Here is a 144179-nt window from a genome sequence, read left to right on the forward strand (position 1 = left end):
CTAGCATTTTTCCTTTTAAAGTTATGACCTAGCCTGTTGTTGAAGACGTTAAAATTGAATATGTTAGTATTTTCAGCAATTGGATCGAAAATGCATAGTGATAGTGTAACTATAATTAAGGAGAATTATTTTAGGGATAATTTGGAATACTTTTTAATAATAAAATTATTTTCTAGCATTTTTCCTTTTACAGTTATAACCTAGCTTGTTGAAGACGTTAAAACTCAATGTCAGTGGCTTTAGCAATTGGATCGAAAATACTTAGCGATAGTAGAAATGTGATTACACCAAATTATGTTGGGAATGATTTGGAATATTTTTTAACCACAAAATTATTTTCCAGCATTTTTCCCTTTTAAGTTATGACCTAGCTTGTTTTTGAAGACTTTAAAATGGAATATGTTAGTATTTTCAGCAATTGGATCGAAAATACATAGCGATACTATAAATGTGATTAAGGAAAACTATTTTGGAGTTAATTTGGAATGTTTTTTTAATAAGAAAATTATTTTCCAACACTTTTCCTTCTTAAGTTATAACTTGTAGCTTGTTAAAGACGTTAAAATTCCTATATATTACTCGTACAAGCTTTTATATCAAGATAGAAAAATTCTTTTACATCTAATTAAAGACGAAATCGTCGTTTTTAAAATGCTGTATAACAAGTAGTTTGAATTGTAACACATTAAACGTAAAAACATTATAAAGGAACTTACATTTTTTTTTATAAGAATTTCAATAAATCGTACAAACTATACTTTTGGTAATAATACATACATTTAGACACCAAATTAAAGAAGAAATTCTCTTCTTTAAAACTGTGCATAACAACCAATTTGAAATTCCAAAAATTATTCAAGCAAAAGAATATATAGAAGAGATTGCATTCCGTCTATAATTTGAGATAAAGTTAATAATGAGAGGTATTCAAAAACTCGTTAAGATAGAAGGATTTTTTTGACATCAAATTAAAGAAGAAATCGTCTTCTTTAAAACGATATACAACAAGTAATTTGAGTTTCAACGCATTTAACATAAAAACGTTATAAAGGAACTTACATTTTATTTAAAATTTGAGATTCGTTAATAAATACAGGATGTTCAAAAAATCGTGCCAGTTAACTGTGTTAAATGATTGCTACGTGCACAAAGTAACCATTTTGAAATTCGTTTCGTTATGAAGTAGAGTTTATAAAAAAATAACGACTTTTGAAATACAATTGAAAAACCATCGGAGCTGTTTTTGACGAGCTTTCTGCTGGAAACCGGATAGATTCGAATCTGGGAATCCGAACGGATTGGAACACCACTGCTAGTCCGCTTTAATATTTGCTCAAACCGACAATTCGGTCCGGTTCGGACGTGATGGAATTTCAATCCTCCACATCCCGAAGAGAGATCGCGACCACTGCCAGTGACTGCCATTTGATTGCGAATGGGTAATCCACATCGATACATCCATCTCGATAGATCCATCTCGATAAATTCATTTCGATTCGTGTTCCTGATTAATGGACAATCCATCTAAAGTGTTTGTGATGACTCTTATTTTCCCCATTCAAGTCTTAAGGACGGTTAATTTTACCTTTTAACGTTGAGTTTGAAAAGTGCATGTTCAGTACAAGTTCTAGACCATCTATTTCCCTTTTGCCTTGGTGTCTGGTGAAATATTAGAGGATTACGAGGCTAGCTGACGAATACCGTCATACATTTCAGGTGGATAAATGCGCCGTGGAGTAGGACCCTTATCTCTTCAGCTCTTTCTCCTCGTTGCTCTGCGGTTTTTGGCTTCAGTCCAGTGCTACATCAGCTTTTCTCGTCCCATTTTCGACCGGCTTTAAATTTATACACTTTTATTTTTACTTTAAAGCGAAATAATTATTAACAATATTTAATTTTCTGTTTTATTCAACTAACTACCGATATGAGTAACCCACCCTCCGTTAATTTAATTATACCCTATGCGGCGTAATGGAATTTTTAGCTTTAATCCGAAAGTTCGAATTAAAACCAGTAGGTTCGCAATTTTGAACCCTTTGGGATGCGCTGGGACGCAGCTAATGCGAGCTTTTGCGGTCGAAACGGGCTTTGAACGGAAAGTTATTGGGCCAAAGGGACTACACGAGGGAAAACGAGGACTTCACACGTGGTTCTATTTTCAAAACCGATTTAAAATTTATTTAAACGTTTGTTTATTTAACACTTTCTCTATTTTAAGTTATTTGTTTTTTTTATATTTCGTTCTTTGTTTCATTTTTTTCCCCTAGTCTCAATTTTTTTTAGTTTTATTCTCGCCTTACGGACTACTCGGTTGTCGGCAATCCGCTCAGTCATCCGAGACTCTCATAATTGCGGGCTCGAAATGATGAGAACCGGCTGAATTGAGTCATTATCTTGGTCCGTCACGCGCCTTCTCTCTGTAATTCCGCGTATAGTTGGAGGTAGATGGACGGGAACGACCCTCTTCTTTTCTACCTTCACGATTATACCAGACTTTTACCTTTAAGGTAAAAGCTAAGCGGTTTATTACTCTCACAGATGATTTCTAATAAACGATCAATATATTTTTAAAAACAAAAATGTTTGAAAGAAAATTGCATTTTGGCTGTTTTGATGGATTATTTGGTTAGTTGTTTTGTACAGTAAATTGTCGATTTGCATTTATATTTAAACGCATCGGGGCAATGAGTGGCACTCTTCAATTCACGTAGTTCGATTCATTGCGGCCCCAATCCAAAATCGGCGATGGAAAATCCATGTTCAGTTTAAATTATTTATTGTTATTTCCAATTGGAATTGGGTTGATGTTTAATATTTTACAAATACATACTTTTGAATCAAAAATGCCTACATAATTTATCTTTAAATATATACTTTAAAAAGAATTAATTTAAAAGTAAGTAAAAACTTGCTGACCATGTTATAAAATGACGATTCGTCATCAGAGATGATATAAAACAAACCAAGTGCAATATTGGACATGGTTACGAACGATTTTTTGAAAGTTCTGTATTTATTAATGAATCTCAAATTTTAAATAAAATACAACAGTTTCTTTACAAAGTTGTTACGTTTAATGCGTTGAAATTCAAACTACATTTTATACAACAACTTAAAGAAGACAATTTCATCTTTAATTTGATGTAAAAGTATTTCTTCTATCTTAAAAAATAAAACTTGTACGACTTTTTGAATATCTCGTATTTTTTACTGTTAATAACATTATAAAGGGAATGTACTCGTTCATAATTTTTTTTCTGAATAACTTTTGAGAATTCAAATTGGTTCTTATACACCGTTTTAAAGAAGAAGATTACATCTTTAATTTGATGTCAAAATATATCTTTTGTTATCAAAAGTATAGCTTGTACGATTTATTGAAAATACGGTATATGTATATTATCTACGGGATCTCAGAAACCATAAGAGATACAGAAATGATTAAATGGGGGCAAAGTTGCGTATCTTAGAGCTCATCATTTTTCAACTTAGTTTTTGGATTTATCCGTTTTAGGTTTTAAAATATGGCCGAAAAACAAGAAATGACTTTTTCTGAAAAAACATTCTTAAGGCAACTTTTTATGAAAAATGTCATGACACAACTAGAAATTTTCTCTGACGTTTCGTTTTTGTGAAACTATCATCAGGTTTATTCTTTCTTATGAACGCCATATTTAATTTTCACACCAAAAAATAGGATAATTGAATTCTGATTTCAATGATATTTCACACAATGTATTTCATTTAAAAAAACATTGAATTATTCAAAAAAAGAAAACGACTATCTTATTAGGAGGCTGTAACTTGTGCGCTAAGTGTTTCCATTTAATTTCTAGTTGTGTCATGACATATGTCATAAAAGGTTGCCTTAAGAATGTTTTTTCAGATTCTCGAAAAAACGAAAAATAAAGAACTTATAGGCAAAAAACGAGAAAGTCATTTTTTTGTTTTTCGGCCATATTTTAAAAACTAAAACGGCTAGATCCAAAAACTTAGTTCAAAAATGATGAGCTCTAGATACCACCTTTGTCCCCATTTAACCATTTCTGTATCTCTTATGGTTTCTGAGATCCCAATGGTGGGGGTCGAATTTGAATTACCCTGTATAATTATGATAATTTATGAATTTTCGCGTCGTATCCAGAAAATGGTCATAGCTACGTTTGAATAGGTTATGAGTTACGATTTTATGGTTCATTAGGAGAAGTAATTATGTATACAGTACTTCTCTACGTTTGTTGGTTTCTGATTTACGATCAATTTTGAGCGCAAAGATTGTTTACTTTCACATTTTATGGGATTTTGCTTCGTATTTAAAAATGGTCACACCTAGGTTTGAATAGGTTATGAATTATGATTTCATGGCTCACTGGGAGAAGTAATTATGTATACAGTACTTCTCTACCTTTCTTGGTTTCTGATTTACGATCAATTTTGAGCGCAAAGTATGTTAACATTAAGATTTTATGGATTTTCGCTTCATACGTAGAAAATGGTTATAGCTAGGTTTGAATAGGTTATGGAGTGCGCTTTCATAGCTCATTAGGAGGAGTATTTATGTATACAGGACTTCTCTATTCCTGTTGGTTTCCGATTTACGATAAATTTTGAACTCTACGATTGTTTACTTTGAGATTTTATGGATTATTGCTTTGTACCTAGAAAACAGTGATAGCTAATTTTCAATAGGTTATGGATTACAATTTCATGGCTCATTGGAAGAAATAATTATGTATAGAGTACTTCTCTACCTTTCTTGGTTTCTGATTTACGATCAAATTTGAGCGCAAACATTGTTTGTTCTGAGATTTTATGGGTTTTTGCTTCGTACTAAGAAAATGGTCATAGCTAGATTTGAATAAGTTATGGATTACGATTTCATGGCTCATTGGAAGAAATAATTATGTATAGTGTACTTCTCTACCTTTCTTGGTTTCTGATTTACGATCAATTTTGAGCGCAAACATTGTTTATTCTGAGATTTTATGGGTTTTTGCTTCGTGCCAAGAAAATCGTCATAGCTAGATTTAAATAGCTTATGGATTACGATTTCATAGCTCATTGGGAGAAGTATTTATGTAACCAGTACTTCTCTACTCTTCTTGGTTTCTGATTTACGATTAATTTTGAGCGCAAAGATTGTTGACATTAAGATTTTATGGATTTTTGCTTCATACGAAGAAAATGGTCATAGCTAGGTTTGAATAGGTTATGGATTACGCTTTCATAGCTCATCAGGAGGAGTATTTATGTATACAGGACTTCTCTATTCCTCTTGGTTTCCGATTTACGATAAATTTTGAACACTAAGATTATTTATTTTGAGATCTTATGGATTATGGATTTATACCTAGAAAATAGTAATACCTAGATTTGAAAAAGTTATGGATTACGATTTCATGGCTCATTGAAAGAAATAATTATGTATAGAGTACTTCTCTACCTTTCTTGGTTTCTGATTTACGATCAATTTTGAGCGCAAACATTGTTTATTCTGAGATTTTATGGGTTTTTGCTTCGTACTAAGAAAATAGTCATAGCTAGATTTGAATAAGCTATTCAAATCTAGCTATGACCATTTTCTTTCATAGCTCATCAGGAGGAGTATTTATGTATACAGGACTTCTCTATTCCTGTTGGTTTCCGATTTACGATAAATTTTGAACACTAAGATTGTTTATTTTGAGATTTTATGGATTATGGATTTATACCTAGAAAACAGTAATACCTAGTTTTGAATAGGTTATGGATTACGATTTCATGGCTCATTGGAAGAAGTAATTATGTATAGAGTACTTCTCTACCTTTCTTGGTTTCTGATTTACGATCAATTTTGAGCGCAAACATTGTTTATTCTGAGATTTTATGGGTTTTTGCTTCGTACCAAGAAAATCGTCATAGCTAGATTTAAATAGCTTATGGATTACGATTTCATAGCTCATTGAGAGAATATTTATGTATACAGTACTTCTCTACCTTTCTTGGTTTCTGATTTACGATCAATTTTGAGCGCAAAGATTGTTTACTTTCAGATTTTATGGATTTTTGCTTCATACCTAAAAAATGGTCACAGCGAGGTTTGAATAGGTTATGGATTACGATTTCATGCCTCATTGGGAGAAGTAATTATGCATACAGTACTTCTCTACCTTTGTTGGTTTGTGATTTACGATCAAATTTGACCGCAAAAGTTGTTTACTCTAAGATTTTATAAGTTTTTGCTTCGTATCTAAAAATGGGCATAGTTAGGTTTGAATAGGTTATGAATTATGATTTCATAGTTCATTGGGAGAAGTAATTAGGTATACAGTACTTTGTTGGTATCTGATTTATGATCAAATTAGAGCATAAAGATTGTTTACTTTGAGATTGTGTGAATTTTTGCTTCGTACCTAGCAAATTGTCATATCTAGGTTTGAATAGGTTATGGAGTACGATTTTATAGCTTATTAGGAGACGTATTTATGTATACAGTACTTTCCTACCATTGTTGGTTGCTGATTTACGATCAATTTTAAGCGCAAAGATTGTTTACTTTAAGATTTTATAGGTTTTTGCTCCGAATCTAAAATAGTCATAACTAGATTTGAATAAATTATGGATTACGATTTCACAGCATTTATGTATCTATTCAGTACACTTGTTGATTTCTAATTTATTATCAATTTCATGTGAAAAAATTGTTTACTTTAACATTTTATGGATTTTTGCATCGTATCTAAAAAATGGTCATTGCTACGATTGAGTGTAGATTATGGATTACGATTTTATGGCTCATTGGAAAAAACAATTATGCATATAGTACTTCTCTGCCCTTGTTGGTTTCTGATTTACAATCAATTTTGAACGCAAAGGTTGATAATTTTGATATTTTATGGATTTTTGCCTCGTACCTAGAAAATAATCATGGCTAGGTTTGAATAGATTATGGATTACAATTTTATAGCTCGTTGCGATAACTATTTAAGTACACCGTATTTCTCTACCTTTGTTGGTTTTTGATTTATAGTCAATTTTGAACGATAAGATTGTTTACTTTGAGAAATGCTAAAAATGGTCCATTTTGGGACTCCAGTGATTCTTGCTAGATAATGGTCACAGCTATGTTGAAAGTTATGGATTATGTTGTCTTGGTCCGTACTAAACAATTTTTATACATATATCGTTTGTCGGTCATAGTTTCTGAATTGTGATCTATTTTGAAGCAACACATATTCTACTTTTGCATTCAATTGATGTTTGTTTTATATCTAGCAAACAGTCACCAGCAGGTATGTATAAATTATGAATTATGTCTTCCTGATTCATTATAAACATATTTTACGTATATGGCATTTCTGCATCTTGGTTAGTTTTTGAATTATAATCAATTTTGTAAATAAAAATCGTTTATCTTGCGATTTTAGAAGAAGTTGTTTTTGATTTATATCCAGTTAATGGTCATACCTAGATTTGATTGGGTTATTGCTTATGTTTAGTTGGACAATTATAGATAATTTTTATGGACACAGTATTTCTTCAACAATTTTAGTTTCACAGTTATAATCGATTTGGAAAGTAACAAATTAGCCAATTTAAGAATTTTCACATTTGTGCTTAATTCTTGGAAAATATGCATAGCTAAGGTTCAATATGTTGTGGCTTATATTTCTTTTGTTCATTGTAAACACTTTTTATACAAAAAGTTTTCTTCCATCAGTTCTAGATTTTCAGTTACAATCGATTTTGTAAGCAACAATTGTCTATCTTGACATTTCTAGCACTTTTGACTTATACCAGTGAATGGTTACAGCTAGATTTGATTAGGTTATGGCTTATGTTTCTTTGATCAATTATAAATAATTTTTGTGCATACAGCATTTTTCCAACAATTTTAGTTTCTGAATTATTATATTCGATTTGGAAAGTAACAAATTACCCAATTCAAGAATTTTGACATTTGTGCTTAATTCCTGGAAAATATTCATAGCTAAGGTTCAAAATGTTATGGCTTATATTTATTTTGTTCATGATAAACGCTTTTTATACAAAACGTTTTCTTCCAGCAATTCTAGATTTTGAGTTACAATCGATTTTGTAAGCAACAATCGTCTATCTTGAGATTTCAGGTACTATTGATTTATATCTCATAAATAATCATAACTACATTTGATTAGGTTACGGCTTATATTTATTTGGTCAATTATAAATAATTTCTATGCATACAGCAATTCTCCAACAATTTTTGTTTCAGAGTTATAATCGATTTGGAAAGCAACAAATTAGCCAATTTAAGAATTTTGACATTTATACATAATTCTTGGAAATAGTCATAGCTAAAGTTAAGTATGCTATGGATTGTGTTTCCTTTGTTCATTATAAATACTTTTTATGCAAAAAGTTTTCCTCCATGATTTCCTGATGTTGAGCTATAATCAATTTTGTTAACAAAAATCGTCTATCTTGAGATTTCAAGTACTTTTGACTTATACTTAGTGAATGGTTACAGCTAGATTTGATTAGGTTGTGGCTTATGTTTCTTTGATCAATTATATATAATTTTTGTGCATACAGCATTTTTCCAACAATTTTAGTTTCTGAATTATTGTATTCGATTTGGAAAATAACAAATTACCCAATTCAAGAATTTTGACATTTGTGCTTAATTCCTGGAAAATATTCATAGCTAAGGTTCAAAATGTTATGGCTTATATTTATTTTGTTCATGATAAAAGCTTTTTATACAACACGTTTTCTTCCATCAATTCTGGATTTTGAGTTACAATCGATTTTGTAAACAAAAATCGTCTATCTTGAGATTTCAGGTACTTTTGATTTATATCTCATAAATGATCATAACTAGATTTGATTAGGTTATGGCTTATATTTATTTGGTCAATAATAAATGATTTTTATGCATACAGCATTTCTCCAACAATTTTAGTATCAGAGTTACAATCGATTTGGAAAGTAACAAATTAGTCAATTTAAGAGTTTTGACATTTATACATAATTCCTGGAAATAGTCATAGCTAAAGTTAAGTATGTTATGGATGGTGTTTTCTTTGTTCATTATAAATACTTTTTATGCGAAAAGTTTTCCTCTATCAATTCCTGATTTTGAGTTACAATGGATTTTGCAAACAAAAATCGTCTATCTTGAGATTTCAAGCACTTTTGACTTATCCCTAGTGAATGGTTACAGCTACAATTTGATTAGGTTATGGCTTATATTTATTTGATCAATTATCAATAATTTGTATGCATACAGCATTTTTCCAACAATTTTAATTTTTGAATTATTCGATTTGGAATGTAACAAATTACCCAATTCAAGAATTTTGACATTTGTGCTTAATTCCTAGAAAATATTCATAGCTAAGGTTCAAAATGTTATGGCTCATATTTCTCTTGTTCATTATAAACAATTTTCTACAAAAAGTTTCCCTCCATCAACTCCAGATGTTGAGTTAAAATCAATTTTGTAAACATAAATCGTCTATCTTGAGATTTCAGGTACTTTTGATTTATATCTCATAAATGATCATAAAGTTATGGCTTATATTTATTTGGTCAATTATAAATAATTTTTTATGCATGCAGCATTTCTCCAACAATTTCAGAGTTACAATCGATTTGGAAAGCAACAAATTAGTCAATTTAAGAGTTTTGGCATTTATACATAATTCCTGCAAATAGTCATAGCTAATGTTAAGTATGTTATGGATTGTGTTTTCTTTGTTCATTATAAATACTTTTTATGCAAAAAGTTTTACTCCATTAATTCTAGACTTTGAGTTACAATCAATTTTATAAACAAAATCGTCTGTCTTGAGATGTTAGGTACTTTTGATTCATGCCTAGTAAATGGTCATAGCTAGATTTGATTAGGCTATGGCTGATATTTATTTAATCAATTATAAATGATTTTTATGCATACAGCAATTGTCCAACAATTTTAATTTCTGAGTTATAACCGATTTGTTATTTTCCAAATTAAGCAACTTAAATGTTTGACATTTGTGCATAATTTCTGGAAAATATTCATAGCTAAGATGCAATATGTTATGGCTTGTATTTCCTTTGTTCATTATAAATAGCTTTTATGCAAATGATTTTCCTCCATCAATTCCAGATTTTGAGTTACAATCGATTTTGTCGTCTATCTTGAGAATATTAGAAATTAGCTTTCTGAAACGCGATAATCCAAAACTAATCTAACTCCAGTGTTTCTAAGATTAGCTAGATTTACAGTATACTCGATAAGATCATTTATATTCGTTTAGGAGCCGTATAAAGGGAGCCGGATTGTTTACTGTCCGTCAGACTTTCTCTCTTCCTGTGGGGTCTTGAGGTCACCCTCAGCTGCCACCACATGCAACCCCAATCCAAATCCTGATGGCTTATTTATGACCGTGAAAAATCGTGATGCGTCAGTAAATAATAGCCTGTCATTAGCGTCGTTTGTCAACGAAACTTATCGACAAATGGGCTGGGCTTTCGCTTTTTCGGAGTGACTAATTTTTTTAGGGATCATTTTTTCGGTGTCATCGTCCTCAAAAATTGTATTATTTATGAACGAAATTGCGATTACCTTCTTTAATATTCAATTTTTGTCGCTACATTAATCTCGTTGTGCTTCCCAACTGAATCACTTATTGTTAGATGAAAAATTTATTATCTAAAATTGGTAGTCAATTGTGAGTGATTTATTTATAAAAACTTTGTGAATCCCGTCAACTTTAACCTAGTTACGAAAAGTTTGCATTCTCAACACAGAATAACTTTCAATAATTTCATAGAATGTACTTTTGACATACCGTCATGGTATGGAACATTGCCAGTTTGAGAAGAGTCCCAAGTTGTTCGATATTAACGAAATTACATCTCTGCCGGGCCATATGACAGGCGTCCCGTCAAATTTCCTTCGAAAACACAAAAGGGGGTGCCAAGAAGAGCTAGGGTTTGGTGACACTGGGAAGCGTTGCCAGTCGGGAAAACGACGGTTCTTTCGAAATGTTCCGGGACGAGAACGAAGGCCCTTGTCGCAGTGACGTCCTGCTGCATTCGCCCCGCATTAATTCGATTCTAGTCCTGCATCCGAGGAAACTCTTTTCTGGAGTCCTGATTCCCCGGGAGGATACCTCCAAGTCCAATGTAACTTTGGTGATTTCCTGCTGTGCCGTCCTGTGTCGTAGATTTTCTTTCTCTTTGACTATTTTCTTTATTAGCGAGACGCTCGCGCCCTATATATTTTTGCTCCTCCTCAAAATGTAATTTATTCCGGGGAAAATCAAGTTTTCCACTATAGACTCTATGGGAAATTGCAAAAGTACCCAACGGTATTTTATTTTTCATTTCGGCGCCGCGGTGGGCGCGCCAGGAGGAAAATTGTAAAAACACAATAAGCAGCGGCGAGAACGCGAAAACGGCTAACGGAATTAGTCGGTTCGGTTCAGTTGCGTTCGTTCGGTCGTTGTAACTTTTGCGACTTCGACGTCGCCGACGAAGCTTAAAGCTCAAAGCTCGACTAAACTAAGGGGGCCGAAAATAAGCGACTGTTATAAATTGCGAGAAAGCAGTTTGCCCAAGTCAGGGCGGGCGTCGGCGTCGGGAGCTTCGTCTGTACGAGCTGATTACATTAGCCTATAAGGGAATAAGGGGTGGAGGCGACGGTAACTTTCTGAACCGTGTACCGACAAATTAAAAGCTTCGTACTTCGCATCTGATGCAGTTTTCCTTAATACCCAAGTTTTACTCTTATTCCACACCTAAATGCATCTTTATGCTATTAAATTAACCGTACCAACATTTGATTTAAAACTTATTCATTGTGTTACACAATTATTAATTTAATATTTCTGTCAGCGGAAAGCTTTCGTAAGCTTATTCAAAAATTTCTTATTATGATTAGTGATTACTACGGGTTTCCAGAAATTTCTAGAAGATTTCCAAAGAACTTCAGGAAGTATTTAAGTTTTGACAAGCCAGCTCAAGAATATTTAAAACTGACCAGAAAGTTGTAGGAGTTTCTAAGTATAATTGCTGAGGATTTGGAAAGGTGTGCAGATGATATTATTGTGATGTCTATAATGTTGGTGCTTCTACATTGGCGAAAAACTGGAAAAACAGATCCTGATGTCAAGAGGACTACTCTCTTACTGTTTGCAGAAAACTAAGTACTGCTGGTAGAAGACTAGATACTGCTTGTGGACGATTAGATAGCAGAAATCCAAATTCTTGTGATGGAAGACTTGACTGCTAGTTCGTTAGATACTGCTAAAGAATAAATACTGCAACCAGGACCTGGGCGACGGGGAATTTGACTGGGAAGGAACGAATGTTGGGATAGGAAATGCAGAGAGGCCAAGAGAGAAGCTAGAAGGAATCTGAGACAGTGGCGGAGAGGGGAGGTAGAGATAAATAGATATATAGAGGCCAGGAGAAAATACAAAGAAGAATACAAGAAAAAGAAGAGGGAGCTGAAGGAAACGGAGGCTGAGAAGATTAAGGAGTTTAAAAGAGGAAAATGAGGTATGGAGATACTTAAAGAGGATGATAAAGGGAAGAGAGGAAGTCAACAGAGATATACAAATGACTAAATGGAGAACCTACTTCATGGGATTGTTGGGAGGGGGAGAGCAAGGGGTGCGAGGAGGAGAAGAGATAACACTGGAAGAAATGGAGACAGTGTTGAGGAGACTGAAGAGGGACCCAACAGAGTAAGGTGGGCTATCTCGAATTTCAAGCCCCTAAAATCGCCTGGAGGAGACGGAATTCTGCCTATCTTTCTGCAAAAAGGCTTAGAAGACCTTCTCCGAATAATAGTATCCCTATATATAGCTAGCTACAGCTTTAGCTATATACCCACTCTATGGAGGAAAGTAAAGGTGGTCTTCATACCTAAAGGTGGTAGGCGTTCAAACGTGGACCCCAAGGCGTACAGACCAATTAGCCTAACTTGATTTCTCCTCAAAGGGATGGAAAAGGTAATCGATCAATACCTAAGGAATGGAGTGCTTGTCACAAATCCACTCCACCCGACTAGCCCCTTAGAGGAGGCAATTGCAACCAAAGAGATAGCCCTTTATGCTTTCATAGATATAGAGGGTGCGTTTGATAACACCTCATATGAATCCATAGAGAAGGCTCTAAACGTAAAAGACATACATCCGTCGACAATCAAGTGGTGTATAGCCATGTTGAAAAGTCGGCAGATCACAGCCAGTCTGGGAGGCGAGTCGCTGACTATAAAGGCGCTAAGAGGATGTCCCCAAGGGGGAGTGCTATCACCTCTATTATGGTGCCTGGTAGTTGATGACTTGATGAACACCCTAACTAAAAACGGATTTAAGATACAAGGGTATGCTGATGACCTGGTAATCACAATCCGAGGTAAATATGATTCAATCATAACTCAACTAATGCAGAAAGCCCTACTACTCACCAGTACTTGGTGCAGAAGCAATGGGCTCAGCATCAATCCCAATAAAATCGAAATAGTCCCTTTCACTCGGAGAAGGAAGCTACAAATAAAAGCACCCTCCATTGAAAGCAGAACTATTAACCTCAAAACAGAAACTAAATACCTAGGGGTAATACTTGACAGTAAACTAAACTGGAACTCACACTTCGATAAGGTGAGGAAAAAGGCCATCATGGCAAACCAGATCTGCCGCAGGCTCCTAGGAAGGAACTGGGGTCTCAAACCACGAATGGCTCATTGGGCCTACGTAGCAATAATCAGACCCATGGTCGCCTACGTCTCGTTGGTTTGGTGGCCAAAAACAAAACATAAGACAGCTCAACAACAGCTGGCACAAATCCAGCGGTTAGCATGTCTTAACATAACAGGTGCAATGAAATCCTGTCCGACAGCTGCTTTGGAAGCCCTACTCGGTCTCACACCGCTCCACATATATATACAAAAGGAGGCAGCCTTAAGTGCCTTATCACTGAAAACAGTTTCTTCACTCAAGTTGATGCAGGGTAACCTCAGAGGACACCTCGAGATAATCAAGAACCCATGTCTAAATCACCTGATTGAAATTAAAACGGACCTCATACCGACGGAATACAATTTCAACCAACCGTATAAGGTCAAATTTAGTAGCAGGGATGATTGGGCGAAGGGAGGGCCTCAACTAAAAAGAGGAGCCCTAGCCTGGTACACCGATGCTTCAAAGACAGTAAGATCTGGAGTAGGCATGGGCATCAGTGGACCAAATAGCCACATCAAATTGCCCCTCAGCTCGGAGTTAACAATTTTCCAAGCAGAAGTTCTTACTATAAACTTCTGCACCGCTTTGAACCTACAGAAAAGACAAAAAGGTGCATCCATAAACATTTTCACAGACAGTCGGCCCGCCTTAAAGGCAATTCAGGCCTACATGTGTGGCTCCGCAGTGATCAGAGAGTGTACCAACAACCTGAGAGAACTCGTTAGGGGCAATGATGTTACCCTATGGTGGGTTCCAGGTCACAGCAACATTGCGGGCAATGAGAAGGCCGACAAGCTGACCAAAGAGGCAGCAAACACGCCCTTCATTGGACCCCATCCTGGATGTGGACTACAAAAAAGCCACCTAAAACAAATAATCAACAACTGGGAGGCTTCAAAGATAGCCTTACGCTGGAAAGAACTTCCAGGTCACAGACAAGCGAAGAGTATGATAACTCCCTCGCAAAACAAAACCAAAGAGGTTTTATGCCTCAGCAAAGGGGATCTAAGAACGCTCTCAGGCTACCTGACCGGCCATGTGCCCCTAAAATACCACCTCTTCCACATTGGACAAGCTGAGGATCAAACTTGTCGACTATGCAACGACGAGTCAGAAACTGCTGAACATATACTGTGCAATTACGTCGCCAGAGGCCGTCTAAGGCACAACGTCTTCGGTAAAACTCCCCTGTTACCTACCGACATAAAGGTTCAAGACCTCAGGACAAAACTAAGGTTCATTAAGGACCTACATTTGCCCTAAACCTTTGGAGGGCTAAAGTTACAATAGATCTTATAGGTCGCGGTAACGAGAGGGGCCGCTCTCCTCAGCCCGGCAGCAATAATAATAATAATAATAGACTGAAGAGGGGAAGTTCGCCAGGAGAGGATGAGATCCAGAATAAGGCATGGTTGAAGGCGTCGGAGACAGTGAAGAAGAAGCTATGGAAGGTAATAAACGACGTATGGATGGGGGAGAGGTTTCCGGACAGGTGGAGGATGGGGATAATTTGATCACTGTATAAAAAGGGGAGTAAAAGGGTGGTGAGCAATTATAGAGGGATCACCCTGTTGGACACAACTTTTAAAATTTATGCAAATATACTGCTGGGGAGGTTGGAAGAGAAAATGGAGAGGGGGGAATTGTTGCTGGATGGGCAGGCGGGATTCAGGGAGGGAAGAGGGGCAATTGACAATATATACATTTTGAAACACCTGGTAGATAGGGAGTTGAACAAGAAAGGAGGAAAGCTGTATTGATTGTTTATTAACCTGAAGACTGCATTCGATAACGTGGATAGAGAGAAGTTGTGGGCGAACTTGGAAAAGAGACTTGTGAAGGTGCAAATGGGTGGGGTGGTGATAGGAGGAACAAAGGTGCACGCCTTGGTGTATGCGAACGATTTGGTGGTCGTGGCTGGAGAGGCGGTGGAGATGACGAGGTCCCTAAAAAGATATTTTAATGAGAAAAGGTTGGACATAAACGTCGAGAAAACAAAGATTATGAAGTTCTGCAAAGGGGAGAGAAGAAAGATGGAGGAATGGAGGTGGCAGAGAAGAGAGATAGAGTAAGTGAAAGAGTACACGTACCTGGGATATGGGTTCACGGAAAGTAATAAGGTCGGGGCGCACGTGAGGGCGATGGCAAAAACAGCGAACAGGGTGATGGGACAGGTTTGGGGATGGGGGGTGAAAGAACTTTTGGGAGGAACGTGGCAAAAAGAAAGGTTATGTTTGATGGTTTGGTAAGGAGCACAATGATGTACAGCGCAGAAGTATGGGGATGGAGAGAAAAAGGTTTGCTGGAGGATATACAAACACTGTATTGGAGATGGGTTCTAGGGTTGGCAAGGGGGAGGAGGTTAAGGTGAATGCAGTAAGGGTGGGAGGCTGGGAGAAGAGCAGTGAAGTATGAGGAAATGATAGAAGCAAGACCGCATTGCAGGATCCTGGGAGAGTGCTGGAGAGAAATTAAGGAGAGGGGGTTGATCTATGGGCAAAGAGACAGGGAAGAATATTATAGAAGAGTGGGATACTCACTAACTGGGATCGAAAACAGAAGAGCGGAAAGAGGTGAAATGTGGTGAGTACTGAGAGATAAGGACAGGGACATGCAGAGGCAGGAAAGAAGGTCACAGATACGAGAAGGGAGATACAATGAAAGGTATGGGGAGATAGTGACAGAGGAACTGCCAGAGTATTTGTTGATGGAGGGGGATGATGAATGGAAGAGATTGGTGGCCAGATTCCGCTGTGGCAATGAGGAGAGGGGGAATAGGTACTGGGCGGATGATGTGGAGAGGTGGTGTAGGCTGCGAGGAGAGGATTGGGAGACGCTGGAACACATACTGCATCACTACACCCTAGTGAGCTAAAGGAGGAGGCAATGAACAGGAATGTAAATTTTGGGAGAGGGGGGCAAGGGCAAAAGATGAATGAGAGAGATCATGGCGGTGAGGAGGAGGTGTGGAAAGGGGGGAGGAGGGTAGAGGATCTGGAGGTATATATATATAGATTGTGTTGTATTATATTAGGAAAGGGAAAATTGTAAAGATAAAAAAACAATAACACGCTTATTAATTACTGCTAAAAAAGATTAGATTATACCAAAGAACACTAAATACTGCTCGCAGAACACTACATACTGCAAGCAGAAACTAGATATTGCAAGCAGAAGTCTACATACCACCGAAAGAAGATTCGATGTTTGTTGGAAGAAGAATAGATACTGGTAAGAGAAGACTAGACACTGCTAAGTGAAGAGTAGATATTGCTAAAGAGGGCTAGATACTACTTACAGAATACCAGATACTACAAACAAAAGATTAAATGTTATTGACAGAATACAAGATACTTTTAAAATATGACTACATAATATGTGGCAAAATATATCATTTTTCAAATCTCATTCTGTATTTTGAAACAAAATGTGATAACTAAATTTTAACAAAGCTGTATCTACTTACGGTAAAGCAAGACATAACAGCCATCTTGAAAATATTTTAGAAAAAAAGATCAAGATGTGCAATTTGAATTACATAGAAAACTGAAACCACAAGAATCCAGAAAAATTCTTACAAACCACTCGCATCGAACAGTATTAATATGATATGACTTTCCATAAAAATTGTCTAAGTTGTTATCTGCTTGAAAGTTGGATTTGAAACATTGATCCTATCATTGGTGCAGTTTTCTACATCTGCAATTGACTATCTCGAGAAAGATCAATACGTTAGGAGCAAGGAGCGAGACCAGGGGAATTTTGATGCCATACACGAAATGGTATTCGGGAATATCAAGGACACTGTTACGTGATATCATTGGTAATGTTGAGAGATATCAGAAAGATACGGCATAGTGTCATAATGTTAGGCATATATACTACTTATAAAAGACTTAGTACTATTTGCAGATCACGAGACTGCTGGTAGAGGATTAAATGTTGCTAATATTATTACAGAAAGCTAGATTCTGCTTGCAGAAAGTATTTACTGCTTACAGAAGACTAAGTACTATTGGCAGAAGACTAGATGCTACTTGACTGGTAATGGAAGACTAGACATTGCTAATAGAAGACTAGATACTGCCGGAAAAGTATTAAATAAACTAGGGAAGACTTTACGAGGATGAAAGAATTAAAAAAAAAGACATTGACGTTTCATGAAAGTGTTTTAGCGATACTAGAAAGTAGAAAAAGCTGGTTGGTGCTAACTGATTCAAAATACATCCAGATTGCTTTATAAAGACAAAGAAATACTAAGACTTAGGAATATAGGAAAAGTTGATTGGTGTAAATCAAAATGAAAACATCTCTGGAATAATAAAATAAAATTCAAATAAAATTCTTTTATTTTATCAAAATGATAATCTCCGACCACACTCACGTGGATTCGATGAATCTTTTAATTTGTTGTTTGTTAATCAATTATAATTTGATCTACGTTGGTTTTATTTTGTTTGGAGCATCATATGACTCAAGTCCCTGTAACTTACAATTCGATTAACTTTTATTTTATCATTTTGATTATATGATACATACAGAAATTACATTTTCAAGATCCTATATCAACTCCTGTTTGTATGTACTTTTTATAAAAGAAACTTTTGACGTTGTGCCTGAAGACCAGATCCAATTCTCGAAACATATGTAGAACATACGTTTTCATTGAATTTTATTTTATACTTCACTCTACGATGAATCTGGATTTAATGTCAGCTTCATCTTTGGAAGACTTAATAAGGCTAAGAGAAACGAAAAAATTAATTTTGATATTTTGTGAAAGTGTTTCAACGATAGCTCCTTGGGTTGTGTCAAAATGGTACTAATCGATTGGAAACACCTCCATATTATTTTATAAAGGCAACATAAATTTATAACATTAAAAGGAATGTTTTCCATAAAACCAAGAGGCTTAGAAATATAGGGAAAGTTGATTTGTGTGAATCAAAATGACTTTAATCAATTATAATCATCTCTAGAAGACGTAATGTGTATGATAGATCAAAAAAAATGATTTTGTTATTTTTTGGAAGTGTTTCAACGATCACAGGAAATAGAAAAACCTCGTTGGTGTGTGTCAAAATGGTACTAATCGATTGGAAACACCTCCATATCATTTTATAAAGACAACATAAATTTATAACATTAAAAGGAATGTTTTCCATAAAATTTAGAAGACTTAGAAATATAGGGAAAGTTGATTTGTGTAAATCAAAATGACTTTAATCGATTAAACTCATCTCTAGAAGACGTAATGTGTATGATAGATTAAAAAAAATGATTTTGTTATTTTTTGTAAGTGTTTCAACGATGTCAGGAAATAGAAAAACCTCGTTGGTGTGTGTCAAAATGGTACTAATCGATTAGAAACACCTCCATATCATTTTATAAAGACAACATAAATGTATAACATTAAAAGGAATGTTTTGCATAAAATTAGAACACTTAGAAATATAGGGAAAGTTGATTTGTGTGAATCAAAACGACTTTAATCGATTAAACTCATTTCTAGAAGACGTAATGTGTATGATAGATTAAAAAAAATGATTTTGTTATTTTTTGGAAGTGTTTCAACGATCACAGGAAATAGAAAAACCTCGTTGGTGTGTGTCAGAATGGTACTACTCGATTGGAAACACTTCCATATTATTTGATAAAGGCAATATAAGTCTATAACATTAAAAGGAATGTTTTCCATTAAATTAAAAGACTTAGAAATACATGGAAAGTTGATTTGTGTGAATCAAAATGACTTTAATCGATTAAAATCATCTCTAGAAGACGTAATGTGTATGATAGATTAGAAAAAATGATTTTGTTATTTTTTGGAAGTGTTTCAACGATCACAGGAAATAGAAAAACCTCGTTGGTGTGTGTCAAAATGGTACTAATCGATTGGAAACACCTCCATATCATTTTATAAAGACAACATAAATTTATAACATTAAAAGGAATGTTTTTCATAAAATTAGAAGACTTAGAATTATAGGGAAAGTTGATTTGTGTGAATCAAAATGACTTTAATCAATTATAATCATCTCTAGAAGACGTAATGTGTATGTTAGATTAAAAAAAATGATTTTATTTTTTGGAAGTGTTTCAACGATGTCAGGAAATAGAAAAACCTCGTTGATGTGTGTCAAAATGGTACTAATCGATTGGAAACACCTCTATATTATTCAACATGGACAAAATAAGGTTATAATATAAAAGGCACACAATTGAAAAGATCTTTTTATGCTGTTAACTTACCGCACATTGTGTTTTTCGAATCACCACACCCCAACACCTGTTGGAACTTGAATCTTAACATCGCAAAGATGGCTTATTTATGCATTATCTTAAAAAAATCCCGTTAAGTTACAATTGATTAAATACATTTATTTTTAAAGTAGTAAGAAGAACAAAAACGAATACGATCAAAACCTTAGATATCGAAGTTAAGTTAAAAAGACAGAAAACAGGGGGAACGGTGATTGATAGAGTTTTCAAACGTCGTAAAAGCGAATCGGTCCAAGTAACTTCCTAACGTGACCCCTCCACGTAGTATTTTTTCTTTTCATACCATCTTATGGTATGTATATGTAGCGATAGCAAAAAGGACATGGTAGAGTAATTGAAAAATACCTCCTCCTGAGTTCTTTCTTTTCACCGTGCAGTGCAGTGCCGGAGAGTTGCCGGTTCCAGCTTTGTACAAAGTTCGGGGATAAGTTCGCCGACTGGAAAGTAATACAATGAGGGAACTTTTTGGGGGACAGTGAGCTGGAAAATAGTCGCCGGCATATTGAAACGGGTCGGCCGGTAGAACAAACTTTTAGCGTTTTAAAGTTACCCTTTTTGCAAATTTCAGAACGAACGATATGGTCTAATCAAACTTTTGAAATATGTGAAAATATTTTATTAATATGCTGATAATTTCGAAACGGCGAGTTAGTTATTTAATTAGCACGGTTAAAATGTGGGGTGGACTGGATTTCGCGGTGTAAGGATGAATTAATTAAAAAAGAGGAAAACCGAAACGTCAACCCAGAAAAGGATCCAAACCTTTCGTGCGTTAAAGTATGAATTATTCGGGACCGTGCCAGAGGGCGCAGAAAATATATGGTGTGTACGGGAAGTTCCCGTTATCTCTGGCAGGGTTTTTAATTAATTTTATCGTCTGTCGGACTCTCGGTTTGGAATTTTATCTGTTTGTGCGTTACGCTCTACACACTCTCTATAACACGATAACGTCCGGTTTTATAATGAACCGTTCCTGCTGAATCCAGATGGTGATTGCGTTGAAATTGCGTGTTAACTCAACGCTTACATTTCAATTTGTTCTACATTAATTAAATTTATTCTACGTCCATTTTGGTTTAACTAAATATTTTAAAGAAAAGATCTATTTTATTGCGATCGGAAATGCGGTACTGTTTCCTGAATTGTACGCGAAACGACTGCAGTATTTCATTGGTAAAAATCAACCGCCACCGCGGCCAATGATCGAGAAATATTTTATGACATCAATTCTTTATCCCTTTGTTCTGTCTCTTTGTCCTTTTACTTCGTCCCCCAAATGTCCCAATCTCGATTCCTCCTGTCCACCATTACTCTCCGTGCTCGTATATTTTTTGATTAATTTGATCGCGCACCTAACATCTACAGGATCTTCTTATATACAGTGTGTTAATTAATTATCGTACCCAACGTCATCATTGCAAGTATGCAACCAATATCACAATGCAATACGTATCATACGTAAATCGCGTATTGCAATAAAAATATTGTGATATTGGTTGCATACTTGCAATGATGACGTCGATTGCGATAATTAATTAATACAGTGTACACATTTATTATTTATTTCGAAATTTCATTTCTTTCATACTAAATCTTTACTTCTTGGTATCCCGCGGTTTCCTCTTCACATTTATCTGGGTGGCAGAGACATACCCGGAAATTGTCCCAAGTTATATATAGGGGAGAGTTGCAACAACTTTCCTTGCAGCGGAGAGAGGAAAGTTTTCCCGGTTTACCAACCGATTTTTTATCAACAGTAAGGAGTTGTAGCGCGTCGCTTAATATTGATGTTGCCCCATTTAACAGTCGACGTTCTCCGATTAGGGTTGTCACGCAGTTTGTTCCGGAAGGTTCGCATGAATTATTGGCCATTTTTTAAATGGAAAACGACGCGACGTCAAGATGAGTTTATTTATTAAAATTATTGCAACAATAACTTTTATACTCTTCCTTTCTATAGAAAGCCTCTCGCCTAGTAAATAAATTTCAGTGGACATAAAGCATTCACAACGCAAACGAAATACACGTATTTCCCATTATATCCGGGCGTAATAGAGAATTGTATTCCAATGTGAAATGAGAAATTATTGTGTCCACTTTAATATATTCCTATATGATAAACTAAAATCTGAATTGCATCTAGATATGAGTTAATCATAATGTATGTTTTTTTTATGACTTGCTTCTTCTATTGCCATCTACTGTAACACTAAAATTAGAGGCGATGGAAGGAAATTTTATTTAAATAAATTGTTTATATTGGAACAAGGAAAAAATAATCTATAAACAATTTTAATCTTGTCTTGGATTCGTTGTTTGGTTATAACGCCTAATAACATCTAGGTATCAAAAAGGATGTTTTTAATTATTAACATCTACTGTAACAACGAAATTACAAACGATAGAGGGAAATATTATTAAAATAAATTGTTTATAATGAAATAAAGAAAAAATAAACTATCAACAATTTCAATCCAAGTCAATTCGTTTTTTGGTTATAACGCCTAATATTATCTAGGTGTTAAAAAGGATGTTTTTAATTATTAACATCTACTGTAACAACGAAATTACAAACGATAGAAGGAAATATTATTAAAATAAATTGTTTATAATGGAATAATAAAAAAATAATCTATAAACAATTTCAATCCAAGTCAATTCGTTTTTTGGTTATAACGCCTAATAATATCTAGATATCAAAAAGGATGTTTTTAATTATTAATATCTACTGTAACAACGAAATTAGAAACGATGGAGGGAAATATTATTAAAATAAATTGTTTATAATGGAATAAGGAAAAAATAATCTATAAACAATTTCAATCCAAGTTAGTTCGTTTTATGGTTATAACGCCTAATAATATCTAGATATCAAAAAGGATGTTTTTAATTATTAACATCTACTGTAACAACCAAATTAGAAACGATGGAGGGAAATATTATTAAAATAAATTGTTTATAATGGAATAAGGAATAAATAATCTGTAAACAATTTCAATCCAAGTTAGTTCGTTTTTTGGTTATAACGCCTAATAATATTTAGATATCAAAATGGATGTTTTTAATTATTAACGTCTACTGTAACAAAAAAATTAGAAACGATGGAGGGAAATATTATTAAAATAAATTGTTTATAATGGAATACGCAACAAATAATCTATAAACAATTTCAATCCAAGTCAGTTCGTTTTTAGGAGTTTTATGACGAAAACATTCATTTTTTGTATTTTTGTTGATTTCCACCTTCTGACCAAAATATGATTATAGCTAAACTAAATATGGTTATGGATTATGATTTTTTGATTCATCATGAACAATTTACATCCAAAACATTTTTCTTCATCACCTTTGAATTTCATTTTATGAAGGAGTTTCCTGACGAAAACATTCAATTTTTGTATTTTTATTGATTTTCACCTTTTGGCTAGAATGTGGTTGCACCTAAACCAAATATATTTATGGATTATGTCTTTTTAGTACATCATAAACAACTTATATCCAAAACATGTTTCTCCATCACCTGTAGATTATAACTTACGAATGAGTTTTATGACGAACACATTCAGTTTTCGTATTTTTGTTGATTTCCACCTTCTGACTAAAATATGGTTACAGCTAAACTAAATATGGTTATGGATTATGATTTTTTGGTTCATCATGAACAATTTACATCCAAAACATTTTTCTCCATCACCTTTGAATTTCATTTTATAAAGGAGTTTCTTGACGAAAACATTCAATTTTTGTATTTTTATTGATTTTCACCTTCTGACTAGAATGTGGGTATACCTAAACCAAATATATTTAATGGATTATGTCCTTTCAGTACATCATAAACAACTTATATCCAAAACATTTTTCTCCATCACCTGTAAATTATAACTTACGAATGAGTTTTATGACGAAACCATTCAGTTTTTGTATTTTTGTTGATTTCCACCTTCTGACTAAAATATGGTTACTGCTAAACTGAATATGGTTAAGGATTATGATTTTTTGGTTCACCATGAACAATTTACATCCAAAACATATTTCTCCATCACAATTGAATTTAATTTTATGAAGGAGTTTCCTGACGAAAACATTCAATTTTTGTATTTTTATTGATTTTCACCTTCTGACTAGAATGTGGTTACACCTAAACCAAATATATTTATGGATTATGTCTTTTTAGTACATCATAAACAACTTATATCCAAAACATTTTTCTCCATCACCTGTAAATTATAACTTACGAATGAGTTTTATGACGAAAACATTCAGTTTTTGTATTTTTGTTGATTTCCACGTTCTGACTAAAATATGCTTATAGCTAAACTAAATATGGTTATGGATTATGATTTTTTGATTCATTATGAACAATTTACATCCAAAACATTTTTCTCCATCACCTCCGAATTTCATATTATGAAGGAGTTTCGTAACGAAAACATGCAATTTTAGCATTTTTGTTGGTTTTCACCTTCTGACTAGAATGTGGTTATATCTAAACGAAATATATTTATGGATTATGTCTTTTTAGTATATCATAAACAACTTATATCCAAAACATTTTTCTCCATCACCTGTAGATTATAACTTACGAATGAGTTCTATGACGAAAACATTCAGTTTTTGTAGTTTTGTTGATTTCCACCTTTTGACTAAAATATGGTTATAGCTAAACTAAATATGGTCATGGATTATGATTTTTTGGTTCATCATGAACAATTTACATCCAAAACATTTTTCTCCATCACCTTTGAATTTTATCTTATGAAGGAGTTTCCTGCAAAACATTCAAGTTTTGCATTTTTAGTAATTTTCACCTTCTGACTATAATGTGGTTATACCTAAATGAAATATATTTATGGATTATGTCTTTTTGGTTCATCATAAATAATTTATATCAAAAAAAAATTTTCTCTATCACCTTTGGATTTTAATTTATGAATGAGTTTTCTGCCAATAACCTTAATTTCTTGTACATTTGTTAATATCAATCTTTTGACTAAAATATGGTTATACTTAAACGAAATATGGTTATGAATTATGTCTTTTTGGTTAATAATAAACAATTTATATCCCAAACATTTTTCTCTATCATCTATGTATATAGATTTTGACATATGAATGAGTTTAGTGACGAAAACATTTATTTTTTGTATTTTTGGTGATTTTCACCTTCTTACAATTAGTAGAATATGATTATGTCTAGACGTAATATGATTATCAATTATGTCTTCTTGGTTCATCATAAACAATTTATATGTAAACATTTTTTTTTTCATCGCTTTTAGTTTTTAAACTATGAACGAATTTGCTAACGAAAACATTCAATATTTGTATTTTTAATGATTTCCACCGTCTGACTAAAATATACAGTGTGTTAATTAATAATCGTACCCGACGTCATCTTTGAAAGTATACAACCAATATCACATTATTGGTATTGCAATACCAATAATGTGATATTGGTTGCATATTGATATTGGTATTGCAATACCAATACTGTGATATTAGTTGTATACTTTCAATGATGACGTCGGGTACGATAATTAATTAACACACTGTAGTTAAAATATATCTTAGCTATATCTGGATATCAATTAAGTCTTTTGGTGCATTATAAGCTACTTATTTCTAAAACATTTTTCTCCATCGCCTTCACTTTCTAAGTTACCTCTAAGCTGAAATTAATCATAGATTATGTCTTTATGACTTTTTGATTTTAATAATCTAATAACGAATAGGATAAAATCGATTATTAAGGGTGTTGTAATGATTTTATCCCCTACATCCCATTAATTAACCTAACCGGAAAAATCCCTTAACTAACTTTCCCCAACATATGCAGAATATTCACCGTGCGAAGTGCATATTGGTGTTTCACCCCCGAAAAGACCACACCATCATCGGTCACCTAAAGTAATGGCCGTGTCGTGTTTCATCTCTCTACGTGCCTTGGGCGTTTCCAGGGAATACAGTAACTAAACTTTTTTTTCTGTTTACGATCGCATAGTACATTGTAATTAACTCCATTCGATCCTATCGGGAGATGGGATGAAACGAGGGGAGGATCCGCAGCTTGCATCTTCCATGGTATCCCAAAGAGTAATCGACGCTTGGAGGCAAACATCTGCTAGTGACGTTGACGTCATAACTAGTTCAAGAACGCCCTACGACAGACGTGTACAAGTTGGGGAGCTGATATTGAAGGGGTTTGTCTAATTTGCTCTTTCGATCTAAACTTTGAACTATACGCAAAGTTTAAAAAAAGTTTGAAATAATAAATTTATTGATTTAATCAGGTATGGATCTAGTTTTCCCCTAAATTATTCGCGCTGTTCGGTCCATTGCTCTTCTGGCAAGTAACCGGGGTGCAATTTCAAACCCATTCACCGACGTGGATGCAAATTTGTTGGTTCTTTGACCTCGAGTTCGGTCGGTAACCAGCACAATGCGCTTTTGGGAGCGTCCATGTGGAGACCCGGGTTTGGCATCCTGCAGCAACCCCTCGTCCTGGCACCACGGGCAAATTCGAAATTACCAAAGCACGCGGGATTAATCTCCTGTGCACGGAGATTTATACTCGGCCGGAGAATTGATTTGGAGACTCCACCAGTCCGCACTTCCAACCCCTAATTACGGTCACTCTCGTGCGGAATTTGCCCCCCTCGTAGGGGTGGCTGTTACTGATATTTACAAGATTAAAGGAAACGGAAGTAATCGGGTGAGGTTTTAACTGTAAGAGTCCGAAAATTGCAATTCACTTTGTTCTACATTGAATATTCAAGCGTGACGCATCAATATTCATGGAACACCGGTTCCGCAAGCTTTCCACCGAGCACTTAACGGCGTTCTTCGTAGGATCAGATTGGAAGGAAGATCTCGTAAGGGTGCACATGCCGTAGAAAAATCGGTAACTTTATTTCGGGGCCGCCGTCGTCGTCGCAAATCCGATTACTTCGTCGAGCTAAAATGTATTTTCACCATGGTACCATGACGAGCTTTCGACGAAAACCCGGAGGAAAACTAATACAGCACCACCTGGTTAAATCGTTGTAGAGCTAACCGCTTTCTACTACGACATTGTGTTGCCACACGAAATTAGGCCATCGTTAATACTTTACGCTAGACTTTGCTATTGTGAAGTATATAAAAAAAGAAAGACATCATCAAGGTGTGTTCAAGTTCAGCTTAAAAACACTTTGGGTCCTTTAGGGTGGTCAACACCGTTCCATATGGACATTTTCCCAAGACTCCTAGCTACAAAATGAATCGTTTGTATTGGGGAGCTCTTGTACACGTTCCATCTCCATTCAGGAGGAAGTTTTGTTGTCATCCTGCTCAACCTCCGGGAACATTAATCTGACGTGCTTTCCGTCGAATCATCGCTGTCACGGTGACACCTTCGCCTAACTGATGCGAAACCCGATGAATTTATTAACGTAGTACCTCCTCTTGCTCTTCCTGTTCCCGGAGGGTTATCGAGCCAAACTAATCACCTCATTGATAAAACGGGTAATGGGCGTGGAATGAGCTTTATTGATGGATTGGTTTCTGAAATAAATTTTTGATTGTAAAGGAACGTTTCAAAAATAATTGAAACGATTAACAAAGAGAATAAAGAGATAAAACGAAACGAGAGGTATGGGATGCAATAAAGCGCAATATTTATTACGTAGAGAGAGACTTGAAAACGCAGCACAAACGTAACGTTTTCGCCAATTCAGCGCGGGCCATCTAAAACGGGAGTAGTGGAGGGACGCGCCACAAAACATTCCTCAACCGAATCCAATATTACGCCCCCGAATCATCCCATTATAAAGCAATTTTTCTCGGACCAATAAATTTCTCTCGAACCGGGGGAAAATTTTACAAGAGATCGTTCAGAAACTCAACATTACAAAACGATCAACCCCCGTTCGTAGTGATACGTTTAATTTTGGGGGTACATTTTTTTATTGATTTTCAATATAGCTTCGAAAATCAATTTGATTTAGTATAATAATGATTTAGTAATAAAGAGAATTATGAATAAAAGTGTGAAGTACTCGCCAAATTAATGAATCAGGTGTTAAATCCAAATACATCTATTTTTAAACTACATTTAATTGGCCAAAAATTGTTTCTTCAAATTTTGTATCTATGAATGTTTGAATTCAACTCAACGACAGCTCCTATTATACAACAGAATCAAGCAGGTAAACCTTTTGTAATGTATACAGATGCCAGTGGATGGGCTGTTGGTGCTATTTTACTCTAAGGGGAATAAGAAGAAGAACATCCAGTTGAATACGCACATTGATTATTGAATAGTGCTGAACGAAACTATTCGACAACGAAACAAGCAGCGCTTGCTGTTGTTTGGGTATTGAATCGATTTCGAAATTACATAGACGGTGCTCGAATCACTGTGGTTAGTGGTCATCAACCGTTCAAATGGTTGCTAACGTTGAAGTCTCCTACAGGCCGACGAGCTTGGTGGGCTCTCGTGATACAGAGCTTTGACATAAAGATGGAATATGTTCCAAAAACTGAAAAATGCAATGTAGTTGCTGGTACGTTATCCAGACGTCCCTGTCAACATGAAGAAACAAAATCCTGTGATATATGTATGATTTCCACTGACTTGCCAACACGAACATCTGAAAGTATTTGTAACGAACAAAGAAAGGATCCAGACTTAAAGAAGATAATAGATAGTTTTTTGAAGATCCTAATAAAAGTGACGACTTCTCCCGATGGACCGATCGTGGTTATCTGATGACCGCAGGTGTTTTGTGTCGTTACTGTGTTAACTCTACGTCTTACTCAAACAACTTATACTTTGATACTGACTTTATTTGGAACATAAACTGGTTTATAAATACATTTATAAAACTAAAACTTGACACATTTTCATATTACATCTCCCCTAAAAATTAAAAATAAAATACATTCTCAAATTTTTATTTTAAACTTAAATGTAACTTAAACCTGTAAACGTTGAGGTGGGTTTACTATTCTACCATACCTTGTTCTATATTGATTTTCAACATTAATCTCTTTATCGTTTAATTCTAAATGTACCTGTTCTTTTTTAATTTCTATGTCATTGTCATGTGTTCTAAATGTTGGAATATTTTCCGAAGGACGTATATCTATCATGTTTCTTCTTTTTATTCTGTTTTCATCTTTTATAAATATTGATCTAGGAGTATTATTCGATTTGATAACCTTTGCTGGTTCCCACTTATTTTTATATCTGTATACTATATTATCTCCCTTTTTGAAGTTTGTTTTGTTAGGTTTAGCATTTCTGTCATAGTGGCTTTTGTTTATTTGTGCTTTCTCGTTTAAAGTTTTTGTAAAATTCATTATAATTTTTGGTCTTAATAGTTCATTTCTTATAGGTAATTTAGTTTTTATTCTTCTACTAAATAAAGTTCAGCAGGTGACAATTTTGTACCTAAAACGGGTGTGCTACGATATTCTAATAAAGCATTATATATGTCTAAATCTCCTTCCATTGTTTTTTTTAACATTTTTTTTACATATACCAACTGCCCTTTCTGTTAGTCGATTACTTTTAGGATAATATGGGCTGGAAGTTTTAATCATAAAATTCCATTTAATACTAAAATCTTTAAATGTTTTAGAATTGAAAGGCTATCATTATTTGTGGAACTCCGTGTATTGCAAATATAGTTTTCAATACAGTAATTAATTCTTCCGAATTCTTTTGCTTTAATTTAACTAACTCTATCCATTTCGAATAATAGTCAATCAATATCAAATGCGATTTATTGCTATATTCTAATACATCTATACCTATCTTTTCAAAAGGTAGTGTTGGTTGTTCACTTATAATCATAGGTTCTTTAGGTTTTTTGTTCTGAAACTTCTCACATAGTCTACATTTTGCTATGTATTCTTTTATATCTTTTATCATTCCTTCCCAATAAAATAATGTTTTAGCTTTTGCGATTGTTTTTGTCATTCCAAAATGTGTTTCATGTAATTTTTTTAAAATATGAGTTTTCATTTATTCTGGAACCATTACATTATTGTCATAAAATATTAAATCATCTTCAATAAAAATTAAATTCTTTACTTAATAAAATTTTTTATACCAATTCAATCACAATAATATTCTGTTTACAACAAGACGCAAAATGATTTAATCTTTTACATTTTAAACATGTTTTACCTTTAGCAGGACAATACTCAAATTTGTGCGAATTTCGACCACATCTCTAACATTTTTTTCTTTCCTCCGACTGGTTAGGCATTTCTTTTTGTTGACCTTGGAACCGTCTTGACTTTATTTATTTGTGTTTTATTTCGTGTTTAACATTATTTTTTAAATTATTAATTTTATCTATTCTTTCTTCTGAATACATTTGTTTAACTTGTCCTCTTGATATTTCCGCTATTCTGAATGCTTCTACCGCTTCTTGTAATGTTACATTTCCCATTTTCATTAATCGGTCCTTAGTGTCCCTATCATTTGATTGTAAAACTATTTTATCTCTTAATGCTTCTTCTTCGTTAGTATACTCGCAATTTTTAACTAATGTTTCTACTTCTGTTAAAAACTCTCTTGCTGAGTTCGAGATTGAAAAACATGTCTTGCGTATAAAATATTTTTCTTGGGATTACAATAATTCTCAAATTCTTTTAAAATTTTATTTAATGTTAACGGATCTTCTATTTGAAATGTATTATAGACTTCTACTGCTTCTTCACCCACGATGTTCATCAAAATGGCTATTTTTCTCTTTTCCGGTAACAATTCGAAACCAGATGCATCCATATAATAATCGAACTTTTGTTTAAATTTTTTTAAATTTTCTTGCATATTATCTTCTAATTTTAGCGGATTTGGCACTATAAAATTCGTTGCCATTGTATATTCTTTACTGTTCTCTTTTTCACCCATTTTACTTTTTCATTTTCTTTTTCATTCTTTCACTGTCTGCGCCATGTGTTAACTCTACGTCTTACTCAAACAACTTATACTTTGATACTGACTTGATTTGGAACATAAACTGGTTTATAAATACATTTATAAAACTAAAACTTGACACATTTTCATATTACAGTTACAATCCAGAAGATGAAAATTAAGACAAAGTACTAGTTGCCATGATGCTCCTATTGCTGCTCATTACGGTGTTGAGAGAGTATTAAGTAGATATTAACTAGAATAGCCTCTAGATATTACTGGATCATAATTCAGCGTTATGTAACGAATTATATAAGTAAATATATCGAGTGTCAAACATATAAAGCGACCAATCAGAAAACTGCTGGGTTGGTGCAGACACCTGTCTTCGCTCCTTTACCTATAACCTCTGATGGACTTAAATGAATCCTTATAGTTGATGATGTGTCATCTAAATGAGTACCACGAAGGATGATATCTGAGAATGAAGTCCAATTTGTAAGTAACATAATGCAATGTGTAACTCATTTTATGGGGGTACATCAAAGCCTTATTCCTCTATAACACCTCCAAGCCAACATAGTGGAAAGAAAAAAAAACAGTGATTTAAAACCACGGCTGACTATATTGGTGAATGGAAAACACAAGGCATGGAGTGAACATTTATTTGCGATTCGATTCGTCATGAACACTGCCAAAGGTGAAACTACAGGATACACACCAGCTTTCCTTTCCTTTGGTCGGGAACTACGAACTCCTGAGGATGTTCAACGCGATCTACGTACTATAACAAATTCAAAAAATTTGATCACAGAGATACTTCCGTATCTACTACGATTACTCAAAATTCTACAAGATGCCCGAAACAAGAATGAGAAGCAGCAAGATCGACAAAACTGACCATCAAAACTGAAAATGACAGGTCCTGAATTCAAGGTTGAAGACAGAGTTTTGGTTGACACGCATGTATTTAGTGGTATTGACAAAAAAGTTTCTGGAAAGTTTGTTCCAAAACGTGACGGACCCTATACCGTTACAATAATTATCAGCCCTAGTAGTTATCAGGCTACAGATCCATAACAGCCTGAGATTCCTTTAGGCAAATACCATTCTCAGCCTTGGAACCTTGCCAAGATAGTGAATCAACGCAACCTCGAGTCCCATTGCGTAGAAGAGGAAGAAAAATACTGCTGGTTCCTCGTCGGGACGCCGTCAGAACATGTTAAACTACATTTAATCCTTATTTAATGTCCAAAAAATCATTTCTTCAAATTTTGCATCTATGATTTTTTGAATTCAGAGTTGAATTTTTGAAATCATATCTCAAAAACTAATTGAGATATTATCAAGCAGTAAGAACCATTTTAAAACAAACTTCATTAACATTTAGTATGTTAAGGATCATTTCTTGAAATATTCAAATTTCGAAGTTACGATTTTTTTAATGTAACTCTACATCACATAGGTATAGGATCAAAACACATCAACTTTTTCATTTTAAACTATATTTAATCTTTATTTAATGTTACAAAAATCATGTCTTCAAATCTTCAAATTTTGTATCTATGATTTTTTGAATTCAACTCTGTCTCCATCACTCTACATTTATTCGCTTAAATTACATCGACTTTTAGAAATCATATCTCAAAAACTAATTGAGATATTATCAAGTGGTAAGAATCGTTTTAAAACAAACTTCATTAACATTTAACATGTTAAAGATCATTTCTTGAAATATTCAAATTTCCAAGTTACAATTTTTTTAATGTAACTGCATCGTTTAGGTATAGGATCAAAACACTTTAATTTTAAAAGATCGTATTTCTAAACCTAATTGAGATAAAATCATCTAGTAAAGAACATTTTAAATTACATTTAATCCTTATTTAACATGTCAAAAATCATGTCTTCAAATCTACAAATTTTGTATCTATGGTTTTTTGAATTCAACTCTGTCTCCCTCACTCTACATTTATTCGCTTAAATTACATCGATCTTTTAGAAATCATATCCCAAAAGCTAATTGAGATATTATCAAGTGGTAAGAATCGTTTTAACACAAACTTCATTAACATTTAGTATCTTAAAGATCACTTCTTGAAATATTTAAATTTCGAAGTTACGATTTTTTTAATGTGACTCTAAATCACATAGGTATAGGATCAAAACACATCAACTTTAAAAGATCGTATCTCAAAATCTAATTGAGATAAAATCATGTGACAAAAAGCATTTTAAACTACATTTAATCCTCATTTAACATGCCAAAAATGATTTCTTCAAATGTTGTATCTATGCTTTTTGAATTCAACTCTGCGGCTCTCACACTACAAGCACACTACAATTATTCGCTTAAATTAATTAATTAACATTTCTACAAACTTCTTGAAATATTTAAATGTAGAAGATACGATTTTTTCAATGTAACTCTGCATCATTAGGTGTTGGATCAAAACATATTATTTTAAAGAGATCATAAGCTCAAAATCAAATTGAGATAAAATCATGTAGTAAACAGCATTTTAACCCTCATACTACCGTGGGGTCACTGAAGAACCCATGCATGATTATGAGTAATAATATTAGATGATCAACAACAAAATCTTTACATGGAAGTTTCTACTTTCTAGATTGTAATATAATTTTTTTTTTAACTGCAGGTCAAAAAATAAGCTAGAAAGTTAGCACTTAGATCAACAAAGAGGTAGAAGGGAATGCTAACCACTACGAAATATATACATCGAGATGGGGGCCTACAAGATAAGCAAAGAGAAACGTGTATACAGTTTGCAATATTGTAAACAGGGAGTTCAGTGGACTAATGCCATTTTGAAGGTAAATTAACCGAGTTTTGGTATGCCATAAATAATTTCTTAGTTTTCATAAATATTCTTATAAAGATTTTTTTTTATACTGCCCTTCTCGTTTTGATAACAATTGTTGTTATATTAGCAAAGATAAAAAGCACCGTATCTCAAAAACTAATTCGGCTATCATAATGATTTAAGAATCATTGTAAAATACACACATTATAGTTTCAATGTTCTATAACTAACTTTTTAGGTCCCATTAACATGGTTGTTATAATGATTTGAATTTAACTCTGTTAATTGGGAAGTCATAAAAAATAAAGGAAGTTTAATAGATCGTACCTCAAGAACCATTTCAGATATTATAATGAAATATAATGCATTTTAAAGCTAAATTAACTTAGTTTTAGTGTGCTATAAATAATTTCTTAGTTTTCATAAATATCGTTGTAATGATTTTTTTATACTGCTCTTCTCGTTTTGATAAGAATTGTTGTTATATTAACAAAGATGAAAAGCACCGTATCTCAAAAACTAATTCGGCTATCATAATGATTTAAGAATCATTGTAAAATACACACATTATAGTTTGAATGTTCTATAAATAACTTTTTAGTTCCCATTAACTTGGTTGTTATACTGATTTGGATTTAACTCTGTTAATTGGGAAATCATAAAAAATAATGGGAGTTTAATAAATCATATCTCAAGAACTGCTTGAGATATTATAATGAAATATGTTGCATTTTAAAGCTAAATTAACCTAGTTTTAGTGTGCCATAAATAATTTCTTAGTTTTCATAAATATCGTTGTAATGATTTTTTTATACTGCTCTTCTCGTTTTGATAAGAATTGTTGTTATATTAACAAAGATGAAAAGCACCGTATCTCAAAAACTAATTCGGCTATCATAATGATTTAAGAATCATTGTAAAATACACACATTATAGTTTGAATGTTCTATAAATAACTTTTTAGTTCCCATTAATTTGGTTGTTATACTGATTTGGATTTAACTCTGTTAATTGGGAAATCATAAAAAATAATGGGAGTTTAATAAATCATATCTCAAGAACTGCTTGAGATATTATACTGAAATATATTGCATTTTAAAGCTAAATTAACCGAGTTGTAGTGTGCCATAAATAATTTGTTAGTTTTCATAAATATCGTTGTAATGATTTTTTTATACTGCTCTTCTCGTTTTGATAAGAATTGTTGTTATATTAACAAAGATGAAAAGCACCGTATCTCAAAAACTAATTCGGCTATCATAATGATTTAAGAATCATTGTAAAATACACACATTATAGTTTCAATGTTCTATAAATAACTTTTTAGTTCCCATTAACTTGGTTGTTATAATGATTTGAATTTAACTCTGTAATTGAAAAATCATATAAAATAATGGGAGTTTAATAAATCATATATCAAGAACTACTTGAGATATTATAATAAAATATATTGCATTTTAAAGCTAAATTAACCTAGTTTTAGTGATCCAAAAATAATTCCTTCATTTTCTTAAATACAGTTCCAGTGACTTTTTTAATGGTACTCTGCATGTAGTAATTTAACAACTTCTTCTGCTTAAAAACATTTCAATAGATAGAAGTTAAATAAATTGTGTTATACATCATTGCAAAGAACTATATTCGAGACTTAGGCCCACTTTTACCACCTCTAGTTAAAGTGGTTGTTAACTTTAACTAACGGTTAATCGGCTTTTACCACCATATTTACCTTGTTGATAGCGCTAACTAATAGTTATTTTCGGTCTATCCTTAACTATCGGTTTGGGGGTCGGGTTAAATATTTACCTCATTGATAAACTTGGTTCAAGGTATTTTTAACCAGATAGCGTAACATAAATCTAACCTAAAATCATAATAAACGCTTACGTTCGCTCAAAACTCTATAATAGTGATTAAAACAGTGTTATTGTCGTGTTATAACAGTGTTACACAGCGATAGAATAAAAAATCATGGATTTCGAAAGGTTTGAAATTGATGAGCAAGAAATCTTGGAGAAAATTAATTATCTTTCCCATTCGGGGTGGACGCGTAATAAAAGACAGAATAGACCACGTCCGCCATCAAACTGATCAATTTATTAAAAGATTTCGATTATCAAAGGAATGTGTGTTTTCACCACATTTTAGCACAAATTGATAATTACATCAAACCACGAACGAAGAGGTATTATATATGTATAATAGTACCTAGTTTTTATCAATAGAAGAATTAATAATTAATTTTTTTTAGAAATTCTGCAATCCCTGTTTCAAATAGATTGTTGCTTACTTTAAGATTTTTTTTTTTAGTCACCAACAGTCATTAATATTCCCCTAGATTTTTACGTTAACTACTAGATAGCCTCGCAGTTAACTAATAGATAAACGTTATCCGATAGTTAGACTAACGACCAGTTTAACTAGAGGTGGTAAAAGCGGGCCTTAATATATCACTGTTTTTAGAAACAAAGAATATCAAAAATAAAGTCCAGAAAAAAAGTTTATATTAAAACATTTCCTTGGTAGTTTTCATTTAAACCCAATTTTGTTAAACTCGCTTAATCGAATTCGACTGTGTAAAGTACCGATGCAGCAGAGAGTTGTTCTCCTCCTCCCTTCATTTGAAGGGATCTTTCCTGGTTGGTCGAACTTTTGTAGAGGCGTCGGAAAAGCTTTTAACGTGTAAAAGGTCCGCTCTCCCAAAACTTTTATTATATGCAGATACGATGAACTGCTCGGCGCGAAACGTCACGGAACGCTTAATGGATCTCTTGGAAGGATAATTATATAAGCGCGAACGCTATTAGACTGTCCGATAGTATTTCGTGGGGTTCCCCAACTTGAACTGAACCAGACAGAATTATTGCCATCGGATTTTCAGTTTTACGATGCAGTAAAACGAGAAACTTTGGATTTAATAATTGGTAGATTAATGACTTGTGATAAAGTATTCGAATTAATTTTTGATGGTAAAACGAGTTAATACTCTTTGGAAAAATTGTCAATCATTCGTTTTGGCGTAAAAACACGAGGGCTTGTTATCGCTAAGCGGCCATCCATTCTCATGTATCTGGGTCGATGGGCGCTTAGCGTCCATCTAGCGACAAAAAGCCCGTCAACGGCGATCGCCCGTCAAAGTACTGCGATAAATCGCGACACCCTATAGACAGCTTCGTTCACTTCAAAAGCTTTTTTTTTAAATTCACAATTTCAAATGAAGTTTCATCTCAATATTCAGTAGAGAAAATCTGACGAATGGCAAAACCAAGAAAGTTTTCCTTTAATTTTAGATAACCCATCGATATCGTGAAAACCAACGTTCCCAAATCCAGTCTTATATTTCTTAAATTGACTAAAACGTCTCTTTCCCGTCGTCTTCGTCGGCGACGTTCAAATATTGAATCGGGTTAAAATCGCGTCCCCGAGGTATCATCTCCATTAACTTTGTATTACTGCAATAGTCGTTGAAGCTCGTCGGGTATATAGAGTTCCACATCGTTTCGAACACTTGCTGCTTGGTGCACGATGGCGACGCAACGAGAGAGAGGAAGTTCTAGAATCGTCGTGGAGATTTTCGCGATCATCTCACCCTCTATAGATGGGAACTCGTAATTACGGAAACCTGATCAGGATCTCTCTCTTTCCGTCTATGCCACCCTCCACGTCGAAACGAAATTCCATATTACGTCGATATTGATGGAAGCTGGATAAGCAAGTAAACCAAGTTTGCGAAATGTCACCGAAATGACGATAAAATCGATACAGATTGAGACTGATTAGAAATGAGTAATATTGTGACTAATAGATAAGAGTATTTATTGTTCGATTCATATCGATTTTATATTTTTTTTTATGTTGTTTGACTTTGTGTCAGTACACGTCCTCTATTCAAATTGAAAACAGCAGGACCCCCAGAGAGGACACTGCCCATCACCGCGGGCAGTTACTGGAAACTAAACACAATAATGATGAGGGTTGGAACAATTGAAACACCCTCGTTTTAAACGTGAAGGGTGCATTTCGAAATATTAACGTTTTAGTGGGTTTTATTAAATTCTTTTGCTACAAGCTATTTTTTTAAATTGGAATCGAATCTCCTCTTTATAATGATATACAACACTTAATAATATTAAAACAATGATTATTCGTTAAAAAATTATAGCAAGAAAGTTATTGGAAACACAAGAATTATTTATGGCACACTACAACTACATTAAGTTAGCTTTAAAATGCTTTCTATTTCATAACCATATCTCTAGTAGTTCTAGAGATATGATTCATTAAAGATACACTATTTTTTATAATTTACCAAATAACAGGGTTACATTCAAATCATTGTAACAACTAAGTTACTGGAAATTAACAAACTATTTGTAGCACACTAAAGCTACATTAATTTAGCTTTAAAATGTTTTCTACTTGATAATAATATCTCAAGTATTTCTTGGGATATGATTAATTAAAGTTCCACTATTTTTTTATAATTTACCAAATAACAGGATTACATTCAAATCACTGTAACAACCAAGCTACTGGAAATTAAGAAATTGTTTATAGCACACCGAAACTACATTGATTTAGCTTTAAAATCCTTTCTATTTCATAATAATATCTCAAGTAGTTCTTGAGATATGATTCATTAAAGTTCCACTATTTTTTATAATTTACCACATAACAGAGTTACATTCAAATCATTGTAACAACCAAGTTATTGGAAATTAAGAAAGTATTTATGGCACACTAAAGCTACATTAATTTAGCTTTAAAATGCTTTCTATTTCATAATAATATCTCAAGTATTTTTTGAGATATCATTTAATAAACTTACCTTATTTGTTGTAACTTATCAAATAACAGGGTTACATTCAAATCAATGCAACAACCAAGATACTGGAAATTAAGAAACTATTTATAGTACACTAAAACTACATTAACTTAGCTTTAGAATGTTTTCTGTTTCATAATAATATCTTAAGCATTTCTTGAGATATGATTCATTAAAGGTACACTATTTTCTATAATTTACCAAATAACAAGGTTACATTCAAATCATTGTAACAACCAAGTTATTGGAAATTAAGAAACTATTTATGGCACACTAAAGCTACATTAATTTAGCTTTAAAATGCTTTCTATTTCAAAATAATATTTCAAATAGTTCTTCAGATGTGATTTATTGAGGTTCCACTATTTTTTACAATTTACGAAATAAAGGAGTTACATTCAAATCATTGTAACCACCAAGTTATTGGAAATTAAGAAACTATTTATGCTACACTAAAACTACATTAATTTAGCTTTAGAATGCTTTCTATTTCAGAATAATATCTCAAGTAGTTCTTGAGATATGATTTATTAAAGTTCCACTATTTTTTATGTTTTACCAAATAACAGAGTTAAATTTAAACCATTATAACAACCAAATTAACGGAAACTAAAAAATTATTTATGGCTCCCTAAAATTAGATTAATTTTGCTTTAAAATGAATGTTATTGCATACTAATATCCCAAGTAGTTCTTCGGATACGAGTTATTAAATTAAAATATATTTGATGATTTATTCAACCGAACAGAGCTATATTCAAAATATAATTCCTAGCAAGATAATGAGATAGATAGCATAACGATATTTGTATATCTTACATAGAGAAGAATTAAATCAAGTACAAATATACATCTCTTTAACGTTCCTATTCTGCCGAGGTGAAGAAATCTTATGAAATCGCACAACATCATCGGCATTGTGCGTCCTTAAAGTGAATCAATGCTACTTCTACGTATGATATGCATAATTGCAACGTTTTCGCCATTTCGTTGTTCAGTTTTCAAATGTCAAAGTCTACATAATAATAAATTTACGTGACATCATGCAAGGAAGATATCCCTTTACAAGACGAGTCAACTAAAGATCCAGCCACTTATGTTTAGGAACTTTTGACTGGAATCATAGCAGGCATGATGTAACGGTCATGAAGTCATCCAAAGCATGGAGTGTAAACTGTGAAATTTTTGTGGAATGGTCAATCCAACCCAACCCATTGAAATGTGGCACTAACATTTTGATGCAACAAAAACTACATCATAAAAACCAGGAAATGGTAAAAATAGAGAAAGAAAATCCGCCAATTGGTAGTCCAATACCTCTAAAACTATGAGATTCACAAATCCATTAAAATTATAAGCTACACCAAAACTTAGTTCTATAGATTAAGCACTTAAATTACAATTGTATGAGTATATTGAAAGTTTGTTCTTTTAGGACACAATGATTACGCATGTAATAATACGAGTAATATCTGAATATTTTAAAACTATAAATATTAATCGAAATTTGGTATTAACGTGTGTAACATATAAATGAAACAACCAGAAGGTGGGATATTACCATTATACGTTAAAGGACAGGAATGACAGAAAGGAAAAATTTTAAAACTAGTTTCTGAAAGTACTCTGCAAGCACATAAATCAGCACAGTTATAAAACTGGCACTTTTCTGAGGAATATAAATATTTGGTATTTAACCTAGTGCAGAAAAATCTAACTTTATAATGTTTGACCAAAAGTACAAGTCTACAAGTACAGTCTCGGTACTGGTCGTAGCTACATTTCATGATATTATCTAGACCACCTTTGAAATCCGTTGATAAGAACAACTGTTGTTCTGTAATTTGTTAGAAGTTCTTTAGCCAAAGGCACATAAGTAAAACAGTTATGTATAGTGATGTTTCAAGCCGGTCTAAACATGGGAGCGATATTTTTCTTTAGAATGTACTAGCTGCACTATTGTCCCATTTATATGGTTCATTTGGCTATTTTCCAGCGTATATTTCTAAATTCGAGATGTAGAAACTTCGGGCGTCAACCGAAGCATATATTTTGATGCCATACTCAGCTGGCTTCTAAGCTAGTGCCCTCATCTTATATAAGGAAGTATCCGGGCAATCTCTTTCGCGACCAAACGTTCCTGCAATCTCCCGAAATATACGTTGGTAAAGTTGAGATCATATCAACTGCATCATCTAGGAAAAATGCTTGCCATTGCAATGAAGTCTTCACATTTCTAGCAAAATATTTCATACATGTCTGAACCGCTGTATTACTCTGTATTTTCCACGAAACATAGGAACATTCAAGGTAACATCTTAGGGAAAGATATTTTCACTCTCACAATTAAAAGTGTTAAATTTTTCTGATTTTGCATTATGAGCACTATGTTCACCATGAGCGTCACTTTCTGCATCGTTCGGCTCAATTTCACCTTCGAGATGAGGAAATAACATATTTCAACAAGAGGGATTTGGATTGCAGCATTGTGGTGATATTTTTTAACACGTTTACGAGTAAAATATTGGTAGATTGGAGTGCTTCTATTTAAAAAATCATATCTCTTGTAAAACTAGTATTGAAGAATCGAAATTCACCACAAATATTATATAAGAATTCATCATTAATTTAAGCCTACATTGACCTCTTCATCGCAATTATGAACAAAGATATAATCTTTTTAAAGAATTGGTTGATTTTATCATATAAATCGACTTGGGCTGCTTATATGTTAAAAATCATATCCCTTGCGAGGTGAGTATTGAAAAACGAAACTCACCACAGATATTCTAAAAGGATTCATCTTTAATTTAAGTCTAAGTTGGCCTCTTCATCATAAATATAAACAAAGAAATCAATTGTTTGAGAATACGTTGATTTTACCTTATTTCAGCATATTTGACATGGATTGCTTTTATTTAAAAAAATCATATCTCTTGTAAAACGACTATTGAAGAAAGGAAATTCATCATAAATATTCTATGGGGATTCAGCTTTAATTTCAGCCTAAGTTAACCTCTTCATCGTAACTATGAACAAAGACATGAACTTTTAAAAAATTGGTTAATGTTATCATATTTTAGCAAAATCGACTTGGGTTGCTTTTACATTAAAAAATCATATATCTTGTGCAGTGCTTATTGAAGAAACGAAATTAGCCATAAATATTCTACAAGGATTCATCTTTAATTTAAACCTAGGTTGACCTCTTCATGGTAATAATGAACAAAGATATCAACGCTTAAAGAATTGGTTGATTTTACCATATTTCAGCAACAATTTTAGTTGCTTTTATAATAAAAAATCATATCTCTTGTAAAACGAGCATTGAAGAATAGAAATTCACCATAAATATTTTGTTAGGGTTCATCTTTAATTTAAGCCTAAGTTGACCTCTTCATCGTAATTATGAACAAAGATATGAATTTTTAAAGAAACGGTTGATTTTATCACATTTTAGCAAAATCGACTTGGATTGCTTTTATAATAAAAAATCATATCTCTTGTAAAACGAATATTGAAAAAGCGATATTCACCACAAATGTTTTATAAGGATTCATCTCAAATTTAAGCCTAAGTTGATCCCTTCATCCTAATTATGAACAAAGATATGAATTTTGAAAAAATTGGTTGATGTTATCATATTTTAGCAAAATCGGCTTGGGTTGCTTTTACATTAAAAAGTCATATCTCCTCTGTAGTGGGTATTGAAGAAACGAAATTAGCCATAAATATTCTATAAGGATTCATCTTTAATTTAAGCCTAGGTTGACCTCTTCATGGTAATAATGAACAAAGATATCAATACTTAGAGAATTGGTTGATTTTACCATATTTTAGCAAAATTGACTTGGATTGCTTTTATTTTAAAAAATCATATCTTTTGTAAAACGAGTATTGAAGAATCGAAATTCACCATAAATATTCTATAAGGATTCACCTTTAATTTAAGCCTAGGTTGGCCTCTTCATCCTAATTATGAACAAAGATATGATTTTTTAAAGAATTGGTTGATGTTATCGTATTTTAGCAGAATCGACTTGGGTTGCTTTTAGATTAATACATCATATCTCTTGTGTAATAAGTATTGAAGAAACGAAATTAGCCATAAACATTCTATAAGCATTCATCTTTAATTTAAGCCTGAGTTGATCTCTTCATGGTAATAATTAACAAAGATATAAATGCTTAAAGAATTGGTTGATTTTACCATATTTTAGTAAAATTGACTTGGATTGCTTTTATTTTAAAAAATCATATCTTTTGTAAAACGAGTATTGAAGAATCGAAATTCACCAGAAATATTCTATAAGGATTCACCTTTAATTTAAGCCTAGGTTGACCTCTTCATCCTAATTATGAACAAAGATATGATTTTTTAAAGAATTGGTTGATGTTATCGTATTTTAGCAGAATCGACTTGGGTTGCTTTTAGATTAATACATCATATCTCTTGTGTAATAAGTATTGAAGAAACGAAATTAGCCATAAACATTCTATAAGCATTCATCTTTAATTTAAGCCTGAGTTGATCTCTTCATGGTAATAATTAACAAAGATATAAATGCTTAAAGAATTGGTTGATTTTACCTTATTTTAGCAAAATTGACTTGTGTTGTTTTTATAACAAAAAATCATATCTCTTGTAAAACAAGTATTGAAGAATCGAAATGCACCATAAATATTCTGTTAGGATTCATCTTTAATTTAAGCCTAAGTTGACCTCTTCATCGTAATTTTGAACAAAGATATGAATTTTTAAAGAAACGGTTGATTTTAACATATTTTAGCAAAATCGACTTGGATTGCTTTTATAATAAAAAATCATATCTCTGGTAAAACAAGTATTGAAGAAACAAAATTTACCATAAATATTCTATAAGGATTCATCTCTAATTTAAGCCCAGGTTGACCTCTACATCCTAATTATGAATAAATATATGAATTTTAAAAAAATTGGTTGATGTTATCATATTTTAGCAAAATCGACTTGGGTTGCTTTTACATAAAAATCATATCTCTTGTAAAATGAGTACTGAAAAAACAAAATTTACCATAAATATTCTCTAAGGATTCATCTTTAATTTAAGCCTAGGTTGACCTCTTCATGGTAATAATGAACAAAGATATCAATGCTTAAAGAATTGGTTGATTTTATCATATTTTAGCAAAATTGACTTTTGTTGCTTTTATATTAAACAATCATATCTCCTGTAAAACGAGTATTGAAGAATCGAAATTCACTATAAATATTCTGTTAAGATTTATGTTTAATTTAAGCCTGAGTTGACTTCTTCATCGTAATTATGAACAAAGATATCAATGTTTAAAGAAACGGTTGATTTTATCTTATTTCAGCAAAATTGACTTGGGTTGGTTTTATATCAAAAAATTGTGACAATTGTGAAAAGAGTATTAAGAAACGAATTTCACCATAACTATTCATCTTTAATTTCAGCCTAAGATGACTTCGGAAAAGAAGTATCTGCGACCGATACAAGTGAGCAACAAGTAAATGCGACTATTCGGGGTGTACGGTCCAGGTTTTAATTAAAGAAACAACTTTTTAAAAAGCTAATATTTCGGTTATTTATTGTAACCTTCCTCAGAGCATTTTTTATTGCTACAAGAGATTAACAAAGTTAGAGTTATAAATTGTAAATTTGATAAACACTTACTTGTTTTTTGAAACTAACAATTGTAGAACAACCGAAAAACATCATCATAATTAACGGATCATAAAGGATCAAGCGAACTATTAACAGAACTGGATGAATCAACGTGCGTACAAGATGTCTGACAGGTAAAACCTCTTTTATATAAAAATAACAAGTGCGTTCTAAATTTGAAGAAAAAACTCTTGTAAGCATTGATACCAACCAAAATTATTTGGCGATCAGGAAGGTAATGCGCAAGCGTCAAAACTTTTGCGGTGAAGCCGCCCAAATTCAAAATTGAGAATATAACATTATCAAAAGATTATAAAATTGAATCAATCTAAAAAAATTTAAAAAATTTAAGACAAAGACAGACTGACAAACAGTTTAAAATCCTAAATCAGTGGTTAAAACATAAGTGGTCGGGTGACAATAGGATTACATTTAATTTATTATCTCTATTTTTTACGAACCTTGTCGTTAGCGAACAATAGAGCGTATATATTACTGAGGTTCTGAGTATCAGTTTTAAAGTTAATAGAATCCTCCAATTAATATGTACCATTTCCAAAAAGAGTCTATTGAAATAGTTAGGTTCAGTATCAAGTATTTTAACATTATCAAAATCAAACCGGTGACCCGTGTCTGTAGCATGTTGGGATAAAGCACAAGTAGACTTTCTAAGATTGCAATCACTTTTATGTTTGGAGACCCTACGTTTCAGCCACTGATCCGTTTGACCAACATATTTGCCATTACATGCACCACAAGGAATGCAGTAAATAACACCAGATTTTAATTGGTGTTCTGTCTTGTCCTTAACATTAGTGAAAAACCTTTGTAACTTGTTATCATAACAGTCAACAATCTGCATATCATCCAGGGAATTTAGTACCCGTTTTATTTTTTCACTTAAATTAGTGATAAAAGGAACTTTTTTATATTTGACTATGGTGTTTTGTTCATTCATCCTGCTGTTGTTAAGTTGATTATGTATATTAGATGAAAACAGAAGTTTGTTAAGCAGATTGGACGGATAACCATTGTTAATAAAAGTGTCTCTCAAAAAAGTTAGATTATCTTTAAGGAATATAGGATCACAAATCTGTGTCACTCTGTGCTTCATCGCTAAAACAGTTGATACTTTATGTCCAAAATTATGATCTGACTGAAAATGCAAATACCTCCCCGAAAAAGTTGGTTTGACATACCAATTAAAAAGAATAACATTATCTTCATTACGTATTAATCTCGTATCAAGAAAAGGAATACTATTATCTTTCTCAACCTCTATGGTAAATTGAATGCTCGGATGGAAGTTGTTAAATGATTCTAAAACTATGTCAATATCATCCCTGTGTACACCCAAAATTAAGTCGTCAACGTATTTCTTAATGAAATCAATTCTAAAGTTTGTATTGTTTAATTTTAAAACTTCATCAATTACAAAATCCATAACAAGTAAGGCTAAGACCGGAGAAATTTTTGAGCCCATCGGGGTACCTTCAACCTGGTGGTATACTACGTTATTATAAGTGAAAATGGAGGTATCAAAAATCAACTTCAAACCCGACAAAAAAGTGTTCTCATTCCAACTGCAATGTTGCGCAATCAACTCCCATTTATCCACGACAATCTTATTGACCAAATCCAACGGAATAACCGTAAAAAGGCTCACGACATCAAGTGAAATCAGAATGTGATCCTGCGGAAGCTTGTAACCTTTAAAGTCATTAACAAAATCGAAAGTATTACTAATATTGTAGTTAGTCCTCTTGCTGAAGGCTGAGCTTAGCAAATCCACCATGTATCCCGACAAACCACACGACGCCGTGCCGATAGACGAAATGATAGGTCTTAATGGTATTCCGTCCTTATGGATCTTAGGTAAGAAGTAAGCCTTAGCCAGAATAGAGTTATGTTTAGTTAACCTCTTAAGTTCACCATCATTGATGAATTTCTGTTCATACAGATGTTTAATAAAATTATTAATCTTGTTTTGTATGTTGTTAAGAGGGTTTTTGTTGAGGACCTTATAAACTTTTGTGTCACCCAACATTTCTGTGGCACCCCTTAGATAAGAATCCCTACCCATAAGAACTGTAGTAGCCCCCTTATCAGCCTTTGTTATAATAACTGAAGGGTTTTCTTTAATAAATTTTTTTGTGTTAATTAACATTTCATTTAGTCTACCGTGCAACCCATCACATGCTTCGCGGGAACATTGATAATTAGTGATAATATTCGTCAATTTAGCCCTCACTATATTCCGCTGTGACGGATTTACATTATAAATGATATTTTCCAAGAACATTAGGAAACGTTTTAAGTTAAAGTTAAAGCTATTTATTGGTAGATGAAATTTAGGACCTAAAGACAGTAAGGTCGACACATCCGCAGGAACACTAATATTAATTAAATTAACTAACCATTTTCCATTATTAATACAAAGCCTATTCTCTTCCCTAGATTTAGCCAACAAGAGGTCAAGTTTTTTGCGATTAATGTTTTTAGTTACTTTGAATACTTTGTTATATTTAAATTTTAATGAATCAATAAATCTAAGAAATACATTCTCCGGTAAAATTAGCCTGTCTGTCAGTCTGTCTTTGTCTTAAATTTTTTAAAATTTTTTAGATTGATTCAATTTTATAATCTTTTGATAATGTTATATTCTCAATTTTGAATTTGGGCGGCTTCACCGCAAAAGGTTTGACGCTTGCGCATTACCTTCCTGATCGCCAAATAATTTTGGTTGGTATCAATGCTTACAAGAGTTTTTTCTTCAAATTTAGAACGCACTTGTTATTTTTATATAAAAGAGGTTTTACCTGTCAGACATCTTGTACGCACGTTGATTCATCCAGTTCTGTTAATAGTTCGCTTGATCCTTTATGATCCGTTAATTATGATGATGTTTTTCGGTTGTTCTACAATTGTTAGTTTCAAAAAACAAGTAAGTGTTTATCAAATTTACAATTTATAACTCTAACTTTGTTAATCTCTTGTAGCAATAAAAAATGCTCTGAGGAAGGTTACAATAAATAACCGAAATATTAGCTTTTTAAAAAGTTGTTTCTTTAATTAAAACCTGGACCGTACACCCCGAATAGTCGCATTTACTTGTTGCTAAGATGACTTCTTCATCGATATTGTGAACAAAGTTATAATTTCTTTTAAGTTGGATAATTTTAGAAACATGTTTACATCCTTTATAAGCGTTATCATTTCAAGATAAAATATGAGTAAACTTTAAAGCTTTGGACTTTTAGATAATACGTAAAATGCATCCAGAATTGAAACAAAAGAGGGGTTTTCCGGAAACGAGGGCACAGATTGGTCCCCGCGGACTTTCCGGTTTCCAATTGTAATCGTTAGCATTCATTCCGTTGAGTGCCCTAATACCTTCTGACATACGGTTTTCCACCCAGGATGTAGGTCACGCACGTCGGATTTACCCTTTTATACGATATTACCGTCTATTATGCGCCAAAAGCCGAATTCGGATTCCAAATCCATTCTTTGAACGTTCGTACCGAAAATTACTTACCGTTGCGATTGAATCCCTCGAATCAATGATACGTTCATATCAGCAGATCACAATAATCCTTACGATCAAATTGGGAAATCTCTTTTAATGAGATGAATTATTTAATGGTAAGTTTTTCATCGAGTGTGTTGGGAATGATGCCAAGTTGGAATTTAAAAGGAAAAAAAAATCGTTTTGGACCTGAAGTTGGGCGAGTTTCAAGATGTTTAAAGATGTAGTTGGGGAAATAATGAGCGTTGCGGGACTGCATTTGGGATGGCATTAATGTGGCGTAACAATGACTTGAGAACTTTAATGGAGCAGATTACGATTCGCACTTTAACTACTCGGAAATTTTCGGTTTTTTTAATCCCAACGATTTTTATTAAGTTTTTTATTAAGCCGAACAAGAAAATGGTGTAATTCAAAAAATTCGTTTCGGCAAATAATTTAAAAAGCTGACAGAAGGATTTTACGGTATTTTATTTAATGGTTTCAATCGAAAAGGGGTTTTGTGGAAACCACAGATTCTTATCGATTTATTATTATTTTTCCAGGGGGAAGAAAGCGAAAAGAGGGTATTCTTGATTAATTCCTCCTCGTTTATAGCGCGTGAAAAATGAAAAAGTGGCTTTTTCGTTCGTTCGCTTTCAAACGAAATAAGCGATTGAGAAAGTCCAATTGATCGGAAACGACTCGGGAAATTTATTATTGTATTCTTTTCCCGTTGAATCGCCGATTAGTGAAATGAACCATCTTTTTCTCTTTTTAATCTTTAATCACTTATGCGAAGTTAGCCCACAATTTTTTTAAATCCCAATTAGATGGTATTTTGATTATAACAAGAGAAGCTTTCAACCAATTTTACTGAACAATATTTCATTCGAAAGCTTAATCATTTGCCAATATTGTTAAGAATAAAATCTGTAACAAATTTTATTCAAAAACTTTTTTTCTAAAACGATCCGAATCCCGTGCTCTAGCAACAATAAGATATAAAAACGCGATTTCATCTAATTCTCACCTATTCGATTTTTTCTCAATATTGATGCATCTGAGAGCAAAACTATAAAGGAGCAATATTGGTACGAATAAAGTTTGCTGCAACTTTTATACTAAAACTTTTTATCTAAAGCGATCCGAATCCCCTGTTCCAGCAATAATAAGGTATAAAAGCACGATTTCATCTAATTCTCACCTATTCGAATTTTTCTCAATATTGATGCATCTGTGAGCAAAAGTATAAAAGAGCAATATTGTTACGAATAAAGTTTGCTGCAACTTTTATACTAAAACTTTTTATCTAAAATGATCCAAATCCCCTGTTCCAGCAATAATAAGATGTAAAACCACGATTTTATCTAATTCTCACCTATTCGATTTTTTCTCAATATTGATGCATCTGAGAGCAAAAATGTAAAAGAGCAATATTGTTACGAATAAAGTTTGCTGCAACTTTTATACTAAAACTTTTTATCTAAAATGATCCAAATCCCCTGTTCCAGCAATAATAAGATGTAAAATCACGACTTCATCTAATTCTCACCTATTCGAATTTTTCTCAGTATTGATGCATCTGAGAGCAAAAGTATAAAACAGCAATATTGTTACGAATAAAGTTTGCAGCAACTTTTATACTAAAACTTTTTTTCTAAAACGATCCGAATCCCGTGCTCTAGCAATAATAAGATGTAAAACCACGATTTCATCTAATTCTCACTTATTCGATTTTTTCTCAATATTGATGCATCTGAGAGCAAAAGTATAAAAGAGCAATATTGTTACGAATAAAATTTACTGCAACTTTTATACTAAAACTTTTTATCTAAAACGATCCGAATCCCGTGCTCTAGTAATAATAAGATGTAAAACCACGATTTCATCTAATTCTCACCTATTCGATTTTTTCTCAATATTGATGCATCTGAGAGCAAAACTATAAAGGAGCAATATTGGTACGAATAAAATTTGCTGCAACTTTTATACTAAAACTTTTTTTCTAAAACGATCCGAATCCTGTGCTCTAGCAATAATAAGATGTAAAACCACGATTTCATCTAATTCTTACTTATTCGAATTTTTCTCAATATTGATACATCTGTGAGCAAAAGTGTAAAAGAGCAGTATTGTTACGAATAAAGTTTGCTGCAACTTTTATACTAAAACTTTTTATCGAAAGCGATCCGAATCCACTGTTCCAGCAACAATAAGGTGTAAAACCACGATTTCATCTAATTCTCACCTATTCGAATTTTTCTCAATATTGATGCATCTGAGAGCAAAAGTATAAAAGAGCAATATTGGTACGATTAAAATTTGGTGCAACTTTTATACTAAAACTTTTTTTCGAAAACGATCCGAATCCCGTGCTCTAGCAACAATAAGATGTAAAACCACGATTTCATCTAATTCTCACCTATTCGATTTTTTCTCAATGTTGATGAATCTGAGAGCAAAAGTATAAAAGAGCGATATTGTTACAAATAAAGTTTGCTGCAACTTTTATACTAAAACTTTTTTTCTAAAACGATCCGAATCCCGTGCTCTAGCAACAATAAGATGTAAAACCACGATTTCATCTAATTCTCACTTGTTCAATTTTTTCTCAATATTGATGCATCTGAGAGCAAAAATGTAAAAGAGCAATATTGTTACGAATAAAGTTTGCTGCAACTTTTATACTAAAACTTTTTATGTAAAACGATCCGAATCTCCTGTTCCAGCAAAAATAAGATGTAAAACCACGATTTCATCTAATTCTCACTTGTTCAATTTTTTTCAATTATTGATGCATCTGAGAGCAAAAATGTAAAAGAGCAATATTGTTACGAATAAAGTTTGCTGCAACTTTTATACTAAAACTTTTTATGTAAAACGATCCGAATCTCCTGTTCCAGCAAAAATAAGATGTAAAACCACGATTTCATCTAATTCTCACTTGTTCAATTTTTTCTCAATATTGATGCATCTGAGAGCAAAAATGTAAAAGAGCAATATTATTACGAATAAAGTTTGCTGCAACTTTTATACTAAAACTTTTTATGTAAAGCGATCCGAATCCCCTGCTCCAGCAACAATCAGATGTAAAACCACGATTTCATCTAATTCTCACCTATTCGAATTTTTCTCAATATTGATGCATCTGTGAGCAAAAGTATAAAAGAGCAATATTGTTACGAATAAAGTTTGGTGCAACTTTTATACTAAAACTTTTTTTCGAAAACGATCCGAATCCCGTGCTCTAGCAACAATAAGATGTAAAACCACGATTTCATCTAATTCTCACCTATTCGATTTTTTCTCAATATTGATGCATCTGAGAGCAAAAGTATAAAAGAGTAATATTGTTACGAATAAAGTTTGCTGCAACTTTTATACTAAAACTTTTTATCTAAAACGATTCGAATCCACTGTTCCAGCAACAATAAGATGTAAAACCATGATTTCATCTAATTCTCACCTATTCGAATTTTTCTCAATATTGATGCATCTGAGAGCAAAAGTATAAAAGAGCAATATTGGTACGATTAAAATTTGCTGCAACTTTTATACTAAAACTTTTTTTCTAAAACGATCCGAATCCTGTGCTCTAGCAATAATAAGATGTAAAACCACAATTTCATCTAATTCTCACTTATTCGAATTTTTCTCGATATTTATACATCTGAAAGCAAAAGTGTAAAAGAGCAATATTGTTACGAATAAAGTTTGGTGCAACTTTTAAACTAAAACTTTTTTTCTAAAACGATCCGAATCCCCTGTTCCAGCAACAATAAGATGTAAAACCACGATTTCATCTAATTCTCACCTATTCGAATTTTTCTCAATATTGATGCATCTGTGAGCAAAAGTATAAAACAGCAATATTGTTACGAATAAAATTCACTGCAACTTTTATACTATATTTTTTCTCTAAAACATTCCGAATCCCGTGTTCTACCAACAGCACAATGATGTCACCTAATTCTCACCTGTTTTTCTCAATATTTATGCATCTGAGAGCAAAAGTGTAAAAGAGCAATATTGTAACGAATAAAGTTTGCTGCAACTTTTATTCCACCTTTTTGTTTCTAAAACGTTCCGAATCCCCAGTTCTACCAACAGCACTGTAAGGTTTTTCCAAATCACATAGAGTTTCCCAAATCACGTTGAGGTTGGGTTGGTGTTGTGACCTCGATTTAAAATCCGTCCTCTTATCGCGAGTTGCCAAAAGCACAGAATCAAGGTCCGTAAAGCAAACGTACTGTATAAGGTTATCTAACTCCCTATGAACGATGTTGTTATGAACGTATCCGTCTTTAGAGACGTGCGGTTAAACCCAAATGTTTCTAGTTTTAGGTCTAATGTTAGTTCTAGTGACAGTGCTAGTGTAAAACTAGAACTAGTATAGTGTTAGTTCTAAAAGTTCTAGGTATACTGTTAGTTCTACATAGTAACAGTGCTAGTGTAAAACTAGAACTAACACTATATCTAGAACTAGAATCATTCTGGTTTAGCAGTCTTTACAGACGTGCTGCTAAACCCAAATGATTCTTGTTCTAGGTATAGTGTTAGTTCTAAATAGTAACAGTGCTAGTGTAAAAGTAGAACTAACACTATACCTAGAACTAGAATCATTCTGGTTTAGCAGTCTTTACAGACGTGCTGCTAAACCCAAATGATTCTTGTTCTAAGTATAGTGTTAGCTCTAAATAGTAACAGTGCTAGGGTAAAAGTAGAACTAACACTATACTTAGAACTAGAATCATTCGGGTTTAGCCGTCTTTAGAGACGTGCGGCTAAACCCAAATGATTCTAGTTCTAGATATACTGTTAGTTCTACATGGTAACAGTGTTAGTGTAAAAGTAGAACTAACAGTATACTTAGAACTATAATCATTCGGGTTTTGCCGTCTTTACAGACGTGCGGTATAGTGTTAGTTCTACATAGTAACAGTGCTAGTGTAAACGTAGAACTAACACTATAGCTAGAACTAGAAGCATTCGAGTTTAGCTGTGCATCTAAAGACTAGGTCTAGTGTTAGTTCTAGTTTTCATTGTTATTAAGCACTAGATTGTTGTATATTTTTATTGAAGTAGTTGAAAGGTTAAATATACGTATTAGAAAAATACGTATATTAGATTATATAGTAGAACTAGAATCATTTGTTGTTCTTTTCTTCTCTTTCCATTGTTGAAAATTAAAATAAAAAATTGGTTCTCGCACTTTAACAATGGATATTTATTTAAAGCTGATCAGTTAAATAAATATCCATTGTTAAAGTGCGAGAACCAATTTTTTATTTAGAATCATTTGGGTTTAGCCGTCTTAAGAGACGTACGGCTAAATCCGAATGTTTCTAGTTCCGTAATATAATAAGTTCCATATAACCAATATCGAGATACTGGTTCTGTAGAAGATAAGCCAAGAAAAGGATGTCCTGTAATTAACGGGGAGAGGAAATTAAATATTATATTAGCTTTACAAGAAAATGCACATGTCAGCATTATTGAACCAGCCATATTTAACTTAGGCTCGTTACTACCATCTTCTGGTTAAGCTATCTAAGGGATTATTACTATGGTTACGGCTATTTCACGCGCTCTGATTGGCTAGTAGATGGGTTTATCTATAAGATAAATTTAACTAAAAGTTAATGGTGGTAGTAATGGACCACAGAACACAGAACAAATTTTTTTTTCATTATGGTGGCGTTTAACGTGTTAACTCGGTGCGCACTTTTCTAAACTGACAAATTAGGGCAGTACTACCACCAGTATTTACGCAATTGCTTGTAATTTGGGTTACACACACTGGCAGCTAATTATTGATACAAACTTTAATTGAGGAAATTTGACCACACTTTTATTTTTTAAATTTATAGTTGCAGATGGTCGACTACTGGCACTGGTCGACCTTAGGCGGATTTACCCTTGATTGCTAAAATTCTTTCGGTTTTCATATTAGGTATAATCAAAACAGCAAACATTTAAAATCGTATCTAAAAAGGACACATCTTTTTCTCCTCATAAATCTTAAATACCTTTCTTGTTAATTTTTTTCTTCATCTCTCTTTTAGTCGATTAAATTCAAAGTGAAACACGTTGAATCTGTACGGCCATTTGGTGCTATCTAAACTGACATCGAGTGGACGTAAGTTGGACGTGTGGTCGGTTCCCATGCGAATAGACCGGCAGCCGTCACGTTCGAACTTGCTCCTTCGTACTTAAACGACGCCGGTTGGTTCGTGTGTCCCCTATCGGACAAACGAAAACATCGAAGAGAGTAAATCGTTTTAGAGATGCCTCAATTGAGATGCCCTCCAGGAGGAAAGATGTCCAAGATTTAAACGGACACCGGTCAACTAAACGACCGATACCTCTTCCTCTTTTCTCCCTTTTACAAAGAGATCGATATCAAGAGACACTTCTCCACGTCTCGGAAATCATTAGACTTTTAAGGAACTCCATATAAAGAAAAATAAGAATTTGAAATGTTATTCTTTTTCGAATTAACCAAACATATAAATTCGTTGAATGAGGAAAAGTGCTATTCCTTGTTTTCAGTCCGTTTTCCCTTAGGCCTTCGGATAATTAATAGTGTAACAGAGATCTTAAGGTCATTATCAAGACTAAGGAGCGTCGAAGAAGTTTGTTGAAATGGGGAAAAGGGGGAAAGTGAAAAGTTGCTTTCAACGACGAGAAAACTTTATGCTTACTACACGAATTTAACGAAAACTTTATTGCTAATTTTAATAACATCATATTTAATTTTAACGTTATTGTTGAACTTAACTTTTATAACACAAAAATTATATTTTTATCACCTTTAATTTAGCTTGTAAAAATCAAAATTAAACCGGAAATTATTAATCAAATAAATTCCAAATAATACCTTATTTTATTGTTACCCATATCTCTAATAACCATCAATGAAACGATTATATTTATAACTTGACTTCTAGATTACGCATTTTTATCTAGATTTTTATTTATTGCATATAAGACTTAAAGTAGATTTAGAGTAGATTTAAAGTAGATTTAAAGATAATGTGTACTATATCGGTTTATTGCTTTAGATTCAATTTTAAATAAAATAAATAATCTCGCTTTAAATTGGATTTTTTTATTGCACTAAAATTTTTACATTAAACTCATTTCACCCCAAAGGAAGTTGTTAAATGCAGCCGTTTAAAGCAACTGTTGGAGTTGTCGTTGCTTATTATGCCATTTCATAAAAGAGGGTGATGTTATTAGAAAAATTACTTACTGAGAAGTAATAGAGATAAGTTTATTTAGTCAACATCATCCCTAATATCTCTCAACACCATTACTTTTTTTTTATTTAAGGAGATTACAATCTGATCTTGATCATGACTCAGATTAATGGGTATTATGTTTCAAACCTAATCTATTGCTGCTACAAAATTACATCCTAGGACCTAATCATTAAAATAACATAATGTGTAATAGTAATGTGTATATAAGCACCAACTCAAACAGTTTGATTTCTCTGAGTCTTCTGATTTTGACCACTCTAGACCAATGCGAAAGTGGAAATGTCCAATTTGAAATCTCTTTCAAATTTTGCTAAAATGCCAAAATATTGTCAAAGTACACAAAAATGACCGTAAACGTTGTACTCGATTATCAAGATCTATACGACTATGTATAGTAAATTTTATTCTTGACAATATTGCCTATTTACACTTTTAGTCTCAGATGCATTTTTTTCACTACAGATGCTATTAGACAAATACTAAATGCTATGGTACAGATAGAACCGCTGATAAGCAATAATTTAATTCCACAATGTCGAAGATGTCAGCGATTTGAGCATACACAAAAAGATTGTAAACATGAACCACGATGTTCAGGTGTGCTGGTAAACATGTTACTATTGAATGCAAAAAGCCTAAAACTGAAAAGCCAAAATGCAGTAACTGTTCAGAAGAACATCCAGCTAGTTATAGAGGATGCGTTGTTGCTAAAGAACTGTAAAAAAGATGAAATATTCTTATTAGACGAAATACACAAGAACCTAGACAACTGTAAGTAAAGAAATATCATATGCCCAAACAACGTCAGGTAAGCAAGATCAAAACAGAGCTGTACTTATAGCACATAACACTCCTAATATAACGAAAACAATAACCGAACTCGAAAAATTAGAAAGTATTTACACCAGACCTGCTTCACTATCCTACAATGCTGCGAGATGTTAGGATAGCCACCTGGAATTAGCATTCCAGTGTTCTAACGCATAAAGAAGCAATTGCAGCTTTCTTATCATTACAGAAGATTGATATTTACTCATTACAGAAACACATCTAACACAAATACAGATGTGTGTAGTTGGTTTGAAAATCAATAATCAAAATATGACAGTTGCAGCAGCATATTTTCCACCGAGACACAACAACAAGAAAAAAGTTTATAAAAGCTACTTACACCATCTTGGAAACAAATTTCTGTTGGGTGGCAATTTTAATGCAAAAAATACAGAATGAGGATCAGAAGTCACAACTAGAAAAGGGAAAGAACTACTGAAAGCCATTCAAGAGATTGGAGCCAATTAATTATTCATCAGGAAACCCAACCTACTGATGCGGATAAGAGACCTAATTTACTGGAATTCTTTATATCAAAGAAATTTTCACCCCGTTTTCTGGAAGTGCATGATAACTGCGACCTAGCTTCGGCTCACATAGCAGTGGTACTGACTTTAAGTGAGAAGATTATTGAGAGGAAATAAAACCTACCCTGATGAATGGTACAACGAATCGGGAAAGCTTTAGATTGGAAAATTTTATACGAGATATTCAGCGTGTAGCATGGAATAACACAAAAGAATTAAAACGTAAAACTGCTGGCAACAATTTCCCTCAAGAAATTAGAAAACTAGTTGCAGAAAAAAGAAAAGCTAAGAAAACATGGCATCACACAAGACATCCATTCGATAAAAGTAGATTCAATAATCTGACACAACAATTAAAACTAGAAATAAAGAAGATAAAGGAAGAATCGGTCAAGAAATACCTTACAGAGTTAACCGCCGATAAGGAAGTGATTATTCATTATGGAGACCAACAAGAAAGCACAAACGTCGTATTACTCAAAATCCACCTCTCAGAACTGATAATGAAACATGGGCAAGACCATCTAGGAAAAACTTTCCAGCCAAATGATATAAGCTCCGATTATGAAGAGATCAAAGAATATGTTAATACTAATGAACGTATAAAACATGTAACGCCAAATGAAGTTGCTAAAGAAATTAGGAGAAATCTTAAAAATAATCTTTCCTAGAAAAGCTATCTTAAAACTAACGTATTTAATAAATGTAACGTTTCGTTTACGACACGTACCTAATATGTGGAAGATTGTAGAGGTAATTATGATATCTAAGCCAAAAAAATCACTATATGGTGTGGCTTCATACAGACCAATCTCGTTGCTTCCAGTAATCTCAAAACTCTTTGAAAAACTTTTCCTCAAAAGGTTTAAAACCAATAATATAACAAAACCAACTTATTCCTAACTGTCAATTCGGATTTAGAGACAAACATAGTACAATTGATCCGGTACACAGAATATCTGATCTGATAGAAAAAACTCTTGAAGGAAAAAAAATTTGCTCTGCTATATTTGTTGATGTAGCCCAAACATTCAATAAAGTATGGCATAAAGACCTAATACATAAAATTAGTAAATTATTGCCAAAACAGTATGAGGAGACAAGCGATTATCTCGAAAACGGTTCATTTTACATTTTACAAGTGAACCAAATGAAAGGTGTTCTGTGCGAAGGGGAAAACCTTATGACGATAACATTTTTTGACCTAAACCTTATTTTCAAGGTCATATGAAGGTCACGACCAATTTTTTAAATGGCACCCTATGTTTTTGGTTGCAAAATCTGATTCTATGGATAAAAGTAAAATAACTCATCTACTAAAATTTTCTTTACATCTTAAAAGATTTTCTTGGCTACTATTTCTACATGCATTTCTTATCCGCTCTTTTATGTTTTCTGGCGTAGTCGGTACTTCACGATAATCATTATCTGTAAGGACGCCTTACAAAAAAAATCAAGAGGTGTAAATCAGGTGATCTGGCAGGCCAGGAAATTGGACCTAATTATGATTGGACAATTATCAAATTGACAAAGGCGGAGAAATGTCGGAACCTTTTAGACCTCTTTCCAAAGGTATTTCCGACGAGCCAGATCACCCGATGTACCTCTTCTGGTTTTTTTTTGTTGAGCATTCTTAAATGGTATTCTAAGAATTAAGAACTAAAGACAATGTATCGAAGCGTGTAGGAAAATGTTTAAAAATTCATAAATCTTATTTATCTACGACTGCTTGGATAAGTCATCATTACCGCACTCATTTGAGGTGATTTGAGTTACGTAATGAAGTTCATTACCGCACTGGTTCCATTACGTAACGCATTTTTAGCCTAATCAGAACAGACTTAATTTATTGAAACGAGCAACAAAACAAAAGAAATAGTGCTATCTACTTACAGAGAAACAATACTATTTATTATACACATTAATTGTTATGTTTTTACATTTCGAAACACTTATTCCAGATGAGTAAACATGTTGTTGAAACTGACAATTCAAAATTGTCAACAATCATTTCAAAATATTTTTATAAATGTCAAATAGACTTTTTTAAAGAAATTGATTTTTTAGTAATTTTTAGCAGTCGTAGATAAAATGCTGTATATCACACGTGGGCTAGAGCATAATTACAGTACTCGTGTGATTACACGACTCGGTCTACGACCTCGTTGTGTAATTCTTCACACTCGTACAGTAATTATGTTTCTAGCTCACTTGTAATATAAATAACTATTGTGTACCTGTATTACAGACCGATTATGTCGAGTCAAATACGAAAACGAATTTACTGATTTAAAAGAGATAAAAGCGGGTGTTCCACAAGCTAGTGTACTTTGGGCAAACGATCTGCCAGAGGACAATGGTATATCAATAGCAACATTCGCTGACGATACAGCCATGATGGCTGTGGGTGATAATATTCAAGAGGCCACAAACAAACTGCAAAATGGTGTCCATATGTTGTCCACATAGACGAGAAAATGGAAAATTAAAATTAATGAAGGCAAATCCGTTCATACTAACTTTACAAACAAAAAATTAGTTGATTTACCACCAATCACAATTAATAATAACATCATTCCATATGCAAACTCAACAAAATATCTCGGTATACACCTAGATAAAAAACTCACCTGGGCGGTATATACAGAGCAAAAACTGGAAGAACTGCGATTAAGAAACAGACAATATAGCTGGTTAATTGGAAGACAACCATAGTTATCAATAGACAATAAAATACTAATATACAATCATATCCTCAAACCCGTGTGGTTGTACGGGATACAACTATGGGGATGCGCCAAAAAATGCCATATTGAAACTATACAACATTCCAAAATAAAACCTTGAGAAACATCGTGAATGTGCCATGGCATGTTAGGAACAGAGATATCCTTAAGGATCTTGAGATCGCGGATATACATAACGAAATGAAGTGGTGTGCACAAAAATATACACTGAAAGAAATTTTGTACGTATTATTAATAAACGCTGTTTATTAATAGCAACTTCATTGTCACATTGAAATTTTCATCGATATTATGAAAATGTTATAGATTTTTCTTGGTGACTCTATAATGCATTTATCAATATTACAAATCCGATTTATTGAAATTAATGTATAAAAATTATTCTGGCAACAACCTTTTTAATTTGGGCGAAGTATTCAATCATTACATCAATGAAACTTTTCGTTATGCTGATAATAAAAATTAATAACACGAATTCGTAGTATTAATGCATACGTTTATTGGTCAATGAACAAGTACATCGCCTTAATGTACACATCGAAGAAAAATTGATAAACATAATTATTAACATTACGAATCTGATTTATTGATATTAATGTACAAATGATCATTATAACGTCGAAATAATTTGTTGTGCCAATAACTAGTACTAAACATTAAAAAAATTTTACCGGTTTCTGCTTGTTTTCAAAAATCGTATCTTTATTCTGTGCTAGCTCATTCGCTTATATCACGTGTTCCTTCGCGTAAGGAAACTTCTGGGTGAAGTGAATTTAGTAAAGTGTGCAATTTGGTAAGTAAAATACCGTTTTGTTTTACCTGTTACAAAAACTATTAAACAGTTGTAGATTTATATTTGAGCTGAGATATTTTTTGATAAAATAAGTTTTGTTCTTCAAAGTGCTCAACTTTGCTTGTTTTTTTTAACATGTCTATTAATATTTTAGTAGGATACTTAAATTGAGGTGCATTGATGATAATAACTTTTGGTAGGTATTTTAAGTTGTTGATAATAATGATTTGATCATTAACATATGACAATCTCTCTTCCGAAGATTTTGACCATGCTTGAAAAGCCTGCAGACAGTTAAGGTTTGCAGACCTTAAAACGGTAACCTCAACATCAGAATTACTTGAAAAATGGCCATTTTATAAAAGGCCATATGGGTTTCGTTTGGTATAAATAATGCCTCTTTCGTAATTATACCAGAAAAGCTTTAACGACGTTACGACAGGATTTGATACTAATCACGATATGTGAGGCAATGTGAGGAGATATTTATGCATTCCTAAGTGACAAAAATCATGTCAAAGAAAAAGGCATACGCAACATCGTAAATCAATTACGAGAAATGCGTACCGATGATGATGATGACTTCATCTAAATATGCTTTACTTAACTGGATTTCTTCACAACTTGTTTGAATTTATTTTGTTAATTCTAGATTGTGGCGTAGCAGCCGTTATATGGCAGCACTAATACAACCTTTTGTGATGGCAATTGGCGAGAATGTTTTTAAATTTAAGTTTAAAGTTTTGAAGTTGCCATAAAACACCTATTTACATATGTGTTGCAGTACAATAAAGCCTAAAAAATGAATTTGGTGTTTAATTGTCTGATTAGTACCTTATTTATGTTGGAAAATTACTGAATGTGAAAGGATAAAAGATACCCTCTGATCAACGAATTTCTTTCAAGAAAATTATGATAAGAAGAACTTATCAACTACCTTATCATACTGGAAGCGTTCAACAACGCAATACCACAATCTCTTGAAAGAGCTGCTCTTGATAGGGGAGTGGAAGCAACTATAGCGGGTTGGATCCGCAATATGCTAGATAGTAGAATAGTTTCTACTTCACTCCACGGTGATACGATACGCTTCAGGCCGGGAGGTGGCTGCCCGCAAGGAGGGGTGTTATCTCCTCTGCTTTGGTCCCTCCTAGTTGACGATCTGATTGCGATAGTCGAAGCCGTTGGTGTGGAAATACAAGCTTATGCTGATGACATTGTCGTTATGGTCAAAGGAACCTGTTTGCCGAGGATATCTAAAGTCCTCCAGGTGACCCTAGATACCATTTGCGCTTGGTGTAAGGGAGAGAAACTCTCAATAAACCCGCAATGTTGTGCACTTCACCAGAAAACGAAAGTTGAACTATCCAAGGTGAAGAAATTCCTTTCTCAAAAGAAGTCAAATATCTAGGAGTAATCCTAGACAAAACCCTGTCATGGAATGGATATTTGCAGGGAGTTTTGCACAAAGCTAGACTATCCTTGTGAACTTGTCGCAGTCTTGGTGGAAAAAATTGCGGTCTTACCCCTGAAAGACTGTACTGCCTCTATGTGACTGTGGTTAGACCTATGATCACATACGGAGCAGCAGCCTGGTATAGGAAAGTCCGACAGACTTCAGTTATCAGTAAACTTTCACGAATTCAACGAGTAGCTGGATTGGCAATCTCTGGTGCGATAGGCACAACGCCAACTCTAGCAATGGAGGTTCTGCTTGGCCTATCTCCTCTGCATTTGCATATAGAGAAAGTAGCTAGAACAACCATTTAGAGATTTAAGCAATATGCTCAAAACTGTTCCGACATGTCCTACCAATCGGCTGCGGAAGACATTATAAGCACTGATACTGTGCTATTAATGCCGTTAGATTTGGCGGTATCACTATCAGTGATTAATGCTCGATACCAGATTGTACTGCCTGAGCGGCAGTTCTGGATCGAAAATGAAAATTCTCTGGTTCAGGCAGACATTTGCTTGTACACAGATGGATCAAAACGCCGGAAGGGGTAGGAGCAGGAGTATACTGCCAGACACCTCGAATTAAGCAAGCTTACAGCCTGGGTACGTACTGTACTGTATTCCAGGCGGAAATATTTGCTATTGTCATGGGTGCTAAAATCCTTCTTGAAAGAGGGGTGAAGAACATAACAGTACGAATTTTCTCAGACAGTCAAGCCGCTCTCCAGGCGCTGCAAGCCGTGAAAACGGTGTCGGCTCTGGTTAATGATTGTAGGAGAACATTAAACACACTGAGTTGTGATAACAGAGTCTCTCTGACCTGGGTCCCGGGTCACTCTGGGGTTGCTGGCAATGTAGCGGCAGATAAGCTAGCACGAGATGGCAGCGCTGAAGCGTTTGTGGGGCCGGAACCAGCAGTTGGTGTATTATTTGCGATGGCCAAATATAGGATTGGACTGTGGGCTGAAGAGAGACTTCGCCTACCCGATATGTAGTCAATGCAATGTAATGTAATGTAATGTAACCTTATCATACTTACAATTTTTACAACTTGTCACATTATAGGTATAATCGAGGACAGAAGTTTTTATTTTCATAGCTTCCCTTGATAGAAATTATTAGCGCACGGTGTTTATAACTACCGTCATGCAGTGATATTCAATGCCATGATTAGCTATGTCAAGATACATAGTGTTAATCAACAGTTAGCATTAATAAAGGAATATTTTATGAAGTAGCTTCATTAGTAGGATTAATATGTACATTATAAGAACGTATGATGTTACTGGCTCAATAAACAGCTTTAATTGACACTGTGAACTAGCATCGTTAGAAAGATAAACCTGTACATAATTACATTGTATGATGTTATTGCAGCAAGGAACATTTTTAAACGATACTATAAAGTAGTATCATTGGCAGGATAATACTGCACATAATTATAATGTTCAACTTTGTTAGCTCAATAAAATGTGATTTGAAAAAACCAATGTACGCTATTCATTCATGAAAATTAGATGTGTAGAAAGGACTTCTTCGGTTTCTTTTTCAGGATACAAACATAAATTATCGAATTTTACGCAACCGCTGTAATCATAAATGCAAGTATGCTAAGAGATCTTATTTCTACCAGAGGCTGTCTGGAGTCGCGCCGAGAACATTTTGGAGGACTATGAGGTCTCTCGGAGCGATTGATTCTCCGTCTGTCCAGATGGATCTTGATTGTGAGTCAATGGCAAACTTTTTTGCAGAGCCTCCAATGATCATCGATAACGTAACTAAGGCGGCTACAATTAATGAAATTCTTAGTTCTCTTAAATCTTGCTCCTTCTCTCTTACGCTTGTGACCGCGATCGAAGTAGGTGATGCTTTAACTTATTCGAAGTCGCCTTGCGTGGGTTCTGATGGCATCGGTCTTAACCTTCTTCTTCCTATCCTGGATATAGTGCTTTCTCGCTTAACTCATATCTTCAACTTTTCTTTTGAGCGGTCTTTATTTCACTCTGTCTGGAAGGTTGCTCATGTCGTTCCCATACCCAAATCCAAGTCCTCTTCATGTAACACTGATTTCCGTCCGATTTAGTAGCAGATTTAGTAGAGATTTAGTAGCAATACCCTGGCAAAATATTGTCAAACTTAACAATATTAACGATAAGGTAAATTTCTTAAACTTTTTTATATTGACTCTCTTTGATGTCCACGCTCCAACACGCATTATTACAACTAGAAAAACTTTTCGCCCTTGGATCACCGACAATATAAAACTGTTGATGAAACTTAGGAATGATGCGTACATTAAATTTAAGAAAACAAGAAATCCGGAAAATTTCAAATACTACAAGGAGTTGCGAAATTTTACTAATTCTTCTATTCAAAAAGAGAAGAGGGCGTATCTGTCACATATGTTAGATAGTAAAAATTCTCGTGAACTTTGGCAGAGTTTCCGGTCGATGGGTATTGTTAGTGTCAGGCAACGGATAATTCCTGAATCTATAGGCAACGCCGATCAAGTTAATGAGTTTTTCCTCGATGCACAGATCAGTGTGTTGGGTGACGCCAATTTAATTCGGCATTATCAATCTAATATCTTCCCTGGTGTCATCGAATCACTGTCCTTTTCTCTCGCTTCGGAAGAGGAAATATTGGATATTCTTTGTAACATTAAGACAACTACAGTTGGAGTTGACGGTATTAGTGTTAAAATGTTGAATATGTGTTGTCCAACAATTATACCGTATATATGTCATATTGTGAACTATTGCCTTGAATTGTCTGTGTTTCCTGACCTTTGGAAGATTGCTCAAGTCACGCCAATTCCAAAAACATCCAGCCCTCGGGAACTTAAAGATCTCCGCCCCATAAGTATTTTGCCTATATTGTCCAAGATTCTGGAAAAAGTGGTTGCTACTAGACTTACCCAGCATCTAAATAAATTTAATATTCTACCAGTCCGTCAGTCTGGTTTTCGTTCAAGACACAGTTGTACGACAGCCCTTCTCGATGTCACGGATGATATTTTCCATGCAATTGACCAAAAAAGCGCCACGATCCTGATTCTCTTGGACTTCTCTAAGGCCTTTGATACCATTCACCACCCCACTATCTTAGCAATACTCCACCATATTGGCCTTTCGGAGGGTGCCATAAAGTTTTTTAATAGTTACCTCCTGAATCGGTCACAAACTGTTAAGCTTCATGGAAAGGAATCTTCAGCAGCAGTGGTGTCCTCAGGCGTGCCGCAGGGTTCAATTCTTGGCCCTCTGCTCTATCTAATTTATACGGCTGCTTTACCAAAAGTAGTAGACTATTGCACTGCTCACATGTATGCTGACGATACTCAGGTCTATTACTCATTCAATGAGAATAACATTGACAAGGCTGAAAGAGCTATCAATTCTGATTTAGACAAATTGGCCCACGAAGCTTCAAATTATTGTTTGATTATTAATCCGTCTAAATCAGCAGTTATGGTATTTGGGAGTGGTGGTGTGGTGAACAGGGTCAAGGGGTCTCTGAGTGTCGGAGTGGGTGGTGTTAAATTGAATTTTACGGACGAGTGCTGTAATTTGGGTATACGTCTTGATACCGCACTCCGATTCCGTGGACATGTTTCTTCACTAATTCGTAGAGCCTACGTGACGCTTAAATTATTGTACAGTAACAGGAGCTTACTTAACCAACGTTTGAAAATCCAATTATGTGAAGCTCTTGTTCTGTCCATATTCAATTACGGAGATGCTTTATATCATCCATGCTTAGACTCTGTAACCAAAGTGCGTATCCAAAGAGTGCAGAACTCATGTCTGAGGTTTATATATGGTATTAAAAGACGGGAAAACATATCACACACTCTGAATTGGGCAAATTGGTTGAATATGACGCGTCGTAGAATCCTTCACAGTGCTTGCCTCTTTCACAGAATTATTATGTATAAATGTCCACCATATTTAGCCAATAGAATCAGGTATCGCAGTGACGTGCACAATATTAATATACGACATCGGCATATGTTATGCATACCACGCCATGAACTTCAAATCTTTAAAAGATCTTACTCTTATTGTTCGCGCCGCGTCACCCTCAGAATTATTTACACGCATGTGCGTGCGCTTAACTGGGCTGTGTTATCTTAACACGAGAGCATGCGCTCACACTCGCCTTTTAACGCGACTACAGTATTGTGCGCATCAAAAAAGTCGTTTAAAATTATTACTCTAGTGCAGTGAAAATTAAACGTAAGAATCGTAATTTAATCATCTTCTTTTATTTATTCTACTTTTCCTACATTTTTTTTACGCTTTAATTTTATTGTTTATATCTCTGAACCAGCACCGTTTTATTAAACCCAGTTCTTTTCTTATACTGCGCGTTCATTTGGTCCTTCGAGCCGGATTCTTCCGGAATTTTCGTTTAATTTTGATTTATTTCTCGTTATTTTTACATTTTTTCGCATTTTTCATTTAATTTTCGTCTTAAATCCGCGTTTTTTTGCATTTATCCACGGGGTCACGTCTCTTTGTTGGCCATCTGGAAAATCAAAAACTGGATTACGCTATTTTTAGCACCGCATTTTTCGACAATTCTTACCATTTAAATATTTAATTTCTTTTCCCTTCGATTATTTAAATTATTTTCATTTACCTTTTTTTTTTGAGAATTCTTTTTTTTAATTTCGTTCTTCTCCATAATTCTTTTGGATATTTTATTTGATTTTTCCCGTGATGACAGACAAGATTGTTAAACTTACCCTACGTCGCAACGGTCTATACAATCGTTTAAACGAGACCATGGCCCTTGGTCAAGCACTCCCGTCTGACCCTATCCAAAAACAAATTTTTCTTGAACGAGCTCCAGATGCCGAGGAAATCTACAAAGAGTTCAAAAGTACTCACAATACGATTATTGGTTTGATTGAAGAGAAGGACTTTGAGGCTCATGACGACATACGACTAAAGGCTGATACTGCTTACTACACTACAAGGGCGATATTCCATCAACTGTCCCCTCAACCTTCAACGGAATCCTCTGAAATCTCATCTATATCTGCTCTGAAATTAAATAAGTTAGCATTGCCTACGTTCAGTGGTAATCATAAAGAATGGCATACCTTTTTCGATCTTTATCGAACGATGGTTCACGAAAACAAATCTCTTTCTTCAATTGCCAAATATCAGTATCTTCTCATGTCCCTAAGTGGCGAAGCGTTTAACCTGTTAAAGGGTTTTCCTGTGACAGACGCCAATTACGAAATAGCATATAAAACGTTAAAAGGCCGCTACCAGAATAAACGTCACTTGGCAACGTTATACTTTAACGAAATCGTTCATTTAAAACCCCTGAAAGACGATTCCTCTAAAAGTCTTCGAATTTTGATTGATACCTTCCATGAAAATATTGAAGGTTTTCGTAATTTGGGTTTCCCTGTTAATAAGTGGGATTTTCTATTATTTAATATCGTGCTTCAAAAACTGAACACACCTACAAAAACCACTTTTGAAGCTGAACATACAGCATATGACATTCCAACTTATAAGCAACTTGTGGATTTCTTAGAAAAAAGAGCAAAGGCCCTAGAATCGGTATTATTGACATCAAGTGACAGCACATCTCCGAGTTCATCAAAATCAAACATCAGAGCTAAATCAGTAAATATGAAGATTGAAGAACATCATTCTAATTCATCGACTACTAACTGTATCTTATGTCATGAAGCCCATCCAATTTACCGTTGTACGAATTTTACATCCAAATCAGCTGGAGAACGGTTATCCATCGCTAGAGATCATAATCTTTGTCGAAATTGTCTAAGTCAACGACACACTACTCATAATTGCTCGTCTTCTCATAGATGTCGTACCTGCAATCAACATCACCACACATTACTCCACTTCAAGACACAAACTTCTCCATCTGTTCATGTCGGAACATCTTATAATACAATTCAGACATCAATGAAGGAAAGTAATCCAAACATCTTACTACCTATTGCTATTGTAAAGATTCAGGATCGATTTGGAAAATTACATCGTGTCAAAGCATTAATCGACTCGGGCAGTATGTCCAATTTTATAACATCTAATCTATCAAAACGACTTCAACTACCACGAAAGCAAACTTCTTGTCTAGAAATCCAGGGATTAAATGCAATGACATCCATCTGTAATAAAGGCTCTGTTACCTGCTCTATCCAACCTATACAGTCATCGAAACCTTCCTTTGACTTTGACGCTATTATCACTCCCAGCATTTGTTCTGACCAACCATCCATTGCGTCCCTTGTTCCGCTTTATCCTCATCTTCAACAATTGAACATCCCTCCAGAGCACCATTCAAGTCTTAACTCGGTGGATTTGTTACTGGGCGCAGAACTAGTTCCTCAAATTATCACTGAAGGACGTCTTCGTGGAGAACCGAACCATCCAATTGCAGTTAATTCCGTATTTGGTTGGATTCTAATGGGGAGATCTTCGCTCTCAGTCACGACCTCACTGTCAACGTGTTTATCTACTACTGATTATTCGCTTGATAACTCAATTCAAAGATTCTGGGAACTGGAATCCATTCCTGAAAGAACGCTATTAACGTGTGAAGAGGATAAATGTGAAAATCATTTTAAAAATAATTATAAACGAACATCAACAGGTCGATTCATCGTTTCTCTGCCTTTTAAGAAACCAAATCCAGTCCTGGGCAATTCCTACCAGACAGCGTTGAAACGTTTTATGTCTTTAGAAAACCGTCTCTTAAAAACTCCGTCGTTAAGAAGTGATTATATCAACTTTATGAAAGATTATCTTCAGTCAGGCCACATGTCTCTTGCTAACTCTTTCAAACCTCCTTCTGATAGAACCTACTACATTCCGCATCACTGCGTGCTTCGTTCTGAAAACCCTTCATCAAAAATTAGAGTTGTGTTTGACGCATCAGCACCAACATCTAATGGTACATCGTTAAATGACACCCTTTTGGTGGGACATAAATTGCAACAAGACATAATAAAAGTTTTATCGTCTTTTCGATGTTTTAAGTATGCATTTGTCTGCGATATCCAACAAATGTATCGACAAATTCTTGTTTCACCTGAAGACAGAAACTTTCAGCGAATCTTATGGAGATTCTCTTCAACTGAACCTATTCAAGAATATATTTTAAATACTGTGACCTATGGAGTGGCATCGGCACCTTTTCTTGCCTTGCGAACACTAGTCGAGTTATCTAACATCTATTGTGATCAGTTTCCGAGGGCTTCAACCGTTCTAAAAAACAACATTTACGTTGACGATATAGTCACAGGAGCTCAATCGGTGCAAGAGACTTTGGAGCTACAGCGAGAATTGATTGACCTATTGAACAGAGGGGGATTTAAATTGAGAAAATGGGCGAGTAATTGCACTCACGTCTTACAAGAAGTATCTGAAACAGATTTACAGCGTCCAATATCAATGGATTACGATGAAATCAGTTACATTAAAGTTTTGGGTCTGCAATGGGATCCCACAACAGATGATTTTAAATTTTCCTATTGTCCCCGCAATTCCCTTTCCACAAAACGTTCCATACTTTCGGAAATCGCTCGTGTCTACGACCCCTTAGGCTTCTTGACTCCGTGCACCTTAAAGGCTAAACAATTTATCCAACAATTGTGGCAATTAAAAATTGAATGGGATGAAAGTCCTCCTGGTCACATATCTAAAAATTGGGAAATCTTTAAGAAAGGTCTTATTTTTATTTCTGATTTAAGAATACCTCGATTGATGATTCCGTCTGACACTAAATCCGTTCAACTTCATCTTTTTTGTGACGCCTCGCAATCAGGTTATTGTGCAGTAGCGTATTTACGCTGTGAAAGTCATAACCAATCTATTAATACCTCTTTTCTTTGCGGTAAATCTAGAGTTGCACCTCTTAAGACAATATCTATTCCTCGTCTCGAACTTTGTGGCGCTGTTCTACTCGTTGATCTTCTTAAAACTATTAAGGACATGTTATCAACCACAATCATTTTCGATGTAATTTACGCGTGGTCCGATTCCAAAGTCACCCTAGCGTGGATTTCTTCATTGCCTACTAGATGGAAAATTTTCGTTGCCAATCGAGTCTCATATATCCAAGAAATTTTACCTTCAGATTATTGGAGATACATACCATCTTCCGATAATCCTGCAGACTGTGGCTCTCGAGGTCTTTTTCCAGATCAGTTAATCGCTCACGATCTATGGTGGAGGGGCCCCTCCTGGCTCTGTCATCCTCCGGAATACTGGCCATCTATTAAATCTATTCCCTGTGAAAGCACAGAAGTAATTAATGAACAAAAATCAAATATAATTACTACCATTGAAACAAAACTTACTTTTATAGACACTCTCCTCATGAGATTCTCTTCACTTTCAAAAATCCAACGGATTATGGCCTACATTCAACGTTTTATTGTTCACTGCCGCAAACAAAACCGTTATTTTACCATCCAATTATCCCCGTTTGAGCTCCAACAATCTTTATCTTCGATTGTCCGTTATGTCCAACATCAACATTTTTCACAATTATTTACTACAATTAACGAGAATAAGATCCCTGATAAATCATTTAGAAAGTTAGCACCTTTTCTTGATAGAGATGGTTTGATTAGGGTGGGTGGTCGTATAAAATTTGCTATGATCCCCTTCGATCACAAACATCCGTTACTTCTACCTAAAAATAGTCGTGTTAGTGAATTAATTGTGGAACATATACATGAAAAATACCTTCATCCGGGACAACGGTCGCTACAAGCTCTGGTAATGCGTCAATATTGGATCATCGCTTCTCGAAGTGTCATTCATCGGGTCGTATCACGATGTATCCGTTGTTTTCGATGCAAGCCCCGATCATATGCTCCGAGGATGGCGGATTTGCCTCAATTTAGAGTAACCGAGGTGAAGGCGTTCTCCAGAGTCGCTGTCGATTTCGCTGGACCGATTTATACCACCATTAGTCGCACCAGAGGAGCGCGGTTTGTCAAATCCTATATTTGTGTCTTTGTGTGTACGTCTACCAAAGCGATACATTTAGAACTAGTTTCAGATCTATCTACTGAAGCATTTATAGCGGCTCTACGACGATTTACCTCCAGAAGAGGTCGATGTACGTTAATCTTATCAGATCAGGGAACTAATTTTGTGGGCGCCTACAACAAATTACGAGAGATGGCTGAGGTTTCCGGTCAAAAATTGGAACTCACATGGCAATTTCATCCTCCAGGGGCTCCCCATTTTAATGGGTTGGCTGAGGCTGGAGTAAGATCTGTTAAATCCCATTTGATTAAAGTTATTGGAGATCAAAAACTAACGTTTGAGGAAGTGTATACCATCCTGACGCAAATCGAAGCTGTATTGAATTCGAGGCCGCTTTCCGCAATGACTGAAGATCCCAATGATCTTCAACCACTAACTCCAGCACATTTCTTGTGTTTGGAACCCCTTAATGCTTCTGTTGTAGATCCTGACGTCACTCAAGTACCGATCAACCGTTTGGATCGCTGGAAACTGATACAGAAGATGGTACAAGATTTTTGGAAAAGGTGGCACGTTGAATATTTGTACTCACTTCAACAAAGAGGAAAATGGAACGCTTCGTCTCCAACACCGTCTATTGGTGATCTGGTACTCATTCGAAATGAACAGCGACCCCCACTTCAATGGGAAACAGGGAGAATTGAAGAGGTTCATCCCGGAATTGATGGTGTTATCCGAGTCATCACCATTAAAACCAAAAATGGGAGGTTAACTCGTCCAACCACGAAGATTTGTACCTTACCGATTTAAGACAAAACCGAATCTAGTCACATGTTTTTTTTGTTTACTTGTCAAACTAATTAATTATTTTCGTCTACTCACCGTATGTTATGCTTATTCACTCAAACTTTAACCTTCACACCGTCAAATAACTATTCATATTTCATAAATATTATTGTAAAAAAGGGTTATTTCACCTTTTGTTGGTGGGTGGAATGTTCGCGCCGCGTCACCCTCAGAATTATTTACACGCATGTGCGTGCGCTTAACTGGGCTGTGTTATCTTAACACGAGAGCATGCGCTCACACTCGCCTTTTAACGCGACTACAGTATTGTGCGCATCAAAAAAGTCGTTTAAAATTATTACTCTAGTGCAGTGAAAATTAAACGTAAGAATCGTAATTTAATCATCTTCTTTTATTTATTCTACTTTTCCTACATTTTTTTTACGCTTTAATTTTATTGTTTATATCTCTGAACCAGCACCGTTTTATTAAACCCAGTTCTTTTCTTATACTGCGCGTTCACTTATAATGTAACTACTATTATGAATAGCCTTCCTGATTCAGTCAAGCAGCTGAGTGAGCGAAGTTTCAAGTCATATTATAAAAAAATTCTTTTGATTGAGCAGAACAGCATTTAAATTTAAATTTTAAATTTAAGTTCTTATTAAGAGGTAATATTCACTTTTTACATTTCTGAATTGTATGACCTAACAGGGCAGGGGGAGATTGTTCGCGGCAGCTTGTTCAACCTTTTCTTCATTTTGCTATGTTTTTGTTCTTTAATTTTGTTGTATTTTTTTTATTATTCCTTATTATTGTTATCTTTCATTGCTAACTAATTTAGGTACTTACTTCTGTTAATATAGTTTTTTTATATATATATATATAGTTAGTGCTATCTTGTTTGAAACCAATTTATTTATTATTTCTATTATAAAAGGGCCGATGAAAAACAATAGCAGACAAGCTATGTCTGCATTGACTCGGCTCTTTTTGATGATGCGCTGTTATTAAGTCCGGTTTTGTTGATAATTTCAAAGTGTTTATTATTTTATTTACTTTTATGTATTATTTTTTGTATTTTTTTTGTGGGCTTGTAAATTCTTTGTTGCATCATCAATAAACATATATATAAACATATATATATAATATTTATGCATTCCTAAGTGACAAGAATCATGTCAAAGAAAAAGGCATACGCAACATCGTAAATCAATTACGAGAAATGCGTACCGATGATGATAAAGATGACTTCATCTAAATATGGTTTACTTAACTGGATTTCTTCACAACTTGTTTGAATTTATTTTGTTAATTCTAGATTGTGGCGTAGCAGCCGTTATGTAGCAGCACTAATACAACCTTTTGTGATGGCAATTGGCGAGAATGTTTTTAAATTTAAGTTTAAAGTTTTGAAGTTGCCATAAAACACCTATTTAGATATGTGTTGCAGTACAATAAAGCCTAAAAAATGAATTTGGTGTTTAATTGTCTGATTAGTACCTTATTTATGTTGGAAAATTACTGAATGTGAAAGGATAAAAGATACCCTGTGATCAACGAATTTCTTTCAAGAAAATTGTGATAAGAAGAACTTATCAACTACATTATCATACTGGGAGCGTTCAACAACGCAATACCACAATCTCTTGAAAGAGATGCTCTTGATTGGGGAGTGGAAGCAACTATAGCGGGTTGGATCCGCAATATGCTAGATAGTAGAATAGTTTCTACTTCACTCCACGGTGATACGATACGCTTCAGGCCGGGAGGTGGCTGCCCGCAGGGAGGGGTGTTATCTCCTCTGCTTTGGTCCCTCCTAGTTGACGATCTGATTGCGATAGTCGAAGCCGTTGGTGTGGAAATACAAGCTTATGCTGATGACATTGTCGTTATGGTCAAAGGAACCTGTTTGCCGAGGATATCTAAAGTCCTCCAGGTGACCCTAGATACCATTTGCGCTTGGTGTAAGGGAGAGAACCTCTCAATAAACCCGCAAAAGACAATTGTTGTGCCTTTCACCAGAAAACGAAAGTTGGATGGACTAATCCGCCCAACTATCCAAGGTGAAGAAATTCCTTTCTCAAAAGAAGTCAAATATCTAGGAGTAATCCTAGACAAAACCCTGTCATGGAATGGACATTTGCAGGGAGTTTTGCACAAAGCTAGACTATCCTTGTGGATTTGTCGCAGTTTTGGTGGAAAAAATTGCGGTCTTACCCCTGAAAGACTGTACTGCCTCTATGTGACTGTGATTAGACCTATGATCACATACGGAGCAGCAGCCTGGTATAGGAAAGTCCGACAGACTTCAGTTATCAGTAAACTTTCACGAATTCAACGAGTAGCTGGATTGGCAATCTCTGGTGCGATAGGCACAACGCCAACTCTAGCAATGGAGGTTCTGCTTGGCCTATCTCCTCTGCATTTGCATATAGAGAAAGTAGCTAGAACAACCATTTACAGATTTAAGCAATATGCTCAAAACTGTTCCGACATGTCCTACCAATGGGCTGCGGAAGACATTATAAGCACTGATACTGTGCTATTAATGCCGTTAGATTTGGCGGTATCACTATCAGTGATTAATGCTCGATACCAGATTGTACTGCCTGAGCGGCAGTTCTGGATCGAAAATGAAAATTCTCTGGTTCAGGCAGACATTTGCTTGTACACAGATGGATCAAAACGCCTGAAGGGGTAGGAGCAGGAGTATACTGCCAGACACCTCGAATTAAGCAAGCTTACAGCCTGGGTACGTACTGTACTGTATTCCAGGCGGAAATATTTGCTATTGACATGGGTGCTAAAATCCTTCTTGAAAGAGGGATGAAGAACATGACAGTACGAATTTTCTCAGACAGTCAAGCCGCTCTCCAGGCGCTGCAAGCCGTGAAAACGGTGTCGGCTCTGGTTAATGATTGTAGGAGAACATTAAACACACTGAGTTGTGATAACAGAGTCTCTCTGATCTGGGTCCCGGGTCACTCTGATCGATAACTAAGGCGGCTACAATTAATGAAATTCTTACTTCTCTTAAATCTTGCTCCTTCTCTCTTACGCTTGTGACCGCGATCGAAGCGTGGGTTCTGATGGCATCGGTCTCAACCTTCTTCTTCCTATCCTGGATATAGTGCTTCCTCGCTTAACTCATATCTTCAACTTTTCTTTTGAGCGGTCTTTATTTCCCTCTGTCTGGAAGGTTGCTCATGTCGTCCCCATACCCAAATCCAAGTCCTCTTCATATAACACTGATTTCCGTCCGATTTCAATTTTATCCGTACTATCAAAAACTATTGAACGCTTAGTTTATTTACAAGTCCAAGGATTTCTAGAGAGGTTTAATTTACACAATGAGTTGCAATCGGGTTTTCGCAGTGGGCATAGTACAACTACTGCCCTCATTAAAGTTACTGATGATATTAGGTATGCCTGCGACAATAGATGTGTTACTGTGCTGGTACTGCTCGATTTCAGCAAGGCTTTTGATTCTGTCGACCACAGCCTTCTTTTAGCGTCTCTTTCTGCCTACGGATTCACTCCCCCCTGTGTTTCTTCGTTTCAATCCTACCTTTCCCATCGTTCCTTGTGCGTACGCGCTAACTCTTCAATTTCTTCTGCTTGTGCAATCAAATGTGGTGTTCCTCAGGGCAGTGTATTGGGTCCGTTACTTTTTTCTTTGTTCGTTAATGGTGTTACTAATTATATCTCGTGTAATTATCATTTGTATGCTGATGACCTCCAGATATATACTACTACAACTGTTGCTGAATTTCCGGCAGCTATTGTGCAGCTAATCCATCTACCTGCAGTGATCTGATGCTGAATGGTAATATCATACGGTTTTCTAACACAGTTAAAAATCTTGGAGTCTTTATGGATTCTGCACTGTCTTGGAAACCGCAAATTCAAAATGTTTGCAGAAAAGTCTATGCTTGCTTCCACTCTTTAAAAAGATTTCGCTGCTCTCTTCCTCCTGTGGTGCGTCGTAATCTTTGTTACTCACTTATATTTCTTCACTTCGACTATGCGGACGCGGTTTATCCCGATCTCTCGGTGACTCTTCTGAGTAAATTGTAGCGGCTACAAAATAATTGTATCCGGTTCATATTTGACCTAAATAGATTTGAGCATGTAACGCCGTATCGCAATTGCATTCAGATGTTAACCTGTGAGAGACGTAGATCCTTTCGTTTATTAACCATTTTATTTAAAATCCTTCATAACTGCACCCCAAAGTACTTATCAGATAGGTTCCAGCAATTATCAACTCATGAGCTTGCTACTCGTTCACGTTCTGAAATTTATCATAGATCATTTACAGTACAGTCGATTGCGCTGTGGAATGGACTGCCTTCTAAAATTCGTAATATATCTAGAATTACTAATTTTAGACATGTTTTAAAAAGCCACTTGCTTGCCCTTCAACTGGCTGTTTCCTGATTGTTTGTTCTTTGTCTTTCTCTTTTCTCCTCTCTTCAACTGCTCTCACTTGTTGGCAACTGAAATCCGGCAGATTCTTTTGGTTTTTTTTAGCCGCTCTCTTTGTTTTTCTTTTTCTTGCTTAATCGTATTTGGTGATGTTAATGATATCTAATTATCACTGCTTGCCATATTCAGTAAATTTTATTTTTGTTTGTTCTGTTGGGTCATTTGGCAGAGATCGCTTGTCCAATAAAATGATCCATTTGCTGATACTACTTACTGTTTAAGTTAAGTGTTTAAGCTGAGTGTATCTTATGTAATTTTGTATTTTTATCTGTGGCAATAAATGGTAAATAAATAAAACAAACACTTTTATAGAAATCATGGCTTTACATCTTATTGTTGGTAGCGCTTGGATTCGGAACGAGTTAGAAAAAAAGTTTTGGTATAAAAGTTGTAACAAACTTTATTTTCAACAATATTGCTACACTTTTGCTTTCAGATGAATAAATTGGACGAAATCGTGGTTTTACATCTTGTTATTGGTACAGCTGCGATTTTTAACGTTTTAGAAAACAAGTTTTGATGTAAAAGTTGTAGCAAACAAGCAGCCATAAACATGTAGCAAACACGTTTGTTATGATACTTGTTTTCCATGAACTGTTATGATTTTATAATCCTATCTCACAATTTTTGCGACTTTTAGAACAACAGGATTTATATTAAACAAACTATTAACAAATAATCGTTTTATCAAAAAGATTATTGAACGATTTTAGTTGTTTTTAAATCACCTCATAAAATATATTGTCGATTACCCATCAAGGTATTAGAGTCATTTTAGGCGATAAAATGTTATTTTAGCGTTAATCGCGATAAGATAAAACTTACGTTTAACAATTTCTAATTCCATTTCCTAAATTTTTTCGGTATTGTACTTGACACGTTAAAAGTTAATCAATCCTTCCAAAGAAACTAAATAAACTAACTGAATACAAAGACTAGAATAAGCAAGAAAGAGAGAGGTGTTTTGAGATCTAAGGGGGATAAGGCGACACTCTCGGGGCTCCTATGATTTAGGTCGTTCAATTTTCTGATACTAGCACCCGGTTTCGTCTCGGGAATCTTCTAAAAAGAGAAACAACACTACTTGTTCTAGTTAGAACTACTTCTTCTTCTCTTTCTCCTTCTCCATCCTGGAGCATCGTTATAAATTTACCCTCATCGTATATTTGCAGGAAATTAGCGAGCGTTAAAGGCCCTTTAATGGGCTGTAAGACATTAGACTTTGCGCAATGTCTAAGCGAAGGAAGCCGAAGAGTTATGTGTCCGGTGTTTTCGTTTTGGAATTTAAACGGTTCTAGGTAATAAAATTGTTTATCATCAAAAAATTAAATACTTCTAAAAAGTAAAAGCTTGAACAATACGATTTTTTTGATCGATAAATTATCTTAGTACTAAGTGCTAAACACTAAGTATAAGTATTAACAACGTTATACATGTAATGCAACTGGAATTTTATTAATTATTATTAAAGGTTAGATTAGATAAGGTGGAGTGATCAAATTTTTTCAAATTCAATAATGGTCAATTGAAATGAATCAATTTCTAGGGAACGTCTAGTTTTGCGTCATTTCCGCTGGAATAAAGAAGTTTTCGTAGTTCTAGACGTCTCCTGGAGTGGATGAGATGGTATCACTAACTCATTACCGAGTTGAATGTTACTCTGGGACCAGATTCGTCCCGTCGCGAATCGTCGTCGTCGAGGAATTGTCGCAAAAGTAATTTCAATTTTCGGATGGTGTCGTCGTCGTCCGCAAAACTACGATAAGAGGGTGCTGCCGCGTCAAAGAAATTCCCCAGTTAATTGCTAACCCTCCCTCAACCCCGCTAAAAGACCTTACAGATTCATTTCTCTAAAGGAACTCCTCTCTATCCCCACGGGCTGCAATTAAGAAATTTAAAAGAAACTATTTACACTTTTAATTAATTCGAGCCGCGAATTAAAACTAAATGCGGGCTACTTTTCGGTTTGAATTTTTCTTTTAGTTTGAAGGAATAACAAGATAAAGATGAGTTAAGAAACAAACCGTCACAATTCCGGAATCAACTCGACCCAATCTTAATTATAAGGCAAGGAAATTCTCTGGAAACTCAACGGATGGCGCATTGTTTCCTGAAACTTTTGTCCGCCACGGAACAAAACTAAAAGACCACTAGAAGTGTCAAACATTCATGAAAGTGCCAACAATGGTATCAATGCAGAAATCTCGTGAATGTTTCGACTTTGTTTGAAAAAAATATTAGCTTAATTGTATAATTTAACTCAATATGTTGCATATCGCTAAATACCAAGAATAGAACAGAAAATATGTGATAAGATTATATATATTAATTTCTTGCTTTAATTGCAATCACGTTTTCGGTCTAATTTTTCAATTTGAACAGGTTATGAATCATGTATTTTCAGAATTTGACGATGATACATAACGATGACATTTGATTGTTTAGAATGGTTCTCTCCGAGTGTTTAGATATTGAGATAAAAATCGATCTTTTACTAGATTTTGATAGATACGAACTTATTGTGGATTATGTTCTTTTGAACCATAATGAAAAATTATTACTGACAAAATTTCTTTCTAACCATTTTCAATTTCGAGTTAGAATCAATCTTGCAATAAAATGTGTTAATTTTGAAATTTTAGCAATTTTGATTTCACACCTAGATAATGGTTATAGATAGATATGAATTATTTATGGATTATATTCTTTTGAACCATAATGAAGAATTATTACCAACAAAATTGCTTTGTAACTATTTTCGAATTCGAGTTATAATTGATCTTGCAATAAAATGTGTTAATTTTGAGATTCTAGCAATTTTAACTTTCCACCTAGATAATGGTGATAGATAGATACGAACTAATTATAGATTATGTCCTTTTTATGCACAACGAAAAATTATTACTAACAAAATTTCTTTCTAACTATTTTCAAATTCGAGTTATAATTGATCTTGCAACAAAATATGTTAATTTTGAAATTCTAGCAATTTTGACACCTCACCTAGGTAATGGTAATAAATAGATACGAACTAATTATGGATTATGTCCTTTTCGTGCATAATGAAGAATTATTACCAACCTAATTTCTTTCTAACTATTTCAAATTCGAGTTATAATCGAATCTTGTAACAGAATTGGTCAATTTTGAGATTCTAGCAATTTTGACTTCCCATCTAGATAATGGTGATAGATAGATACGAACTAATTATGGATCATGTCCTTTTGATGCACAACTAAGAATTATTACTAACAAAATTTCTCTCTAACTATTATCGTATTCGAGTTATAATCGAATCTTGCAATAAAATTGGTTGATTTTGAGATTCTAGTAATTTTTACTTGCCACCTAGATAACGGTTATGGATAGATATGAACTAATTATGAATTATATGTTTTTCAACCATAATGAAGAATTATTACCAACAACATTTTTTGTAACTGTGATGGAATTCGAATTATAATCTAATCTTGCAACAAAATTGGTCGATTTTGAGATTCCAGCAATTTTGACTTCCCACCTAGATAATGGTGATAGACAGATACGAACAAATTATGGATTATGTTCTTTTGAACCATAATGAAGAATTATTACTAACAAAATTTCTATCTAACTATTTTGGAATTCGGGTTATAGTTGATCTTGCAATAAAATTTGTTAATTTTGAGATTCCAGTGATTTTTTCATCCCATCTAGATAATCGTTATAGATAGATACGAACTAATTACAGATTATGCCCTGTTGATGTATAATGAAGAATTATTACTAACAAACTTTCTTTCTAACTATTTTCAATTTCGAATTATAATTGATCTTGCAATAAAATGTGTTAATTTCGAAATTCTAGCAATTTTGACTTCCCACCTAGATAATGGTTATAGATAGATATGAACTAATTATGGATTATGTTCTTTTGAACCATAATGAAGAATTATTAACAACAAAATTTCTTTCTAACTATTATGGAATTCGAGTTATAATCAAATCTTGTAACAAAATTGGTCGATTTTGAGATTCTAGTAATTTTGCCTTCTCACCTAGATAATGGTTATAGATAAAAACGAACTAATTGTGGATTATGTTCTTTTGATCCATAATGAAAAATTATCACTAACAAAAGTTCTTTCTAACTATTTTCAAATTCGAGTTATAATTTGATTAATTGATTAATTGATGCTGCAATAAAATGTATTAATTTGGAGATTCCAGCAATTTTGAAATCTCACCTAGATAATGGTTATAGATAGATACGAATTAATTATGGATTATGTCCTTTTGGTGCATTATGAAGAATTATTGCCAACAAAATTTCTTTCTAACTATTTCCAAATTCGAGTTAAAATTGATCTTCCAATAAAATGTGCTAATTTCGAAATTCTAGCAATCTTGGTTATAGACAGATATGAACTAATTATGGATTATGTTCTTGTGAACCATAATGAAGAAGTATAACCAACAAAATTTCTTTCTAACCATTATGGAATTCAAGTTATAAACTAATCTTGTAACAAAATTGGTCGATTTTGAGGTTCTAGCAATTTTGACTTCCCACCTAGATAATGGTTATTGATAGATACGAACTAATTATGGATTATGTCCTTTTGATGAACATCGAAGAATTACTACTAACACAATTTCTTTCTAACTATTATGGAATTCCAGTTATAATCGAATCTTGCAATAGAATTGGTCAATTTTGAGATTCTAGCAATTTTGACTTCCTATCTAGATAATGGTGATAGATAGATACGAACTAATTATGGATCATGTTCTTTTGAACCATAATGAAGAATTACTACTATCAAAATTTCTCTGTAACTATTTCTAAATTCGAGTTATAATTGATCTTGCAAAAAATCTCTTAATTTTGAAATTCTAGCAATTTTGACTTCCCACCTAGATAATGGTTATAAATAGATATGAACTAATTATGGATTATGTTCTTTTGAACCATACTGAAGAATTAGTACCAACGAAATTTCTTTCTAACTATTATTGAATTCGAGTTATAATCGAATCTAGCAACAAAATTGGTCGATTTTGAGATTCTAGCAATTTTGACTTTCCACGTAGATAATGGTGATAGGTAGATACGAACTAATTGTGGATTATGTTCTTTTGATCCATAATGAAAAAGTATTACTAACAAACGTTCTTTCTAACTATTTTCAAATTCGAGTTATAATTGATGTTGCAATAAAATGTGTTAATTTGGAGATTCTAGCAATTTTGAAATCTCACCTAGATAATGGTTATAGATAGATACGAATTAATTATGGATTATGTCCTTTTGGTGCATTATGAAGAATTATTGCCAACAACATTTCTTTGTAACTATTTTGAAATTTGAGTTATAATCGAATGTTGCAACAAAGTTGGCCGATTCTAGCAATTTTGACTTCCCACCTAGATAATGGTTATAAATAGATAAGAACTAATTATGGATTATGTTCTTTTGAACCATAATGAAGAATTATTAACCACAACATTTTTTTCTAACTATTATGGAATACAAGTTATAATCAAATCTTGTTACAAAATTGGTCAATTTTGAGATTCTAGTAATTTTGACTTTCCACGTACATAATGGTTATAGATAAAAACGAACTAATTGTGGATTATGTTCTTTTGATCCGTAATGAAAAATTATTACTAACAAAAGTTCTTTCTAACTATTTTCAAATTCGAGTTATTATTGATGTTGCAATAAAATGTGTTAATTTGGAGATTCAAACAATTTTGAAATCTCACCTAGATAATGGTTATAGATAGATACGAACTAATTATGGATTATGTCGTTTTGATGCACAACGAAGAATTATAACTAACAAAATTTCTTTCTACCTATTTCAAATTCGAGTTATAATCGAATCTTGCAACAAAAGTGGTCGATTTTGAGATTCTAGCAATTTTGACTTTCCACGTAGATAATGGTGATAGGTAGATACGAACTAATTGTGGATTATGTTGTTTTGATCCATAATGAAAAATTATTACTAACAAAATTTCTTTCTAACTATTTTCAAATTCGAGTTATAATTGATCTTGCAATAAAATATGTTAATTTTGAAATTCTAGCAATTTTGAAATCTCACCTAGATAATGGTTATAGATAGATACGAATTAATTATGGATTATGTCCTTTTGGTGCATTATGAAGAATTATTGCCAACATTTCTTTGTAACTATTTTAGAATTCGAGTTATAATCGAATCTTGTAATAAAGTTGGTCGATTTTGAGATTCTAGCAATTTTGATTTTCCATCTAGATAATGGTTATAGATAGATACGAAAAAATTATGGATTATGTTCTTTTGAACCATAATGAAGAATTATTACTAACAAAATTTCTATCTAACTATTTTGAAATTCGAGTTATAGTTGATTTTGCAATAAAATTTGTCAATTTTGTGATTTTTGCATCGAACCTAGATAATGGTTATAGATAGATACGAACTAATTACGGATTATGTCCTTTTGGAGCATTATGAGAAGGTATTATATACAAAATTTTTCGTCAACTATTTTAGTTATCGAGTTATAACTCGTTTTGCTAACAAAAATTGTTAATGTTAAGATTTTGGCGATTTTTACTTCCCACCCACGAAATATTTATAATTAGCTATGAATTGGTTATGGATTATGTCTTCTTGGATCATATGAAGAATTATAATCAAACACATTTCAGTCTAGCTATTTTGAAATTCGAGATATAGTTGAATTTGATGAAATTCTGGTGACTGTACAAAGTTAATTAAAAAAAATCGTATCATCGAGATTTATAGGAACGAAGGAATTATTTTTGGTGTGCTAAAAACTAGATTGAATTTGCTACAAATGGTTGTTATTTCATATTAATATATCAAAAACTTTTTGAGATATGATTTTTCTAATTTGGTATCTATAAACATAACCTGTCATAAGTGAATCATCATGTCATAAGTTTGTAGGGATAAAATTGTTTTAATGTTATTAAATATTGATAAAATTTGCTTCAAAACGCTTTTAATTTTATGACGTGAATGCGTTTTCAAGATATCATTTTGTTATCAACAAGCTAATGAATAAACTCAATGAATACAGAGTTGGTGAATAATATAATATCATCTAAATTAATAGTATTAATATTTTTTGGTGTATTAAAACGTTATTAAATTTATTTCAAAATGTTATTAATTTCGTCTTAATATCTCAATTACTTTTGGAGATATGGTTTTTCAAAAATAGATAAATATAGACGCGTTATAAATGATTTAAAAAAATCGTAACGTCATAATTTGTTTAAATAAATAAATGATTTTTTACACACTAAATACTAATTAAATTTGCTTTAAAATGGCACTTATTTCAAGATGATATCTCAATTGGTTCTTGAGATACGGTTGTTTAAATTTAATTTTTAACGATTTTAACGCAATTTTAATGCAAGGTTATTAAAAAAAGTGTATCATCGAGATTTATAGGGATAAAGGAATTATTTTTGGTGTGCTAAAACTAGATAAAATTTGCTACAAAACGGTTGTATTTCATCTTGATATCTCAACAACTTGGAGAGATACGACTTTTTGAAATTAATAAATAAGTTAACCAACGATATTGACATCAATTAAACACAATTAACTTATTTATTTTCCTTCCAAGTATAGATAACTCAGTCTGCATCGGTAGATAACTTGTTCAAATACTTAGCGTATTAAAAATATATTACTACTACATACAATATGGTGTTATTGTTACATATTGTATTTTTACTTAAAAAGAATTATGAATATATATGGACAAATCTTTTATCAAATTTCGGAAATAAACAGAACACTTGTAAATTTATTGATAATGAATCGGAACACGAAGTGAACCAATATTAAATAAAGTAATTTTAGATATCCGCCTCAACACAAAATCATTTATCATTATTAATCAGATTTTTATTTTTGTTCTGGAGATAATAAGACCAATTCATTGAAATATTGAGTTATTTGTTCCGATGCGCAAATATGGTATTTATTGCATTTTTATATCAGCACAATTTCTATATATCGACCTGTTTTTCGTCACGAGTGCCATTATTCTTGACCGTTTGTACAAAGTGAAGCGTTTTTATTAGTGGCATTTCAAAATGATAATCACTATGAAAGCGGGTAAGAAGATTATAATCTTAATTAATTTGGGTTCATTTAATAATTAATAATAATTCTTTTTAGCCCTTATTGGGGGTGTAGCTATTTTAGCCATAGCTGGGATTACGGTTGGGATAGTTTTTGCAACGAAAGGGGGGGACGATGACCCAACTTGTACAGGTAATTTAATTAATTAAAAATTATTTTGAATCGAATCATTAATTTTAAACCATCCAGGATTTAGTAAACCAGTTGATTTGGCGATTAACGAAAGAGATGGGAAGCTTTTTGCGGTTTGGGGTAGCCCTGAGAATTTAGGAGATTGTGCACCGAAATATAATTTGACTTTAACCGTGAATGATGTCGTAGAAGATGCGGTTCAAGTTGATAAAAATGAATACGAGATTGCTTCGAAATATAATAAACCCTGCGTTAAAATTCATGTTGGAATAACAACGGTTGATGAAGATAACGTTGAAAGTGAGATTGAAGAAAAAAGTTATACTAAAGGTAAGAAACAAGTCTAGAATATAAACCTTTTAACCGATTTTGATAAACAATATCTCATTCGAAAGCTTAATCGTTTTTAAAAACTCCAAAAAGGTGCAAAACCACGATTTCATCTAATTTTCACCTATTAGAATTTTACTCGATATTTATGAATCTGAAAGCAAAACGATACAAATCAATATTGTTGAGAATAAATTTTGCTACAACTTTTATACTAAAACTGTTTTTCTAAAACAATACAATTTACTACAACTTTTGTAGAAAAACTTTTTTGCTAAAACGTTCCAAATCGCAGCTCCACCTATTTGAATTTTACTCGATATTTATGCATCTCAGAGCAAAAGTATAACAGAGCAACATTGTTAAGAACATAATTTATTACAACTTTTATACTAAAACTTTTTTTCTAAAACGTTCCAAATAGCAGCTCTACCAACAACAAGTTGTAAAACCACAATTTCATCTAGTTTTCACTTATTCGAATTTTTCTCGATATTTATGCATTTGAAAGCAAAATTATACAAATCAATATTGTTGAGAATAAATTTTGCTACAACTTTTATGCAAAAACTGTTTTTCTAAAACGATCCGAATCCCAGCTCTACCAACAAAAAGTGCAAATCCACGATTTCATCTAATTTTCACCTATTTGAATTTTACTCGATATTTATGCATCTGAGAGCAAAAGTATAAAAAAGCAATAGTGTTAAGAATACAATTTGCTACAACTTTTGTACTAAAACTTTTTTTCTAAAACATTCCAAATCGCAGCTCTACCAACAACAAGATGTAAAACCACGATTTGATCTAGTTTTCACTTATTTGATTTCTTTTCGATATTTATGCATCTGAAAGCAAAACTATACAAATCAATATTGTTGAGAATAAATTTTGCTACAACTTTTATGCAAAAACTGTTTTTCTAAAGCGGTCCGAAACCCAGCTCTACCAACAAAAAGGTGCAAAACCACGATTTCATCTAATTTTCACCTATTTGAATTTTACTCGATATTTATGCATCTGAGAGCAAAACTATAACCGACCAATATTGTTAAGAATACAATTTGCTACAACTTTTGTAATAAAATTTTTTTTCTAAAACGTTCCAAATCGCAGGTCTACCAACAACAAGATGTAAAACCACAATTTCATCTAGTTTTCACTTATTCGAATTTTTCTCGATATTTATGCATATGAAAGCAAAACTATACAAATCAATGTTGTTGAGAATAAATTTTTTTACAACTTTTATACTAAAACTTTTTATATAAAACGGTCCGAATCCCAACTCTACCAACAAAAACTGCAAAACCACGATTTCATCTACTTTTCACCTATTTGAATTTTAGTCGATATTTATGCATCTGAGAGCAAAAGTGTAAAATGCAATATTGTTAAGAATAGAATTTACTACAATATTTGCACTAAAACTTTTTTTCTAAAACGTTCTGAATCCCAGCTCTACCAACAACAAGATGTAAAATCTTGAAAGGTGTAAAATCATCTAATCTTCACCTATTTGAATTTTACTCAATATTTATGCATCTGAGAGCAAAACTATACAAATAAATATTGTTGAGAATAAAATTTGCTACAACTTTTATACTAAAACTTTTTTTCTAAAACGGTTCAAATCCCAGCTCTACCAACAAAAAGGTGCAAAACCACGAATTCATCTAATTTTTACCTATTTGAATTTTACTCGATATTTATGCATCTGAGAGCAAAACTATACAAATCAATATTGTTGAGAATAAAATTTGCCACAACTGTTATACTAAAACTTTTTTTCGAAAACGGTCCGAATCCCAGCTCTACCAACAAAAAGTTGCAAAACCACGATTTCATCTAATTTTCACCTATTTGATTTTACTCAATATTGATGCATCTGAAAGCAAATGTGTAAAAGGACAATATTGTTAAGAATCAACTTTGCTATATATAGACACATAGATCTTAATAATCGAGTTATGACTCCTTAAATACGTCATTTTAATGTTATTTTCCTGTACTTTAGCAACATTTTGGATTGAAGTGATCAATTTTAAATACTTACTCTTGTTATCTTTTAATTGTATTTTTAAGATCGTATCTTATAGATAACTGTGTCTGTATTTATACTTTTATTCCTTGAAATTAATGATTAAAAATTAAATTTTAATTTGTTATAATTTTATTGTAGCTGTTGGAGATGTTTCTGAAGTCACCACGACAGTAAAAGCAACCGAATCAGATGAGGTGTACCAAATCACTTGGGATGAACCGGCAGGATATGAATATTGCACCGTTACATACGTTGTATCGTTGAACGACGTAGCCAAAGATCTAGATGATGATAAGCTATCGATCGATATTCCAATTGATGAATTGGTTACTTGCAATAACAAGGTTACAGTTGTGCCAATGATTGAAACTAATGTCGCTAAAGAATCGGAAGTAACCATTTCGAAAGGTTGATTAAAAAAAATTAATTTTTTATTAAATGATTAATTATTCATTTTGTAGACGTGGGAGATGTGTCAACCGTTGAAGTAACCGATTTAGAAGAAGTCCTCAACGAGAACATTTGGACAATTAGCTGGACGAAACCAAGTGGTTACGATAATTGCGATGTTGAATACATCGTAAAAATTGGCGATGGTGAAGAAAAAACAGTAACAGATGTCTCCACGACGATCTCTAATGATGATTTGAAAAAATGTGAAAACACCGATGTTGTTGTAACTCCGATTATCCAAAAAAACAGTGGGAAAGCAACAACACAACAATTCACCGCTGGTATTTTACTTTTTTATTTTTTAAAAACTAAAACTATACCTTCAATTTAATTAACTAAAATTTTTATCTACGAGGTTAAATGAGACTCATTAGATTGATAACATAGATAATTATCAGTGTATGAAAAAATCGCAGAAAGTAAAAGTTGAATTTTAAGAGTTATATGTCAAGAACAAAATGAGATATGATGATGAAATAAGAAACATTTTAAAGCATCTTTAAAACAGAAAACGTGTACCAAAAATTAGTTCTTGTTTTGCATAAACATGTTTGTTCTGATTTTTTAAACAAAACTGTATATACTTCATTGCTTTTAAAGCAGAAAATCAAAAAATCGTATCTTAAGAACGAGTTGAGATATAATGATGAGACAACGATCATTTTAAAGCAAATTTAATAAAGATTAATTGTGCCATGAACAATTTCTTAATTTCCATAAAAATTGTTGTTATGATTTATAAAATCAAGGTCTGTATTTGGATTAAGAAGCAAAAACTGAAAACATCATATCTCAAGAACGATTTAAGATATTCTGATGAAATAGTAAACATTTTGCAGTAAATTTAATAGAGATTAATTGTGTTATGAATAATTTTTTAATTCCCATTAACATAGTTGTTATGATTTTTTAAAACAAACTATGGTTATTTGATTGCTATAGGCATTTAAAGCAGAAATTCAAAAAATCGTATCTTAAGAACGAGTTGAGATATAATGATGAGACAACGATCATTTTACAGCAAATTTAATAAAGATTAATTGTGCCATGAACAATTTCTTAATTTCCATAAACATCGTTGTTATGATTTTTAAAATCAAGGTCTGTATTTGGATTAAGAAGCAAAAACTGAAAACATCATATCTCAAGAACGACTTAAGATATTCTGATGAAATAGTAAATATATTGCAATAAATTTAATAGAGATTAATTGTGTTATGAATGATTTCTTAATTCCCATTAACATAGTTGTTATGATTTTTTAAAACAAACTATGCTTATTTGATTGCTATAGGCATTTAAAGCAGATATTTAGAAAATCGTATCTTAAGAACGAATTGAGATATGATGATGAAACAACAATCATTTTAAACCAAATTTAATAAAGAATAATTGTACCGTGAACAATTTCTTAATTTCCATAAACATCGTTGTTATGATTTTTAAAATCAAGGTCTGTATTTGGATTAAGAAGCAAAAACTGAAAACATCATATCTCAAGAACGACTTGAGATATTCTGATGAAATAGTAAACATTTTGCAGTAAATTTAATAGAGATTAATTGTGTTATGAATGATTTCTTAATTCCCATTAGCATAGTTGTTATGATTTTTTAAAACAAACTATGCTTATTTGATTGCTATAGGCATTTAAAGCAGAAATTCAAAAAATCGTATCTTAAGAACGAGTTGAGATATAATGATGAGACAACGATCATTTTAAAGCAAATTTAATAAAGATTAATTATGCCATGAACAATTTCTTAATTTCCATAAACATCGTTGCTATGATTTTTAAAATCAAGATCTGTATTTGGTTTAAGAAGCTGAAACTTAAAACATCATATCTCAAGAACGACTTAAGATATTCTGATGAAATAGTAAACATTTTGCAGTAAATTTAATAGAGATTAATTGTGTTATGAATGATTTCTTAATTCCCATTAACATAGTTGTTATGATTTTTTAAAACAAACTATGCTTATTTGATTGCTATAGGCATTTAAAGCAGAAATTCAAAAAATCGTATCTTAAGAACGAGTTGAGATATAATGATGAAACAACAATCATTTTAAACCAAATTTAATAAAGAATATGAAAAATTTCTTAATTCCCATAAATATCACTGTTATGATTTTTTAAAGCAAACTTTGTTTATATAATTGTTGTTCGGTTTTTAAAGTAGATATTAAAAAGTCGTATCTTAAGAACAAATTGAGATGTGGTCATGAAATAAGGAATATTTTGTAGCAAATTTAATACAGATTTAGTGTACCTACCACAAATAATTTAAATAAATTAATAATAATTTAAAACAAATTAGATTCTCGACGAATTATAAGCTTTTCAATGAAAAAGAACGTTTTTTAAAATATCTTTTGTGTCTGGAGATATCGATTCTTAAACACAAATGCGTTTTATTCTCATTTCTATTGATTTTGGATCATCTAATAAATCGCAATAAATCGAGGCAATCATGCTGCCGAGGCAATGGCTTAAATATTACAAAGCAATAAGTAAAGGTATCTTTATATCATTAATATATTATCAGATTACGAGGCAGCTTTGTTGCCGAGGCAGTGATTCAAGAGTTACCAAGTAACAAGAAAAGCTTTATTTACATAATAACTCTGTCATTGTTGCAGATATTGGAGATGTATCCTCTGTAACAGTATCCAATCTAGAAGGGACACTTAATAACGACAAGACATGGACAATTAGCTGGGAAAAACCAACCGGTTATGATAACTGTGGTATCAAATACATCCTACAAATTAATGATGGCGAAGGCGAAACTGTAAACGATACCCCCACGACGATTTCTAATGATGATTTGAAAAAATGTGAAGGGAACGATATCACCGTTACCCCGGTTATACAAGAAATAAATGGAGAAGCAACAACTATTCAAATTAACGCCGGTATTTTCATTACAATTAAAAAAAAATTTTATTTATTAATATATAAATTCTTGTAGATGGTGGTATTTCAGAAGCTATAGTTACCGATATAACATCAACATATAATGAAGCCGATTCAACTTGGACTATCACTTGGACAGCACCAACTGGTTACGAAACATGTTCCCCAACATATTTACTTTACATAGATGGAACTCCCGAAGAAACTGCAGTTTCAGACACCTCAATCATAATTCCTAACACTAAGTTTATTCCATGCCAAATTAGTCAAATTGAAATTGAACCTATATTTGAAACTACAACTGGCAATGAAGCTGGCCAAAAAGCATCTGGAACCGTAGAAGGAGGTATGTTTCAACCTTAAATAACTTAACTTTACAATTAAAAGTATGAGTCATTAGTTTGATTGACTATTACAAAGCAATAAGTGAAGGAGTCTTTATAGCATTAATACATTATCATATTCAGAGGCAGCACTGTTATCGAGGCAGTGGTTCAAGAGTTACCAAGTAACAAGAAAAGCTTTCTTTACGTAATAACTCTGTCATTGTTGCAGATATTGGAGATGTATCCTCTGTAACAGTATCTAATCTAGAAGGGACACCTAATAACGACAAGACATGGACAATTAGCTGGGAAAAACCAACCGGTTATGATAACTGTGGTATCAAATACATCCTACAAATTAATGATGGCGAAAGCGAAACTGTAAACGATACCACCGCGACGATTTCTAATGATGATTTGAAAAAATGTGAAGAGAACGTTATCACTGTTACCCCGGTTATACAAGAAAAGAATGGAGAACCAGCAACCACAAAAATTACCGCCGGTATTTTCATCACAATTTAAAAAAAATTCTTATTTATTAATATATAAATTCTTGTAGATGGTGGTGTTTCAGAAGCTATAGTTACCGATATAACATCAACATATAATGAAGCCGATTTAACTTGGACTATTACTTGGACAGCACCAACTGGTTACGAAACATGTTCCCCAACATATTTACTTTACATAGATGGAACTCCCGAAGAAACAGCAGTTTCAGACACCACAATCATAATTCCCAACACTAAGTTTACTCCATGCAAAGCTAGTCAAATTGAAATTGAACCTGTATTTGAAACTGCAACTGGCAATGAAGCTGGCCAAAAAGCATCTGGAACCATAGAAGGAGGTATGTTTCAACCTTAAATAACTTAACTTTACAATTAAAAGTATGAATCATCAGTTTGATTAACTATAACAAAGCAATTACTAAAGCAGTCTTTATAGCATTAATATATTATCATATTCAGAGGCAACTCTGTTATCGAGGCAATGGTTCAAGATTTACCTAGTAACAAGAAAAGTTTTCTTTACATAATAACTCTGTCATTGTTACAGATATTGGAAATGTATCCTCTGTAAAAGTAGCCAATCTAAAAGGGACACTTAATAACGATAAGACATGGACAATTAGTTGGGAAAAACCAACCGGTTATGATAACTGTGGTATCAAATACACCCTAAAAATTAATGATGGCGAAGCCGAAACTGTAAACGATACCCCCGCGACGATTTCTAATGATGTTTTGAAAAAATGTGAAGAGAACGATATCGCCGTTACCCCGGTTATACAAGAAAAAAATGGAGAAGCAACAACCATTCAAATTACCGGCGGTATTTTCATTACAATTTAAAAAAAATCTTATTTATTAATATATAAATTGTTGTAGATGGTGGTGTTTCAGAAGCTATAGTTACCGATATAACATCAACATATAATGAAGCCGATTTAACTTGGACTATCACTTGGACAGCACCAACTGGTTACGAAACATGTTCCCCAACATATTTACTTTACATAGATGGAACTCCCGAAGAAACAGCAGTTTCAGACACCTCAATCATAATTTCTAACACTAAGTTTACTCCATGCAAAGTTAGTCAAATTGAAATTGAACCTATATTTGAAACTGAAACTGGCAATGAAGCTGGCCAAAAAGCATCTGGAACCATAGAAGGAGGTATGTTTCAACCTCAAATAACTTAACTTTACAATTAAAAGTATGATTCATTAGTTTGATTGACTATTACAAAGCAATAACTAAAGGAATCTTTATAGCATTAATATATTATCATATTCAGAGGCAACTCTGTTATCGAGGCAGTGGTTCAAGATTTACCTAGTAACAAGAAAAGCTTTCTTTACACAATAACTCTGTCATTGTTGCAGATATTGGAGATGTATCCTCTGTAAAAGTAGCCAATCTAGATGGGACACTTAATACCGATAAGACATGGACAATTAGCTGGGAAAAACCAACCGATTATGATAACTGTGATATCAAATACACCCTAAAAATTAATGATGGCGAAGCCGAAACTGTAAACGATACCCCCGCGACGATTTCTAATGATGATTTGAAAAAATGTGAAGCGAACGATATCACCGTTACCCCGGTTATACAAGAAATAAATGGAGCAGCAACAACTATTCAAATTAACGCCGGTATTTTCATTACAATTAAAAAAAAATTTTATTTATTAATATATAAATTCTTGTAGATGGTGGTATTTCAGAAGCTATAGTTACCGATATAACATCAACATATAATGAAGCCGATTCAACTTGGACTATCACTTGGACAGCACCAACAGGTTACGAAACATGTTCCCCAACATATTTACTTTACATAGATGGAACTCCCGAAGAAACAGCAGTTTCAGACACCACAATCATAATTCCCAACACTAAGTTTACTCCATGCAAAGTTAGTCAAATTGAAATTGAACCTGTATTTGAAACTGCAACTGGCAATGAAGCTGGCCAAAAAGCATCTGGAACCATAGAAGGAGGTATGTTTCAACCTTAAATAACTTAACTTTACAATTAAAAGTATGAGTCATCAGTTTGATTGACTATTACAAAGCAATAAGTAAAGGAGTCTTTATAGCATTAATATATTATCATATTCAGAGGCAACTCTGTTATCGAGGCAGTGGTTCAAGATTTACCTAGTAACAAGAAAAGTTTTCTTTACATAATAACTCTGTCATTGTTACAGATATTGGAAATGTATCCTCTGTAAAAGTAACCAATCTAGAAGGGACATTTAATAACGACAAGACATGGACAATTAGCTGGGAAAAACCAACCGGTTATGATAACTGTGGTATCAAATACACCCTAAAAATTAATGATGGCGAAGGCGAAACTGTAAACGATACCCCCGCGACGATTTCTAATGATGATTTGAAAAAATGTGAAGAGAACGATATCACCGTTACCCCGGTTATACAAGAAAAAAATGGGGAAGCAACAACCATTCAAATTACCGGCGGTATTTTCATTACAATTAAAAAAAATTCTTATTTATTAATATATAAATTCTTGCAGATGGTGGTGTTTCAGAAGCTATAGTTACCGATATAACATCAACATATAATGAAGCCGATTCAACTTGGACTATCACTTGGACAGCACCAACTGGTTACGAAACATGTTCCCCAACATATTTGCTTTACATAGATGGAACTCCCGAAGAAACTCCAGTTTCAGACACCACAATCATAATTCCTAACAATAAGTTTGTTCCATGCAAAGTTAGTCAAATTGAAATTGAACCTGTATTTGGAACTGCAACTGGCAATGAAGCTGGCCAAAAAGCATCTGGAACCATAGAAGGAGGTATGTTTCAAACTTAAATAACTTAACTTTATAATTAACAGTATGAGTCATCAGTTTGATTGACTATTACAAAGCAATAAGTAAAGGAGTCTTTATAGCATTAATATATTATCATATTCAGAGGCAACTCTGTTACCGAGGCAGTGGTTCAAGATTTACCTAGTAACAAGAAAAGTTTTCTTTACATAATAACTCTGTCATTGTTACAGATATTGGAAATGTATCCTCTGTAAAAGTAGCCAATCTAAAAGGGACACTTAATAACGATAAGACATGGACAATTAGTTGGGAAAAACCAACCGGTTATGATAACTGTGGTATCAAATACACCCTAAAAATTAATGATGGCGAAGGTGAAACTGTAAACGATACCCCCACGATGATTTCTAATGATGATTTGAAAAAATGTGAAGAGAACGATATCACCGTTACCCCGGTTATACAAGAAAAAAATGGGGAAGCAACAACCATTCAAATTACCGGCGGTATTTTCATTACAATTAAAAAAAAATCTTATTTATTAATATATAAATTCTTGTAGATGGTGGTGTTTCAGAAGCTATAGTTACCGATATAACATCAACATATAATGAAGCCGATTCAACTTGGACTATCACTTGGACAGCACCAACAGGTTACGAAACATGTTCCCCAACATATTTACTTTACATAGATGGAACTCCCGAAGAAACAGCAGTTTCAGACACCACAATCATAATTCCCAACACTAAGTTTACTCCATGCAAAGTTAGTCAAATTGAAATTGAACCTGTATTTGAAACTGCAACTGGCAATGAAGCTGGCCAAAAAGCATCTGGAACCATAGAAGGAGGTATGTTTCAACCTTAAATAACTTAACTTTACAATTAAAAGTATGAGTCATCAGTTTGATTGACTATTACAAAGCAATAAGTAAAGGAGTCTTTATAGCATTAATATATTATCATATTCAGAGGCAACTCTGTTATCGAGGCAGTGGTTCAAGATTTACCTAGTAACAAGAAAAGTTTTCTTTACACAATAACTCTGTCATTGTTGCAGATATTGGAGATGTATCCTCTGTAAAAGTAGCCAATCTAGATGGGACACTTAATACCGATAAGACATGGACAATTAGCTGGGAAAAACCAACCGATTATGATAACTGTGATATCAAATACACCCTAAAAATTAATGATGGCGAAGCCGAAACTGTAAACGATACCCCCGCGACGATTTCTAATGATGATTTGAAAAAATGTGAAGCGAACGATATCACCGTTACCCCGGTTATACAAGAAATAAATGGAGCAGCAACAACTATTCAAATTAACGCCGGTATTTTCATTACAATTAAAAAAAAATTTTATTTATTAATATATAAATTCTTGTAGATGGTGGTATTTCAGAAGCTATAGTTACCGATATAACATCAACATATAATGAAGCCGATTCAACTTGGACTATCACTTGGACAGCACCAACTGGTTACGAAACATGTTCCCCAACATATTTACTTTACATAGATGGAACTCCCGAAGAAACAGCAGTTTCAGACACCACAATCACAATTCCTAACAATAAGTTTAATCCATGCAAAGTTAGTCAAATTGAAATTGAACCTATATTTGAAACTGGAACTGGCAATGAAGCTGGCCAAAAAGCGTCTGGAACCATAAAAGGAGGTATGTTTCAACCTTAAATAACTTAACTTCACAATTAAAAGTATTAGTCATCAGTTTGATTCATGCCAATCAGTATTTCCAAATTATAATTTTAGATGATTCTGGAAAACATCTAAACACAAACTTGATTTTGGCTTCTGCCAAAATTTTACCATTTCGAAAGATTCTTTAATGTTATTAAATCGTTGTGCCATTTTGAAATAATCTTAAGGTGTTTTCAATCGATTAGAACCATTTTGACACTTACCAATACGGTTTTTCCATGACGCAAGTAAACACCTCAATGACAATTCCCAAGTCTGCCTCTTGTTTATTTAGCAAAATTTACACATGTTATATCATTTTGCCTTTAATGGCAACATTCTCGTCTGCTCGCGGCAGCATTTTATGGAAATGAGGAATTTCGAGACTTTCTTCCATTTATTTCCGTATTCCTATTGTTAGAAATATGGTAACTAGATACAAAGATGATGCAGATTTTATCTAGTTTATCTAGACACATGTTGTATTGCTACTCCCACTAGCGATCTCAGCTAAACTTAACACGCAAAATCTATTACTTTGTCTGAAATCGTCTTTTATGCTAAATTGAAGAGCATATATTGTAGAGCCTTGATTGCAAGCGACCTCGGCGAAACTTTGGCAAATTAGCATCATCTCTGTCCAAAATTGTATTACTGCAGTGTCTCTTATATAAACGATTCATGCTAAGACTTGGGCTAAATTCAGGATTAGATTGTGTTTGGTATCAAATTAAAGCATTTTAAATGTTACAGATATCGGGAATGTTTCTGAAGTTAAAGTTAGCGATGTAACGACTTCATATAATAATGCAGAATTAACTTGGACTATCACTTGGACGGAACCAGCCGATTACGAAGAGTGCTCACCAAAATATTTAGTGTACATAGGTGACGTCGCTCAAGAACCTGCAGTATCAGGCAAAGAAGCCTCAATTCCCAACGCTGAATTAGTTCAATGCGCAGATAATCAAATTCATATCGAACCTGTTTTTGAAATTGACGGTGAAGATAAACGTGGTGAAAAAGTGACGGAGACAATAAGAGGAAGTGAGTTTCTTTAAATTTTTTATTTCAAATAAATTAATGATAAATTTTAGCTGTTAGCGATGTTTCTACTGTTGCCGTTCAAAATATTAAACCAGTTCTTGATGGTGATACTTGGACTATTTCTTGGGACAAACCCGCTGATTATGATCAATGCAACATTAAATACGTTATATATTTCGACACGGAACAGTTAGGTGAAGAAGTCCTCATTGAAGAAACCACCATTAAGAATGCAATGTTAACAACTTGTGTTAACAATAACATTGGGGTTCAACCAAGAATTGAAACTGAACTCGGTTTTAAAGATGTTACCGTGATAAAAGGAGGTAAATCGATTGTTTTGGATTACTTTAGATATTAAATAATTGCCTTTTTTTGATTTTAGAACCTCCACTTGACGGAAGAATAACCGCCGAATCTTTTGAGGTAAAACCAGGAGGTATTATGGATGTCACATGGAAGAAAGCCGATCAGTATCAAGCGTGCACCTTTAAATACAACATTAATATCAAAAAAGGTGATGAAACTCTATTTGAGGACAGCATTGATGAGGAGGCTTATCAAAACACGAATGAAGAAGTAACAAATTGCGAAGGTGTAACAGCTACAGTATCGGCTACAATGAGTGTTGAAGGAGAAGCTGTTTCGTTTGAGTGCAAATCTGAATCGGCACTATTTTTCCTACGCCCTAAATAATTTAGTTCTAAATTAATTTTTATCCATGTATATTTCGTTTCAATTTATTAAATTTAAATTATTTATTTAGATTTATTAATTAAAAATTAATCATTAAATGTCTTTGTTTTATTTCCTTATAAGAAAAATCACTAGAAATTTATAGATAACTATGAAATAAGTGTGGATTATTATTTATTTCTTTTACTTTTTGTAAAGTAAAAAGTAAAAGAAACGCATGGCGCATAGTGGGCAAGAAAAGCATATTGAATATTATTGAATTAATAACAAGGTAACAAAGAGGAGAAGAATTAAGTAATCAAGAAGATAACAGCTTGAATAACAAACAAATATGTTTTTTAAAAATATGTTTAATGACGTTGCTCCTGAGGATGATTGAATGTCTGTAAATACACATAGTTTTATTTCAATTATACACCGTTTTACAATAAAAACAAATGATCTGAGTGAACTAACAATTATCATATGATAGCTTAGCTTTAGCCTATTGTCAAATATTAATTAATCATGTTTACATTACAACATAAAATATTTATAGTGCAGTGCTATGGATTGGGGAACATTAGTTTCAATGCAGTTTTAAGGCAATTTGAGGAAAAATTTGCATTTTTAGTAGATAAAAAACCAATTAAGAGAGTTGTTAAAAAATTTTCGGAAACGGGCAATGTGGAAAATAAAAGGAAGAAAAAAAAGCTTTTAGATGAACATGATGCGGGATTGATTGTTGCATTAACGAATGCAATGGATTACGGTAAGGTGTCCCTAAGAAAAAGGGCAGTTGGTATAAGTTAATCCCAATTACAAAGAATTTATAGAGAAAATAAAATATTGCCTTATAAACCAGAATTTCACCACACTATCGAATTAGGTGATGAAGCAAAACGTTTAGATTATTGTTTGTGGTTTGGGTACAAAATTTTGAAAGACAGAACTTTTTTAAAAAACATAATATTTTCGGACGAAGCATGGTTCACCACTAATGGAGTGGTTAGATCGCAAAATTGTCGATTCTGGTCAAAGACTAATCCAAATTATCGCATAACTTGTAAACGCCAGTATTCCCAGAAAGTGAATGTGTGGTGTGCTGTTTCGTTGAACGGTGTTATTGGACCTTACTTCATAAACGGCAATTTGAATCAACACCGATATTTGGAAGTACTAGAAAATTGTTTACTTAATTATCTTGACGGCGCGGATTTAGAAGAACGCAATAAATTATATTTTCAACAAGATGGTTGCGGCCCACATTCGACCATTTTAATTAGAAATTTGTTAAATACGTTATTTCGAAAAAAATGGATTGGTAGATATGGTCCGCAACCATAGCCGCCAAGAAGTCCGGATTTATCTATTATGGATTTTTATTTTTGGGGTTATGTAAAACAAAAAGTGTATAATCTGTTTTTTATTTAAATCAATTGTCATTGCCAAATTTTTAGAAAAACACGGTCTGTACCACCCTAGATACCATGTTCTATGACCACGCTTTATAATATTTTCCACTAAATAATAAGTAAGGTTGTGTATATTCTAAACGAAGTTGTCACTGATTGTCACTTTAAAGACGAAGCCACTAATCTCTCGTCACTTGGCTAATATCTACGTTTTGAAATTAAAACTCGTGAGCAATATATTAAGATAACATAATTAAGTGCTATAATTAAAATTTGAATATTGTTTAAAAATCAGAATTACTGGAAGAATCTGAGTCTTCCGCTAGTTGGATGATGACAGGAGGTAAATCAGTTATTAATGAATTTCCCATTAATGTTGTCCAATCCTTTTTAATTAGTTCTTCACAGTAGCGAATACTATTTGCCCACATCTCCGGAGTGTAATGACCAAGAGCTTTTTGCCAAGTCTCCTTCACACGACAGATTAATTAATTCATCACGTGAAGCTTTCACCTTTCATCACATATATATTTTAAATTTGTATTTGGTGTCTCCGTCTGTACTTCTTCACAATACCTAATTATAGAGTTTTTTTCGCGTTTAGACAGTTGACATCCCGTTCCACCCTTTCTTAACATTTTTATGGTAGATTTAGCAGCAAAAAAATTATATGAAAATTGTTTTTTAATCAATCTTAACAAATTTGATATTTTGTTAATCTTATGATTTAAAAATAGGCATTTTGCTTTTATATCCTAAATTAATAAAATTCGGCATATCGCTATAATTTAACATAACAAACTTTTTATCTTAATCAACTTTTGTTGTACATTGCTCAGAAAGACCACTTTACCTGCAACGGTTAACAAACTTCATGCGTTAACTTTGGTACTTTGAGAACATTTGACGTAAAATTTGGTTATATTTCGTTTTATGACATCCAGACTTTAATTGCAAAAGATGGAATTTGAATTTAAAAATTTATCGCCAATTATACCTTACGGGGACACAATCCGGGGACACACTGTATATATAATATTTATAATATAATATATTATTAAATATAATATTTTGTAATTTATTCTGTATCACTAGAAACTGGCGATAGACAAATATGAAATAATTATGGATTATGATTAGGGCTCGGATTTTATGCAAAATGTATCTTCTTAATTTTCTGGGATGTTTTTTTCAAAATTGGTTTCTGGGCGAATTACATAAAAATAAATAAATTAAAAAACAGCACTTGAACGATGACATTTATTGTAAAAAGCTTAGTTTTCTAGCCATATATTAAATAAATATATATACTTATACAGGGTGGTCCGTTACTAATGGGACACAGAGCAACAGTGAATTCCTTACATTAAATTATTACGATTTAACCCAATTTATGTTAGTCCAATTGTTAATAACAACGAAGATACAGATGGTTAAAGTTAATACTTTATTTTCGTTTTTCTTTAATAATTTCGTTGTCTCTTACATTATGAACATGAAAATTGGTACATTATCATTTTTTAATACAATAAATAATAATTTGGTGTTAGTTTTGATTTATCTTTCAGATGGCGCTGTCTACCTTAAAAAACCACCCTTAAAGTAGTCATATCTTTTTAATCGTTAAAATTTTTACAACTCACATAACATAAAACAGTTTCTCAGACATTTTTACATAAATTTGGTATACCTATCAATATTCTCTAAAGTTCTCCGTTCCCGAGATTTTGCAAATTTAATATCTCAGTAACATCAGTTGGCGTTGACAAAGTTTTTATTTAGTCAAACACTAGACAATCAGTTTGACATTCAGTTTCATTTTACGCTCAGTATTATTGTAATCAATGTATTTGTTACTTTGAAATAATGCCCCCGCATAATTTTTTTTTCTAACACGGAAATGCGTGATATGGTGTGCATATACGCTCAAGAAAAGTTTAATGGAAGGGAAGCGTGCAGAAGATATTTATTAAAATACCCCAACAGAAGACAACCAAATCACAAGTTATTTAAAAATTTGTATGACCGCTTAGGTGAGACTGGTTCATTTCGTCCTAAACGAAATACAGGTCGTCCAAAAAAGATTTCCGTTGATGAAGAAGATGAAGTTTTAGTACGAGTTAGTAACAACCCAAAAGTTAGCTCTAGACGTTTGTCAGCTGCAACCGGGTTAAGCAAGTCGTCAATTCTACGAATATTAAAAAAAGAAAGACTGTATCCATACCATTTTGTACCTGTACACGCCTTACTGCCTACTGATTTAAGAGTTCGGTTAGAATTTGCTAATTTTATCAAAAATCGGCAAAATTCTGACCCATCGTTTATTGTCAACATTTTATTTACTGACGAGGCGACATTCACTCGTAGTGGGGTTTTTAATTTTAAAAATTATCATGTTTGGGAAACTGAAAACCCACACATGACACGGCAACGGCATTTTCAACATGAATTTAAAATAAATGTTTGGTGTGGAATAATTGGAAATTATGTGTTGGGTCCGCGGGAATTACCAAATAATTTGAACGGCCACAATTATTTACAGTTTTTGCAAAACCAAGTAGACGATATGTTGGCTGAGTTACCATTAAATATTTGGACTGTCATGTGGTTTATGCAAGATGGAGCACCACCCCACTTTTCCAGGCAAGTGCGAGATTATCTCGATATGAATTTTCCACGAAGATGGATTGGCCGAGGTAGTCATTACACTTGGCCACCACGAAGTCCCGATTGTAATCCTATGGATTTTTGCGTATGGGGATTTGTAAAATCCCTTGTTTACAAAGACAATCCTGAAACTCGTGAGGAACTGTGGCAAAAAATTGTAAAGGCAGTGGATATCATTAGGAATGAACAAATATTATTTAACATAAGAAGATCATTTTCTAAACGGATTGGAAAATGCATTGAAGCTAACGGTGGTCACTTTGAACACTTACTCTAATGCAGTTCATTTTAATTGTTATTATTGTTTCCTCTTTTTGTTCGATGTTATTATTATTAAAATGTTTAAATAAATTATAGTCGTTATTAAAATCGATTTTTAATATAGTAATTATGTTAATATTTTTGTAACATCAACTTATGTTTGTGGATAGTTAAATTATATCTGAAAGATAGATCAGAACTATACTAATTTATCATTTATCATCTTAAAAAGTAATAATATAAAAATTTTAATGTTCATAATTTAAGAAAAAGCGAAATTATTAAAAAAACAACGAAATTAAAGTATTAACTTTAACCAACTCTATCTTCGTTATTATTAACAATTGGACTAAGATAAATTGAATTAAATCGTAATAATTTTACGATTTAACCTAATTTATCTTAGTCCAATTGTAAATAAAGACTTTTTCACCGCCAACTAATGTTTATTGAGCATAGTGAAATTTTGCAATGTGCGCTTAAACAGTGATTATCTCGGGAACGAAGAACTTTAGAGAATATTGATAGGTATACCAAATTTATGTAAAAATGTCTGAGAAACTGTTTTATGTTATGTGAGTTGGTAAAATTTTAACGATGAAAAAGATATGGCTGCTTTAAGGGTGGTTTTTTAAGGTAGACAGCGCCATCTGAAAAAGAAATCAAAACTAATACCAATTTATTATTTATCGTCTAAAAAAATACTAATGTACCAATTTTCATGTTCATAATGTAAGAGACAACGAAATTATTAAAGAAAAACGAAAATAAAGTATTAACTTTAACCATCTGTATCTTCGTTATTATTAACAATTGGACTAAGATAAATTGGGTTAAATCGTAATAATTATATGTAAGGAATTCACTGTTGCTCTGTGTCCCATTAGTAACGGACCATCCTGTATAGATGGGTGTTCTCCACCTTTAGATTTAACGCTGTTTTTAGTTCTGACCCGGGATACCAATGGCGCTAGTGAACATGCGCGGGAATTTTTAAAAATCTTTCAAATTTGATTTCCTTGATTTTTGAAAACTGCATGATAAAATTAAACAGAAACAATTTTCGCTTATAGCGAAGTTGTTTCTGCAAAATTTCAACATACACAGTTATCAAAAAACAATTATATAGTGTAACAGGTATTATAATGTTAATAATAAAACAAAATTTGATAAAATAAATTACATACAAGTAAAATAACAAAATAAAAAAACATATAAAATGAAGTAAAAAAAGTATGTAATAAAAAACTATAATTAAATTACAAAATTATTTTATAAATAAGCACAATTCACTTGGTTGTTTGGAAAAAGACACATATCAACCCCTGATTTTTTTAAATGTAAAGAAAAATACAAAGAATTATTAAGGCGAGTTTTGAATAAAAAAATGGGCATTAAATCGTAGATGTGCCCTTTTCTAAATAACCTATTCAATTAACAAAAAAACTAAAATTAAAATAGGAGAATTAAATTTGTAGCTGTTTTACTTCCGCGATTCCTTTAAACCAGTTGTACCACTCTTTTGATATCGCAGCTCCATGGAAAAATGCATGTCACATATTCTCCGATTCTTCCTAACTACTTCGAAAGGTTTTTTCAATAAGTCATTATTGTCAATTTTATCTAACCATTTCTTAAATAACTAAAATATATTATATTGCTAAGTTACACTGTTGATTTTTAGATAATAAGCTAATTCCTCTATCACATAGCTAATAAGAACCACTTTTTTTTTAATTTCAAGTTGTAAGTGATAAATGGTTCTAATAGCTCTGGTTTCTTGAGAAAGCATTTTACTCACCTCTTCATCACGTGGGAACACATGCATGGTAACAGTTTTCCCATTGGAAGGACAATTTGGCACACAACAGTAATTAACCATTTTGCAAACTAAAACGACATAAAAATTATACAAAATAAAACTATCACTACTATAAGCTAAAAAACATCAACCTTAATTGTTCTTTTAGTTACTCACTTCATTAATCAATTTTAACATTAACAATACTTTCCTTTTCAATCTTCTTGTCACTCACTTGTCACTATTCGTTATAAATAAACTACAAGCCTGCTATAAACAGTTTTTAGATTATTTCTTAGACAACTAAAAATCAAAAATGTGAACATTAATTCAATCGGTAAAGAAGCTGTTCTTGTGTTGTATGCTATCAGCGCCAAAGGTATCACGGGTCACAACTAAATTTATTATTGACGCATGCTTATACGGAATTAACACAGCATGTTTCTACCGGTTTCGACTGTGCAACAGTCATCCTCAGGAAAACGACCTGTATAAAACAAGGATTACATTAATATCTTTAAGTATTGTAAAAGAAACGTGTGCTTATTCATGTCTATCTTAAAATATGAAGAAATATAAAAATTAATACAGATAACTTACGTTAACGAACATAAAATAAAACAGGAGCTCATCGGATTACAATATGAAGGTTCCTTCACAAAAAACTATTAATATAACTTAACTTCGAAATGATAAACTGTGAAAACTTTTAGGCGCGCAAATATGTGATTTGAGGTTATATTTCCAGTTGCAAAGTTGAAAATTAAACTAAAAATCTATTGGCAGCACTTGAACAAAAATACACAATTGACGTTCTGGAACGATGGCGCGAAAAATTCAATATTTAAAAAATCTCTAATCATTCAAACAACATAAATTGAATTCTTGAAAATTGACAAAATAAATACAAAACAGTATCAATGTCTATCGGAAACATTTTCAAAATGAAATCAAATTCCAGGGTAAAAATCGTGTGAGGAATTGTACATAAAATGCAAAAATATTATAAATTTTAACCGTCAATACAACAAATAAAAAATTATTATAGAAATACATCGAAAAACAGAATTTTTTTGCAAAATAATAAACAAAACTTGGACAGAAGTTATATGTTAATATTGTTTGATGATCTAAAATATTAAGATTTATGCAGTTGTATGTAAATAACAAATCTTGGTAGGATGCATGTTGTAGTATGATTGAACAGGGTAGGTATGGATTGGGTTTTATTGAGGTTAAATTGAAAATGATTGTGAGGTAGAGGAGAGGAGATGAATTACAATCAATTACATATAGATCCATTAACTATCAAGGTAAAGTCTGTAACAAAATTAAGAATATTTTTAAGAAATATGACATCCTCATCTCATGTAAGACGAACAACACTATTGGTCAAATATGAAATAATGGAAAGGACAGAATTGATATACTGAATGATAATGAGGTATACAAGCTTGAGTGTGGTACTTGTAAGGCAACTTACATAGGTGAAACGGGGAGAGCCCTTCATACAAGAATAAAAGAACATAAGAACAAGTCATCATCGAATTTTGGCAGACACTTGAACATTAATACAGAACATCAATTTGATGAGAACATTCATGCTACAATATTACACCGTAAAAATAAGGGCTATATGCTGGAATTATTGGAAAGAACTATATATGAACTATATATCTTGTGTTTAAATGACCAGATTCAACCAGTTTCTAAACCTTTATACTCATACCTCTAAACACCGTACACACTCCCTTCCAAAAAACCCCCAGATAAACGAGGATTTCAGACCATGGTAACAGTCTGAATTTCGCAATGTCTGGGTCCCTTGATTACCAGAATCCCTTTCCCCCCCTCTCCTTTTTCTCCTCTCTTCTCTACATCTCGGTCATATTCACTATTGTCTACCAAACCCAATCCCCACCATACTACTTAACCATATTGTACTATATATTCTTTTCCAATATAATAACAACTCAAAGCTACAAAATTACATATTCTACATTGTTAACTGGTATCAATGTATACTTCTTATCCAGAAATTGTCCCTGAATTAATTCTGTCTCGAAGAATTTACTCATGGTCTCGATTTTTGTTTATTTTTGTTTTATTGATTGAAAAATTCTTGCGACATATTTTATTGTACAGTACGTCACTTATATTTTGCTGTAGATTTTGACCTCTTCTCAAAATAATTTGATAATTACCATAGTTTTACCCCAGATAAACGAGGATTTCAGACCAAGGTAACAGTCTGAATATCGTAATGAAAAATACGAATCTCTTTATAGTCTCAGACAGAGGCGGCGCTATCGGGGGGTGCAAGGGGTGCACTGCACCCGGGCGCCGCCTAAAAGGGGGCGACGGCGCCTTTTTAATGTTTTCTCCAACAATATCTTATCTTTCTTTTGCAGTATTTAGACCTGTCAGCAGTAGCTAGCCTTCAGAAAGCAGTGTTTAGTCTCCACAAAGCAATTTTAGTCTTTAGAAAGCAGTATTTAATGTTCCAGACGCTGTATTTAGACCTGTCGGCAGTATCTAGTCTTCTGCTAAAGTTATGTATGTTTTCTCCATAATATTTTATCTTTCTTTTGCAGTATTTAGACCTGGTAGCAGTATCTAGTCTTCAGAAAGCAGTATTTAGTCTCCACAAAGCAATTTTAGTCTTTAGAAGGCAGTATTTAGTGTTCCAGACGCTGTATTTAGACCTGTCGGAAGTATCTAGTCTTCAGAAAGCAGTATTTAGTCTTCTAGAAGCAGTATCTAGTCTTCTGCCAACGTTATGTATGTTTTCTCCAACAATATCTTATCTTTCTTTTGCAGTATTTAGACCTGTCAGCAGTATCTAGTCTTCAGAAAGCAGTATTTAGTCTCCACAAAGCAATTTTAGTCTTTAGAAACCAGTATTTAATCTTCCAGAGCAGTAGCTAGTCTTCAGAAAGCAGTATTTAGTATTTTAGAAGCAGTATCTAGTCTTCTGCCAATGTTATGTATGTTTTCGCATTCTGCCCAAAATGCTTGGGGGCGCCACTCCGATTCCCGCACCCTGGCGCTTCATTTGCTAACGCCGGCACTGGTCTCAGAATTAAATTTTCATCTGTTAGAGTATCTATGGGTACTAACTTTTTAATTATTCTTTTTTAAATTAACGTGTGAGAGGAAGAAAATAAATAGAACAACATGTGAAAAGTGCAAAACATTTACAAAAATGTGATAGAAATAGATTAATAACAACTATAAGAAAGGTATATGTTTGCATATTTCCACATATTTTTGCATATTTTGAATAAAAAGCTTGCATATTTATGCGTATATTTCCTATAATTTGACTGCATAAAAATCCGAGCTCCAATTATGATTTCTTGATGCATTAGGAATATTTTTTATTCATAACGTCTTTCTCTATCAATTTTAGTACTTACATTATAGTTGATTTTATTAAGAAAAATCGTCCAATTGTGACGTTTTATGATTTATGCTATATCACTAGAAACTAGTGATAGATAAATATGATACAATTATAGATTATGATTTCTTGATTCATTAGGAATAATTCTTATTCATAACGTCTTTCTCCATCAGTTTAGTACTTAAGTTATAAATGATTTTGTTAAGAAAAAACGTCCAATTTTGACATTTTGTGAGTTATGCCACATGACTTGAAACAAATGATAGATAAATACTAAATGATTGTGCATTATGATTTTTTGATGTATTAGGAACAAGTTTTATTCATAATGTTTTTCTCCATCAATTTTACTACTTAAGTTATAACTGATTTTATTAAGAGAAAACGCCCAATATTGACATTTTGTGATTTATTCCACATCACCAGAAACTGGTGATAAAGAAATATGAAATAATTATGGATTATAATTTCTTGATGCAGTACGAATAATTTTTCTTCACAATGTCTATCTCCATCAGTTTTAGTAGTTAAGTTATAACTGATTTTGTTAAGAAAAAAACGTCCAATTTTGACACTTTGTGATTTTTGCTATATCACTAAAAAGTAGTGATAGATAAATATGAAATGTGTATGGATTATAATTTCTTGGTGCATTTGCAATAATTTTTATTCATAATGTCTTTCTCTATCACTTTTAGTACTTAAGTTATAACGGATTTTCTTAAGAAAAAACGTCCAATTTTGATATTTTGTAATTTATGCCACATCACTAGAAACTAGTGATAGATAAATATGAAATAATTATGGGTTATGGTTTCTTGATGCATTAGGAATAATTTTTATTCATAATGTCTTTCTTCATCAGTTTTAGTCCTTATGTTATAATTGATTTTATTAAAAAAAATTTCCAATTTTGACATTTTGTGATTCATGCCACATCACAAGAAAATAGTGATAAATACATACGAAATAATTCTGGATTATGATTTCTTGATACATTAGGAATACTTTTTGTTCATAATGTCTTTCTCCATTAGTTTTAGAACCTATGTTACAGTTGATTTTATTAAGAAAAATCATCCAATTTTGACATTTTGTGATTTATGCTACCTCACTAGAAAATAGTGATAGATCAATATGGAACAAGTGTGGATTATGATTTCTTGATGCATTTGGAATAATTTTTATTTATAACGGGTTTCTCCAACACTTTTAAAACTTAAGTTATAGCGCAGTGTCTAAAGAAAAAACGTACAATTTTAACATTTTGCGATTTATGCCACATCCCTTATTAAATTTTTGGAATTATAAATTACATGAAGAATGAAAAAGACCAAATGTTGCGAAGAACATTTCTCAAAGAAAATAAAGCAGAAGTCTTAAATTAGCAGAAGAACAATTGAATTTTAGAAGAACCATTGAAACTATTCCTATACTTCTAAAGAGAAGATTAATTGATGTCACTCCTGCAAATACGGACCCAGGACCGTTTAATAATAAAATTAAGAAACAAGGAAGGTGTCACCTATGTCCCAGAAAAAGTGATAATAAAAATATATGTGACACTCATTCCATATTACTTGACGAATGTCACGGTTGTGATGATTAAATATTTGTTAATAAATATAAAATATAAAATTTTAGGTATTTAAATAAAATAACTTCTTTCTTACTTAACTTCGTACCGGTTTCGACTAATAAGCCATCATCAGCTGAATCTACAAATTAAAAATAAATAACAAGAAATTATCTTAAAACCAATGATAAAACTTACTGTCAAAAATGAACGAAAAAGAACAAGAACTAAAATAAAAATCTTTAAAATAAATAAAATACAAAATTATAGACTTACATGATAAAATAACAAAATAACAAGAAACACACTACAACGACAAATGAAATGACAAACTAAAAATAAATGTATGTAACAAGACTGGAATAAAAGAGAAGGAGTGAAATCAACGAAGATAGCTGAAAAGTGGTTTGCGCTGGAATTCGATTTGATCATTTATAATGTCTATTTTTGGGTTTTTATAGTTTCTCAAAATTTTATAATATTCAAGTAGATCCATTTTATGACTCTTATTGCAATGATATAAAAGTTTAACTTCTTTAAAATTGATCTTATGACAGGTTTCAACTTGACGTTGGAATATATTAAAATTTGGTTTTTGTTGGTGTTCCCTAAGTCTGGTTTGTAGTTTTCGACCAGTCTGTCGAAAGTAAGTATATAGATACCTCGCATTACAATTAAAACAATCAACAGAATATACATATACCACTTTGATTTGAGAATCTTAGGATTGTGATTGGATAGGATATTTAAAATAGAGTTTTTATAAGGGAAGGAAAGATTTAGTTCAAATTTGGATAGGATATGTTTGAAAGGTTCAAGGGAGGGGTGATAGGGAATGGATATGAAGCGGTTTGTGTTTCTAGTTTGGGCATACAAGGGATCTGACCTTCTTTGTGATTTTTGTATTATTTTAGATATTAATTTTATGGGGAACCCATTGTTATGTGCCAGATCATAGATATATTTTAGTTCTAAGTTATAACTAGATTGTTTAAGAGGGTAATTATGAATGCTGTTGATTAAAAATCTAAAGTGTGCCATTTTATGAGTTAGAGGATGAAATGAATCAAATGGTATAGTGACGGGAACAGAAGACGGTTTTCTGTATATGCTGAAACAAGGACGATTATTTTCATTGCCAATAGTGAGATCCAGAAAATTTATCGTTTTGTTATTAAAAAATCGTAAAATTTTGACATTTTGGGGATATATGCTATATCATTAGAAGCTGATGATAGATAAATATGAAACAAGTATGGATTATGATTTCTTGATGCATTTGGAATATTTTTTTTTGGTTTTTGAGAATATATGATATCACATTCTAGCAGGTATTTAAATCTATTACATTTTAGCAACAGGACCATATCTCTAATATATATGCATCATTAAAACTACATTACTAGGTAATAAAATAGTAGTAATCTTTTCGCGACATCTAGCGTTGAAGTCGCAAATTTTTGTTACAACCCCTTCTGCGCGTTTTCTACCCTCACAACCCTTAAATCGATTTCGGCGCAATCGCGTTCTATTTTACCGACGCGAAAGCGACATCCAACGGAAAGCGCCCGTAACACCTAATTTCAAAGCTTCTCGTTAGATGGAATCAACATCAAATTTAAAACTTACCAAAAATTTTAATGAAGTTCACAGTTGAAACATCACTGAATCTGTAAACAAAAAATTTGTATTTAATTAAATCATATTTAATAAACGAAAATAAATCAATACTTTAACTCCCGAGTGTAATACAATGTGTATATCTATATACACTGCGTGGAAATAAAAATAATGTTTTACGCCCACCCCTTCCGTGTAAAAGAATGATGTATCGATAAAGTTTTACTACCTGCTAGTGCAATAATAGTAAAGTTTTAGGAGGTAAAACTAACGTTAACGAACGAGTAGACAGAATTTACGATCGACTCAGATCGTAATTCACCCGCGTTCCGAACAAACAAAACTCACTTAAAACGTTTACGTTTTTACTTGATGGTGTTTAAATTGCCTTCTAAACTTACGTTTTACGTTTGTACAGTGGGTATTTTAAGGGTGGGAGACAATTTTCGCACATGAGTCATTTTATATCTTTTGCCGCACTCTATCTGCCGCTCGAGAACATTTTTAATAAGTGCGCGGCGTATCATATGTTATATGATATTCTAATATCTTATATATCTTATCCAATATCTTACAGCTTTCTCTCTCTCCTTTGAAGATTATTACCAGCATAAGCACCTTCCAAAGGGTTTTCAAAGATGTCCAGCTACAACTCATGAATAATGTCCTTACAGGATTGCAGTATCTCGCTCATGGTGTTACTGTCCGACTTTGGGCCTCCTTCAAACTTGCACTTCAAACATCCTCATCACTTACCACTCATCTTCACACCCGCACCTACAATATGTCCAGTATCATTGCACTCTTCTATTTACAAGACTCTGTTACCATGGCTGAAAAAAATAAACAGAAACGGTTCCAGTACTCTCCATTAAAAGTCACCCAGGCGTTGGAGGCTATAGAAAATGGAATGCCTGTATTAAAAGCCCACAATGAATTCCATGTACCACGTACCACTCTTCGCAACAAAATCTCTGGAGAGAGTCCTGTTGAATAGCCGCGTCATTGTAAACCTGATTCTGCTTTGGGAAAAGAGTGCGAAAATGTATTAATGGATTGGGTGTTGAATTGTGCCAAAATGGGATTTGTCGTAGATTGAAAACTCCATTTTCTAACAATAAACCCAGCAAAAAGTTGTTTACTTCTTTCCTCAATAGACATCCTGTTCTCTTCCAGAAGCACGCCGAATATGTCAACAAGGTAATGGGCACTGGTACTGAGGAAAAAGTACGGAACTGGTTTAAGTTGAAATTTTGCTCACAGAAGACTTGCTTCTTTTTGGGTCCAAAAGGAGGACTCATTATCGAGTCAAGACGACAAAACATTTGCAATGAATCTACAAATTCAGATAAAGATAATATGACAACGTTATTTTCGGTCAATGCATGCGGACAGTTTGCTCCACCTCTTACCATATACAAATACGAGCGACTTCCTGCAAGTTTAGTGTCAGCAGCTCCAATCGAATAGGGTATTGGCAAAACAGAAAATGGTTGGATGACATCAAAAAGTTTCTTTAAGTATATAGCCAAGGTTTTTTTGCCATTTTTAAAGAAGAAATTAATAACATTCCCATAGTGTTCCTTGATGGTCATTAATCTCACATGCGTTTGGAACTTAGTCTTAAAACAATAACTGATGTTGAGGATGTGAAACCTTATTTTAAATACATTGAATCTAAAATTGATTCAAGTACCTGCACTCCGTCAAGAAACATTACCAACGATACTAAATAATCCAGTTTCGGAAATAGAGGTGAGGCAAGAATTCGAAACTTCTAATGAAATCGTCACTGAGATGTAAGCACCCCAAACTTTAAACTCCCAAAAATGTTTGCCTCGTAAACTAGAACTAGATCCTACGAAAAAGAGAATGAAGCTGTTGCTTAACAATTACAGGATTTGTACTTCAACACCAGAGCTGAAAGTATTGATCCATCAACATCATCAACGTCGAATATACTTACCACGCCTAAACGGTCTCTTGCCTCAGTGTTCAATGATGCCATTCCTTGGCCACACCATAAACCGACAGTACGAAAGAGGAAGTAAGAATATACTCCAAGCGTTGTTACGTCTGACAAATGGGTGGAATATTTTGAAGTCAAAGAGAAAGAGAAGAAAACTCAAGAGGAGCTGAAGATGGAGAGAAAGAAGAAAAGAAAAATTCAGAAAAATAAAGTGGAGGAAGTGCAGAAAGCAAAGAAAGCGAAAAAGACAAAGGAAAAGTGTGTAGAAGAAGAAGAGGAGGAAGAAGTGTGGAATGAAAGCGGAAGCAGCTCAGATAATGTTGACGATATTGAGACAGAAAATCTAGAAACAATTGATATGTATGGAGTTACAGACTTGTAGGAAAGTGATAACGTTTTGGCTTCATTTAAGAGCGTTGGAAGAAGAGCTATGGTCCATTACAAGTATGTTGCAAAAATTTTATGCGTGTTGGATGATGATGAGTTTGAAGTACAATGTCTAAAAAGCTTAGACACATTTCAAAGTGTTATACAATGACAAATGTGTCATTACAAAGGATTTCAAAAGTTGAAGAGTACTAAATGTGGCCATAACAGATTTCTCTACCCTAGATGAAATCTGTTTCAAATTAACGCGGCCTGATGTATGTTTTCTTAAAGAGGAAAGTTGAAGCTTTAATTTGCTGTCAAAGTCATTTTCTAAGTTTCATAAATAAGACCTCCACAATTTTTTGAATTTTATCATTTTTTTGTGATTTATCTAAAACGTTTACAAGACCATTTTAATCCTAAACCAATAAGCTTCATATTTTCTAAAAGAAGAAGATTTAAGCTTTAATTTGGTACAAGAAGTATATCTTAAATTTCATAAACACGACATTGGCGATTTTTTTAATTTCTTAGTTCTTTCAGTTTAAACCCAAATTAGCAAGGTTATATTAAAATTGTTCTAGATGAAATCTGTTTCAAATTAACACGACGAGTTATATGTTTTCTTAAAGAGGAAAGTTAAAGCTTTAATTTGATATATAAATCATTTTCTAATTTTCATAAATAAGACCCTCACAACTTATTGAATTTTATCATTTTTTTTGTGATTTATCTAAAACGTCAAAAACGCATCATTACTTTAATATTTTTTTACAAGACCATTTTAATCCTGAAACAATAAGTAATACATTTTCTGAAAAAAGAAGATTTAAGCTTTAATTTGGTGCAAGAAATATATCTTGACTTTTATAAACACGACATTGGCGATTTTTTTAATTTCTAAGTTCTTTCAGTTTAAACCCAAATTAGCAAGGTTATCTTAAAATTGTTCTAGATGAAATCTGTTTTAAACTAACGCGACGAGTTATATGTTTTCTTAAAGAGGAAAGTTAAAGCTTTAATTTGATATATAAACCATTTTCTAATTTTCTTAAATAAGACAACAACAATTTTTTTAATTTCATCATTTTTTGTGATTTATCTAAAACATCAAAAACGCATCATTACTTTAATATTTTTTTACAAGACCATTTTAATCCTGAAACAATAAGTAATACATTTTCTGAAAAAATAAGATTTAAGCTTTAATTTGGTGTAAGAAGTATATCTTGACTTTCATAAACACGATATTGGCGATTTTTTTAATTTCTTAGTTCTTTCAGTTTAAACCCAAATTAGCAAGGTTATCTTAAAATTGTTCTAGATGAAATCTGTTTTAAACTAACGCGACGAGTTATATGTTTTCTTAAAGTGGAAAGTTGAAGCATTAATTTAATATATAAATCATTTTCTAATTTTCATAAATAACACCTCCACAGCTTTTTGAATTTTATCATTTTTTTTGGGATTTATCTAAAACGTCAAAAACCCATCATTACTTTAATATTTTTTTACAAGACCATTTTAATCCTAAAACAATAAGCTTTATATTTTTTAAAAGAAGAAGATTGAAGCTTTAATTTGGTGTAAAAAGTATATCTTGACTTTCACAAACATGACATTGGCGATTTTTTTAATTTCTTAGTTCTTTCAGTTTAAATCCAAATTAGCAAGGTTATCTTAAAATGATTCTAAATGAAATCTGTTTCAAATTAACGCTACGAGTTATATGTTTTCTTAAAGAGGAAAGTTGAAGCTTTAATTTGATATATAAATCATTTTCTAATTTTCTTAAATAAGACCTCCACAATTTTTTGAATTTCATCATTTATTTGTGATTTATCTAAAACGTCAAAAACGCATTATTGCTTTAATATTTTTTTCAAGACCATTTTCATCCTGAAACAATAAGCTTTACATTTTCTGAAAGAAGAAGATTTAAGCTTTAATTTGGTGCAAGAAGTATATCTTGATTTTCATAAACACGACATTGGCGATTTTTTTTATTTTTTACTTCTTTCAGTTTAAACCCAAATTAGCAAGTTTATCTTAAAATTGTTCTAGATGAAATCTGTTTTAAATTAACGCTACGAGTTATATGTTTTCTTAAAGAGGAAAGTTGAAGCTTTAATTTGATACATAAATCATTTTCTAATTTTCATAAATAAGACCTCCACAATTTTTTGAATTTCATCATTTTTTTTGTGATTTATCTAAAACGTCAAAAACGCATCATTGCTTTAATATTTTTTTTCAAGACCATTTTAATCCTAAAACAGTAAGCTTTATATTTTTTAAAAGAAGAAGATTTAAGCTTTAATTTGGTGCAAAATGTATTTAAACATTTAAAAAATATCAAGAATTAGTGTTATATAATACATAATTCCATAAAAGCTGTTCTAAAACCTCCTAGAATGTTTCTCAAATGGGATTTTAGAGGACTCACAGTAGGAATGCGACCCCAAAATGACACTAACGCACACACATACGTATTAGTTAAGCCATCCTATGAATTAGTTGCAAACAATTTCTCGTCCATCCTGGGGGTTTATCCTGTTCTCGTCGCGTTCGGGATTAAACCCAGTATGTTCTAGCAGAAACGGTCTTTCGTATAGAGCACGAACCTCCTCTTTCGGGTTTTCCCCAAGGACAAAACGGGATCCCGTTTTCCCGAATATATCCTTGCCTCGTATACAAACTAGAGAACTAATTGGACGGGAACAAACCGGTACACGAACGCGGACAGGGACCTTCAATTAACAGTTTCAATTCATTTTAGACAATCCAAAACGTTACTTGAAAATAAAATAAAATCCAAGGTAAAGTTTTTTGTATATCCAATAAAATATTTTAAAAAAACCGAACCGGAAATGAACCGAACGTGTCAAAAGCAAAAGCGAAATTTGGAGGAAACACAAAGAACAAAAGGAAACGTGAAAACGGGGAGTTTTTCCGACTCTTCAAAGGTCTGGAAAATGAAAAGGGGGACTTGGTGTGACCGGAAATTGATTGTGAAAATTACCTTCGAAACGCCAATATCGACTTCTTTATATTTTTTTTTGGAATAAAAAAAATGAGGCGAAAAATATTCAATCAAAATTTGATTGTTATAATGACATTTATATAAAATCATGAAATGATAAATATTAAAACGATACATGTGAAATGAACTATAAAAGTTTTAAAGAAATTTCGAATCGATATTAGAAAAAGATTTTCGATATGGACTTGGTCACAACTCGCCTTCGTTATTATTGGGATAAAATAAGAACTTTTGATATCAAAACGGAAGAGGATTTGTACAGGTTTTTCGTGATATGTTATCTATTTTCCTGTGCGGTGTTATTTTTGAGATATAATGACTAATTTTGTTTAAATAAAAAATTTTTATTCTAATTATACGATTGATTACTTGACAAGTTTTACGTCCCTTCATTATGGATATTATTAGAGGCGTAACTTTTTACAACTTGTAAACTTGTAGGAGATCGTAAAAGCGGTCGTAAAAACACACCGAGATAGCATACTAAATTATTCAATTTAAGGGAAGGTAGCTAGCTTGCACTGATTAATATTGAGTTTTTAAATAAGATCAAAACGGATAATAAAGAATTACGTGGAAGGGTTTATTCAAATGAGAACAAAATGGGATGGGGCAGCAGATGTGCCATAAATCTCTGGGTTTGGTTGACGTTCGTTCGTTCGTTGGTTTTGGCTCGATTCGGAATGGAACCGAACTGATTTTCTGGCGGAATCGGGAGAGCGAGTGAGTTTCAAACGCTAATCGTCCCAGTCTGGTTTATACTCGAAATTATTCGGCGGCAATGTTTCAGGGACTAACAACAATCCGCAATCGGAGCCCCACCACTCGTTGCATACATCATCGTTTATGCATATGCAAATCCAACGGCGAAGTGTGTCGTTTCGTTTTATGTTTGACGAGCAGGTTCGTTCCACAAACGAACAGACGAGATTTATTCTTTAAATTTATTTTAGAAAGTATCCAAAATTGCTCTTTTACGCTTTTGCTATCAGGTGCATAAATATCGAGCAAAATTCGAAAAATGTCAAAATTAGATGAAATCGTTATTTTACATATTGTTGTTGGTAAAGCAAAGAATTCGGAACGTTACAGAATAAAATTTTTGGAATAAAAATTGCAGCAAACTTTATTCTTAGCAATATTGATCTTTTACAATTCTGCTCTTAAATGTATAAGTATAGGAAAAAAATCCGAAAAAGCCAAAATTAGATGAAAACTGTGGGTTTCAACATTATTGCGTCGACATGCCGCTATCGTGTGGTGAAGAACATTAATCGCTTTGATGACTACATAATTGTAGAAACGGGTGTGATAAAAAAAAATGAAAGAAAAAGGATCTTTGAAAAGCTGGAAATGTAAAAATTGTAAGGAACGAATGAAGTAAGCAACCTGAAACATTTAGAGAAATTTATTTCATCAAAAATTGAATTTGCAGTTAAAAACATAACTACACCCAACTCTTTTTTTACACGGTAGATACGTTCCTTAGAAAATCGTGTAAAAAAAGTTATAATAAAATGTATATTACATATTTATAAAAGAAAAGCTATTTATTAGTTTAAAAAGAAATAGTGTACAGGGTGTCCCAATTTCGATGTCCGCATAGGCTATCTCCGAAACTAAAAGAGATAGAAAAAAAGTAGCTTACATGTCTTTTGTTTTCGCCCTATCGGCAAAAACTGAAAATTTTGCGAAAACTACAATCGCGAATATCTCACTTATTATCAAAGATGGAGTATTATAAATAAAACATTATATGGGCAACTTTTTACGAAGAATTCAGTGGCGTAGGTAGTATTTTTTTCCCATCTTTTATTTTCGAGATTTGAGACATAACTTTATTTTTTTAAATGGAAACTATAGTTGGCTATGACCTAAAATAATTTGTTATTTTCTTCTGATAACAAATATATATAGTTTGTGGGGTATATTTCTTATAGTTATTGAATAACACAGGCCGACAAAAATTTAAATGTTTTCTAAACCAACAACTAGACTATACTATCCCGAAGGTTTTTCACGTTCTAAATCCAAATTTAACCTCAAAAATGCTTCATCACGTAAGGTTTTCAAAATATCTTAGCCAAAATATGTTAAAAATGCGGTTTCTGGTCGTATTTGTGGTCATAGTTCACATGAGGGAGTTAAAAAAAACAATTTTTTTTAGAAGTTTTGAAATTATTACCCTTCCCCTTTAAAACTCTTTTTCAATTACTTAAATATCTTTTTTCTTCTTCGAGATATCATCTGTTGAAATTAATAAGTACATCGGTTTGCTCTGTCCTTGATAAACTGATGTTGAGTTACATCAAGTTAGCGATGTTGACGCACAGTAAAACAAATATGCGAAAATGTGATCAAATATCTAAAAATGAAGCTTTAAAGTTGAAATTTTTAACCATGCATTTATCTTTTAACCAGGAGGTATTCAATTGAGAAACTGGACATTCAAAATCCAGTTAATTTTTATGAATTTATTTGGTTTGTTAGCAAAGTTGTAGTTTTAATGGGAAAACTATAGCAGTATTTACAAAAATAAAATAATTGCTTACGAGATTTATTCATTCAAAAAGAGACAATTTACATATTATTTTTTTATTTAAGCTCTATAGCGTTTTATAAGATGAAAATCACAACCATATTGGATTTTCTACAAAAAAATTTTAAAACGATGGAATATTAATATAAAAAAATATGAGGCGGAAAGCTTATTCTTTAGTGACTTTTTTGCGGAAACTTCGAAACACGTCCTTATCAAAGAACCATTAATGAATGGATTAAAAAAATTTGTGGAATGTTACAACTTACCTATGAGAAATTTAGTTAAACCGTGGGTACCTACATCTATTTGTACTACTTGTAGATTAACTCTGAGTAATTAGAACGATATGAAAAAGGAAGTTGTCATTACACCAACCATGTGGTACGAGCCTAAGGATCACAATGAAGACTGTTACTTCTGTGCCTGTGATATAACAGGTTGTAATAAAAAAATAAAGGAAACATATTATATTCTAACGTACAAAGCGTAACACCAGCCAAGAAAGGAAAAATAGCGAGATTAGACAAAGTACCACCTAATAAACATGAATGTTGTTTGGAAGAAATGAGTTCTGTTGAAAGTGAAAAGGACAGTGATTATGAGGATTCTGTTAGTGCCAAAGACCCTGAACTTTTTGATCAAGATTCATTAGATGATCTTATTCGCGATCTTCTTCTTTCTAAAGATTCAGCTGAATTATAGGCTTCAAGACTTAAAGAGAGGAACATGTTGTTACCCGGAACAAAAATTATAGCGTACAGAAGAAGAGATGAAGAATTTCTGAAATATTTTTCTAGTGAAAATTCCTTAGTTTATTGTAATGATATAGAAGGACTTATCAATACATATCAAGTAGATGTGTATAAGTCCGATGACTGGCTTCTCTTTATAGATGCTTCTAAAGAACGCCTTAAAGCAGTGTTGCTCCATAACGGCAATAAATACACAGCAATCCCTATTTGTCATTCCACCAGGCGAAAAGAATCATACCAAGACCTTCAATTTGTACTCGAAAAAATCAATTACAACATCCACTTCTGGTTTATATGTGGTGACTACTTTAAAATGATCAATATTTTGGTTGGTTTACAATCAGGAAATACAAAAAATCCTTGCTTTCTCTGCATTTGGGACAGTCGTGCCCGAGAACAACATTGGATTAAAAAAAAGTGGCCTGAAAGATTTGATTGGAAAGGTGGTTCCAACAATGTTGTTTACAAGAGTCTTGTTGACACAAAGCGTATTTTGTTACTTCCACTCCATATCAAATTAGGCTTGATCAAACAATTCGTAAAAGCCTTAAATACTGATGGAAACTGTTTTAAATACCTTAAGTCTGCATTTCAAAATTTAAGTAATGCTAAAGTTAAGGAAGGTATTTTCGTGGGGCCTGATATAAGAAACTTAATGAAAGATGACGATTTTATAAGAACAATAACAGATAACGCAAAAAATGCTTGGTTAAGTTAAGAAGTTGTACAAAATTTCTTGGGCAACCATCGGGACCCACAATATAAAAACATTGTATCGACAATGTTATTAAACTTTAAAAAATTAGGCTGTTTAATGAGTTTGAAGCTACTTTTCCTATTTTCCCATTTAGATTACTTTCAGGAAAATGTAGGAGCCTTCAGCGAAGAAATAGGTGAACGATTCCATCAGGATTTGAAAGAAAAAGAGGGACACTATCAAGGTAGATGGGATGAAAGAATGATGGCTGACTACTGCTGGTCTTTGAAAAGAAACGATAACGCTGCTCAATATAAGCGTAAGAGTGTTAAGTGATCGTTTGAATTGATGCGCGATCCTTATCATAAGAAACTAAAATAACATCTAAACTGTTATAAATAGAAAAGAAGTTTTAAAAATACAAAATTAAATACAATAAAAAACAAATTAATTTAAAAATATTCGAGAATAAGTGAAAGTTATGAAGTTTCATTGTTATAAAGTATATCAAAGAAAAATATTGTCAATTAATTTTTACTTTCTCGCACTATATACGAAGTATATGAGACAAAGTATTGTAATCGTGCAAAGATTCGACCTCGACATTCTGATGGATATACACGTTTTGAGGTCCCCTGAGTCCTGATATTGACCATTCCCAGAAAATGCCTGTGCGTATTTATGTACGTACATACGTATGTAATAATATGTGTAAAGTCTGAAGACATTCAAATGTTTCATATAAACTTACACTTTTGATATGTATAGCCCAACATATACTTTCGTATACATCTAATAAATGATAAAAAATTACCATATATTGAATTTTAGCGAAATCGCTTGACCGCAAGTGTCACTTTACCTGAACACATTTTAACATTTTCACCATTTTAAAACTTGTAAATAAAACTGGAAAATAAAAAGATGTTATTTCAAATATGATGAATTTCTTAGTTTTAGGGGACAATTTCTCAGAGATCAAGAAAAATATTTAAATGAATAATATAAGATTTTAAGGGGGCAGAGAAATAGTTTTAAATGGCATAATGACTTCTGTGAAGAAAAATTATCTTTTGATGTAAATTCAGCCTTGAATGTGCTGAAAAATCGTGTTTTTCGCATATTTTAGGTAAGATATCTTGAAAATCTTTAGGTGATGAAGCAATTCTGACGTCAGATTCGGATTCAGGGTATCGAAAATTATTTGGAGGGTATAGTCTAGTCTTTGGTTTAGAAATTTGTCGGCCTGTGTTATTGGCGATCATACGACATTTTAAAAGGAATAAATAATCTAAAAGTCTGTTTGGGACGAAGTGACAAACAATTATTTAAACGGCGTTTGGCGTAAACTTTTTCCTGAATTTATACAAGGTGCAAGTGTAGAAGTGGTAGAAGTGTAAAGTGGTAAGTAACAACTGAAGATGTGACCGAAATGTTAGACGTGCATGACCAACCACTCTCAAATCAAGAATTAGAAAAGTTGATCGAGGCATATGATCGCCTTCAATCAGAAAATCCCGAAGAAGAAGAGGATGAGAAAGAAAATGATCCTAAAAACGGATGATCTAACTCGTATCCTTTAACGATTAACAGATGAGCTTTCTGAGATAGATGGGGAATACAATCGAACCGCAAATGTTAAAAGAAGTGTCACAGCTGCCGTTCGACCTTATGCAAATGAAATTCGATGCTTTTTTCAAAAAAGTGTGAGACTTTAATGTAGTACTGATGAACTAGTGAGTTACTATTTATTTCAAAAACTTCATTATTTATATTAAGAGATTATTATTTATTTTGAATATATGTATACAGTGTGTCCCCGGATTGTGTCCCCGTAAGGTATAATTGACAATAAATTTCTGAATTCAAATTCCATCTTTTGCAATTAAAGTCTGGATGTAATAAAACGAAATATAACCAAGTTTTACGTCAAATATCCTCAAAGTACCAAAGTTAACGCAAGAAGTTTGTTAACCGTTGCAGGTAAAGTGGTCTTTTTGAGCAATGTACAACAAAAGTTGATTAAGATAAAATGTTTGTTATGTTAAATTATAGCGATATGCCGAATTTTATTAATTTAGCATATAAAAGAAAAAATGAGATTTTTCTTAAAAATTTTTTTCTAATATTCCGTTTTACAATAAACACAAATGACCTGAGTGAACTAACAATTATCATTTGATAGCTTAGCTTTAGGCAATTGTCAAATATTAATTGATCATGTTTACATTACAACATAATGTAACCATAATGTAAAATATTTATAGTGCAATGCTATGGATTGGGGAACATTAGTTACAATGCAGTTTTAAGGCAATTTGAGGAAAAATTTGGATTTTTAGTAGATAAAAACAATTAAGAGAGTTGTTAAAAAATTTTCGGAAACGGTCAATGTGGAAAATAAAAGGAAGGAAAAAAAGCTTTTAGATAAACATGATGCGGGGTCGATTGTTGTAGTAACGAACGCAATGGATTACGGTAAGGTGTCGTTAAGAAAAAGGGCAGTTCAAATCGGTATAAGTAAATCCCATTTACAGAGAATTTATCGAGAAAATAAAATATTGCCGTATAAATCAAAATTTCGAATTAGGTGATGAAGCAGAATGTTTAGATTATTGTTTGTGGCTTGGGTGCAAAATTTTGAAAGACAGAACTTTCTTTAGAAAACATAACATTTTCATACGAAGCACCTTTCACCACTATAGGAGTGGTGAAGGAACATCACAAAATTGTCGATTCTGATCAAAGACTAATCCACATTATCGCATAACTTGTAAACGCCAGTATTCCCAGAAAGTGAATGTGTGGTGTGCTGTTTCGTGGGACGGTGTTATTGGACCTTACTTCATAAACGGCAATTTGAATCAATACCAATATTTAGAAATACTAGAAAATTGTTTATTTAATTATCTTCACGGCGTGGATTTAGAAAAACGCAATAAATTATATTTTCAACAAGATGGTTGACCATTTTAATTAGAAATTATTTAAATACGTTATTTGGAAAAAAATTGATTGGTAGATATGGTCCGCAACCATGGCCGCCAAGAAGTCCGGAAAAAGTGTACACTGAAAATTCTAATAACAATTTAGACCGTTTAAAACAAAAAAAATGAAACAGTTATTAGAGAAATTCCGTTGGACCATATTAGAAAAAGTTATAAACAATGTCGGAAAAGGGCTGAATTATGTGTTAGTGTTGGTATTTAGTCTAGATCGAAAATGTTTTGTTAATCTTATGATTTAAAAATCTGCATTTTGCTTTTATATCCTAAATTAATAAAATTCGGCATATCGCTATAATTTAACATAACAAACATTTTATCTTAATCAACTTTTGTTGTACATTGCTCAGAAAGGCCACTTTACCTGCAACAGGTAACAAACTTCTTGCGTTAACTTTGATACTTTGAGGACATTTGACGTAAAACTTGGTTATATTTCGTTTTATGACATCCAGACTTTAATTGCAAAAGATGGAATTTGAATTCAAAAATTTATCGTCAATAGGGCCGTTAATTATTTTTTTTTTATTGGCTCATTCGAAAGTTTTTTAAAATTGGTTGACCCCATATTTTTTAATTTTTGATTCTGAGGCTTAGTTTTTCCAAAAAAAAATAATAAAGTTAGAAATTACAGGCCGCGAATTCAGTAGCGCGTCACTCAGATTTGAGCGTACGATTGGAGCGTATAAAAATCAATAAAATTCCTGAAGAGAGACAATGCTACGAATCTTATGCGCTAGAAGAAAACAGAAGAAAACGGGAGAGAAATCACGTCTGTGATGTCTTTCTTCTTACTTAAAACGTCACAATGAATCAGGGGTGGGGAATTTTAATGTTTTACATTAATTATTGCAAAAATTAAACATTTTTCGAACGTGAAAACGTTACTAATCCGTCTAATTTAATTTACATTATTGATTTTTTGAAAGACGGTCTTTCTAATCGATTGACCTTAACGGCCCTATTATACCTTACGGGGACACAATCCGGGGACACAATCCGGGGACACACTGTATAGGATATGTATTAAATAAACATGTCATGTTAGATAGTTCTTAGAATTTTGACATGGAACCTAACCTTATATCGTCCATTATATTTGTGTTCATTTTACGCCGATTTTGTTTACGCCGGTGTCTCGCAGAACGGAACCCCGGCGTAAAACGACGTTTACCTGTATTTCCACTTACTTCTCAGCCCCATATCTTCGTTATCTAGAAAGATAGCGAAAAACTAAGTACACGGTTGGAAAGCTTGGTCTTTTCTCTATCTTAAACCTTTTCGGTTTATATGTTAGATATGTTGATATATTGTTGATATTCGTCGCGCTGCCACGAATTTTTGCCGCGGCTAAACCAGGCTTGGGTCAATAACTCTCTTATTTGACGGGGAGGAAACTCCAGAACTATATTCATCTTATGGGAAATTTTCTGCTCTTTTCATCGGTATATAACACATCTCAATCACACGTTTGCACAATCGTTTTTGAGACTAGCAACAAACTTTGTCCCTTGTATTTCCGTCTACTTTTCGGGTCAATATTTTCGTTATCTAGAATGATAACAAGAAACTAGAAACACGGTTGGAAAGTTTGGTCCTTTCTATATCTTAAATCGTGTTTTCGTCGGCCGATATGTTGATAATAAGAGCAGAAAAAAATAAGAAACGACACACTGCATTTAAGTCACCTCAAAATTGCCCAACTTTAAGGCCTTGTGAGACGGTACCGGTACCAGACGATTTTCTGCTCTCTCTAACGGTGTATGACACACTTCAATCACGCATAACATGTTTTTAAACGTAAAACTAAAACTAGAACTAACACTATCACTAGAACTAACACTAGACCTAGAACTAGAAACTTTCGGTTTCGCTTCGAACTTGCTTTCTGAAGAAGGTTGCAACATGGCATCCAAAACGTCAAACATTTCTTCAAAGAACACTCGAAAGTTTCTAATTCTAGGTCTAGTGTTAGTTCTAGTTTTAGTTTTATTAACACCGGCCGTGAAAGCATTCGTATTTATATGTTTTTAAACGATTATAAATAAGAGTGATTAAGAGTGAATGAAAAATTATCTGTCAACATGAAATGAGGTTAAGATACTCTCTCGGGTAAAGGATTGTCTTAATTTTTCCTTCATCAAATAAGAAAGTTAGAGTAAGAAGTGATTGCGTTTTCTATCTGGTAACGGCTGCACAAGGCCGTGAAGTTTGGTAATTTTGAGGTAAATTTAAGGAGGACATTAAAACTAAATAACTTAAAAAATACAACCCAGAATTTCCATAAACAACCTTCAGCAGCAAAAGACAACTTTGAAAATATGGAAATTACAACTTTTTGGATAAAATGTTGTCATAACTATCCATTAATCGCGGAAATAGCTTTGAAATTTTACATAGTTTTCTATTTTAATGGACATTAATACTAAACAACTTAAAAAATACAATCCAGAATTTCCATAAACAACCTTCAGCAGCAAAAGATGAGTTTGAAAATATGGAAATTACAACATTTTAGATAAAATGCTATCATAACTATCCATTAATCGCGGAAATAGCTTTGAAATTTTACATAGTTTTCTATTTTAATGAACATTAAGACTGAACAACTTAAAAAATACAACCCAGAATTTCCATAAACAACCTTCAGCAGCAAAAGATGAGTTTGAAAATATGGAAATTACAACTTTTTTGATAACATGTTATCATAACTATCCATTAATCGCGGAAATAGCTTTGAAATTTTACATAGTTTTCTATTTTAATGGACATTAATACTAAACAACTTAAAAAATACAACCCAGAATTTCCATAAACAACCTTCAGCAGCAAAAGATGAGTTTGAAAATATGGAAATTACAACTTTTTTGATAAAATGGTATCATAACTATCCATTAATCGCGGAAATAGCCTTGAAATTTTACATAGTTTTCTATTTTAATGGACATTAATACTAAACAACTTAAAAAATACAACCCAGAATTTCCATAAACAACCTTCAGCAGCAAAAGATGAGTTTGAAAATATGGAAATTACAACTTTTTGGATAAAATGTTATCATAACTATCCATTAATCGCGAAAATAGCTTTGAAATTTTACATAGTTTTCTATTTTAATGGACATTAATACTAAACAACTTAAAAAATACAACCCAGAATTTCCATAAACAACCTTCAGCAGCAAAAGATGAGTTTGAAAATATGGAAATTACAACTTTTTTGATAAATTGGTATCATAACTATCCATTAATCGCGGAAATAGCTTTGAAATTTTACATAGTTTTCTATTTTAATGAACATTAAGACTTAACAACTTCAAAAATACAACCCAGAATTTCCATAAACAACCTTCAGCAGCAAAAGACAACTTTGAAAATATGGAAATTACAACTTTTTGGATAAAATGCTATCATAACTATCCATTAATCGCGGAAATAGCTTTGAAATTTTAGATAGTTTTTTATTTTAATGGACATTAAGACTGAACAACTTAGAAAATACAATCCAGAATTTCCATAAACAACCTTCAGCAGCAAAAGATGAGTTTGAAAATATGGAAATTACAACTTTTTTGATAAAATGTTATCATAACTATCCATTAATCGCTGAAATAGCTTTGAAATTTTACATAGTTTTCTATTTTAATGAACATTAAGACTGAACAACTTAAAAAATACAACCCAGAATTTCCATAAACAACCTTCAGCAGCAAAAGATGACTTTGAAAATATGTAAATTACGTCTTTTTGGATAAAATGCTATCATAACCATCCATTAATCGCGGAAATAGCTTTGAAATTTTGCATAGTTCTCTATTTTAATGGCCATTAATACTAAACAACTTAAAAAATACAATCCAGAATTTCCATAAACAACCTTCAGCAGGAAAAGATGACTTTGAAAATATGGACATTACAACTTCTTGGATAAAATGCTATCATAACTATCCATTAATCGCGGAAATAGCTTTGAAATTTTAGATAGTTTTTTATTTTAATGGACATTAAGACTAAACAACTTAAAAATACAATCCAGAATTTCCATAAACAATCTTCAGCAGTAAAAGATGACTGTGAAAACATGGAAATTACAACTTTTTGCATAAAATGTTATCATAACTATCCATTAATCGCGGAAATAGCTTTGAAATTTTACATACTTTTCAATTTTAATGGACATTAATACTAAACAACTTAGAAAATACAATCCAGAATTTCCATAAACAACCTTCAGCAGCAAAAGACAACTTTGAAAATATGGAAATTACAACTTTTTGGATAAAATGCTATCATAACTATCCATTAATCGCGGAAATAGCTTTGAAATTTTACATAGTTTTCTATTTTAATGGACATTAATACTAAACAACTTAAAAAATACAACCCAGAATTTCCATAAACAACCTTCAGCAGCAAAAGATGAGTTTGAAAATATGGAAATTACAACTTTTTTGATAAAATGTTATCATAACTATCCATTAATCGCGGAAGTAGCTTTGAAATTTTACATAGTTTTCTATTTTAATGGACATTAATACTAAACAACTTAAAAAATACAACCCAGAATTTTCATAAACAACCTTCAGCAGCAAAAGATGACTTTGAAAATATGGAAATTACGTCTTTTTGGATAAAATGTTATCATAACTATCCATTAATCGCGGAAATAGCTTCGAAATTTTACATAGTTTTCTATTTTAATGAACATTAAGACTTAACAACTTCAAAAATACAACCCAGAATTTCCATAAACAACCTTCAGCAGCAAAAGACAACTTTGAAAATATGGAAATTACAACTTTTTGGATAAAATGCTATCATAACTATCCATTAATCGCGGAAATAGCTTTGAAATTTTACATAGTTTTCTATTATAATGGACATTAAGACTAAACAACTTAAAAAATACAACCCAGAATTTCCATAAACAACCTTCAGCAGCAAAAGACAACTTTGAAAATATGGAAATTACAACTTTTTGGATAAAATGTTATCATAACTATCCATTAATCGCGGAAGTAGCTTTGAAATTTTACATAGTTTTCTATTATAATGGACATTAAGACTAAACAACTTAAAAAATACAACCCAGAATTTCCATAAACAACCTTCAGCAGCAAAAGACAACTTTGAAAATATGGAAATTACAACTTTTTGGATAAAATGTTATCATAACTATCCATTAATCGCGGAAATAGCTTTGAAATTTTACATAGTTTTCTATTTTAATGGACATTAAGACTGAACAACTTAAAAAATACAACCCAGAATTTCCATAAACAACCTTCAGCAGCAAAAGGTGACTTTGAAAATATGGAAATTACGTCTATTTGGATAAAATGTTATCATAACTATCCATTAATCGCGGAAATAGCTTTGAAATTTTACATGGTTTTCTATTTTAATGGACATTAATACTAAACAACTTAAAAAATACAACCCAGAATTTCCATAAACAACCTTCAGCAGCAAAAGATGATGTTAAAAATATGTAAATTACGTCTTTTTGGATAAAATGTTATCATAACTATCCATTAATCGCGGAAATAGCTTTGAAATTTTACATAGTTTTCTATTTTAATGAACATTAAGACTTAACAACTTCAAAAATACAACCCAGAATTTCCATAAACAACCTTCAGCAGCAAAAGACAACTTTGAAAATATGGAAATTACAACTTTTTGGATAAAATGTTATCATAACTATCCATTAATCGCGGATAAAGCTTTGAAATTTTACATAGTTTTCTATTTTAATGGACATTAAGACTGAACAACTTAAAAAATACAACCCAGAATTTCCATAAACAACCTTCAGCAGCAAAAGATGATGTTGAAAATATGTAAATTACGTCTTTTTGGATAAAATGATATCATAACTATCCATTAATCGCGGAAATAGCTTTGAAATTTTGCATAGTTCTCTATTTTAATGGTCATTAAGACTAAACAACTAAAAAAATACAATCCAGAATTTCCATAAACAACCTTCAGCAGCAAAAGACAACTTTGAAAATATGGAAATTACAACTTTTTGGATAAAATGTTATCATAACTATCCATTAATCGCGGATAAAGCTTTGAAATTTTACATAGTTTTCTATTTTAATGGACATTAAGACTGAACAACTTAAAAAATACAACCCAGAATTTCCATAAACAACCTTCAGCAGCAAAAGATGATGTTAAAAATATGTAAATTACGTCTTTTTGGATAAAATGTTATCATAACTATCCATTAATCGCGGAAATAGCTTTGAAATTTTACATAGTTTTCTATTTTAATGGACATTAATACAAAACAACTTAAAAAATACAACCCAGAATTTCCATAAACAACCTTCAGCAGCAAAAGACAACTTTGAAAATATGGAAATTACAACTTTTTGGATAAAATGTTATCATAACTATCCATTAATCGCGGAAATAGCTTCGAAATTTTACATAGTTTTCTATTTTAATGGACATTAAGATTAAACAACTTAACAAATACAATCCAGAATTTCCATAAACAACCTTCAGCAGGAAAGATGTTTTTGAAAATATGGACATTACAACTTTTTGGATAAAATGCTATCATAACTATCCATTAATCGGGGAAATAGCTTTGAAATTTTGCATAGTTCTCTATTTTAATGGTCATTAATACTAAACAACTTAAAAAATACAATCCAGAATTTCCACAAACAACCTTCAGCAGCAAAAGATGATGTTGAAAATATGTAAATTACGTCTTTTTGGATAAAATAATATCGTAACTAAATTTTTCATACATTTGTCGACTACTTATGCGAGAAAGGGTTTTCTATTTTAATAGACATTAAGACTAAACAACGGAATAAACTTGATGTTGCTAGCGACCTACGTTGTGCACTTTCAAAAATACAATCCAGAATTTCCCATTTTATAAGAGAAATTCAGCACCACTCTTTACATTAATGGTTTAAGATTTAGACTTTTTTGTTAACTAAATTTTAGTAAGTTAATAAAAAGTAGTACTATAAGTTATCAGTAAACATTTTTTCTTTATTGTCAGGGAGGCGTGAGCATTATGTGATGCCAGAAGGGGGCGCCATAGTGAAAAGTTTAGAAACCACTGTGCTAGAGCATAGGATTCAGAACGTTTTAGAAAAAAAAATTATTATAAAACTTATAGGGAACTTTACTATTAACAATATTATTCTTTCACACTTTTGCTCACAGATGCATAGATATCGAGAAAAATTCGAATAGGTGAAAATTAGAATAAATCGAGGTTTTACATGTTGTTGTTGATAGAGGAAGGGATTTTTAGAAAAAAAGTTCGCATAGGTTATCGTGATACAGTTTCTGACATTATCTATCTTTAGTAGGTGATAAAAGAAATCATTTGCGACATCATTAGGCTTTAACGAACCAATTATGTAAATTTTAGTTTCACAGAATCGAACCATGACATTGATTTTGAAGCATAACATTACATACACGACAGCTTTCCTGCTGTTGCAATGCTGTCTACTAATGTCGGAGTCCCCCATCCCCCCCAAAACTGATAGGATACACGGAAGGGACATTAGCGACACCTGACCCTTCCATTAGAAGTAAACGTGTTCCCCAAAATGATCCATTAAGCCACTGCATATAGTTTCAATGCACCTCAATATGCATATTCCCGTTACATATTCTCGTAGTTATATTTAACATGATGAACACAAATTGAATGTATAAATAAATAGAGGGTTGAACAAATTTTCGAAAAATTTGAAGAATGAAAATGAATCGTTTAAAAATAAATAAAGAAAAAGTCGGAATGGAAGAGTGAATCGAATCAATAAATGGCTGACGAATTCATCTCACGACCGACCGAAGGATTAAATTACATTCTACTATCGTTGATCGTTGGGCCCCTGGGAGCCTCTGACGACCACAATAACTAAAGCGGAAAGAGAAGAATGCGAAAAACAACCCGAACAGTTCAACGTTATTAATTCCCAGATGTCAATAACAAAGACCCCCTTTTCTGGAAACGGAATGGAATACTGATGACGATCATCTTTGGCAGAAGACAAAAAAAATCAACCAAACCAAAATAAAAGCATTAATAAGTAAATAATTTTTTTTGTGAATTAATTGAGATGTTTAGAAGTAAATATTAATATTAAAAATATTACAGGTTATAATGTCGTATCTCAGGAACCAGTTGAGATATCATGAAATAAAAACCGTTTTAAAGCAAATTTACTCAGTATTAATCGAGATGAAAGTTATTTTTGCGTTTCTACAAATATCGAAGTTATGATTTTTTTTAGTTCATCGCTCCATACCCACTTATTACAAGTTAAGTTAATGAATACCAAATTTGGAAGGAATGTATCTCTAAAAGTAATTGAGATATCAAAGTGATTTATAAAACATTTCGTAGTAAATTTAATGCTGATTAATCTCACCAAAAACATTTCTTCCGTTTCTATTAATTTTGATGGTACGATTTTTTTAATTTAACTCTGTCGATATTGAGGTTAAGTGATAAAAATGAAATTTACAACATCATATCTCAGGAACCAATTGAGATATCATCATCAAATAAAAACCGTTTTAAAGCAAATTTACTTAGTATTAAACAATTCGAAAACTATTTTTTCGCTTCTACATATTTCGACGTTATGTTTTTTTCAGTACATCGCTCCATACCCACTTATTACAAGTTAAGTTTATAAACACCTAATTAGAAAGGAATATATCTCTAAAAATAATTGAGATATCAAGGTGATTTAAAAAGCATTTTATAGCAAATTTAATGCTGATTCATCACACCAAAAATATTTCTTTCGTTTCTATTAATCTGGATTGTACGATTTTTTTAATTCAAATCTGTCGATATTGAGGTTAAGTGATAAAAATGAAATTTACAACATCGTATCTCAGAAACAAATTGAGATATCATCATGAAATAAAAACCGTTTTAAAGCAAATTTACTCAGTATTAATAGAGTTGAAAATTAACTTTTCGTTTCTACAAATATCGACGTTACGATTTTTTTTTAGTTCATCCCTCCATATCCACTTATTACAAGTTAAGTTTATAAATACCATATTTGGAAGGAATGTATCTCTAAAAGTAATTGAGATATCAAGGTGATTTAAAAAACATTTTGTAGTTAATTTAATGCTGATTTATCGCACCAAAAACATTTCTTTCGCTTCTATTAATCTTGATGGTACGATTTTTTTAATTCAACTCTGTCGATATTGAGGTTAAGTGATAAAAATGAAATTTACAACATCATATCTCAGGAACCAAGTGAGATATCATCATAAAATAAAAATCGTTTTAAAGCAAATTTACTCAGTATTAACCGAGATGAAAGTTATTTTTGCGTTTCTACAAATATCGAAGTTATGATTTTTTTTATTTCATCGCTCCATACCAACTTATTACAAGTTATGTTTATAAATACCAAATTTGAAAGGAATGTATCTCTAAAAGTAGTTGAGATATCAAGGTGATTTAAAAAACATTTCGTAGTAAATTTAATGCTGATTCATCATACTAACAACATTTCTTTCGTTTCGATTAATCTTGATGGTACGATTTTTTTAATTCAACTCTGTCGATATTGAGGTTAAGTGATCAAAGTGAAATTTACATCATATCTCAGGAACCAATTGAGATATCATCATGAAATAAAAACCGTTTTAAAGCAAATTTACTCCGTTTTAATCGAGTTGAAAATTATTTTTTTGTTTCTACAAATATCGACGTTATTATTTTTTTAGCTCATCGCCTCCATACTCACTTATTACATGTTAAGTTTATAAATACCAAATTTGAAAGGAATGTATCTCTAAAAGTAATTGAGATATCAAGGTGATTTAAAAAACATTTCGTAGTAAATTTAATGCTGATTCATCGCACCAAAAGCATTTCTTTCGTTTATATTAATCTTGATGGTACGATTTTTTTAATTCAACTCTGTCGATATTGAAGTTAAGTGATCAAAGTGAAATTTACAACATCATATCTCAGGAACCAATTGAGATATCATCATGAAATAAAAACCGTTTTAAAGCAAATTTACTCAGTATTAATCGAGATGAAAGTTATTTTTGCGTTTCTACAAATATCGAAGTTATGATTTTTTTTAGTTCATCGCTCCATACCCACTTATTACAAGTTAAGTTTATAAATACCTAATTTGAAAGGAATGTATCTCTAAAAGTAATTGAGATATCAATTTGATTTAAAAAGCATTTTATAGTAAATTTAATGCTGATTCATCACACCAAAAACATTTCTTTCGTTTCTATTAATCTGGATTGTACGATTTTTTTAATTCAACTCTCGCGATATTGAGGTTAAGTGATAAAATGAAATTTACAACATCATATCTCAGGAACCAATTGAGATATCATCATTAAATAAAAACCGTTTCAAAGCAAATTTACTCAGTATTAATGGAGTTGAAAATTATTTCATCGTTTCTACAAATTACGACGTTACGATTTTTTTTAATTCATTGCTTCATATCCACTTATTACAAGTTAAGTTCATGAATACCAAATTTGGAAGGAATGTATCTCTAAAAGTAATTGAGATATCAAAGTGATTTAAAAAACATTTCGTAGTAAATTTAATGCTGATTCATCTCACCAAAAACATTTCTTCCGTTTCTATTAATTTTTATGGTACGATTTTTTTAATTCAACTCTGTCGTTATTGAGGTTAAGTGATAAAAATGAAATTTACAACATCGTATCTCAGAAACAAATTGAGATATCATCATGAAATAAAAACCGTTTTAAAGCAAATTTACTCAGTATTAATCGAGATGAAAGTTATTTTTGCGTTTCTACAAATATCGAAGTTATGATTTTTTTTAGTTCATCGCTCCATACCCACTTATTACATGTTAAGTTTATAAATACCAAATTTGAAAGGAATGTATCTCTAAAAGTAATTGAGATATCAAGGTGATTTAAAAAACATTTCGTAGTAAATTTAATGCTGATTCATCGCACCAAAAGCATTTCTTTCGTTTATATTAATCTTGATGGTACGATTTTTTTAATTCAACTCTGTCGATATTGAAGTTAAGTGATCAAAGTGAAATTTACAACATCATATCTCAGGAACCAATTGAGATATCATCATGAAATAAAAACCGTTTTAAAGCAAATTTACTCAGTATTAATCGAGATGAAAGTTATTTTTGCGTTTCTACAAATATCGAAGTTATGATTTTTTTTAGTTCATCGCTCCATACCCACTTATTACAAGTTAAGTTTATAAATACCTAATTTGAAAGGAATGTATCTCTAAAAGTAATTGAGATATCAATTTGATTTAAAAAGCATTTTATAGTAAATTTAATGCTGATTCATCACACCAAAAACATTTCTTTCGTTTCTATTAATCTGGATTGTACGATTTTTTTAATTCAACTCTCGCGATATTGAGGTTAAGTGATAAAATGAAATTTACAACATCATATCTCAGGAACCAATTGAGATATCATCATTAAATAAAAACCGTTTCAAAGCAAATTTACTCAGTATTAATGGAGTTGAAAATTATTTCATCGTTTCTACAAATTACGACGTTACGATTTTTTTTAATTCATTGCTTCATATCCACTTATTACAAGTTAAGTTCATGAATACCAAATTTGGAAGGAATGTATCTCTAAAAGTAATTGAGATATCAAAGTGATTTAAAAAACATTTCGTAGTAAATTTAATGCTGATTCATCTCACCAAAAACATTTCTTCCGTTTCTATTAATTTTTATGGTACGATTTTTTTAATTCAACTCTGTCGTTATTGAGGTTAAGTGATAAAAATGAAATTTACAACATCGTATCTCAGAAACAAATTGAGATATCATCATGAAATAAAAACCGTTTTAAAGCAAATTTACTCAGTATTAACCGAGATGAAAGTTATTTTTGCGTTTCTACAAATATCGAAGTTATGATTTTTTTTATTTCATCGCTCCATACCAACTTATTACAAGTTATGTTTATAAATACCAAATTTGAAAGGAATGTATCTCTAAAAGTAGTTGAGATATCAAGGTGATTTAAAAAACATTTCGTTGTAAATTTAATGCTGATTCATCATACTAACAACATTTCTTTCGTTTCGATTAATCTTGATGGTACGATTTTTTTAATTCAACTCTGTCGATATTGAGGTTAAGTGATAAAAGTGAAATTTACAACATCATATCTCAGGAACCAATTGAGATATCATCATGAAATGAAAATTGTTTTAAAGCAAATTTACTCAGTATTAATCGAGATGAAAGTTATTTTTCCGTTTCTACAAATATCGAAGTTATGATTTTTTTTAGTTCATCGCTCCATACCTACTTATTACAAGTTAAGTTCATGAATACCAAATTTGGAAGGAATGTATCTCTAAAAGTAATTGAGATATCAAAGTGATTTAAAAAACATTTCGTAGTAAATTTAATGCTAATTCATCTTACCAAAAACATTTCTTCCGTTTCCATTAATTTTGATGGTACGATTTTTTTAATTCAACTCTGTCGATATTGAGGATAAAGTGATAAAATGAAATTTACAACATCATATCTCAGGAACCAATTGAGATATCATCATGAAATAAAAACCGTTTTAATGCAAATTTACTCTGTATTAATCGAGTTGAAAGTTATTTTTTTCGTTTCTACAAATATCGACGTTACGATTTTTTTTAGTTCATCCCTCCATATCCACTTATTACAAGTTAAGTTTATAAATACCAAATTTGAATGGAATGTATCTCTAAAAGTGATTGAGATATCAAGGTGATTTAAAAAACATTTCGTAGTAATTTTAATGCTGATTCATCGCACCAAAAACATTTCTTTCGTTTCTATTAATCTTGATGGTACGATTTTTTTAATTCAACTCTGTCGATATTGAGGTTAAGTGATAAAAATGAAATTTACAACATCATATCTCAGGAACCAAGTGAGATATCATCATGAAATAAAAACCGTTTTAAAGCAAATTTACTCAGCATTAAACGATTTGAAAATTATTTCTTCGTTTCTACAAATTTCGACGTTATGATTTTTTTAGTTCATCGCCTTCATACCCACTTATTACAAGATATGTTAAATACCAAATTTGATAAAAATGTATTTCTAAAAATAAAAGAGTTATTAAGATGATTTAAAAGACATGGTACGAATTTTTATATTATACAGTTTTAAAGAAGGTATTTTAAACTTTAACTCAAAGTAAATTTCTCTTTTATCATTTCAAATAAGACAGAAACATCTTGTACAATATTAACTATCGAATAAAGCTTTCAAGTCACGTCATCTTCTGCAAAATTTACCTTTGCAATTAACTTTAAGCCCCTACCCGGTTAAACTGTGAAAGTTTCGTCGCTCCCAAATACTTCTTCTCCTTGTTCTTCGGCACCATCGCGCCATCATGGAGTACTGGATGAGTTCGAAACGTGTTCGAAACGTACGAGAAAGACGTGTTCGAACAACTCAAAAGTTGGTTGAGACCCACGGAAAGGTAAAAACACATCCTTCCGATAACAGCGGGCATAAATTAGAGCTTGGAATTTAATTATTTCTTGCCTTTGGCTGTGTGCCGCCGTCAACGGCCGCCACTAACTCAAAGAACTACGGGGAGCTTTCCCTTCTCTTCTTCTTCTCGTCATCGTCCTTTTGAGATGAACACTGTTTTTCGTAGTCTTCTTACCTTGTCCTTTTTTTGTCTCTTAACGATAATTAAAATATTTAATTAAAACATCCTTTTCTTCTTATTCTTTGAGAGTTAAAAGATCTTTTCTGTTTATCAAACTAATAAAGATTAAAAATGGGTGCTTTTATTGGATTTTAAATAATTTCGGATTCGACCTTGAGGTTGACGACTTAAATGGGCAAGAAGGTTACGAAGGTTTCACTTTCAGCGTTCAGGAGTGAGAGGATTCTCCTCGAAAAAGCCCTGAGGGCCTCGCGTGATTACACCCCAACCCCTATCCCCTTTATCCATGCCTATTATCCTTGATATCCTTGAGAAAACTGATAAAGTTGATGACTCCATTACCCCGGGAGCCTAATAAAATCTCTATACCGTATAATTTATTGGACCCTTATAACATAATAGGGCCTAAGAAGCAAGAAAAGTTTATTGCTACCCTGAACTTCATACCTTCTGCTTTTCTTTTGGGTTTATTTTTTCTTTTTTAAAAAACATAATCTTCTCTTGGTTGAGAGATTTTCGTGGAATATTTTTTATACTATAATAAAAGTGTTATCAAAAAAATTATTCCCTCCGCGATTATTCAACACTTCAAAACCTATAATTATGGTGATTTTAATTAACTGATTAGAAGGGATTAGAGTCACGCGAAAAAGCTGTTTTATCGCTTTACCATAAACAGATAAAAACTTTTATGTTATAATATGCAAAAAGAAACAACTAAATTTCTAGAAGCAATAACTGCAAACTTAATTAAGCAGTTGAATTTTCTATGCCTCATAATGTCTGGTATATTTTTGGATTATTTCATGTTTTCTTAATACCTCCTTTCCATTCAAATTTGGTATTTATAAACTTAACTTGTAATAAGTGGGTATGGAGCGATGAACCAAAAAAATTCATAACGTCGATATTAGTAGAAACGAAAAAATAATTTTCTACTTGATTAATACAGAGTAAATTTGCTTTAAAACAGTTGTTATTTCATGATGATATCTCAATTCGTTCCTGAGATACGATGTTGTAAATTTCATTTCTATCACTTAACCTCAATAACGACAGAGTTGAATTAAAAAAATCGTACCATCAAGATTAATAGAAACGAAAGAAATGTTTTTGGTGTGATGGATTAGTATTAAATTAGCTACAAAGTGTTTTTTAAATCACCTTGATATCTCAATTACTTTTAGAGATACATTCCATTCAAATTTAGTATTTATAAATTTAACTTGTAATAAGTGCGTATGGAGCTATGAACCAAAAAAAATCATAACGTCGATATTAGTAGAAACGAAGAAATAATTTTTAACTTGATTAATACTGAGTAAATTTGCTTTAAAACTTTTGTTATTTCATGATGATATCTCAATTCGTTCCTGAGATACGATGTTGTAAATTTATTTCTATCACTTAACCTCAATAACGACAGAGTTGAATTAAAAAAATCGTACCATCAAGATTAATAGAAACGAAAGAAATGTTTTTTTTGTGATGGATTAGTATTAAATTAGCTACAAAGTGTTTTTTAAATCACCTTGATATCTCAATTACTTTTAGAGATACATTCCATTCAAATTTAGTATTTATAAATTTAACTTGTAATAAGTGCGTATGGAGTTATGAACAAAAAAAGTCATAACGTCGAAATTTGTAGAAACGAAGAAATAATTTTCAAATCGTTTAATGCTGAGTAAATTTGCTTTAAAACGGTTTTTATTTCATGATGATATCTCACTTGGTTCCTGAGATATGATGTTGTAAATTTCATTTTTATCACTGAACCTCAATATCGCAGACTTGAATTAAAAATATCGTACCATCAAGATTAATAGAAACGAAAGAAATATTTTTGGTGTGTTGAAACAGTATTAAATTAGCTACAAAATGTTTTTTAAATCACCTTGATATCTCAACTACTTTTAGAGATACATTCCATTCAAATTTGGTATATATAAATTTATCTTGTAATAAGTGCGTATGGAGCTATGAACTAGAAGAAGTCATAACGTCGAAATTTATAGAAGCGAAGAAATAATTTTTAACTCGATTAATCCTCAGTAAATTTGCTTTAAAACGGTTGTTATTTCATGATGATATCTCAATTTGTTTCTGAGATATGAAGTTGTAAATTTCATTTTTATCACTTAACCTCAATATCCACAGAGTTGAATTAAAAGTATCGTACCATCAAGCTTAATAGAAACGAAAGAAATATTTTCGGTGTGTTGAAACAGCATTAAATTAGCTACAAAATGTTTTTTAAATCACCTTGATATCTCAACTACTTTTAGAGATACATTCCATTCAAATTTGGTATATATAAATTTATCTTCTAATAAGTGCGTATGGAGCTATGAACTAGAAGAAGTCATAACGTCGAAATTTATAGAAGCGAAGAAATAATTTTTAACTCGATTAATCCTGAGTAAATTTGCTTTAAAACGGTTGTTATTTCATGATGATATCTCAATTCGTTCCTGAGATACGATGTTGTAAATTTCATTTTTATCACTTAACCTCAATATCGACAGAGTTGAATTAAAAGAATCGTACCATCAAGATTAATAGAAACGAAAGAAATATTTTTGGTGTGTTGAAACAGCATTAAATTATCTACAAAATGTTTTTTAAATCACCTTGATATCTCAATTACTTTTAGAGATACATTCGATTCAAATTTGGTTTTTATAAACTTAACTTGTAATAAGTGGGTATGGAGCCATGAACTAAAAAAATCATAAAGTCGAAATTTGTAGAAACGAAGAAATAATTTTCAACTCGATTAATACTGAGTAAATTTGCTTTAAAACGGTTGTTATTTCATGATGATATCTCAATTCGTTCCTGAGATACGATGTTGTAAATTTCATTTTTATCACATAACCTCAATAACGACAGAGTTGAATTAAAAAAATCGTACCATTAAGATTAATAGAAACGAAAGAAATGTTGTTGGTGTGATGAATCACCATTAAATTAGCTACAAAATGTTTTTTAAATCACCTTGATATCTCAATTACTTTTAGAGATATTTTCCATTCAAATTTGGTATTTATAAACTTAACTTGTATTAAGTGGGTATGGAGCGATGAACCAAAAAAAATCATAACGTTGATATTAGTAGAAACGAAAAAATAATTTTCAACTCGATTAATACTGAATAAATTTCCTTTAAAACGGTTTTCGTTTCATGATGATATCTCAATTTGTTTCCGAGATACGATGTTGTAAATTTCATTTTTATCACTTAACCTCAATATCGACAGAGTTGAATTAAAACAATCGTACCATCAAGGTTAATAGAAACGAAAGAAATATTTTTGGTGTGATGAATCAGCATTAAATTTACTACGAAATGTTTTTGAAATCACCTTGATATCTCAATTACTTTTAGAGATACTTTCCATTCAAATTTGATATTTATAAACTTAACTTGTAATAAGTGGGTATGGAGCGATGAACCAAAAAAAATCATAACGTCGATATTAGCAGAAACGAAAAAATAATTTTTAACTCGATTAATACTGAGTAAATTTGCTTTAAAACGATTTTTATTTCATGATGATATCTCAATTCGTTCCTGAGATGAATTGGTTGCAATTTTCTTTGAGATGAAGAATTCTAGCAGATCTGGAATCTTGTTCCTATCGATGGACCAATTCCCCGATTTACATGTGGAATGGAAGTTTCGCCAATAGCTTTCCAGTTCCTTTCCTGTAGTAGTAATCTAACTCGCTCCTTAATTAGTGTGTTTAGTATTTAAGTTACCACTGATTGTAAATCTTTCATAGATATTGTAAAAGAATCCTTTACAACTATCTTTCAATTTCTAATTTTTAGTAAGCTGTAATAATATAATAATATGATGATGGGTTTTATGATGATCAGGTTAGATTGAAATTAGTGCAGATCAATTCAATTCAGGTCCACAAAAATCCGTTCATGGAAATATCTGGTTGTAACTATAGGAAGGATGATCATAGAGAGTAAACACGGCATTATTATAGATTATGTCACAAAGGGTTATACACTGTTCCTTGTTATATGATATACCGGAAGTGCTACTTTATCAGACCTAGCTCTTTTTCATACAAATTGACATCTTAAATTGAGACAACTCAATCACATTTTTTATAAGCCAATCATCAAATTATCAAAATCACATTTTTGATTTTGCATTTTCTGACTATAGATACAATAAATCTTTACTTGACAACTAAAAACATCCATTAAAAAATTCATCTACCTGCTCTTGGGATAAATGTGGAGGTGCGTACCCGCAGGGGTTGTAATGGATGACGCAATCGAAGTATCTAGCCTCAGGCTATTGCAATTTCTCATTCTTCTTTAATTTCACACGAATGAGAAATTGCAATTGAATTGAAATTGAAGGTATAATCTATTAAAAACTCACATCTTAGTTAATTAATTAAATGTTAAATACTTACAAGTCAAGATTAACCAAGACCATATTCGATTTCACTCCACTACACATTATTTTAGAAGAATTGTTTAAAGTCTTTTAGAACACAATTCAAATTAAAAATATAAAATGTTACTGCTTGGATAAAACACGTTAAAAATAAACTACGCGTTACAAAATAAAATAAACGAAACATGTTGAGTTTTGAGTTGTGGAACTGGTTTTTACCCAGAGGACAACATCAATGCGCATGTATGGAAAATATTTGATTGGGGATAATGTGATTTGAAAATTTTATGAAATTTGTCATATATTATATATTCATATATATAATTCATATATTATAATATATATGAATATATAAGTCATATATTCTTTAGTTGTAGGAATTATAAAATGAATTTATATTTTAAATTAAAGTTTAAAATTATTTACTTTAAAGTGGTGTATAAGGAACTGTGTGTTTATTCTTTAAATTTTGACGAAACGAATTTTTGAAGAAATACAACTAAAATAAATTCAAAAAATCATATCTACTTTAATTCTAGGAATTATAAAATGATTTATATCTTAATTTAAAGCTTAATGTGTTCTTTAAAGCGATCTATAAAAAATTGTACGTTTGATGTATAAATTTGGAGAAAAAAATTTTGAAGAAATTGTAAAAGAAATGGATTTGAGAACTAACTTAACTTCAAATAGTCATATTTCCTTTAATTGTAGGAATCATAAAATGATTTATATCTTAAATTAAAGTTTAAAATCTCTACTTTAATGTGGTGCATAAGAAACTATATGTTTGTTCTATAAATTTTAAAGAAATGAATTTTTGAAGAAATACTTGTAAAAGAAGGTTGGGTTGGGAAACTAAAATAAATTTAAAAAATCATATCTACTTTACTTCTAGGAATTATAAAATGATTTATATCTTAATTTGAAGTTTAATATATCTTCTTTAAAATGATCTATAAGAAATTATGCGTTTGATTTATAAAATTTGGAGAAAAAAATGTTTGAAGAAATTGTAAAAATAATTGGATTTGCGAACTAACTTTAAATTCAAAAAGTCATATCTTTGTTAATTGTAGGAATTATAAAATAATTTTTATCTTAAATTAAAGCTTAAAATCTCTACTTTAAAGTAGTGTATAAGAAACTATATGTTTGTTCTATAAATTTTGAAGAAACGAATTTTTGAAGAAATACTTGAAAGAAAAGGTTGGGTTGGGGAACTAAAATAAATTCAAAAAATCATATCTACTTTAATGCTAGGAATTATAAAAAGATTTATATCTTAATTTAAAGCTTAATATGTGTTCTTTAAAGTGATCTATAAAAAATTGTATGTTTGATGTATAAATTTGGAGAAAAAAATTTTGAAGAAATTGTAAAAGAAATGGATTTGTGAACTAACTTAACTTCAAATAGTCATATTTCCTTTAATTGTAGGAACCATAAAATGATTTATATCTTAAATTAAAGTTTAAAATCTCTACTTTAATGTGGTGTATAAGAAACTATATGTTTGTTCTATAAATTTTAAAGAAATGAATTTTTGAAGAAATACTTGTAAAAGAAGGTTGGGTTGGGAAACTAAAATAAATTTAAAAAATTATATTTACTTTACTTCTAGGAATTATAAAATGATTTATATCTTAATTTGAAGTTTAATATATCTTCTTTAAAATGATCTATAAGAAATTATGCGTTTGATTTATAAAATTTGGAGACAAAAATGTTTGAAGAAATTGTAAAAGTAATTGGATTTGCGAACTAACTTTAAATTCAAAAAGTCATATCTTTGTTAATTGTAGGAATTATAAAATAATTTTTATCTTAAATTAAAGCTTAAAATCTCTACTTTAAAGTAGTGTATAAGGAACTATATGTTTGTTCTATACATTTTGAAGAAACGAATTTTTGAAGAAATACTTGAAAGAAAAGGTTGGGTTGGGGAACTAAAATAAATTCAAAAAATCATATCTACTTTAATGCTAGGAATTATAAAAAGATTTATATCTTAATTTAAAGCTTAATATGTGTTCTTTAAAGTGATCTATAAAAAATTGTATGTTTGATGTATAAATTTGGAGAAAAAAATTTTGAAGAATTTGTAAAAGAAATGGATTTGTGAACTAACTTAACTTCAAATAGTCATATTTCCTTTAATTGTAGGAATCATAAAATGATTTATATCTTAAATTAAAGTTTAAAATCTCTACTTTAATGTGGTGTATAAGAAACTAGATGTTTGTTCTATAAATTTTAAAGAAATGAATTTTTGAAGAAATACTTGTAAAAGAAGGTTGGGTTGGGAAACTAAAATAAATTTAAAAAATCATATCTACTTTACTTCTAGGAATTATAAAATGATTTATATCTTAATTTGAAGTTTAATATATCTTCTTTAAAATGATCTATAAGAAATTATGCGTTTGATTTATAAAATTTGGAGAAAAAAATGTTTGAAGAAATTGTAAAAGTAATTGGATTTGCGAACTAACTTTAAATTCAAAAAGTCATATCTTTGTAAATTGTAGGAATTATAAAATAATTTTTATCTTAAATTAAAGCTTAAAATCTCTACTTTAAAGTAGTGTATAAGGAACTATATGTTTGTTCTATAAATTTTGAAGAAATACTTGAAAGAAAAGGTTGGGTTGGGGAACTAAAATAAATTCAAAAAATCATATCTACTTTAATGTTAGGAATTATAAAAAGATTTATATCTTAATTTAAAGCTTAATATGTGTTCTTTAAAGTGATCTATAAAAAATTGTATGTTTGATGTATAAATTTGGAGAAAAAAATTTTGAAGAAATTGTAAAAGAAATGGATTTGTGAACTAACTTAACTTCAAATAGTCATATTTCCTTTACTTGTAGGAATCAGAAATGATTTATATCTTAAATTAAAGTTTAAAATCTCTACTTTAATGTGGTGTATAAGAAACTATATGTTTGTTCTATAAATTTTAAAGAAATGAATTTTTGAAGAAATACTTGTAAAAGAAGGTTGGGTTGGGAAACTAAAATAAATTTAAAAAATTATATCTACTTTACTTCTAGGAATTATAAAATGATTTATATCTTAATTTAAAGTTTAATATATCTTCTCTAAAATGATCTATAAGAAATTATATGTTTGATCCATAAAATTTGGACAAAAACATTTTTGAAGAAATAGTTGTAAAAGAATTGGATTTGTAAACTAACTTAACTTCAAATAGTCATATTTTCTTTAATTGTAGGTATTATAAAACGATTTATATCTTAAATTGAAGCTTAAAATCTCTACTTTAAAGTAGTGTATAAGGAACTATATGTTTGTTCTATAAATTTTGAAGAAATATTTGAAAGAAAAGGTTGGGTTGGGAAACTAAAATAAATTCAAAAAATCATATCTACTTTAATTCTAGGAATTATAAAGAGATTTATATATTAATTTAAAGTTTAATATATCTTCTTTAAAATGATCTATAAGAACTTGTACGTTTGATATATAAAATTTGGACGAAAACATTTTTGAAGAAATAGTTGTAAAAGAAATTGGATTTGTAAACTAACTTAACTTCAAATAGTCATATTTTCTTTAATTGTAGGTATTATAAAACGATTTATATCTTAAATTGAAGTTTAAAATCTCTACTTTAAAGTAGTGTATAAGGAACTATATGCTTGTTCTATAAATTTTGAAGAAATGAATTTTCGAAGAAATACTTAAAAAAAAAAGGTTGGGTTGGGAAACTAAAATAAATTCAAAAAATTATATCTACTTTAATTCTAGGAATTATAATAAGATTTATGTCTTAATTTAAAGTTTAATATATCCTCTTTAAAATGATCTATAAGAAATTGTACGTTTGATGTATGAAATTTGAAGAAAAATTTTTTTGAAGGAATTGTAAAAGAAATTGGATTTGCGAACTAACTTAACTTCAAATAGTGATACTTTCCTTAATTGTGGGAATTATAAAAAAAGTTATATCTTAAATTGAAGCTTAAAATCTCTACTTTAAAGTAGTGTATAAGAAACTATATGTTTATTCTATAAATTTTGAGAAATGAATTTTTGAAGAAATACTTGAGAAAAAAAAGGTTGGGTTGGGAAACTAAAATAAATACAAAAAATCATATCTACTTTAATTCTAGGAATTATAAAAAGATTTATGTCTTAATTTAAA

The 144179-nt window shown here is 32.2% G+C and overlaps 2 protein-coding genes and 1 long non-coding RNA gene across 4 annotated transcripts; 2 read left to right on the top strand and 1 right to left on the bottom strand.

Annotated features, from left to right (window-relative positions):
* Positions 1-66132: 66132 nt before the first annotated feature.
* LOC139429506 (uncharacterized) lies at positions 66133-71145 on the top strand. Its single transcript, XM_071195274.1, has one exon. The coding sequence runs from the start codon at positions 66133-66135 to the stop codon at positions 71143-71145; it is 5013 nt and encodes a 1670-aa protein (XP_071051375.1).
* Positions 71146-83653: 12508 nt separating this feature from the next.
* On the top strand, positions 83654-96861 carry LOC111418569 (uncharacterized). Of its 2 annotated transcripts, XM_071195155.1 has the most exons (22): positions 83654-83750; positions 83814-83909; positions 83967-84239; positions 86422-86691; positions 86745-87017; positions 89382-89657; positions 89714-90004; positions 90214-90489; positions 90547-90837; positions 91047-91322; positions 91379-91669; positions 91879-92154; positions 92211-92501; positions 92711-92986; positions 93043-93333; positions 93543-93818; positions 93875-94165; positions 94375-94650; positions 94707-94997; positions 95774-96067; positions 96118-96393; positions 96453-96861. In XM_071195155.1, exons 1-22 carry the CDS (start codon positions 83729-83731, stop codon positions 96761-96763), a joined length of 5784 nt encoding a protein of 1927 aa, XP_071051256.1. In that variant the 5' UTR covers positions 83654-83728; the 3' UTR covers positions 96764-96861. The 2 variants fall into 2 exon arrangements, with proteins under 2 accessions (XP_071051256.1, XP_071051257.1); XM_071195156.1 differs by lacking the exons at positions 91379-91669; positions 91879-92154.
* Positions 96862-102300: 5439 nt separating this feature from the next.
* Positions 102301-103327, bottom strand: LOC139429374 (uncharacterized). The gene is made up of 3 exons (XR_011640018.1): positions 103064-103327; positions 102887-102975; positions 102301-102727 (listed from the first exon to the last, which is right to left on the bottom strand). It is a non-coding gene; the product is annotated as an uncharacterized lncRNA (long non-coding RNA).
* Between the last annotated feature and the right edge of the window lie 40852 nt (positions 103328-144179).

The sequence above is a fragment of the Onthophagus taurus genome, chromosome 3 (genome assembly GCF_036711975.1).
Source record: "Onthophagus taurus isolate NC chromosome 3, IU_Otau_3.0, whole genome shotgun sequence".
Taxonomy (NCBI): Eukaryota; Metazoa; Arthropoda; class Insecta; order Coleoptera; family Scarabaeidae; genus Onthophagus; species Onthophagus taurus.

Bases quoted from the DNA above. Each gene is read 5' to 3' on its own strand.
- LOC139429506 (XM_071195274.1), top strand. From the start codon at position 66,133: ATGGCCCTTGGTCAAGCACTCCCGTCTGACCCTATCCAAAAACAAATT.
- LOC111418569 (XM_071195155.1), top strand. From the start codon at position 83,729: ATGATAATCACTATGAAAGCGG. The intron at 92,502-92,710 runs GTATGTTTCAAC...TCATTGTTACAG, and splicing joins ATCTGGAACCATAGAAGGAG to ATATTGGAAATGTATCCTCT. The intron at 93,819-93,874 runs GTATTTTCATTA...AAATTCTTGTAG, and splicing joins AACCATTCAAATTACCGGCG to ATGGTGGTGTTTCAGAAGCT.